Source organism: Pelodiscus sinensis, unplaced genomic scaffold (genome assembly GCF_049634645.1).
Source record: "Pelodiscus sinensis isolate JC-2024 unplaced genomic scaffold, ASM4963464v1 ctg90, whole genome shotgun sequence".
NCBI lineage: Eukaryota > Metazoa > Chordata > Testudines > Trionychidae > Pelodiscus > Pelodiscus sinensis.
In genome coordinates, this window is record NW_027465894.1 from 1 (window position 1) to 136,399 (window position 136,399).

Below are 136,399 nucleotides of genomic sequence, written 5' to 3' on the forward strand. Positions count from 1 at the left end.
GAGAGGGTGGCGCACAGGAAGCAATGCTGCAGCCCCCCCCGTGTCCTACTCCAGGTACAGTCACAGCACCTGGTATGAGAGGCAGGAGAACCCCAACCCCATCCAGTGACCGGGGAAGCCAGAGCAGGAGTGTAGAGCATGGGGGCAGCAGAGCCAGGAGACCGGGCTGCTGTAGTTGTGTGGGATGTGACCATGTTCCCACCAATCTTTTCCATTGACCTGTGGATTTTTCCATCTATGTGCAGAATACATTTTATTTTGTGCACCAAGGCACGTGTGGATGTGCACCACCACTAGAAACTCAAACCGACCTGCGGGTGCTCCGCCAATCAGTTAGGCAGCTGCAGAAGCTCCCGGTGTCCCCTGAAAACTGGATGAGATGTGGGTGCAAAACAGGAGGTGTTAACTGCTGCCAGCTTTAGGAAGGGAGTGGGGACTAGTGGCTAGAGCAGAGCCTGCTGAAAGCCAGACTCCTGGGTTCTGTCCCCAGCTCTGTCGCAATCTGTGACACCTCAGAGGGGTCACTTCCCCTCCCTGTATCCAATGGGAGCGGAAGTTTGACTGTAACGCACCCTGAGATCCTAATTCCCAACCCCTGTGGCAAGATCACTGCTGGGAACCCACCAGCCCCGCCCCCTGCCGCCAGGAAGAGCCAAGCTTTGTAATCCACAAATATTAATTTAATGGTTTAAAAACATTAAATTATCCCCCAACATTTCCTCCAAAGCACAATAAATAGATTCTGGTTTAATCTCTGTTTAAAAAAACAAACCCCGCTCTGTACACAGCACAGACCCCCAATTCATTCCGGGGAGAGGCTGCTGCAGGAAGAATCAAGCTCAAACGTTTGCAACGCAAAGACAATTCTGTTTCGAACAGGCGGGCGCTGGGGGGGGGGGGGGGGATGTGCTTGCCCAGCCCCGAGGGGCCTGGCCGAGAAGGGGAACCACCAGCCATGGAACCCCACGCTCCGGCTGGGGGACCGCAGAGTCTTTAGGGCCACCTGGACCAAGGCCTTGAGGGGGGGCAGAGGGGACAAACTATCTCGGAGCCATGGGGGGATCCCAGCAGCTGGCCAGCGCTAGGCACAGGTCTGCCCCATAGCCCTGCTCAAAGGCAGCTCCAGGGGGTGCCAAACACCTGCTGGGCTCTAGCCCTCTGCCCCTCCGCATCAGCTCCTTTAACCCTTTGCATGCCTCCCCCTCGGGTTCAGTGCAAACCAGATAATCACGCAGTAACGCTGTACATGGGGGGGGGGGGTCGGGGGAGACCGGAGAGCCCTGTGCACTGAGCTCTCTCCACGGGGACCCACACAATCCCCCGCCCCCGGTGCTTTGCACTGAAGTGGGGGGGGGGGGCTGGGAAGGTCACCGTGCCCTCCCACCACAGACAGGCATCCCCACATGGCAGGGAGCCCCCCATGCAGGGATCCAAATTCAATCACAGGCAGCTGTTTTCCCCAGCCCCCCTTCCACAGCGCAGAACCCAGGAGGGAGGGCGAGGCACCCACAGCAAAGAGCATGGGGGGGAGGAGACCCCCACCAGGGACCATCCCTGCGGGGAGAAAAGCACCCACAAAAATATAAATAGAAACAACAGTGAAAGTTAAAGACGAACTCTGAGGTAGGTGGGGGCGGGGAGCTGCCTTTACGGGGGCTGGGGAGGGGCAGGCAAGTCCCACTGGGACTGTTACCAGGGGAGGGTGAGGTATGTCCCAGGAACAGCCAGCCGCCCCCCCAGGGCAGGGGCTACGCCGGGGGCAGAGAGTGCTGCTCCAAGATGGCCCCAATGTGCGAGAGGCCCAGGTGACGGGCCAGCTCCAGGGGGGTGCGCCCCTCGACGTCCCGCTGCCGCAGGTCGGACTCGGGCGCCAGGTACCGCACCACCTCCGCGTGCCCCTCCCGGACGGCCACGTGGATGGGCAGCGCCCCTGCCCCGTCAGACACGTTGACGTCGGCCCCGTACTCCACCAGCACCCGCAGGGTGTCCAGAAAGCCGGTGCGAGCGGCATCGTGGGCAGGAGCCCGGCCCGCCTCGTCCTGGATGTTGGGGCTGGCGCCCTGTTTCAGCAGCTCTTGGGCCACAAAGGTGTTGCCAAACATCATCACCTGGCGGGAGGAGAAAGGGAGTCACACGCCGCCGGTGGGGGGATTTGAACCCAGGACCAACCCCACCCAGAAGGGGAGTCACCACGCCGCCGGTGGGGGGATTTGAAACCCAGGACCAACCCCACCCAGAAGGGGAGTCACATGCCACCGGTGGGGGGATTTGAACCCAGGGCCAACCCCACCCAGAAGGGGAGTCACATGCCACCGGTGGGGGGATTTGAACCCAGGACCAACCCACCCAGAAGGGGAGTCACACACCGCCGGTGGGGGGATTTGAACCCAGGGCCAACCCCACCCAGAAGGGGAGTCACACACCGCCGGTGGGGGGATTTGAACCCAGGACCAACCCCACCCAGAAGGGGAGTCACACGCCGCCGGTGGGGGGATTTGAACCCAGGGCCAACCCCACCCAGAAGGGGAGTCACACGCCGCCGGTGGGGGGATTTGAACCCAGGGCCAACCCCACCCAGAAGGGGAGTCACACGCCGCCGGTGGGGGGGATTTGAACCCAGGACCAACCCCACCCAGAAGGGGAGTCACACGCCGCCGGTGGGGGGATTTGAACCCAGGGCCAACCCCACCCAGAAGGGGAGTCACACGCCGCCGGTGGGGGGGATTTGAACCCAGGGCCAACCCCACCCAGAAGGGGAGTCACACGCCGCCGGTGGGGGGATTTGAACCCAGGACCAACCCCACCCAGAAGGGGAGTCACACGCCACCGGTGGGGGGATTTGAACCCCAGGGCAAACCCCACCCAGAAGGGGAGTCACACGCCGCCGGTGGGGGGGATTTGAACCCAGGACCAACCCCACCCAGATGGGGCGCTGAGGATCCCAACCCGGAGCCCTCAGCTTGCTCTAGCCGGAGGCTGGCAGGGACCCTCCACCCCACAGACACTGAGGCCGGCCAAGTGTCAGGCCGGGCAGCTGCCGCCCTGTTTGGTCTGCGCCCACCCAGCTGTTACAAACATCTGCCCTTGTCCGGGAGACGCGACGGGTCCGTGTAAACAGGGCGGGGCCGACGGGGCGCCCGGCACGGGAGGGACACAGGCTGGGACCCCGGGCTCCCCAGCACAAAGGAGGGGGGCTCCCCGTTACCCCCCAACTGCCCTTCCCCCCGCGGGCGGGAGGGGGAGGCAGGGCCCGGTGGGAGCTGCGGGTCCCCCCGCACCCCGGCGCGAGGTGGGCAGCGGCCGGCCCGGACCCCCCACCTGCAGCGCCGTCTTGCCGAAGCGGTTGTGCGAGTCGGATGAACCAGCTCCTGGTGCAGCAGGCGACGGACCTCGGCCAGGTCCCCCCGGGCGGCGGCTCCGCTCAGCCGGTCCCCGGCGCTGATCTCGTCCCCCAGCAACATCGCCGGGCCGGCCCTGGGGGCGCAGGGGGGTCAGCGCGCCCGGGACCCCCTCTTCGCACCGCCCCCCGCCCCTTCCCCGGGGCCCCCGCACCGCCCCCCGCCCCTTCCCCGGGGCTCCCGCACCGCCCCCCCGCCCTTCCCCGGGGCTCCCCCCGCACCTCGGCCCGCGCCCGGGACCCCCTCTTCGCACCGCGCCCGCCCCTTCCCCGGGGCTCCCCCCGCACCTCGGCCCGCCCCTTCCCCGGGGCTCCCCCCGCACCTCGGCCCGCCCCTTCCCCGGGGCTCCCCCCCGCACCGCCCCCCCCGCCCCTTCCCCGGGGCTCCCCCCGCACCTCGGCCCGCCCCTTCCCCGGGGCTCCCCCCGCACCTCGGCCCGCACCGCCAAGCACCTTCCCCGGGCTCCCCGCCGCCCCCACCCCCCTGCACCTTCCCCCCCCCCTGCACCTTCCCTGCGCTCCCCCGCCCGGCCCCTCACCCTGCAGCGGGGCGCCTGCGGCCAAGGAGCGCAGCCGCGGGCGGGGCGGGGGGGGGCTGGTGCCGGGGGGGGGCGGGTCCCGCGCTCGGCTCCGCCCACGTGACCGCCCCCGTGTTTGTTTTCTCTCCCAGCTCCGGGTTCGATACAATGTAGCCGAGCCAGAGCCTTGGCCACACCCCCTCTCCCCGGACTGACCAATCAGAGCCCGGCTCCGGGCAAGCTCTTGGAGCCTCCCGCTTCCTGATTGGCCGCACGAAGGCGCACGGCGGGCGGGACTCCCTGATTCAAACGCAGCTTCGGGCGGGAAGGAGGCGGTGGCTCCGCAGTGACCGGGACCCTCCCCCGCCCCTCCCCCCGGCCCGGGACCCCCGCCCCGCCCCCGCCCTCTACCCAGTGACATTCCCCCGCCCCTCCCGCCGGGGCCAGGCCTGCCCCCGCCCTCTGGCCCAGTGACCCCCAGCAGGACCCCCCCTCCTGCCCCTGACCCCCGGCCCAGTGACCCCCCCCAGCAGGACCCCCCCCCCCTCCTGCCCCCGCCCTCTGGCCCAGTGACCCCCCAGCAGGACCCCCCCCTCCTGCCCCCTGACCCCCGGCCCAGTGACCCCCAGCAGGAACCCCCCCCTCCTGCCCCCCGCCCTCTGGCCCAGTGACCCCCCAGCAGGACCCCCCCCTCCTGCCCCCGCCCTCTGGTCCAGTGACTCCCCCCAGCAGGACCCCCCCCCTCCTGCCCCCCGCCCTCTGGCCCAGTGACCCCCCCAGCAGGAACCCCCCCTCCTGCCCCCGCCCTCTGGCCCAGTGACCCCCCAGCAGGAACCCCCCCTCCTGCCCCCCCGCCCTCTGGCCCAGTGACCCCCCAGCAGGAACCCCCCTCCTGCCCCCCGCCCTCTGGCCCAGTGACCCCCCCAGCAGGAACCCCCCCTCCTGCCCCCCGCCCTCTGGCCCAGTGACCCCCCAGCAGGAACCCCCCTCCTGCCCCCGACCTCTGGTCCAGTGACTCCCCCCAGCAGGACCCCCCCCTCCTGCCCCCGACCTCTGGTCCAGTGACTCCCCCCAGCAGGACCCCCCCCCCTCCTGCCCCCGCCCTCTGGCCCAGTGACCCCCCAGCAGGAACCCCCCCTCCTGCCCCCTGAACTCTGGTCCAGTGACACCCCCCAGCAGGACCCCCCCCTCCTGCCCCCCGCCCTCTGGTCCAGTGACCCCCAGCAGGACCCCCCCCTCCTGCCCCCCGACCTCTGGTCCAGTGACCCCCCCCAGCAGGACCCCCCCCCTCCTGCCCCCTGACCTCTGGCCAGTGACCCCCCCCAGCAGGACCCCCCCCTCCTGCCCCCGACCTCTGGCCCAGTGACCCCCCCCCAGCAGGACCCCCCCCTCCTGCCCCCGACCTCTGGCCCAGTGACCCCCCAGCAGGACCCCCCCCTCCTGCCCCCTGACCTCTGGCCCAGTGACCCCCCCCAGCAGGAACCCCCCCTCCTGCCCCCGACCTCTGGCCCAGTGACCCCCCAGCAGGACCCCCCCCTCCTGCCCCCTGACCTCTGGCCCAGTGACCCCCCCAGCAGGAACCCCCCCCTCCTGCCCCCACCCTCTGGCCCAGTGACCCCCCCAGCAGGAACCCCCCCTCCTGCCCCCTGACCTCTGGTCCAGTGAACCCCCCCCTCCTGCTCCCTGACCTTCTGGCCCAGTGACCCCCCCAGCAGGAACCCCCCTCCTGCCCCCTGACCTCTGGCCCAGTGACCCCCCCAGCAGGAACCCCCCCCCCGGCTCCTGCCCCTCCCCCTATGGCCAGGCCCTGCCCCCTGACCCAGTGACCCCCCTCAGCAGAACCCCCTCTCTCCTGCCCACCCCCATGGCCACCCCCACCCAGCCTCTGCTCCAATGGCCCCTCCCCACCAGAGCCCTCCTTTCCACCACCCCCCCAACCTCTGTCCCAGAGACCCCTCCCTTCTGTCCCTCCCCCAATAGCCAGGCCATCTGGACCTCTGTCCCAGTGACATTCCCCCCCAGAAACCCTCCCTGCCTCTCCCCCCCAGCCAGGCACACCCCTGACCTCTGTCCCAGTAACCCCCCCTCCACAAGAGCCCTGACTGTCCCCCCCACCTCTGTCCCAATGACCCCCCAGCAGGACTCCCCCTCTTCCTGTCCCTTCTCCTATGGCCAAGCCCACCTGGCCCAGTGACCCCCCCTTTTCTGTCCCTCATCCCATGGCCCAGCCCCCTGCCCTTCCACCTGTGTCCCAGTGAACCCCAGGCACACGCCCCATGACCATCCCTTCCTGCATAACCCCCCTGTAGCTACAGGGGAGGGCGGACCCACTGACCAGGAGCAGAGGGACAGCATGGGGCAGGCTGCCTGCTCTGCCCCCAGGATGGTCGAACAGGGCAGGGGAAGTGGACCTACCCCAAGGGAGGGTGGGGGCCCAGCCCCCTGTGCTCTAGCCAGCTCGCTGCATGACTAGCTCAGGGCAATACGCAGACCTTGGGCCTAGGCCATGCGGGCACCAGCCAGCACCACTGCTGCCCCCACCCCCGCCCCCACAAGGGGCTGGCCCTGAGCACAGGGCCATTGCTAACCAGGGCTCCCTCTCCTCTGCACCCGCTGAGCCAGGAGATGGGGCAGCAGGCCCGGGAGGAGGCCCGGGGGGGCTTGGACCCGGCCCCCAGTTACTCTTCCCTGCGAGCAACGGCTGGGCCCAGGCAGGGGAACGGAGCTGGACAGAGCTCCCTGGCCCTGCCCCAGCTGGGCACAGCAGGGTGAGTCCGAGGGAGCCCCCTGGCAGGGTCCACGAGAGGCAGGACGGGCCGAGGCAGCAGACAGGGCCCTCTCTCGCCCACACCAGCTTGAGAGGAAGGGCCTGGCCCCAGCCCAGGTACCAGCAGAGCCCCTCCTTGCTCCCATCAGCCCTGCCCCCCCCCGTGGCAGCTGCCACTAAACCATCCTACGAGCCACACGAGGTTTGTTTTCTCTTTATAAGCGACCGACAAGGCCCCGCCGGGGGCAGCGGGCCAGAGGTCCCGGGGGCCGGAGGAAAACACACACACAATTCTGAGGGGCACAGGCCGCTCACGTCGGGCCAGGGCCTCCAGCCTCCTTCGGGGGGGCAGCGGGACCCCTCACGCCGCAGCTGGCGCCTACTGGGTCCGGAGCTGGTAATCTGGAAGGAGGGAAGGGAGACGTGCGTAGGAAACGGGATCGCCCGGGCCGAGTGGCTCACACCAGCACCTTGTGCAACCCGGACCCGTGACCCTTCCAGCTGAGCCGGAATCCGCCCCCTTCGGTGGCCCCATGGCCAGGGCCCCGCTGAGAGGGGAGAGCCCAGGGGAGCTACCCCAGCCAACCCCCCCCTCACCCCAGGCGGTCCCTGAGTGACTCACCCCCACTCTGGGTGATGTACCTCACCCAGGGCAGTGCCTGGTACCCACTCTTCTCGATAATCTTCATGTAGCGCACCTGGCAGGGGAGGAAGACAAGGCAGGTGGCGATGGGGGGGGGGGGGATCTTCCACCCCTAGCATGCCATTCCTCCAACCTCCCTGCAGCTCAGAGCTGTGACCCGCCCCCCCTCCAGCCTCAGCCACCCAGAGAGCTCAGGGGCACGTTGCAGACATCCTACCCTCCCGGCTATGAGGGGAAACTGAGGCATGGGCTTGCCCCAAGGAGCTGGGACAGAGCCCAGCCCTGGCCTCCCTGCGTCTCAAACCCACCCCCAGAGTTGCTGTGTTTCCCTTACCCCTCCCCCCCCAGACTCTGCATCAGGCTCTCAGACCAGCCCTGGCTACAGAGGGAGCTGCGGTTCCGGGGGGCTCCCCCGTCCGGGCCCAGTCGCCCACAGAGCAGCTGCTGCATCCCCAGCCGGAGCGAGCCAGAGCGGCTTAGGGCAGGGGACAGTTCAGGGCCACTGGATCCCATCCCCCAGCAGCTCAGCCCCACGGAGGGGCCAGGGCGGAGGGAGAGGGACACTGCAGCTTGGACTGGAGCGGGGGTGGGGGCGGGGGAATCTCCTCTCCCCACACCCAAGTGAGGAACTGGCTGCCCCCCCACGTCATTGGCATAGGAAAGGGGCTAGCCCTGCTCCCAAGGTTTCTCTAGCCCCTTCCCTCCTGGCCCCGCTCCCCCAGTCAGCCCCCCCCAGTCCCTGCCCCCCCCCACCTAGTTCTCACCTCCCCACCCCCACTCTCCTTACCTGAATTCCGAGACAGTGAAGTAGGGGATCTCAAGCGGACAGCTATGGGCGGCCGCCCCTCCACCTCCTCCTTCTCCACGCTGGCAGCCCAAAGTGAGCCCGCATCAGGAACTCCTTCCCCCCCTGCAGAGATGGGCATGGCCCACATGGGGAAACTGAGGCTGCTGATTACCACCAGGTGAACAGGCACCCACCCGGGGGACTGATTCAGCTGGGGCAGGCAGCAGGGAAAAGACTCACTCAAGGTTACTTAGCAAAACAAGGGCAGAGCCGGGGCGGGGGGGGGGGGGGGTGAGAACCCCAGGAGTCCTGGCACCCAGTTCTCCCTGCTCTAACCACTAGCCACCACTTCCCCTCCCACAGCCAGGAAAAGAACCCGGAGTCCTGGCACCCAGCTCCTGCGCTACCCACTAGATCCCACTCCCTTCCCTGAGCCAGGAAGAGAACCCAGAATCACAGAACCTGCCCCCCTCTGGAAGCCCTTGATGGCGCAGGTGGGAGGGACGCTCACCGGGAAACGACTTGATGCTCCAGACGACCACGTTCTTCTCCGGCATGTACTTGGCGCTGCCCACGCTGGTCTTGAACTTGGGGGAGTCGGCGTCGCTGGGGACGGGCACCGCGATCTCCACCCCGTTGGCCACCGACTGCTTCTTGAACTGGCCCTTTGCCTTCCAGAGCGGGGGGGACAACACGCGGCATCAGGGGCTGCCCCGTGAACTGAGCCACCCCTCCCCCACTTCACCAGGAAGGCAGCCGAGTTAATTGGTGGGGCTCGTTATCAGCCAGGGCCCTGGAGCAGGGGTGGGGGGAGGTCTTGTCTCCGCACCTGTCCCAGCCACGCACGGTCACCCTCCTAGACCCCAGGAGGGAGGAGGGCATGTGAGCCCGACATTCCAGACGGGGAAACCAAGGCACGAACCAACGTCAGCATTAGCGCTGGGGGACCTAGCATGGGGGCTGCCCACCCAGCCCGGAGGCTCACCTTGACCATGATCTCCACACGGCTGTGGGAGAACTTCTCGATGACAGACTCGATCCAGATGAGGGGCTTCACCTGCCCGCAGGGAGAGAGAACTGAGTCAGGCGCCCCCCTGCCCCAGCTGCTGCCTCGGAGGGAGCAGAGGGGTCGCTCCGGGTCCCGCAGCCAGTCCTAGGGAGAGCCAGGGGCAGAACCCAGAAGTCCTGGCTCCCAGCCCCCCTGCTGTAACCCCTCACCCCCTTCCCTCCAGTGCCGTGCCAGGCCCCGCCCACCTGCGTGTTGAGCCGGTAGGACATGAGTTCGAAGTCGCCGTCGGGCGGGATGAAGAGATGGTGCGGTCGTTGTCGAAGCGCGAGAGCCGCACGCACTGGTGGAATTTCACGTCCTCCAGCTCCACCGACTTGTTCTTGCCCCCTGGAACACCGAGCGGAGGGGGAGCTGGCGGGAGGGCGGAGAAAGGCCGGGGGAGGGGGGAGCTTGCAGATATTAAAGCTCTACTGCTCTATAAGCAGCTGAAAACCAAGACGCTGTTTATTGTAGACCTACAATAACTCGAGGGAGCTCTGCTATAGTGTGGGAGAGGTGCAGACAGGGGCCCTGCCCCACCCCATGGCGAGACCCGCCCCTCGTGGGTGCTCTGCCCCAGCCGGGAGGGGGCGCCCTGGTACTCACGCCCCGTCAGCTCGAAGAGCATGCGGTCGTTGAGCCCAGACGCAGCTCGGGCATGCCGGAGAGAAAGACCTTGAGCTTGATGGTGCCCACGATCTCGCTCAGCAGGACGCTGCCGTTGGTGTTCACCTGGGGGGGCAGCGGGGGGCAGGGTCAATGAGGGCCCCTTCCCCCATGCTGGCCAGGCACAGGCTCAGCAGGGGCGTGGGGGGGGGGGGATTGGCTCCAGCTGGGGCATCTGCAGCCCCCGGCTCTGCTCACCAGCAGGTTCACGGACTCGATGACGTCGATGAAGACCTCGTTCTTCTTGTACTTGATGCCCTCGGAGCGCCAGGAGACGGCGTTGGTGACGGTGGGGGGCACCTGGGACTTGCCCGTCTCCAGCTTGTTGCCTTGCTGGGTGATGTACCTGGGGGCGAGGCCCGGTCAGAAGCGCCCGCCTCCGCCCCAGGACACGGCCCCCGTTGCAGGGAGCCCTGGGGACCCGGCCGGAAACGCGTCGCCCTGCGTTCGCATCCCTCTCCGGAGCGGCCTCGTGCGCCTGGTTCTCACTGGCCGTTTCCCGGCCCCGCCCGGCCCCCGCGGAGCTACTCACTCTTGCAGGATTTTGCTGTCGGTCGTCTGGGGGAACCCGAAATCCATCAGCTCGTCCAGCAGCTCGTAGACGATGACGAAGTTGTCTCGGATGCTCTCCTCCTCCAGCTCCTTAAAGTACTCGGAGAAGACCTGGGAGCGGGGCAGGGGCGCTTCAGACACCCCTCGTGCGCCCCCCCCCAGGCCCCATAGGATCCTCCCCCCACGTCTGAGAACAGCGCTTGGCCCAGCTCGGTCGGCTGGGCAGGGCCAGGCTGGGAGCTCCATTCTGGGGCCATGTGGAGCTGCAGGATCATTGGGTCTCCCTGCAGCGGGGCCCCGGCTAGGCCCCGAGACAGGCGGGAACGTGACACGGAGGCTGCATCCCCCTCCTGCCCCAGCCCCCAGCAGAAAGCCCCCCCCGCGCCACTCACCTCCACCACCTTGTAGAGGAAGGAGTAGACCAGCGAGGCGTTGGCGTTCTTCATGGTGGTGGCCACCACTGCGGGCGGGTTAAGGAAGGGGGGTAACCACCAGGGAGCAGGCACACGTTCCGCCCACGTGCCCCCGCCCCATCCCTGGAGGGATTCCTGCCCAGGGGAGAGGGGCTGGGCGGAGCCTCTGGCACCAGGAGAGCTTGGGAAGGCAGAGGGGCCCTGATCCAGCTGGCGGGAAGGTGAGGGGGCGGGCTCCGATCCAGGGGGAAGGGGGCGGCCGGCCAGCAGGATACGGTACAGGTTGCTGTGCTTGATCCAGAGGAAGTGGACTTTGCCGTGAGTCAGCAGCGGCGTCAGGACCCCCTCCTCTTCCCTCTGCATCAGCAGCGGCATGAAGTAGTCGATCTCCGCCATGCTCACGTCGCCCTTGTAATTCCGGCTGATCAGCGGCTGCGGCACAGAGAGGCTGGGGGCGTGCGGAGACAGGCCCTGGGGGACCCCCTCCCTGCACCCCGCAGGACAGCGCCCACCCTGCCCCCCTAGGAAGCCCCCTCCCTGCACTCCACAGGGCAGCACCTGCCCTGCCACCCTGGGGAACCCCCTAACCCCTCCCTGCACCCCGCAGGACAGGGCCCGCCCTGGGGAACCTCCTAACCCTCCCTGCACCCCGCAGGACAGCGCCCGGCCCTGCCCCCCTAGAAAACCCCCTCCCTGCACTCCACAGGGCAGCACCTGCCCTGCCACCCTGGGGAACCCCCTAACCTCTCCCTGCACCCCGCAGGACAGGGCCCGCCCTGGGGAACCTCCTAACCCCTCCCTGCACCCCACAGGACAGCACCCGCCCTGCCCCCCTAGGAAACCCCCTCCCTGCACCCCGCAGGACAGCACCCGCCCTGCCCCCCTAGGAAATCCCCTCCCTGCACCCCGCAGGACAGCACCCGCCCTGCCCCCCTAGGAAATCCCCTCCCTGCACCCCGCAGGACAGCACCCGCCCTGCCCCCCTAGGAAACCCCCTCCCTGCACCCCACAGGACAGGGCCCGCCCTGGGGAACCTACTAACCCCCTCTGCACCCCGCAGGACAGCACCCGCCCTGGGGAACCTCCTAACCCCTCCCTGCACCCCACAGGACAGCACCCGCCCTGCCCCACACAGGGCCCCCTCTCCACTGCGAGGTTTCACCCTGTTCCAACGCAGGCCGAGAACTCTGGGCCTTTCATTCACAACCCACAGCCTGGCTCGGGGGGGGGGGGGGGGGGGGGGGGGGCTGCTCTGGCCTGACTGCCCTTCCGGAGCCCAGGCAAGCGGGCTCAGACGGGGCCTTCCAGAGGCAGCTGAAGCCCCCCCCCCCCCCCCGGTCTCTTCTGCCCTTCACAACAGGCTGCTCCCGGCCGCCCATTTGCTGGGGGGGGGGGGGGGGGGCGGGAGCCAGGACTCCGAGGATCTCCCCGCAGCTCTGGGAGGGGAGTGGGGTCTAGTGGGTAGAGCGGGCGGGGGCCGGGCGCCAGGACTCCTGGGTTCTCCCCCTGCTGGGGGGGGGGGGGCTGTTGCTGGTCGGAGCCGGCCGGGGCTCACCTTGCCCTTGAGGTCCAGCACAAAGACGGCGGAGGCGGACATGCTCCCGGCCTGCGCCCCGGGCCGGCTCCGGGCTGCCGCTTCCTCCTTCCTGGCTCCCCGCAGAGCCACCTGGGCCAGGTGAGCGGCTGCGCCCGCAGGTGAGCGGGGCCCTTAAAGGGGAAGTGACACGCGTCCGCCGACGGGAAGGGGGGGGGCAGGACAGACGGGGCCCGTCTGGGGCGGCATCTGCGGGGGGTCCTGGCCACTCTCCTGCCAGCGTGGGGGAGCCGAGCCCCGGTCTGGGGGAGCAGGGGGACGCGGTCCGGGGGGCTGTGGAAGGCGCCTCTGCCTGGGCCTGGCCTGCCAGGAATCCCCCAGCCAGCCCCACGCCGGGCGCCCTCGCCGGCCAGGACAATGGGGGGCTGTGCTGGGCAGGGCCGGAGTCCAGCCTCCTCTGCTCTGGGCTATGCGCTGCCTCGGGGCTCCGGGCATCAAAGGCTGCTTGTTGCGGAGCCCGAGGGCCGTGGGAGCCGGGCGCCGGGGAAGGCAGGTGGCTGCTGGGCCATGGAGCCGAGTCTCGCAGGACCGGCGTCAGGGCCACAGATAGCCCAAGGCCAGCGGGGGAAACAGGCCCGGGAGGGATGCGGCTGCCCGGGATCACCCAGCAGGGCCAGGACCAGAACCCAGCCCCCTCCCCCCGCTAGGCCACACTGTCTCTGGTGCGGTGCAGCATGTGCTCCCTGGGCCTTCCCCCACCGCAGCTCTTGGCCTGCCCCCCCCAACCACCCGGCCAGCGACCTCAGAAGAGAGACTGGCTCGCTGCCCCCGGACGGGGCGCTGCATGGCGGGGTGGGGGGTCACCGGGGATGCGGTGCCATTGCTAGGTACTGGGTGCTCCCTGCTGCACCAGGCACCCCCCCCCCCGACAACCTGCCCTGCCTGCCTAGGCACTGGGAGGCAGCCGGATGCGGGGGCAGGATTCCATGGCGACCCCCCCACTCCTGCGCGTGTCTGGCGGCCCCACCACGCCCCGGGGCAAACTCTGAGCTTTGTGCCTCCCCTCCCTGGGCCCCCACCCAATGGGGTAACCCCAGTATTGGCCCAGGTTCCCTTGTGGCTGAGCTGTCTTGGGGGCTAGTGGGTGCCCCCCAAGCTGCCAGCAGGGGCCTCGCTCACCCTTTCCAAGGCCCCTCCTGAGGGCTGGGAAAGGAACAGCAGGGGCGAGTTTCCCCAGAAAGGCAGTAGGGGGCGCTGGTGCCCCCTTTCAGGGAACTTGGTCCCATGGCTGAGCTTTGCTTGGCCTGCCCCTCCCCGGGGCCCTGGCTGCTTTGGGGGAGTCCAGTGCTGCGGGGGGTTGGGGTGCAAGGACCAGCCCGGGGCCTGGCAGCACAGAGCGGAAAAGAGGCAGGAGGAAGGATGGGCTGGGAGCCAAGGTGCTGGGGTTGGACCCAGGAGATCTAGGGTCAGCCCCTAGCTCTGCCCCAGACTCTCCTGTGGGACCTTGGGCCTGTCCCTGCATCTCCCCTCCCCCCACTGTCAAACAGGGAGAATGATCCTGCTGTTTGCGCATCTGTCTGGACTATTTAGTTTGGAAGTAGGGACTGATTGTCTGCGCCGCGCCCGGCTCGACGGGCCCTGATCTCGGCCGGAGTCTGGGGGCGCCCGGCTCGACGGGCCCTGATCTCGGCCGGAGTCTGGGGGCGCCCGGCCCGACGGGCCCTGATCTCGGCCGGGGTCTGGGGCGCCCGGCTCGACGGGTCCTGATCTCGGCCGGAGTCTGGGGGCGCCCGGCCCGACGGGCCCTGATCTCGGCCGGGGTCTGGGGCGCCCGGCTCGACGGGCCCTGATCTCGGCCGGGGTCTGGGGCGCCCGGCCTGACGGGTCCTGATCTCGGCCGGGGTCTGGGGGCGCCCGGGTCTGGGGGCGCCCGGCCCAACGGGCCCTGATCTCGGGGGGGTCTGGGGCGCCCGGCCCAACGGGCCCTGATCTCGGCCGGGGTCTGGGGCGCCCGGCCCGACGGGCCCTGATCTCGGCCGGGGTCTGGGGCGCCCGGCCCGACGGGTCCTGATCTCGGCCGGGGTCTGGGGCGCCCGGCTCGACGGGCCCTGATCTCGGCCGGGGTCTGGGGCGCCCGGCCCGACGGGACCTGATCTCGGCCGGGGTCTGGGGCGCCCGGCCCGACGGGCCCTGATCTCGGCCGGGGTCTGGGGGCGCCCGGCCCGACGGGCCCTGATCTCGGCCGGGGTCTGGGGCGCCCGGCCCGACGGGCCCTGATCTCGGCCGGGGTCTGGGGCGCCCGGCTCGACGGGCCCTGATCTCGGCCGGGGTCTGGGGGCGCCCGGCCCGACGGGCCCTGATCTCGGCCGGGGTCTGGGGGCGCCCGTCCCGACGGGCCCTGATCTCGGCCGGGGTCTGGGGGCGCCCGGCCCGACGGGACCTGATCTCGGCCGGGGTCTGGGGGCGCCCGGCCCGACGGGACCTGATCTCGGCCGGGGTCTGGGGGCGCCCGGCCCGACGGGACCTGATCTCGGCCGGGGTCTGGGGCGCCCGGCCCGACGGGACCTGATCTCGGCCGGGGTCTGGGGCGCCCGGCCCGACGGGACCTGATCTCGGCCGGGGTCTGGGGCGCCCGGCCCGACGGGCCCTGATCTCGGCCGGGGTCTGGGGCGCCCGGCCCGACGGGACCTGATCTCGGCCCGGGTCTGGGGGCGCCCGGCCCGACGGGCCCTGATCTCGGCCGGGGTCTGGGGCGCCCGGCCCGACGGGCCCTGATCTCGGCCGGGGTCTGGGGCGCCCGGCCCGACGGGCCCTGATCTCGGCCGGGGTCTGGGGCGCCCGGCCCGACGGGCCCTGATCTCGGGGGGGTCTGGGGCGCCCGGCCCAACGGGCCCTGATCTCGGGGGGGTCTGGGGCGCCCGGCCCGACGGGACCTGATCTCGGCCGGGGTCTGGGGCGCCCGGCTCGACGGGCCCTGATCTCGGCCGGGGTCTGGGGCGCCCGGCCCGACGGGCCCTGATCTCGGCCGGGGTCTGGGGCGCCCGGCTCGACGGGTCCTGATCTTGGCCGGGGTCTGCGCTGCTGTGACCCGTATCTGATACTGAGGGACACTCGGGAAGGAGCCAGCCAGGCAGTTGCTCTGTGCTGGGCAGCGTGAGCAGCCGCGATTGCCAAGCCCTGAGCCTTTTGCCAGGGCTGGGCCCTCCGCACCCAGCCCGTCTCTGTGAGGCGCTGAGTCTCTTTGGCAGGTACAAGCACATTCGCGGGGGGGAGGCGCACGGGCCCCGTGCCCAGGGTAGCCAGGCAGGCAGCAGGCAAGGCCAGTCCCAGGCTGTGCGGGGAAGAGCTGCCAGGACTCGCTGCCAAGTGCTCAGGAACATTCCTGGCTCCCGGGGGCAGCCCCAGGCAGCTGGGCTGCGGCAGGGGGCTGCGGCGGTGAGTTCTCCTGGTACAGCCCAGGTCAGCGGCTGAGCAGCGCTCAGGAAGTGTGGCAGCTCCTTCAGGCAGTGACGTCAATGGCAGCGGTGGGGCTGGGCCGCATGGAGCAGCCGGCTGGGAGCTACAGTAAGGGCCAGGGGTGCTGGGGGCGAGGGGGACTCTACCAGACTCAGGGCCTGGGACCAGCGTGCCTGCCCCCCCCCCCCAGGGCGAAATTAACTATGAGTTTTCATTTAAGATAAGCAAACTGTCCGGAGTGGCTTGGGAGGGGCTGCAGGGCTGACCCAGTCCCATAGGGACACCCGGCTACACGGACCCAGAATAGTCTGTACGGCCTGGCAGGGCCTGGGTACGGACCGGTAAGGCCGATCCACTCGGGAAGAGCTGTGGATACCGAGGCCGGGCCGCCTGGTCCCCTACTCAGCGTCTTAATTTACTTTCCGGGATCTATGGGCTCTTGTCCGGTGCCCCCAGGCCGGTAAGGGGCTGAGGAAGTGGGGGAGGGGACTGGAAAGGCAGAAAGGAGGGTGCTGGGCTGTAGGCCTGGCCTGGCCGGCGGGGGGGTATCAACCCAGGGGCTGATCTGGGGGGAGGGGGAATCTGGGACTTTGTGGGGCGAGGTTGTGATCTAAGGCGGGAGGGTCCCTCCTGGCCGTCGGCGTGTGCAGCGCATTCCTCGGGGGGTTTATGATTATTATTTTGATTGGCGAACATTCACTGAATACTCGACGGAAAGGCCGCGCTGCGCCCGCGGGGCTCTGCGTTTCCACGTGCGGCGCGTGGTGCACAAGGCACCGAGCCGCCCTTGGCACCGAAACGGGCGCATGGCGACTACATGAACCGCACCGCCACTTGTTTTGGAGACATTCGGGGGTGCCCGGCCTGTGCTGCTGGACTGAGGCTGCTCTAAGGAGCAGGGGAGGCGAGGCAGCCTCGGGTCTCATGGGTCCAGTCGAGGGGGCCGGACAGGACCGGCTGGGCCGCTATGGGGCTATATGGCCCTGCCCGGCGGACCCACGCAGGCGAGGGGGGTGTGTCCTCAAGCCCCGCCCTGCGGCGCTCCTCCCCGGCGGCAGTGCCGGGCGCGCTGCGCGTAGGAGCGCGGGGTCCCAGTCCAGCCGCCGCGGGCCGGGGCAGCCATGGGGGAGCTGGGCCGGAAGGAGGCGAACGGGGCTTACGGTGAGTGGCGGGGATCGGGCGCTTCGCCCGGGATCGGGGCCCTCGCGTCGCCGGGCATCTGCGGGAAAGCGCCCGCGGGCGCTGCGCTGGGGCTGCCCGGCACCGGGGGGGGGGGGCTGCAGCCCGGTACCGGGGGGGGGGGGCTGCAGCCCGGTACCGGGGGGGGGGCTGCAGCCCGGTACCGGGGGGGGGCTGCAGCCCGGTACCGGGGGGGGGCTGCAGCCCGGTACCGGGGGGGGGGGGCTGCGGGCCCAGGCTGGTTCCCATACAGCGGGGGTGGGGGCCGGTGGGGAGCCCGCTAGCCGGGAAGGGGGGGCGCTTCCTGCTTCTCGGGCAGGGGCTCCTCACTCGGGCGCGGCCCCCGCCCCCCCCCCGCCTTAGAGCCCCGAGGCAGCCCCCTGTAACCCCCCCTCGCTGGGGTTTGGGTCCCGGAGCTGCTGGGGGGGGGCCACGCCCAGGCCCTGCTCTCAGTCAGGCTGGGGGGGGGCCGGTATCTGCTCCACTGCCCCCCAGGAGCAAGGGGGGGGGGGCTGGAAAAGGCGCCGCCCAGACCCCGGCCGGGATTGGGCCCGTCGGGCGCTCAGCTGCTCCCCCCCCCCCCCCCCCCGGGCAGCGGCCTCAGGCTGGGGGTGTAGCTGGGCACTGGGATGTGACACAGCCCCTTGGCCCCCCCTCCCCAGCTGCCCACAGTCCCCCGCCAGGGCGCCTGCTCCCCCGGGTGTTTATCCAGCCAGTCCCAGGCGTGGCTGCAGCCTCTTTTGCCACCTCCCTTCTGGGCAGCCTCAGCAGGGCCCTCAGCCCCCCCCCCCCGCCCCCCGCCCCGCCCCACTGGGCCCTGGGTACCCCCTGGGGTGACAGGCCAGGGGGAGGGGGATGAGCCAGGGCAGCCCCCAGGCGTGTGCCGACCCCGCTGCCCTGCACAAGCCCGGCTGACAGCCACGGGGGCGGGAGGCTGCAGGGTCGCTCCTGTCCTCCCCAGCCCTGCGTCCACCCGGCGTGTTAAGGATGCTGCTTCGGCCGCCTGCACGTCGCTCGTGGGTGGAGAGCTGGGTCCTGCTACCCGCCCCGGCCTAGGGAGGATGTTTCCCGCCCTTGTGCGGAATTATTTGATGTGCACTGAGGTGTGTGTGAATGTGCACCACCGCCAGAGGAAAACGGGGCTGTGGGCGCTCTGCTAATCCACAGGGAGGCGGGCCGGGCTCAGGGCATGTGGGGCCAGGCGCCTCCTGGGGAACAGTCCCTGCCCAGAGAGCTCACTCTCCAAGCATCCGCCCCCCAGTGCCCAGACCCTGGGCACAAGCGGCTCCGCAGTGACCCCCGATGGTGGGACCAGAATGTGGGCTCCCCTGATTCGCTGGGTGAGTTTGAAGGGAGGAAATGCGGGATGGGGTGCGGGAAATGCGGCCTGCGGGATGGGGTGGGGCTCTTGCCTTCTTGGTGTGTGACAAGCTGCTGTCCTGGTTCGGACCCGGGAGCCGCAGCCTGGCCACAGGCCGGAGCTCACAGCCACGGGGCCCTAGAGCCACTGGGGCGATGCTGCTGGTTCAGCCGGGGCCTGGTTGGGGCTGGCGTCTGGGGCGTTTGTTCTGCTCTCCTGCGTCGGCGGCTCGGGGCTGCCGTGCACAGCACCGGGCTGGCTCTGTCCTCCCCGGAGCCAGCGCTGCCCAGAGACCTGGCCCCGGTGCTGGGCTCCGCTCTGCTGCAGGCTGCGTGGCCTGGCCGGGCTGGGCTAGCCCCCTGGCTGCACCCGGGCACCGTGGACAGGCCGGTACTAGGGGTCTGGCCTGAGCTGCTGTTCGTCTGTCTGCCGCCGCCAGGCCGCTGTTCTTAGCGTGGCAGCTTGAACGGAGCTGGCCCAGGTCTGGCTGCCCGTGCTGGGAGTCGCCTGGCCACGCTGCTGCAGAGACGTCCCCTTGCTGGGCGCCGGGTGGGCCCCAGGGCAGGCGGCGGGCGCTGGAGCAAAGGGGCTCGTGGCCTGAGAGGTGAGATCCAACGTGCCTGGCCCGGGGGAGCCGGATCCTGGCAGCGGGTGGCACCGCAAACCACTCCAGCCACTGCCCCTCCTCCCGGTAGATTCCTGCGCGCTCGGTGGGCGCTCCCACTGCACCCGTCACCGTGGTGTCTGGGCCCCTTCCAGTGGGGCACTGAGCAACGTGGCCAACATGACACGTGGGGTTTGCTCGCTCTCCATCTCTCCCTAGTGGGATCCTCGACCGAACCCTCCTGCCCCGGCCCGGCCCAGCCTGCGTAGGGCCCAGAGCCCGGCCCAGCCTGCGTAGGGCCCAGAAACACCCTGCTGCAGAGGAAGGGGCTGCCGGGCCCAGAGGGCAGGGCAGCCTGGGGCAGGGTGGGCAGGCACTCGCAGGGGGCCCGTCTCTCTCTAGGGGCTCTCCAATGCGGGGTGACGTCCTGTTTCCTGCGCCGGGGGAGGGGAAAGGGGGTGTCATGGCTGGATTCAGGGTCTGGAGTGAGCTCAGAGCTAGTGGAAGGTGCAGAATCGATACCCCGGGGGGGGGGGTGTTTGCCACAGGAACGGCCTGGGGGGGCCATTCTAAGGCAGGGGCTCTTGGGACGGGACGCAGCCCCCAGACACCTTCTGTACCCGGGCTGGTGACAAGCTGCTTGGCGGGATTTTGCTCCGCTTGCTGCCCGGAGGGGCAGGGTCGACTGCAGATGAGGGGTCAGAGATCCCACCGCTGCCTGCACCGGTTCCCAGCCCGCCCTGCTGGGAACGTTTCGGAGCGTGTCCCGTTGGGAGGAGGTATGGAAGGAGGCCGGAGACTGAGGCAGGGAGGTGGCTGCCTTCCGGGCATTCCGGGAGGGTGGGTCGCAGAGATACTTGCTCTCCAGGCTCACGCTGGGTTCTTCGCCCCGGGAGAGAGCTCTCAAAGTTCCCATAGATCAGGCTTTTCCCTCCCAGCCCTGCTGTGGCTAAAGGGGAAGGGCTTTGCAAGGGCTTTGGGGGACAGGGTCCGAATTCAGACTGGAGAAGTGGGCTGCGGTCAACAGGATGCAGTTCAATAAGGACAAATGCCAAGGAAGGACCAATCCCTTTCACACACACAATGGGAAGCGACTGGCTAGGAGGAGTCCTGCAGAAAGGGAGCCGGGGTCAGAGGGGGCCACACGCTAAATATGGATCAACAGTGGGACGCTGCTGCAAGAGGAGCAAACCGGCGTCTGGCTGCGTGAGCAGGCGTGTTGTGAGCCAGGCACGAGTCGTCCTCCCGCTCTGCTCGGCGCCCGCTAGGCCTCGCTTGAGTCTTGTGTCCAGCTCTGGGCACCGCATTGCAGGAAAGACGCAGACACTGGAGACGGTCCGGAGAAGAGCAACGAGACTGACGGCCGGTCTAGAGAACGTGGCTGTGGGGGCGGCTGGAAGAACGGGGCTTGTTGAGCTTGGAAAGAGACCGAGGGGGACGTGACAGCGGTTTTCGAGTATCTAAAAGGGTGTCACAAGGGGGGGGGGGGGGGGATTGCGTCTTGTCCTGGCCTCAGAGGCCAAGGAGAACAAGGGGCCTAAACTGCAGCCAGGGAGGTTCAGGTTGGACCTTAGGAAAAGCTTCCTGCCCGTCGGGGTCAAACGCTGGGATACGCTTCCTGGGGGGCTGTGGAGTCTCCATCGCTGGAGCTATTCCAGAGCAGGTTGGACAGACCCTGTCAGGGACGGTCTAGCGCAGCGGTTCCCAGACTTTTCGGCATCACGCCCCCTTTTCAATTCTTGAGACACCCCCCCCCAAATAGCAGCAAAACTTGGGGGGGAGGGTTGGATTGACCGGGGCGAGGGGGGCTGGGTCGCCTTACCCCCCCCCGGAATTTCTTCATGCCCCCCAGTTTGGGAACCCATGCAGCGGGTGCTGGGTCCTGCAATGGGGGTAGGGGACGGGAGGTCCTTGCCAGCCCCGGTGTTCTGGGATTCTGGGAAAGGACAGAGAGGGGCCGGGTGTGCCCAGCCGGGGCACCCAGGGAGAGCCGCAGACCGTGCCGCACGGGCACCCCCAGAGGGCTGGGTTCTGAGGCCCGGCCCGTGTCCAGATTTGGGCCGGGCCGCCCCAGAACCCGCCGCGTCAGAAGGGCGTTGCTGGCTCAGCCACTTCTCGCAGGCCGGGCTGGCTTGGCTGGCTGGGCGCCGGCAGGCGCGACTTCCTGTTACCCGCCACAAGGGCCACGTGCTTCCTTCCCAGAGGGTTCGTGCCCCCGCGGCACCGTTTCTGCTGCCAGGGCCGGATATTTTGTTGGCGGAGGCAGGTACCCGCCTGGCATCGTCTGGGTGCGCCCGGAGCAGCCCCCGCGGCTGGGGCAGTGTACAGAGGGGTGCTGGGACCCTCAAACCCAACCCCACCCCATGCACTGGACCCCCTGGTGCTGCGTGGCCCTGGGCCGGGGCCTCCAGGCCTCTGTGCCCGGCGTAGCACGGCCCGGGCTGCTGATTGCAGGAAGGGCCCAAGTATTAACGCGGAGCCGGCGGAGCTGGAACAGGGGAACCCGCCTTCCCTGTGTCTGGGGGGCTGTCCTGGCTGGGGCATCTGGGCCAAGCGGGTCACTGGCAGGGGCAGGGGAGGGGGGCCCTGAAACGGGGAGGGCAGCAGCAGGCCCCAGTCTGGCCACCTGGGGCGGGAGGAGCTCTGGGCCCTGCCGAGGGGGGAGCTGGGAGGCTGGAGCTGCTCTGCCGGCGGGTTGCAGGGGGGCGAAGGGGGCTGCAGGGTCCGGATGAAGGGGGCTGGCCGAGTTCAGCTGGGAGGCAGGGCCAGACTATTGGGGAGGCATTGACAGAGCTAGGGGGGCAGGGGCTGTGGGTCAGGAGTGAGGGGCACTGGCAGAGCTAGGGGGAGGGCTGGGCTGGCAGGGGCTGCAAGTCGGAATGGCGGGGGATGGGCAGAGCTGGGGGGGAGGGGCTGCGGGTCGGGATGGCGGGGGATGGGCAGAGCTGGGGGGGAAGGGCTGCGGGTCGGGATGGCGGGGGATGGGCAGAGCTGGGGGGGAGGGGCTGCGGGTCGGGATGGCGGGGGATGGGCAGAGCTGGGGGGGAGGGGCTGCGGGTCGGGATGGCGGGGGATGGGCAGAGCTGGGGGGGAGGGGCTGCGGGTCGGGATGGCGGGGGATGGGCAGAGCTGGGGGGGAGGGGCTGCGAGGAAGGAAGGCAGCAAACCAGTTGAAAAGCAGAAGTTGCCTTTTCTCAGCGTTCAGGCCGGGCAGCAGAGCCCAGGCAGTTTAACCCTTTAGACGCCTTCAGCTGGATGTGGCCTGAAACCCCCCCCCCCCCCCCCCGGGGCAGGCGCTGCGGGCGCAGGGAGGTGCCCGGCAGACTGGGGCCAGGTCCCGCTGGGTAGTTTTAGCCCCGCCGTGCAAGGGCGGCTGCCCAAGGGTCTCTGGCCACAGCCCCCGGCCCCGCACCTGCTCTCGCGCCCCTGGGGCTGAACGGGCCAGTGGGGCCGAGGGGCCGAGAGGTTCCGCTTTTGGGCTGCCGGCCGCTGCGGAAAGGGGCCTCGGGTGCTTCTGGCGCGCTGCGACCTGGCGCCGTCTCTCGCGGGCGCCTTTGATCCTGGCTGACTGGCAGCTAAAAGCTGGCGGCCTCCGTGGCTTTTAATTAGCGCCATTGGCTCCTGGCGATCGCTCTCCGCCCCCTGTGAACCGCTCCTGCCGGGCGGGGCAGCAGATCGCCCCAGACTCCCTGGTGTACCCCTGGCCAGCCTCTTACAGGGTCTCCCCAGAGCGGTGCGGGGTCTGGGACCAGCCCTCCCACTCCACCCTCATTCCAGCCTTTCCCCAGGGCACGGGGGCTGCGTGGGGCCCCAGGACTTCTGGGGTGGTGCCCTCAGGCAGCGCCGAGCGAAACGGGGAATCTGGGGCTTGTTGCTCTGTGTGGCTGGAGACAGCTAGCGCGAGAGGTGGCCTCCTCGCCGGGGTCTGACCCTCGCACCGCCCTGGACTGGGGGGCAGGGCTGGTGCTCATGCACTACAACTGGGACCTGTGGCACGGGGAGACTAAGTGACTTGACTCCAACCACTCAGGGAGTCAGTGGCAGAGAAGGAATTGACCCAAGGCCTAAGGCTGAACCTCTGAACCACCCTGCCCCCCCCGCTGCCTGGGTCTCCTGGTCCCCCGCCCCAGGGTCCCTTCCCTCTGCCCACGGCACTGCAGCTCAGGGACCGGCAAGGAGCATGCGCCTCAGGCTGTGAGGAATGGCTTCCCTCTGCCCTCCTGCTTTCCTCTCCCCCCTCCCACTCTGATGTTTTTCTCAAGCAGCAGCCAGAATGACTCATGGCCCTGCAGGCTGTTTTCCAGCCGCCCGGTCCCAGGGAGCAGGCCTGGCTGCCCCCTCCTCTCGGCAGCCCTGTTGGGGCGTTCCCTGGCTGGAATGGGCAGTGTTGGGCGGCAGCCCCTGGAGAGATGCCGGGGTCCGCCCCCTCCTGCCCCCGTCCCAGCTCTTGTTTCAGAGCCATGAATCCTGGCCTGCCCCGTGACGTCACCGCCAGCCAACGGGCGCGGAGCTGCTGCCTGGCGAAGGGCTCGGGCACGGCTGGCAGAGGCCGCCCGTCCATCGCTCCCGCCCGGTGCCGCGAGGGCCGGCCCAGCAGCGCAGGCCGGGCCGACTTACCCAGCGGGCACCGTGCCTGGGGCCATGAAAACGTTTGAATTTCTTTTAAAATCAGGAGAGAAAAATGAAGCTTTAGGGCCCACGGAAATCTAGGACATTTTGCCTAAAACAGAAAAGAAATAAAATGTTGAAGTATTTAAAGTTATAGCCAATACATTTTTATTTTTTTAATGGAGGCAGGGCCCAGGAAGGCAAAAGTGCCTCGGGCCCACGAACGTCACAATGCGGCCCTGACAGGATGCGGGACAGCAGGGAGGCGGGTTCGGCGCTGGCTTGGGTTGCATGTTACCCAGGGGCAGCCCGGGATCTGACTCCGTTTCTCCATGAAGGAACTTCTGTGTAGTGCTTAGAGCAGGGTGTGTGTGTGTGGGGGGGGGTTGGCTCAGAGCCAGGACTCCTGGGTTCTGTTCCCAGCTCTGGGAGGGGAGTGGGGTCTGGTGGTTAGAGTGGGGGGGGGGCAGGGAGCCAGGACTCCTGGGTTCCGTTCCCAGCTCTGGGAGGGGAGTGGGGGCTAGTGGTTAGAGTGGGGAGGGGGGGGAGCCAGGACTACTGGGTTCCGTTCCCAGCTCTGGGAGGGGAGTGGGGGCTAGTGGTTAGAGTGGGGGGGGGTGGGGAGCCAGGACTCCTGGGTTCCGTTCCCAGCTCTGGGAAGGGAGTGGGGGCTAGTGGTTAGAGTGGGGGGGGGGAGCCAGGACTCCTGGGTTCCGTTCCCAGCTCTGGGAGGGGTGTGGGGTCTGGTGGTTAGAGCCGGGAAGGGGCTGGGAGCCAGGACTCCTGGGTTCCGTTCCCAGCTCTGGGAAGGGAGTGGGGGCTAGTGGTTAGAGTGGGGGGGGGGAGCCAGGACTCCTGGGTTCCGTTCCCAGCTCTGGGAGGGGAGTGGGGGCTAGTGGTTAGAATGGGGGGGGCGGGGAGCCAGGACTCCTGGGTTCCATTCCCAGCTCTGGGAGGAGAGTGGGGGCTAGTGGTTAGAGTGGGGGGGGGGAGCAAGGACTCCTGGGTTCCGTTCCCAGCTCTGGGAGGGGTGTGGGGTCTGGTGGTTAGAGCCAGGAAGGGGCTGGGAGCCAGGGTTTCTGGTTTCTATTCCAGACTCTGAATCCGTGTGTTCAGGGGAGATTTAGTTACAACCTAAATAAAGCCAAGCGGGTGAACCGCGGCCGTGGGGGCCCAGGGGCCGCGGGTGGGGCCGAAGTGCAGCCCCAGTTCAGGACGAGCCCCCCGCATGAGTTGGATTTCAGCCCCAAACAGAAGCGGCACCAGCTGGTTTCTTGCTCTTGCGCCCAGCAGAGAGGCAAAGACCCGGTGCCGGTGCCGTGCCAGGAGGGAGAACTCTGCCCTGCCCTGCCGTGGCCCAGAGGCTCAGGCCAGGTGCTGGGGCTGCTGCTCAGTGCGTTAGTAACAAAACGAGCAGAACCAGCTCCCCATGGCAGCCCAGCACCTGGGTCCCGCGCCTGCAGCAGCCAGTGGGGTGGCTAAGAGAAGGTCTAGGGGCAAGGGCACTAGCCGGAGATGTAGGTTCGGGTTCAAATCTCCGCTGTGCCACAGACTCCCCATGTGTCCTCAGGCAAGTCACTTAGTCTAGGTGGGGGCTCCGGTCCTGTCCGCCCGCTGGCGGTAGCGGCCAGGCTCCTGGCGGCATGTGAGGGTAAATAGAGTCTGAGGGGGGCAGGGGAGCCCAGCAGCTAGACGGGTGTGAAGCTTTTCTTAGGCCCGGTTCTGAGGTCTGGTCTGTACCCGAGGGCTGAGCTCTGCCGGTGAGCGTCACTTCCTGCGTAGCTTTGTGCGGCCCAGGGCGGGCAAGGGGCTGGCGCCGTCGCTCCAGATAGACCCGGAGGCTGCGGCCGTGCAGCGTGGGTCACAGCAGTGCGCAGGCCAAGCCGTCGGCCAAAGGCAGCCAGCCAGGCATGCGCACCTCTTTCCCAGGCTGCCCCTCGGGGGAGGGAGAAGAGAAACGGACGGGTGTGCGGGCCGAGATAAGGGAATCCAGCCGGACTCGGGCGTGGTCAGAGCCCAGCATGGCCTGCCGGGTTTTAAAGCAGTAAAACTCCCCGTTTAGTCGCTCTGTGGTTTAAGCAGCTGCAGCTGGTCACCGCCTGCGTGCCAACGTGCTGCCTGGCCCCGCTCTTCGCGGGGTGTCGACCCTGCGTGTTTGGAGGAGCAGGGGTTCCTGGCTGGGCGTTCTCTGTGTGGCCGCAGGGGTGGTGTGAGGACTGCGGGGATAATTTGGCTACGACAAATCAGGAAAGATCTTGGAGTTATCGTGGACAGTTCTCTGAAAACTTCCACACAGTGAGCAGCGGCGGTCAAAAAGGCAAATAGGATGCTAGGAATTATTAGGAAAGGGATAGAAAATAAGACCCAGAACATCTTACTGCCCCTATATAAAACTATGGTACGCCCACATCTGGAATACTGTGTACAGATGTGGTCTCCTCACCTCAAAAAAGATATTTTGGCCTTGGAAAGGGTTCAGAAAAGGGCAGCTAAAATGATGAGGGGTTTGGAACGGGTCCCATATGAGGAGAGGCTAAAGAGACTGGGACTTTTCAGTTTAGAAAAGAGGAGACTGAGGGGGGATATGATAGAGGTCTATAAAATCATGAGTGGTGTGGAGAGGGCTGATAAAGAAAAGTTATTTATTAGTTCCCATAATAGAAGAACTAGAGGACACCAAATGAAATTAATGGGTAGCAGGTTTAAAACTAATAAAAGAAAGTTCTTCTTCACACAGCGTGTAGTCAACCTGTGGAACTCCTTGCCAGAGGAGGCTGTGATGGCTAGGACTATAATAGAGTTTAAAGAGAAGCTGGATAAATTCCTGGAGGTTAGGTCCATAAAAGGCTATTAGCCAGGGGGTAGGAATGGTGCCCCTGACCTCTGTCTGTCAGAGGCTGGAGAGGGATGGCAGGAGACAAATCACTTGATCATTGTCTTTGGTCCACCCTCTCTGGGGCACCTTGTGCTGGCCGCTGTCAGCAGACAGGCTACTGGGCTAGATGGGCCTTTGGTCTGACCCAGTACGGCCGCACTTATGTGCTTATGTCTGTGCCAGAGGGAGGCCTCGGGCCGGCTTTTCCCCTTTGGGCCCGGTCTGGTTCAGGGGCGCTGGAGACGCATTTGGTGCAGGGTGTGAACAGCCACACGCCAGGCCCTGATCCTCCCTCGCTCTGCCCCCCAGCCCTGTCCTGGAGGAGGCCGCTGTCCCTTTAACTGCGCGCGCTGGGAAGGGCTTTGGCTGTTATTGGCTGCCCATGGTCACACCCAGGGAGGGGAAGACAGCTGCGCGGGGGAGAGACAGGCCAGCCCCAGCCGCCTGCACAGGGTGCGTTTTGCTGGAAGCCTCTGACAGGTTAGACCAGCTCGGCCTGGGAGGAAGAGGCCCCGGCTGCCTGGGCGCCCAAGGGAAGCGGCTGGGGGCCCGCGTGCGCTGCTGCCATGGGGGGAGAGGACGAGAACTACTACGGCAAACACGGTAAGAGCGTCGGCGTCACGCAGCCACGTCCGGTGCCTGTCTCCTCGGGGGCCTCCGTGGGGCCAGCTTATGCCGCCTTCCCTGCCCCCCAGCGCCTGGCGTTTTCTGCCCCTCCTGCGGGCCGGGCACCTGCGCTGGGGGGAATCGGGTGCTGGCTGGCCTGGGGACTCCGCCTGGCACAGTCCGTGCTCGGAGCGGGGAGTCTGGAATTTGGGCATGGCCGGCTCTGGCTGGCTTGCTGCAACCCCCCGGGTGAGGGTCAGACTCCACCACAGGCAGCTGGGGGGCAGATTGTGGCAGTGAATCAAACAGGACAGGGCCGCGTCTCCCTTCGTGGGGAGCCCAGGCCTGCACAAGGGAGCTGCGCCCACGGGGCGGTGGGGCCGGGCGCTGGCGTCTCCTGCGTTAGCTGCTTCGTTACTCGCGTTCGTCTGGAGAGGCCCCGGCAGGGCCCCGGGGAGTCACCGGGCGCAGGGGGTTGGGGGTTGGGCTCCCCAGCCGAAGCTGGAGTCTCGCGCGGCGTGAGCCTCGCCTGTTCCGCAGAGGTTCGGCGTTCCCGTGTGTCTCGGGGTGCCGACGGGGCGTTCCCAGACACTGCGTGGGGGGTGGTTTGGGGGCACTGCCACGGACTTGTAGCTTGCCTGGCGTTTTTAGGGAGGTGAAGGTTCCAGCCAAGTTAGCCCCTTGCTGCCCTGCCGCGAGCCAGGCCGCAAGGGGAGCGCGGCCACGCTGGGGTGTTGGCAGAGCTGGGGGCGGCCGGAAGGGAAGGTGCAGCTGTCAGGACTGGCAGTGTCCCGGCCTGGACCAGCCGGTTTGGCCTGAAGCTGGCTGGCGGAGGGAAGCCGCTCCCCCTCCCGGCAGCAAACTGTGACCGGAAAGAGGAGGGTCCAGGGAGTCGAAATCCGGGGTGTCCCATGTCTCACGCCCCAGGGGTCCTGCCTCCTGGTCCCTGCAGCTTGCAAGTGGCCGTGGCCGACACGAGGCTGGGGTGCTTCGGACTAGCCGGTCCGCGATCCTGTCCTGCCAGCGTTCGGGCATGGCCCACGGCGTGAGGTCTGGGCCCATTCAGGAAGCTGGGGGAGGGGTGGATGCAGGTGGGGGGGTTCTTGTTTGTTGGTTGCTCCAGTTGCATTTTTTGCCTATTCTCTAAACGCAGCGTTACTCTGTGCCCCCCCCCCCCCGAGCTCCGTGCGCAGGATTCTGTCCTAGTCGTTTGGGGGAGGCCTGCTCGGCGTATGGCGCGGACCTTTCAGACTGCCCGTGCGCCATGCGTCTGCTGTGCCATTTTGCCTGCTTAGAGGGAGGCTGTGGCCGGCCCTGGGGGCCTGCTGGAGCTGTGACCTCGCCCTCCCCAGCTCCTGCAGGAATTCTCTGCCCTGGTGGGGGCGGGGGTGCAGCTGGCTGTTGGCGGAGGCAGTTCAGAGAAGCTGGCAAGAATCCTGCTGCATAGATAAGAAAGCCGGGGGCCTCGTGTGTTGTTTTAGCAAGGGGAGAACCTGGGGGCTGCTGGAGTGTGTGAGAGACACCGAGAAGGAACATTGCACAGTCGCATCCCTTCCACAAGCGTGTGCAGGTGTAAGTACAGGTGTAGCTGGCAGCTGGAATTTGGGGTGTGTGTGTGTGTGTGTGTGTGTGTACAGGTGTAGCTGGCAGCTGGAATTTGGGGGGTGTGTACATACGTACTGGCGCTGTCCCTAATTCCAGGATCAAAACTTGGGATCTCAGCAACTCCTGTGAGTGAAATCTGTGCCTGGGAGTGAAATCTGTGCCTGGCTCCTTCTCGGGGCAGAACCCGATGGGCCGGGCCATGTGGCCCGGCTGCCAAGTGGTTGGTTTAGGGCGGCTGCAGCTCTGGAGTGAAGGGATGTCTGGGTGAGCTGGAACTTTCCATCCTGCTCCGGGTACCCGGACTGAGGGCCCCGAGACCCCTTCTGAGATGCTGAAAACATTTCGGGTGATTCTCTCCCTTGGAAAATTTCCTGGAGCGGAAAGGAAACGTTCCCTGGAAGTGGCTGAAGCTCAGTCTGGAAACTTGTTCTCCAGTCAGGCTCCGAATTGCTGCCAGGCCTGGACGCTGCGAGCCGAGGCAGGAGGAAAATGGCGCGTTCGTTGGTCGATTAGTTTCCTCCCTGGCTCGGGGTCTGCAGGGCTTGTAAAGGTGAAACCCGCTTCCAGCCGCCTCCTGCAGCGCCCATGGTGCAAGATGAGGTGCCGTTGCTCCAGGCATCTCTCGGGCCACCCTGCGGCGTTGCTGCCACTGCGCTCAACTCGGGAGCCGGGTCCAGAAAGAAAAGACCTCGGGGAAGGGGGCTAGAGGGGGGCACGTTTTCGCAGGCGGAGTGCGCGAGGGGAGGGGACGCCCGGGTCTGTTGATGAGTCGCCGTCTGACTCCGAGGAATTCGATTCTGTTCCGCCGTCCTTTCTTCAGCTGTAACACTCCGGTTCCGACTGGCATCCCCGAGGGGCTGAGGGTTACGTGGTAAATGTTTTGTTTGCAAAGTGCTTGGAGATCCTGGAATGGAAGGCACCAGGGAAAATCTGGCCGCCCGGGCAGCTGGCTCAGCTTTTCCATTACGAATTGTTTTGGCGCCAGCCATTTGTCTCTTTATTTTTAAATTCCCCGCCCGCCCCGGTGGCTTCCAGCAGGTCTCCGGCTGAGGAGGTGAGACTCAGCCCTGGGAAGCGCGTGGCGCTGGCTGTAGTGAACTCTGGTATATTGAAATCTGCCGGCAGGCGAGGGGGGCCGGGTCCCTGCTGCTGGATTGTTTCACTCGTGTTCTCGGTTACCCCTTTTCCTGGGGGCAGCCAGCTCCAGCCCAGAAACCGGAGGTTGCCTGGGATTTCCTGTTTGTAACCGGCCTTGCTTGCGTCTCCTAGAAGCAAAGGGTGAAGGAAGCTGGTGCACCCCAGTGCAGCGCCGCAGGGAGAGACTGGCCCGCTGAGGGCTGGGCTTTGGATGCTGCTGGCCCCCAGGCTCCGGCCCCAGGTCTCCGGTGGAGCCGTCCCCACGCTGTCCCGCCCCTCCCCCGACTCCATCCCACACTTCTGTTTCTTACAGGTACTATTCTGTTGCAAAAAGGGGGCCGTGATAGGACGGTACCTGTAAGAAATGTAAGTTACTTTCGCCCCTTCAGTCCTGCGCAGAAGAGCCCCAAGCCCGTTACTAGCCCCACAACTTCCTGAGTCCACCTCCCCTGGGATGAACTTCAGCGGCCACCAGCAGGCCACTAGCTTCAGAATTGGACTTTCTCAGCACACGTCCCCCAGGAATGCCTCGCTCGCTCTGGAAAGTGAAAGCGAGGGGCCGGGGACTGCCCGCTGTGATCGCTCTGGGCTGCGTGGGGGCGATTGGTTCAATCTGTGTCTCCTGGCTGCAAACACGGGGCAAAGGGGAGTGTTGCCAAGTAGCTGGAGCCATGGAAAGGTGGGGTCCCTTTGGGCACATCCCTCCCTGCACAGCTACCCTGCCACCTGTACCTGACTCCGCCGTGTGCCAGGTTCCCGCTGCTCCCGGCTGGGAATAGCCGGAGCAGGCCCGAGCAGAAGCCAAAGGGCAGAGAAGTTTGCTCCCCAACTCTCCCCCGCACGGATGGCCAACTCGGTGTCTTCTCACCTTCTCTTTAGGGACGCCGCAGAAATACGATCCGTCGTTCAAAGGTCCCATCTATGACCGGTAAGAGCAGCCGCTCAGCAGGCACCCAGGGGGCGGGGGGGCCCCGTTCTCCTCCGACGCTCTGGGGGGGCGCTAATGTGGAGGGGAGCCGGGCTGCCGAGAGCAGGGGCCGCGTCTCAGCCGGCACAGGAATGCTCTCAGGTTCTCCATCCAAGTGCCCTGGTCTCCCTGCTTTTCTGGCACTGGTGCCTGATCCTGGCCTCCTCCTTCCTCCCTCAGGAGCTGCACCGACATCATCTGCTGTATCCTGCTCGTCCTCGCCATCCTGGGCTACATCGTGGTGGGCTGCATAGGTACGCAGCGTGGGGCCCCTCGCCTGGGGGGGACTGAGCCACCCTGGGCACCTCTAGGCTTGGATCCTGGCAGGGACAGGCCCCGAAAAGGCAGGGGAGGTGCAGCAGGTACTGGAGGTGGCAAAGGTTACCTGGGAAGCAGCACCCTAAATGGGAACTGCTCCCCAGTACCGGGTGCCTGGGAACCGGAGCAGCTTCCCGCCTGCTCTGGGCCAGCCCTGCGGGGGACCCGCTGTGGACAGGGGCGCTCTCACCCTCTCTCCGCTGTGGGCCAGGGCGCCGAGGGCCGGGTCGGGCGGGAGTGAGCAGTCAGGCTGCTGCGGTGAGGCGGCCGTGCGTGGAAGCTGGGGAGCGGCGCCGCCACCTTACAGGGATGCTGCCTTGGGGAGCAGCGGCCGCCCCCCTGCAGGTTCTCGCCTCTCGTGGCCTCTTCTCGCGCAGCTTCCTGGCTCCAGCCAGCTCCCTTTCCCTTCCGCCGGCGCTGGGGTGACCCCCCCTTGCTCCAGGGACCCGCCCCCAGCTCTGTGGTTCCTCAGCCACAGCCTGCGCCAATCGCCCCTCTTCTTCCAGCCTGTGACGGGCCTTGGTGGCCTCCCTGCTCCCCGGAATGGGCTTGGCTGGGCACAAGGGGCCCGTTCACAGGGCCCCGAGACCTGGGCCAATCCCTTTAGCTCCGTGGCAGCTGCCGACTCCGAGGCAGGTTGCCCTTCCGTGCCCTGGCTCCCTTTCCGGGTGCGCCTGTGCCCCGGTCGTGGGTGGGGGAGGGGTGTTTATCCGAGGTCCCTGGTTCGCTGGGCAGGGCAGCCGGGGAGGCGGGAGAGGGGACGGAAGACTGCTTGGTTAAGTGCTGCTGGCTTCCCCTCTCTTCCAGCATGGGCGCACGGCGATCCCCGGAAGATAATCCACCCCACGAACAGCCAAGGGGAGTTCTGTGGCCAGCCTGGAACTTCCAATGAGTAGGTGTCTGAGGCCTCCTTGGAAAGATGGCAAGGAAGGGCCGCCTGCCGTTGAGTGGGAACGCGGAGTTCGGTCCTGCTTTTGCTCCGCACCGTCCGGAGAAGCAGTAGAACCTCCACGTGGGCTCCCCTGGCTCCATCCAGCTCCTCTCCCTTCCGCTGGCTGCTAGAAAGGGGGAGACGGGCCCCCCACAAGCTCCAGCGACTGGGCAAAGTGCGACCGTGCCGACCAGAGCAGCAGAGATCCCTGGAACGGCAGGGAGAGGCCGGGCAGCACGGCCCTTCAGTGTCTCCGGGCCCCGGGAGGGGTCGCTGCGCGCTTCCAAGGGGGCCTCCAGCTCTACGGAGCCGGGAAGCGCATGGAGGCGACTCGCTCACCCCAAGAGATGACCCTCAGGTCACTTACCAGGGAGCCAGGCACCAGCGCGGGACTGGAGCTGCGCTCTCCCGCCGCAGGGTCCTGCGCCAGCTCGTGGGAGTGCGGGAAGGGAGGTGTGCGGCTGCCTTGGCTGGAGGAGGCCGAGCCCGTGGCAGCTTGTCTGCCGCTGGCCGGGCAAAGCAGCTCAGGCTCTCATGTCAGGCCTGGGGGGGCGGGCGGTGTTGCTGGGTTCCATGCCCCCCCGGACCAGGAGACGCCAGACACGGAAATGCCCCCTTGTTTGCAGGAAGAAGCCTTTCCTGTTCTACTTCAACATCGTGAAGTGCGCCAGCCCCCTGGTGCTGCTGGAGTTCCAGTGCCCGACCACGCAGGTACCGCCGCTCTCCGCAGCCCATCGTGCGGCTCCTCTAGCGACTGCCGTCCCAGGGGTCGGCGAGGACTCAGCCCACGCCTGGGGGCTAGGGAGGGAGGAGCTGCTTGGGGCGGGCTGCCCTCTCTCCGTCACACCGGGCAGCGCAGCGGCCACGGCGCCGCAGCAGGGAAAGGCGCAGCAATCCGTGGCTACTGCGGGTGAGCCGTGTTTTATGGCACCGCTCCAGCCTGAGGCTGAATGGGCAGGATGCTGGTGGGCAGGCTGCTGCCCTCTGGGAGTCTGCCCCATCCGTGCCTCTCCGACTGGGAATGAGATTTAGCTCTTCCCCTGCGTCCCCCGAGCGCCCCCAGTTCCTTCAGTCTCTCAGTTGCCGGGTGTCTGCCTCTTTCAGATCTGTGTGAGTAAATGCCCAGACCGGTACCTCACCTACCGAGCTGCCAAGAAAGGCTCCAAGGAAGAGCTGGAGTACTACACCCAGTTCTGCGTGCCGGGATTTAACAACCTGCACATGGTGAGCAAGGATCGGGCTGGACTGGAGACGTGACCTGTTCGAAACCAGCCCCAGAACGGTGCCGCTTCAGACTCTGCTGTCTCCGAGGTTAACCGGGCGCTTGCCGGTTCCTCCAGAACAGCAAATGGCGTCGAGCCGTCTCAGGCCGAGAATCTCCCTTAACTCGGTCTCTCTCTCTCTCTCTCTCTCTCTCTCTCTCGTAGAGCCCCGTTGACGTGGTGAAGAATAAAGAGTGTCCGGCCATGCTCACGCCCAGCAAACCTTGTAAGTCTGACGGGGGACGGAGGGAACGAGCTGGGTCCGGGTCCTAGGAACTGAATGTGGCTAGCTCGTGTCTAAAAGCTCAGACCGGCTTGGTTGCGTGTGGTGCAGCAGCGCGTCCCCGTTGGCTTTGCACAGGCGTGTTCCTGCACCGCTGGTCTCCGTGTGTCCGGGTCCCCCTACCTGGGATTTTCTCCCGTTCGTTCCCTTGCGGCTCACTTGGAAGGGATCTCCCCATGTCCGGATACTGTCTCCTTCCGCCAGGGTTGGGGCTGAGCAGTCCCGCCCCCCTTAAAACGGCTGGCTAGGAGCAGGAGCCGCCCAGCGACCGGGAGCGTGGCTTGGTGATGGGGGCGAGGGAACCAACCAGCCTCGAAGCCGGCTCGCCTGCCCCTCACTGTGTGGCGGTGGCAGCCCAGCCCCAGCCTCCGCTGCTGTGTCACCTGGGGTCAGTGCTGCTCCCTGCCTGCCCCTCGGAGGGGGCTGGATTTTCCTGCGCCGGCGGGTGCTGAGGAGGCCGCTGGCTCGCCCGCACTCACCTGGGCCTTTTGTGCTCCATTCCGCAGTGGCCCACAGGTGCCTCCCGGCGATCAGCACCCGGAAGGGGGTCGTCATGGTTGGGAACGTGACCTCCTTTAGTGACGAACAGGGATTAAAAAAGAACGTGACGGAGCTGGTGGAGGGGACCAAGTGAGTCTCTGAGGAGAGGTCTCTCCGGCACCTCTGGGCTCGGTTGTGGTAGAACGTGACTGGCGGGCGCCCTGGTACATAACGTCGCGACGTGCTGCTCAGCACTGCGAGTGGCCTGGGGCTGTCCCGGCAGCTGGTCGTGGCTAACCCCGAGGTCGAGGTGTCCCTTCTCGCTGCGGTAGGGGGCACCCGAGACGCGGCTACAGGCTGCAGCGGGCCCAGGCTCAGAAATGCAGGACTCCGCGTTTACCTCTCGTGGTGAGCTCCTCCGCTGTTGTCTGCAGCTCAGAGCGCTGATCGCCCCAGCGCCTCGTCGACTTGGGCCGCATGAGATGAGAGCGGTTTCCTTGTTTGGTGGTAGCAAAGTCCTGGCCCAGGAGCCCTGTGTGCCAGGCTCTGTGCGCAGCCAGGACAAACTGGGTCCCTGACCTTGCAGTCCAGGTATGAGACCAGACTCAGCTGGAGGCAGACAGGCAACGGGGGGAGTGCAGGGAAACCACCCTGGGCACAGCCCCTGGCCAGTCACTAAGACTTTCCGAGGCATCGTAGCGAAGTTCTAAAAAAGAACCTGAGGAGGACAACGAGGTTTTTCAGGGGCTGTTCAGTGATGATCCCGGTACCTGCCAGGCATTGGTCCACCCACAGAGTATATGGGGGGGTGAGAAATTGATGCGCCTCCCTTCCTCCTATAACGCCCGGCTGCTTTCGATTCCAGAAAAGTAAATGTGGTTCTGGAAGCAAGACAAGTGGCCGTGAAGATCTTTGAGGATTACACCGCTTCCTGGCACTGGATAATGCTGTAAGCAGAGAACCGAGCGGCTGAGCTGAGGCATACAGAGAGCATTATGACTGGCCTTCCAGGCAGAGCTGACGGGCACAGTGCCGGGAGCAGCTAGTGCCCAGTGGGTGCAGGACGTGGCACACGTTCTGTCTGAGAACAGCGCTGCATGTCGCGGGCGGGAGGCCCTGGCCCTGGCCCTGCCCCCACTTGCAGCCCGACGCGACTCTCGGCCGGAGGACAGAAGGTTTATTGATTCCCAGGGGCACAGCGCAGCTCAGTCTTGTTACAGCCGTCAGCACCATCCATCTTGGGGGTGGGGCCCAGAGCCCCAGCTCTGCCCCCTGCCCGGCCAGCGAGGCTCCCTCCTCCCCCACCAGCTGGAAATGAATTCCCAGCCCCCCAGGCCTCCCCATCTCCTCCCCTGCATTGTTCAGATTCTGGGGCAAAGTGTCACCTGCCTGACTCCTCCAGCTAGCTCAGGTGTCAGGCTGGCCTGGGCCATCCTCTACGGCCTCCCCTCCGGAGTTTTCCCCCAGATCCCATCCCCGTCTGGGTGTGTGCCCCCCCCCCACAGACACCCCCCCTCCCTGCAGAGCAGCACCACAAAGCAACCAGCGAATGCAACACCAGAGAAAACACGGGACCACAAGAGCGACCGCAGCCCCCACTTAAGTCTCTCTGCCTGGGAATGAACATGCATCCGCCCCTGCTCGGGGAAGCTGTCGGCTGTTTCTGCCCCGAGCAGTGAGGGGCGGGGGGGGGATTTTTCACTCTCCCCGGCCGATGGCAAAAAGGTGGCCGTGGGATTGTGTTTTGCCTGCTGACTCGAAGGTGGCAGTGGCCGAGCCCCTCCCCTCTGAGCGTCCTGCTGCGTTGGCCCAGGTCTCAGCCGGACGTGTGCACCAGGACTGCTGCCCCCCTTGTTGGTGCTGGGGCCGGAGCTCTCCTCTTCCCCTGCCTGGCAGGGGCACCAGGAGAGGGCGGGGGCGCGGGCGGACGGGGGTAAAGCTGCCGGGCCTGGAAGGGGGCAGCTCCGTGGTGCTCATGGACTCGCCCCTCTCCCCTTTGCGCAGAGGCCTGGTGCTCGCCATGGTGTTCAGCCTCATCTTCGTCGTGCTGCTCCGCTTCCTCGCAGGGGTCATGATCTGGGTGATGATCGTGCTGGTGATCTTGGTGCTCGGCTACGGTGAGTGGCGGGGGGCCCAGGCCTTCGCTCCCTCTCCCCTCGCGTCCCCCCAGCCCGGGCACCACTCCGCCCCCGGCACAGTCATCGCCTGCTGGCAGGCGGCCCCCGCTCAGCCCGGACGAGGCACCGGGGGGTGTCCAGGGGCCGGGCGCTGGCAGAGGGACTCCGACGAGACCAGACGTTAGTTTGAATGAAGGAGGAAGGAAGCTCCCGGAAGGAGGCCAAGTTGGGGCCACATCCAGTAGCGCAGGGGAGGACGTGCTGCTGGAGGAGGCCTGGCCGGGCTGCCCACCGGGAGCATTCCCTGGGTGGGGCCGGAGGTCCTCTCCAGGGACAGGGCGTCTCTAGGCCTGGGCTCCCCGACGACCACAGAGCAGCAGGGGGAGGGGGCCGTGCTCTGGGACCCGGTGACTTGAAAGGGCCTGGGGCTCCTGAGCAGCTGGAGCCCTGGGCCCTTTAAATCGCTGCTAGATCCCGGCGCAGCGGGCTCTGGGGACGGCGTGGGGGGAGGCGTGGGGGACTCTGGGAGGCGCGGGGGGGTTCTGGGAGGGCACTGAGGGAGGCGCGGGGGGCTCTGGGGCCAGTGCGGGGATGCTCCAGGAGGACACTGGGGGAGGCATGGGGAGGTGGCTCTGGGAGGGCACTGGGGGAGGTGGCTCCGGGAGGCACAGGGGACTCCTGGGGGGCTCTGGGAGGGCACGGGGGGCTCTGGGCGGCGTGGGGGGAGGTGTGGGGGGGCGGCTCCGGGAGGGCCCTGGGGGAGGCATGGGGAGGTGGCTCCGGGAGGGCACTGGGGGAGGCATGGGGAGGTGGCTCCGGGAGGCACAGGGGACTCCTGGGGGGCTCTGGGAGGGCACGGGGGGCTGTGGGGGGAGGCGTGGGGGGGCGGCTCCGGGAGGGCACTGGGGGAGGCTAGCTCCAGCTTCTCTTCCGCCCTGGCCCTGCCCCTTCTAGGGCACGGAGCTGGTTCCCACCCTCCTTGCCCAGGGTTAGTCTGTCCACGGAGAGCAGCTGTTTCTGTAGAGTTGCCTTAACTAAAGCGTCCCAAAGAGCTGATGGGCTGCCCTCCCCCTCTCCCTCCCCGCTTTGCGGATGGTTCCTGCTGGAGAGCAGATGCTCTGAGCGAGGTTAATCAGAGGCTGCTAACGGTCGGATCTCTGCTTCCCCCTGCAGGCATCGTGCACTGCTACTTGGAATATGCCCAACTGAGAGGACAATCCGGCTCCGAGGTCTCCCTGATGGAGCTGGGGCTCCAGCCGGACTTCCGCCTCTATCTCCACCTGAAGCAAACGTGGCTGGCCTTCAGTAAGTGTGTCTGCTCTCCGGGCCCCGGCGCAGCGCAAGCGCACGTGGGGCTGTGGGCAGACAGCGTCCCTGTGCTCTTGCTCGCGCGCTTGGCGGAGGCTCTGGAGGAAGAGGCTAGAAAGTGAGACCCCGTGTCCCTGCTGTGATCCGTGTGCAGGAACGGGAGGTGGGGGGCCCGAGTGGGCTCTGTGGATGCTTAGCGAGAGCTCGTCCGCCTCTGTTCATGGCTGCGTGTAACCGACAAACAGGCCAGGGCGGGGAAGGGGGAGTGAATTTCAGTGCTGGACTGACTGCCCCGGAGACAGGAACCCTCCGTCCCCGTAACCAGCCACCCGCGCAGGCAGTGGCAGGGCATGTGCCTTTTCGGCCCTCTGGCTTTCTGTTGAGGCTGCCGAGATGGCCGCTAGTTCGTGTCCCTTTTGTGGCCCCGATACCCGGGAACTGGTGGGAAGCGGGGACACCTCTAGCACAGGGAAGTGGATGGTTAACCAGTGATGCTTGCTGGTTAGGTTCATCAGCGGGCCCAGCCTGGCCGCAGCAGCCCCCCACCCACTCTGTTGAAGCGGCTAGCCAGTCCAGCACGATGGTTAACTGATTCAATGGGATTTTACGTCCCGACTTGAGAAACCCACGTCTAGGAATGGCAGTCGTCGTACAGCTGCCCGGTCAGATCCTGGAGGGAACATGCAGCTGGCCCCCTCCGAGGGGGAGGCTGCCTGTGCTCCAAGCCTCGGAAGCGTTTAAACCCAGTGACGGGGCTTCCTCCAGCCCCAAGTGGGTGGGTTTCCTTAGGACTCTGTGGGAGAAGAGCTGGTGTCTGGTGGGGCTGCTCCCTTGACAGGGGAGAAACGCCGGCCCCCAGAGCTCTGGTCCCAGTGCTGCCTTGGGTCCCCCCCTCTCTCAGTGATTATCCTGTGCATCGTGGAAGTGATCATCATCCTCCTGCTGATCTTCCTCCGCAAGCGCATCCTCATTGCCATCGCACTCCTCAAGGAAGCCAGCAGGTGAGTGCTGCCCTGGCTTGGAGGCGTGGTGAGGACCAGTGTGTCCCTCTGGTCCGTGCCGCAGACGGCTGTGCTGGGGGGGGGGGCCTGCGCACAGCCGCTGCCCCCGGTGGGTGGCTGCTCCTCCTCCGGCTTCCCTCGCAGTGGGAGTGTTTTGTGGCGTTCCTGACTCTCTCTTCCCTGGCAGGGCTGTCGGTCATATTATGATGTCGCTGCTGTTTCCTCTGTGCACCTTCTTCCTGGTGAGCCTTTGCATTGCTTACTGGGCCAGCACCGCTGTGTATCCTTCCGTCGTCTCGCCTCGGGGCGGTGGGGGTAGGACTCACACACCCCGCCCCCGGCTAGAAATTTCTGGAATTATGTATTCGGCCCACTCAGTCCCTCCGCCACATTTAAAAACAGAGCCATACGCTGGCGGGTCGCAGCAGGTCTGGGGGGATTGGATCCAGTCTCCACAAAGTTGAATCCCCTTAACTGTTGCTTTCCAGTTTCTTATCTACCTCTAGTGAGGCCATCTACAAGGTGTTTAACGAGTCCGAGTGCGCGTTCGCTGGGCAGACCTGCACACCACAGGTGAGGGGCACTCCGCCTAGGCACTGCCAAACACGTTGGACTTAATGAGATTAGTTTTCTTGAGCAGACGTATTGTGCAAAAGCCAATTTGGCGGCTCCTGTAGCCTCCATCCCTGGGAGCATCATCTGACTCCTCCTTGTTGTGACAGTCTCTCGGGCTAACATAACTATACCCTCTCCTCCCCATCCTGTGCTGATTGCTCTGATAATCCTCCTTTAACCATTCTACATCCTTAACTCTCTCCTGGAAATACATATGCCCATTTTCCAGAGCAGAAACTAGGGCACAAACTTGGCTGAGCTTACAAAGGCTGCACGTCCTGTGTCCTGAGTCCAAATTAGAACTTGGGAGTTTCTAACTCACTGTCTTGCGCTAAGTTTGTGCCTTTACCCTTCATCTTTGTGATGCAGAGAGACCAGAGATTTTCGCAGTGCTCCCAGGGTAGACAAGTTATTTTACCCGTCTGAAGTTCAACTGCTTCTGACGGGCATTGAACCAGGTGTATGAGAAGTGAGGAAGAATTTCCTGCACTCCAACTCCAGAAGTGGCTTTTGAATTGGCGAGAACTGCTGTCTGTCTGGGTTCTTGTATGGTGTCTCATCTCTGCAGCGTCTGACTATCTCTGATTCTCTCTAGACATTCAACACGTCCGAAATCACTAAGCAGTGCCCACAGGCCCGCTGCCTCTTTGCTTTCTACGGAGGGGAGACAGCCTACCACAAATTCCTCATCGCCTTCCAGTTCTATAACCTTTTCATGTTCTTCTGGCTGGCCAACTTTGTGATTGCACTGGGTCAGGTCACGCTCGCTGGAGCCTTTGCTTCCTACTACTGGGCCTTCAAGAAACCTGAGGACATGCCAGCTTTCCCTCTCTTCTCCTCCTTCGGCCGGGCGCTTAGGTGAGCACTGGTGCTTTTCCAAAGAAGGGTTTGGGCTACAGGAGAGAGAACTTCAAAGTAAAAAGGCCAAGGGGCTGCATCTAACCAAGGCCGTCTCCTCCTCTTCCCCGTGCAGGTATCACACTGGTTCGTTGGCCTTCGGCTCTCTGATTCTCGCTATCATCCAAATCATCAGGGTCATTCTGGAGTATCTGGATCACAGGCTGAAAGGTACCCAGCTGAGAAGTTGGGAAAGGGCCGGTGGGGGGCAGATGAGGTGAGCCAGGCTGAGGGGGCAGCTGCGCTTGTCTGTCTCCACAAAAACAACGAGGAGTCCTGGGGCACCTTCGAGATCGGCGGATTTATTTGGGCATCGGCTTTCATGGGTAAAACCCCACGTTGTCCGTGGAGGAGGAGGTGTGACCACCAAGGGTGGGAAACCGGCTTTTCTAGTGAGCCAGCCACACAGCTCAGACGTCAGAAATGGTAACAAAAACCAGTAGGAGAACCCTTCGATTTCCCTGGACGCTCAGTAACAGGCTAGAGGCCATCCCATTTATCTGCACGCTTGACGCGATGAAGGTGGGTTTGAACAGGGGCTGGGAAGGGCTGGCTGCTCAAGACACGAGGAGTCATTCTCCTGCTCTGCTCTGCACCGATTAGGCCTCCGTTGGAGTGTTGCGTCCAGTTCTGGCTTAAACTGCAGCAAGGGAGGTTGAGGTTGGACATCAGGAAAAACTTCCTGCCTGTCAGGGGGGTGAAACACTGGGATAAGTTGCCTGAGGGGGTTGTGGAGTCTCCATCCCTGGAGATATTGAAGAGCAGGTTGGACAGACGCCTGTCAGGGATGGTCTAGCCGGTGCTTGGTCCTGCCATGGGAGCAGGGGACTGGACTCGATGACTTTCGAGGTCCCTACCAGTCCTAGTCTGCTATGATTCCATGAAAAGCCACTTTCCCTTTCACACCTCCTCCTCCCCGGCTGGGAGCGGCCGTGTCCCCCCGGCTGAACAGGCCTCGTTTGCTCTGCTCCTCCCGGGGTCAGGTAACTCCCTTCTGCTCTTGTGCTGCCTCTGGCCTTCCCGCTCCTGCACTGACAAACCGGTCTTTGCCCACCAAGGCTTTTGCCCAAGTAAGTTGCCACGGGGCTCTGTGTTTTCAAGGTGAGCAAAGACCTTCCAGGTCGCATGACGCTGATTTGAGCTTCGTAAGCAGGTGGGATCCTGGCCCTGCTCCCAACATTCCCCTTTCCTTTCCCTTTGCTATCTCCGTATGGAATTTAAACATAGGTACTCCTCGGCACTTCCTTTTGAGCTCAGTTGTCTTCCCTCTAGAGCTTTCTGCCTTCGCGGGGCGAGGGCCCTTCCGTGCGCCTACCCGACCTGCCTGGCAGTGAGTCTGTAGAGCAGCTCTGCCTCTCGGTGCAGAGTTGCACCTGGCACCCTCGTACAGCTCAGTTCTGACTAACTGGCACCAGCGTTGCTGTGACTTGAAGCGCACGAGCAACGTGTGAGGTTTTCATTGGTCTCCAGAACATCCTCTTTGTCCAGTGGGCAGGGCTCTGGCCCCAGATGTGAGGGCTGGAGCTAATGGGAATCCTCAACCTAACACTGCCATGGGAGGCAGAGGAGGAGGCGAAGGACTGTTCCTTGCTTTCTCGGTGCATGCTTTTGACTGTGGCTGCCCAATAAAGAAAAATGGTTCATCTGGGCAAGAGAAGGCAGCTGCCAGCTACATCTGTCCCAGGGAGGAAGCTGCCACAATGAAGCAAGGAGCTAAGAGAAAGGGCTGGAGAACTGGTGGGGTGGGAACTGCACACAGGATGCGGAGGGGGGAGGGACGTGTTGCAGGGAGCAAGGTGTCTCGTGCTCAGATTTGTGGGGCTTGAAGAAATGCTGTTTCCAAGAACGACTTTTTCTCCTGCTCCTCACGCTTTCCCTGTGTCTCCCTTGGGCTTTTAGCTGCAGACAATAAGTTTGCCAAGTTCCTGCTGACCTGTCTCAAGTGCTGCTTCTGGTGCCTGGAAAAGTTTATCAAGTTCTTGAACAGGAACGCATACATCATGGTGAGGACGCCAGTGTCACTCAACAGCCTGTGAACGGGGGAGGCCACGGTAGATTTGGAGATTCTCTAAAGAGCCTGCTTCTGAACACTGCTTGCCACCCTAGCACTGGCTGGCGTCCCCTCGCTCCATGACCATCTCACTTACGGCTTAAGAGTCTTTGGCTCTCCTATGTGCATGGGTCTGGACTCTGGGGCTACGTCCAGACTGCAGTGCTATTTCAGGATATCCCGACATAGCTATTCCTTGCCTTTTGAGCACGCCAGATTTCGAAATAACGGGCGTGCTATTCTGGTGTCCCTGGGTTAAGGGACATTTTGGAATAGCGCTTCGTTTTGAAATTTGGCACTCTGTGTAGCCAATTTGGCCCCATTTCGAAATAGGCGATTTCGAAGGAAGGGTGCAGTGTAGGCGCACCCTGAGTGACCCAACATCCAGCAGTGTCCAGCAGCGCAGCTCACAAGGGGCGTAGGTCTCAAAGAGCAGCCGCGTGGCACATCTGCCCTGGCGGTGTAGTGAAAGGAGGGAGGCTTTTACCTTAATGCAGCTATTCCCATAATAGAAGAACTAGAGGACACCAAATGAAATTAATGGGTAGCAGGTTTAAAACTAATAAAAGAAAGTTCTTCTCCACGCAGCGTGTAGTCAACCTGTGGAACTCCTTGCCAGAGGAGGCTGTGAAGGCTAGGACTATAACAGAGTTTAAAGAGAAGCTAGATAATTTCGTGGAGGTTAGGTCCATAAAAGGCTATTAGCCAGGGGATAAAATGGTGTCCTTGGCCTCTGTCTGTCAGAGGCTAGAGAAGGATGGCAGGAGACAAATCGCTTGATCATTGTCTTCGGTCCACCCTCTCTGGGGTACCTGGTGCTGGCCACTGTCGGCAGACAGGATACTGGGGTAGATGGACCTTTGGTCTGACCCAGTACGGCCGTTCTTTTGTTCTTATGAAAGACCAGCCTGGAGGGTGGCAGTTAGTTGGCAGATCTTTAGCAGGGCAAAATCTTCTGGACAAGACGTAGCGAGTAACCCCATTTCTCCTCTGTGTCTGCCTTTGCGATCCATCCCAGATTGCCATTTACGGCACCAACTTCTGCACCTCTGCCAGGAACGCGTTCTCCCTGCTCATGAGGAACATCATCAGGTAAGAACCTGGAAACGGGTGGAATCCTCCCTCCTCCAGGACCGCCCGATGAGGAAGGAGCCCCCTCTTCCCCAAGGCGACTATTTAGCAGGCTTAGCCGGGGTAGCTGTACTGCCAAATCTGTGAAAGTGGTCTTGGACGTCTTGTCGCGGAGAGGTAGGTGAGTTGAGAATAGGGAATACGAAACAGTCGCTAGATAAGCGGTCAGGGAGATAGTCGAGTCCCTCTTGGAAATAGCCTCTCTGGGGATATGTAAAGGTGGGAATTTGCACCCGAAACCATGTCAGAGACCCTGTGAACCGCTGACTCTCACTGCAGATCTCCAAGGTCTCTCTGGGTATGTCTACACGGCAGAGGTTTTTTTGGGAAAACAGCCATTTTTTCTGACAAAACTTCATTTACGTCCACACTGCAATTGTGTTCTTTTGGGGGGGAAAAAAAATCGAAAGAACATATGGGTTTTCCCAACATCGGTAAACCTCTTTCTACGAGGAGGAAAGCCTTTTCCGAAAGAGCTCTTTCGGAACAAGGCGTGTGTGGAGAGGGAAGGGGGAGTTCTTTCGAGAGAAAAGGAAAAAGCACAGGTGCCCTGGTGGCCGCTCCGTCCATAGCAGTCACAGCTGACGCGAGAGATTCAGTGTGGACGCTATCTGTCGAAAACGCAGATGGCTTTTTTCGATGCGCTTGGGCAGTGTGGACACTCTTTTGGAAGACATTTTTTCGGAAGATCTCTTCTGGAAAAGCTCCTTCCAAAAGAAGCCTGCAGTCCAGACATAGCCTCTGTCCGCCAGGTATCGGGTAACGCAGGCTAGCTCTAGGTTTGCACAAGCCATCGTAGTGACGCTCGTCCTGAGCTATCCTCCTCCCGGAGTGGCTGGGGGCAGGTAGGAGCACTTAGCCTCTCCCCCACATTCCGAAGGGGGACAGAAAGACATTAACATCTCTCTGTTTTCAGGGTGGCTGTTCTAGATAAAGTCACAGATTTTCTGCTCTTCCTGGGTAAACTCCTCATTGTGGGAAGTGTTGGTAAGTTCGGGATCTCAGTGGTCCTCCAGGGCTCACTTCAGCTACAGCCCTTCCCCCGAACCCTGTTGTTGTAGTGACCTGATGAAAACTGCATGTCCTTGCATCTTCTCAGCTCCTTCCAAATCTCCCAGCAATTCTGGGAACCAGCTTCCTTTCATGAGCCCGATTCTCCGTCTCTGAGTTCCCCTTCCCGCCCCCTTGCTGCTTGTCACTGGTGCATCTCCCACACCCCTGCATTGTTGTTCTCTTCTCTCTAGGGATCCTCGCCTTTTTCTTCTTCACTCGCCGGATACAGCCGGTTCAGGACACGGCACCTCCTCTCAATTACTACTGGGTGCCTATTATGGTGGGTGTCTTACTTGCCTTACAGTGCATGTGGGGATGTCGGCTCTTCCCCCAATTGCTGCCCTCCAGGGGCCCCCCTTGGTAAAGGAAGGCGAGTTCGCTCCATTTCCCCTTCAAACCTCTGCCGAATCGGCCGATTAACCGCAGGCATTGCCAGGCAGATGCCCTGCGCCAAAGCCTGGCCAGCCTCCATTCACGCTGCCGCTGAGCTCCGTGGGCCTGTGGGAAGGGAAGGGCGACGGTGAGCCGAGTTTGGCAGGACTTGTCTCTCTTTCAAGGGACAGACCTTCTGCTCTCCACACTGGTATCCGGTTATCGATTCCCGGGGCTAGAGGGAGCTGCGTGATACCCCCTCACGCAGGGCAGAGGTGCTGCCCCAAAACAATTAGGCTCCGCAGTGAGGTGACAACCTGGTTTCTTTTGCAGACTGTGATCGTGGGCTCCTATCTCATCGCGCACGGGTTCTTCAGTGTCTACGCCATGTGTGTGGATACCCTCTTCCTCTGCTTCTGTAAGTAACGGGGCCACCGTGGGGTCGTGCTGTCTTGAGTGTTGTTCTTTTGTCGCTGCACCCCTGTCCCCCCAGAGGGCCGGTCTGAGGGACTGTTCTCCTGACCTTGGCGCACACGGCTTTCCTTTCACTTCCTGTCCCTTCACATGGTTTGCTTCTCCTCTACTGAACTACTCCACCAACAAGGCTTCTGCTTCCAAAAAGGCCCATCGCCCCAGCAAAGGGACCCTCATAAGAGCGGCCAGACTGGGTCAGACCAACGGTCCATCCAGCCCAATGTCCTGTCTGCCCACAGTGGCCAATACCGATGCCCCAGAGGGAGGGAACACAGCAGGTAATCCTCATGGGATCCCTCCCCCATCACCCACCTCCGGAGAAAATGGGGTCCCTCCATCCTCCCCCTTTCCCTGAGTTGGTATCATACTTTCCCCCTTAACCCTGGGGCTTCCCCACACTTCTCATTGCTATTATGGGCACTCACCTCCAGCCTTCCTCTGCCTTGTGCATCGCAACTCCATGACTCTCGAATGCTCCTCTTGCGCATGGGCTGCAATGGGAAGGGTAGGCCTGGGGCTTAGAGCACTTGGGCCCGTTTTAAAATGCCCGGGGATTTAGGAGCACAGGTCTTCAAATCTCCCCCTAAGGGCTGCTTACAGAAATGCACATGCACCAACTTTGCCTGGGTGATTGAAAACGGTGAACGCTAACTCCTCCTGTGGTTTCAATAATTGTGACGTTCTCTGTCTTCCCCCGTTCACCATCCCCACTACCGCTCTAACATGCAGCTCCTGTGACCCTGCATGGTAGCACTAGACTGTTGTATCCCACAAGAGTCGTCTCTGGAATCTGTTTTAATCACTGATGTTCTTGGTGTTTTGACCTCAGTGGTGGAATCTAATTGCAGCTAATGTCTGTTGTTTCCTTCTTTTTTTCTCTCCCTCTGTTGTTGTTCTCTCTTATTTTGGCTGCGCTGCTCTCCTTGCTCCTCTACTGCTTCTCATTCATCTACCTGGGCTTGCACAAAGGTGAAGACCTGGAGAGGAATGATGGATCGCCTGAGCGACCTTACTACATGTCCCCCGAGCTGAGTGAAATCCTGCTGAAGGGGAGCTTAGAATCGCCCAAAAGTGCTGATAGCCAAGGATAGGGCTCAGCTTTCTGAGCAGAGGGGGCTAGTGCATGTGAGTGTCTTGTAGAAGACGCGTGCTCACTCGGCCAGCCTGTAACCGTGGGCCATTCTTCCAAGCTGCTCCCTGGGGCCACTTGCCCTGGGAATTCCGGAGGGGAGAGGGGGTGCTGAGTGTGGAAGGACCGTGCAAATGGGCGAATGCTGTGTCACTCCTTCCCCGATTGACATTCTTGTACCAAAATGGGTGGAACTATAATTGGAACACTTGTGCATGTGACAGAATCATCTCTTAGAATGGAGCTGGAGTCCTACCTGCCTATTAATGCATGAGCGGTAACAGTCTACTGACCTACCCAACAAGGCCCTGCCGCCACAGAAGCCAAAGCTGGGTTTATATCTACACAGGATAGTGTCTGTCTCACTCGCTAAAACAATGACCTTGCATCCACCCCTAGAGCAAAAGTGCCATTGTAGCTGCTTTTGGAATGTCCCTTGAAAGTCGCCTGACCTTTGCCCCGTCCTTTTCTAGGGTCAATCTGCAAAGAGAAACAAACAACTCCGCACAGTTGGGGAGATGCTAGTTTGTAGATTGACCAAGAGGTTTACAGCTGTCCACATGCTAGTCTGTTCTGGGGGCAGCTCTGTTTTCCTCTTTATTGCTCAGCCCTCCTGCTAGCTGCAAGGAGAAACTCAGCACTTTCCTCACTGTGCTCTCTCTCTACAAAATGCAGCCAGCAGATTTGGAGTTTTCTTTACTAGGTGGCATATGCTTCACTTTCAAATATGTTGTGGGATCCATGTGCGTCCTGGGAACCTATTTGTCCCGTGGTGGAATTCTCTCTATTTAAAGCAGGAAACTTGTAGCTGCTGTTTTTTCACACTGACTCTTTAGAGGGGTTATATTTGGGGAATGTTCGAGCTGGCAGGATCTATCGAGTGAGAGAGAGAGATGAAGTTGAAAGGTCTAATCGATCTTTTCACTTGTACGTAGTTTCACTTACATAGAATTCTTCCCGTCTGTCTCCCTCTTCACGGGTGGCTACTCAATTAACCAGTAACTAAATGGAAGGTGGTGGATCTCCGTGGTAACCGGCTTACATAGTTCTGCTTGTTCCTGAGGTAGCCGGGCTGATGTTTCCATGGGAGAGGTAGATGGAGGGAGTACAGCAGCATTGCAGGGTTAAAGCCTCAAGGTGTTTCAGCTAAGACCCTGGCACCTTCTTAGCTTGCAGACCACTGCAGTGATGGCATTTGAGTGGCAGATAACTGGCTGCAGGTGTAGGAAACTGAGCTATATAGAACAGGGAGGCATTCCTTAGCTACTATGACTTCTCTTTGGCCACTTAGACCAGTCAGCAAGTCCAGGTGCCAGAAGGATCTGTGATCACCTACCCAGTGTGAATGCTTGGCAGAGAAAAGGGCCCATTTTAACTGGCAGATATTGTATCTGGGAGGCGTTGCAGCACAGTGGTGGAGAGAAATGCTCTAACCTCTCTAGGTTCAGTTGTACTGATGGCCACGTTTTAAAGTTCTTGGCATCTGAAATGTGCCCACAAACACCCGCTGGATCTTCACCGTATTTTCTGCTTAACATACCAAGAACCAGAAGGATATTGAGAGATTTGTCGTCTTATTTTGATTCATTTATTTAGGATGAGTCCTTTCCTTGGGGATTTGATTCTGTGAACACTGCCAAATCTTGCGTTACAAATTCTCATCCAAATAAGGTTCCTGTCTTTGGAGTCTGATCCTCCTAGGTCAAAGTTTCTATGCTCATGCCCTCATCGCGATGCCGTTAACCTCAAAATATTCCAGGATCGTTTCACTCAGCCATGAAAACTCATGGTCTCAGTGTTTTTTGGCTGCTGTTCTCCTATGACTTTTGGTGGAGCGGCTGCTCTGCTCTCAACAGCCAGGGACAGACCTCATTCTTCTGTATCTATTGTGTGCTAACGGGTGTTGTACGCTAGGTGGCCTGGGCCAAACACATAGCAAGTGGCTTGCTTTACAACCAAGTCATGAGCAGTTACTCCTTGTTCTTCAGTGCAGTGTGGGCACCGTCTTGCCACGCTGTCCCCAAGTAAGGATCATCTCTGTGTTTCCAAGTAAGGATACTACTAAGCAACCTGCTCTGTCCACCCAGGAACCCCCTGTCCAAACTGCTTTGTAACCTGACACCAGACCCTCTGCTCCCAACCCTCTTTCTTCCAAACAGATGCTGATAAACAGCCTCACTTCAGAGTCCAATACTCTGCCCTTAAAATGGGGGTGGTACAAGTGTAAGTCTGACTTTGACATGTGGAAGGGGCGTACATTAAAGGCTGCAGAAGACTGGCAGGCTATACACACGTGCACTGCCTGTGAAAAGCATCCTAGCTGGGTATTTAACAGATGTGTATTGCATCTGCTCTTTCAGTACTTCTGGCTCCTGTCCAGTTACTTCACCTTCTATGACCATCGCAGGCACAACAGCAACTTTCTCCAGAATCCAACTCCTGAAAAGATTGTGCATGTAGATGTAAGAGCACCTGCTCTTTAGATGGCCAACAGATGTGTATGTAAGAGGGTTGGCACGCCCCGTAACTGGATCTAGTGTGAGGTGTTTACAACCCTGCGATACTCAAGCGCTGTATTTTAACCCCCTCCCCTGGGGGGGAATTTTCTCATTGCAGTGGAAGACCTGGAGCGTAACGATGGGTCCACCGAAAAGCCTTATTTCATGTCGACGAATTTGAAAAAACTTCTGAAGAAGACCAACAAAGGTCAAGGGGATGCATAGCGCCCCTCTCTTTGCTCACGGCCATCTTCACTTCAATTTGTCCCTTCCGTTTTCATTTCAGGAGCAAATCTGCATGGATAAATAACAGCATTAAGTGCTATTAGTCCAATATGCAAACCTTGTTAGTACCTTGTGAGCTGTAATATCCTTTACTCAAATTAAGGTGGACAGCTTTGGTTGTCAGCCTCTGCATTGGTCAGGAGTTTGTCAAGAGCCGTGGAAATGGTTTCTGGAGAGCATTTTGCTGGATTTTCCTGCCTCTGATAGAGACAGGATTAGCATCAGTTTTCCTACTAAAGATTGTTAGACGCTGCTCAGTAAAAACCGAGACCACTGCACTAATGGACAGGTATCCACTGCTGCAGAACCCAGCAGTTCCGGGACCCTCTTGGTCTCAGGAGATGAATGGGTCAGTTTATAGCCGAGGCCCACTGATGTAAAGTTAACTGGCCCTGCCTTTGCCCATCTCTATCTGTTCAGAGACAGAATTCCGTCTACAGCACTATGAAGTCAGCACCTATCACAGATTCACACACCCCAAATTAATTTTAAAATTAATCAGCCATGCCAGTAGAGCTACATCCTTACTTCCTCCATTAACTTGCTAAAACATCACTAACATACTTGAGTGCACTCCAATACTACCATGCTGGATACCTTAAATACCTTAATAGATTTAAGAAATACACCTACTAATGCCTTGTTTTCATGGATGATGGTAGGGGCAGGAGAGAAACCCTAGTGTTAACTAAGCTGTAGAACTTGAAGAGCAAAGGAAATGTGAAATATTCAGCTGAGCACCTGGTAGGGAGCGTGGGTGTCTAGATAGAACATTATCCCTTAATGCTGATGACTGTTTGTTTCATTTCTTCAGGGAGATTGACAGTCCAGGAGTGTGGTGCTTCTGTACCTTTAACCTGTTTGGTTTATTGGAAAAATCCAGCATTATATGCAAAAACTCATTTGAATGCATGGGAAAGAAAGGTTGCTCATTGTTGCTTTATCCATGTACATATGTATAGAAAAAGAGCTGGCTAATGTAAAAGTATTGTTATCTGTACTGAAACAAACCAAAGGGTCTAACAAAGAAACTTGCCTCACAGTTTTGAAAGCCACTGCATCCTCTGAACTCTACCATCAGCTGGGATGCTCCAGTCCCGTGGCAGCTTCCACCTAGAGAAACAGCAGCAGTGTGTCTGAGACTAGGGGCTACTGCCCCTGAACATTAGAAAGCCCAATGTTGCAAATGAAGTTATCAGGCACGTTAAGAATCACTGTAGTTCTGTTTAGTCACCTCTCTGATTGTGTCCATTGCTGGCAATACTGGTAATGTACCACAAGTGCAATTGTACTTGCACCAGCAACAGAACAAGCTGCAGAGTAGACAGAACTCAGGTTCTTACCAGTGAGCAGAGTTGGCCGGGATGGTGGGAAGAAAGGACAGGCCTCAGGCTGCGCTAGAGTATCCATCGTTGCTACTGCTAGTCGTGAATTCCAGGTTTGATTTTCACTAGGCTTTTGTGAGGCTTTCTAGGGGCTAGAAAAGGTGATCCACCTCATGACTTCATTTTATTATTTTTAATATGCTTAAACAAATAGAAATGGGGGCTATTTGGATAGTTTACAACCTCCAAAGGGTGCAGGAGCACAGAGATGTAAGGCGAGGTTTTCTGGACTCTTTACTTTTTTAAAATAAAAAGGAATTCAAAATATTTTAATTTGGCCAGTTTATTGTAACTCTTGCTTTGTGCTAACTTTTTTATGCCTATTTTTAGAAGCCTTTTGCACCTGTAGTATTTTTGTAAGATATGAGAATTGTTTTATATCTGAAGTATTAAAGGGTTTTGATTTTGCACATTTTGTTGTGATGAGTTGCACCCCCCCTAGCTCCAGTATTGTTATTGGTCAACACTGCTTCTCTGGTTTCAACAGAGATCTTTGGTATTGCCATAGCAGACCTTAGCCATAAAGTCACATCAACCTGAAGTGCAGCATAGATCTCATTGCAACCATAAATTTGTGGCAGATTTTTTGTATATCTATAAACTTTTGTTAAGTTTTCACCTCTCTCCAACTGCTAAGGGGCTTTGCACATTCAAAGGGCCATTTTTGTTTTAAAATAAGTAAATAAAAGCGACCACGTTGTTGTTGAGTTTGCAGAGGCAGCTCCGGCTACTCTTTTAAACCAGTCTGCAATGGAAACAGCTCACCTGAATAATGGTGTTGCTATTTATTTAATACTTAGAACGTCACAAGTTCAAAGCACTTGTCAAATGCAAGAGCCCCCCCAAAGTCCTGTTTAGGTAGGTGTTATCCCCACTGTACCAGTGGGGAACCGGTGGCCGAGATGTATTGTGCCCTTACCCAAAGCTTCCATTTGGTATCAGAACTGTGCACTGAAACTTAGTCCTAGAACTGGTCCTTTGGACCACTGGTTCTCAAAAGCAGTGTCTACAGTAAGGGTATGTCTAGACTAAAGGCTTCTTTCAAAATATGCTTTTTCAGAAGAGTTTTCCGAAAAAACTTCTTCCAAAATAGAGCGTCCACACTGTCCAAGCGCATCGAAAAAGCGATCTGCTTTTTCAAAAGATAGCGTCCATTCAGTGTGAACACCATGTTGCATTTTAGCTGTGATTACTATGGATGGAGTGGCCACCAGGGCACCTGTGCTTTTTCCTCTTTCCTCTTCTTCTTTCGAAAGAACTCCCTGTCCCGTCCATGCACACTTTTCTGAAAGAGCTCTTTTGGAAAAGGCGTTATTCCTTGTAGAATGAGGTTTACCAGTGTCGGGAAAACCCCTGCAGTCTTTCGATTTTCTTTTGAAAGAACGCAATAGCAGTGTGGACGTAAGTGCAGGGTTTTTTTTTTTTTATAAACGGCTGTTTTTCCAACTAAACCCTGCAGTCGAGATGCACCTTAAACTGATTTGTTGCTGACAATAGCAGGCCGTCACCAATCACCTTGGTGTGGAAAAAGCTCTGCTGCTGTCGAAGGAACAAATTATTCCTCATTTCTGTGTTATAAGGAAGTCTGACCAAGCTGTACCAACTCGCAGGCCAAAAAAACCAAACCAGCCCCGAACACAGCATGAGAGAATCTCACACAATCGATTTTAGTGATGCCACTTATCTCAAAGTGCACAGATGCTACAGTTATAAGGGCAGCGTAAGAATCTCTATATAAAAAGAAAAAAACCTGAATGTGCCAAGCTGGAGTTGCCCCCTGCCAATGAGTCATTGGCTGAACGTCATCTTTGAAACAATGACAGCCTGTTACATAGATCACGAGGGTGCCGTGAAGTGAAATCCCCAAACCTGACACCATCTACCTGTCTCCTACAGCTGGGCCTTGCCAGACAGCTAGTGATCCCTTCAGTGGGATTATATATACCAAAAATGTCCACAGCAGCTGTATTAAAAGATTTCTCATTCCACCCTTGCATAGACTCCTGGTGCCTCCTTTAGAATTCCCTTTCCATCTAAAATATGTCTGGGTATGTCCAGTTTATGTATATTTACAGTGCCACTTTTTAAACTAATTATAAAGAGAGGGTAACCTAACTGCATTTCTAGGAAATAAGACAATTGCTCCTTAAAAACCACCTTTTCCTCTACTACATGGCACAAAATCCTAGACTTATAATGCACGCTCCTTGGCACGATTATTAGCTGAAAACTGACTAGCTGAGCAAATGCTGCTTACTGCAGATGGGTTGTGGGACAGTAAGCACCAGATATGGAATGTTTAGGACAGGATAAATGCTTACCAAAGTAAGGGAGCAGGAGTGGTTCTAGAAACTAAACTACAGATTTGAGTTAAAGATGTCCAGGCATCGAATGGAAAATGTTTTCAGAATGCTTTGTGCAAGGTTTCTCTGTGGCTTTTTCATCTCTTCCACGTTCTTGTGCTAGGGGTGTTTGCATGACGGCAGGCTCTGTGGGTGGTCTATGTCTGCTGCTTGTTTCTCCAGCTCAACTGCTAATTATCTAACAATCAGCTGGTTGCTGTAGAAATAAAGTTCTAAAATAGCAGGTGCCCAGGAAGACTAGCAGCAAAGGAGGTCTCAGGACCTTTCTGTTAGATTATTCTCATAAAATGGCTCATTTTAAGCCATTATGGAAAGTAGATTTGTGTTGTCAGACATAGAAGAGTTGACGAGAAAAAATAGTTCCAGCAGAAACCATTGCTCAGGATTGTGATTTACTCTGCAGACTCAGCTGTGGTCTATGTAACTATGGAATTTAAGAAACTGGATGAGGAGGAAATCCTAGTTAAATTTCCCAATGGAAATCAGATTGAACACCAGAAAGCATCTCCTTCTGCCTTCATAGTCGTGATTTGTAATGTATCCTTTTCCTCTTTTTAAAGATAACTACACTTACACTACGCTGTGTGGATCATGCTTCCTTAGTCATCCTCGTGTATTAGATAAGCATTGGCAGTGTCCTGCCTTCTACAGCAAAGGGACCTCTCTCTTTTTAAGGGGCCGTTGAGAATCTTAATGTTGCCAAATCACTCAGCCTGGAAAGAGGGTCTAGTTCATTTACACAGGCTCTGTGTAGTGAGATGCTCATGCCCCAAAATGAACTCCAGTGATTGACTGGTAGGTTGTGACTTGGTGAGTCTCACTATCTCCTGCCGGAAGCCAGTGTGATTAACTTTTTTCTCCCATCTACCTGAGCTGCTGCTTAAAGCCATAATTGCTCACCTTACCTTTAAGAACGGTCCCTGACTGCCTTTATGTGTCTACAAACCACTCATGTTCCTCCTCTTTCCCTGGATCCTTTACAGCTGATCCTGCAATGGTATGTTGCCTGTACACAGACGGCAGGATTGTCCCTCTATGTTGTTGTGAGGATTGTCCCTTATGTTGATTTCCCAACGATGCTCCTTCTATGCACGGAGGCTTTTTATACAAAATGAAATAAAACCCCACAACCTTAGGCTGGGGGTAGGTGTATATTTCCAATGTATGTGTGATGTTCTGTTCTTGATGTCAGCATTCCAATCACAAATAAAGTGCCTACTTGGACTGGAACTAGGCTTTTCTCCGAGTGGATCTTTCTGGTTTGTGTGACTCATCCTTTGCCAGAATAACTTCACTACTTTCCTATCACAGTAACTCTACCACATGCGGCACTGACTGGTGCCAAATGCCCAAGTTTTCTCTGGGAAAGGGAGAACACAACCAGACCAACGCTTGGCCCAAAGTAAATGTAATAGAGCGTCAGCCACTGTGGCCTTATCTAAACAGATAATTTTAAGGAGTTCCTCCACCACCGGACCAATGCTGATACTAGAAACACGTGGAGCACTTGTGTGGATGAGCTGCTTGCTTTCTTTGCCAATGAATTGTCTAGGCTGCTGAGGTAGACGACAGTGTCTAGCGGTCTATGTACGACACCTTTTATCTAGCTGGAATGGCTAAAAATAGCAGTAAAGATGCAGTAGCATCCATGATGTGGCAGCTTTGCTGTGATTTAGCATTGTGCACGTTAAAGGTAGTACAGGTTAGAGATGTAATAGTGGAGTCGATTAACCAATAAGCAAAAGCTTATAGGTGAATGCTATAGACTACACACATTCCCCCCCACACACACCACCAGTAAATTTTTTAGCAGGCTGGCCAGCAGCCCGGCTCAGTCCTGGCTTGGGCCAAGTCCAGTACCTACCCTCACTGCAGCTCTGCACTTCCGTGTATTAGGAGCCAGGAAGTCCAGTTCAATTCCGGCTCATGCCAGATCCGGTAGCTCAGCCCCCACCCTGGTCAGGGGCTGCTGCCACTCAGTGTTGCTGCCTCTATCAGAGGAGCAACAGGCAACTGGCCCATGAGGGGAGCCGGTTTTTAAACTGGCTCCCCTCGCAGACCAGCTCCCGCCTGGCACCCCCCACTGACACAGAGGCAGCACCGTGGAGTGGCAGGGGGTTCCTTGAGAGTGAGGCTGGGTGCACTGGCTGCCAGCCCCACCCCGGGGACTATAAATTGAGAAACCGATAAGAATTCATGAGGTTAATCGACTATTCAGTTAACCAATATTTAACATCCCAACCACAGGTATGCCTATCTAGGCTACAACTGCACTGTACACATACCCAGAGTCTGGATCAAATGGCTGCTAATACCATCTTATGGCTGTTTCCTGACATTTTAAGGACATTAGCACTCAGCCCCAGGGACTTGGTCACTCTGCTGTTTGCCAAAATCATCCTAAAGCGTTACAAATTAACCTGGCAAATTTCTAGACAATGCCATAATATTTCCCATAAATGGTGCAACACTTTCTTCTTTCCCACAGTTGCATTCTCCCTTTCACGTTGATACTTGGACTTAGCAAATGCAAAGAAACCAAACCAAAAATTCTACCACAGCACCACTGTGAAAGAAAAGCACTAAGTTCTTCACCCTATGCACTGTTCAGCTGCTCGGTGGGTCACCCATCCATCCAAAACCAAACTCACCATTTTCTGCCTTTTCTTTACATGGAAGACCTCTCAGCTACAGTGGGTAGCAGGATCCTCTTTTGTTGACTGCATTGAAACAATATAATTTATTAAACAAGTGCATGTAGCGCAACCAGGCTAGTAACACACAGGTCCTGTGTCTGTCTGCATTATAAAACTAACAAGTAATACAAAGATAAGCGATTAGCCATGGCTAATATCTTCATGTCATGGGCTCTCAAATGAATTCTTTGGAGTAATGTCGTCATGGTATAAAATATTCAGTGGAACAGTTCAACCAAAGATTGCTGTAGCAAAGGAGGCACCCTTGTAGTTGTTATTTGTCAACTTGCCAACAGTCTGGAACCTGCTCCAGGTGAAATGTACAGAATTTTAAAAGCCGCTAAGCACCCAAGCATAATATTGGCTCTTGCTTGCTTGGAAGCAGACTACAAATGGCTTGCTTGGTGAGTTCATAAGACTGGCAAAGCCTGGATTTGACCCTGCAAACCTCACATGACTTCAGTAGCCTGAGTCAGCAACACAGGACTGTGCACTTGACCACTTGGTCACTGGCTGTTTTTGTTCATGGGGGGACCCCACCTGCGGCCAGCACTGAAGGAGAACGTAACCACTTCTCTCCTCCTGTCCAAGTATGACTCTGCAGGATGGAGAAAGGTAACAAGACAAGGAAGAATGGAGAGCATTGAAGGAAATGGCAACTTTTCCTACTCTTCCAACTTGGAGATATAGTCATCTGGGCTCAGCAAAGGCAGACACCCCCCACTGGTGCACAATGCGCCTTCTAATCTTTTCCATCCATGTGCAGATTATTTCCATCCAGGTGTGGGATAATTTTTATGTGCAGAGGCTTATGCAAACGTGCACCACCAGTAAATGCAAAACCTACCTGTGGGCACTCTGCTAATCAGCTAGGCAGCATGTGAATCTCTCCTGAGAAGTGACAAGTGCCCAGCTAACAGGGAACGCTGCATGGGCCTCAGTCCTGTCATCTGTGCCTTCCTCATTCTGCTGAAGATCCTCACACATGCATGCAGTGACCGAAAATATCTGAGACCCTCCATACCCCATCTCATAACAGGTGTAAGACAAGCAGCCATCCAGTGATCCTTTTCATGCTCCCTTTACGAAAGGATGGACAACTGCTGTCAGCTTCCCCACCATCCTTTCTACTCACATTTCATCCTTCAGGGCTTCAGATTCTTCCCTCTGTGCCCCCCTGCCATCTATTCTGTATTTGTATTTTGTCTCCTTCCGCTGAAGCATCGACAATGGCTATAGCTGCCTGGTTCTTGTTCACATCATGCTTAGAGTATAAAGGTATGCCATATGCTAATTTGGGAAGATTTTTCCCCAGGTAAACTTGCCAGTGACCTTTGGGTTTTTATTTCTTCCACTGTGGCTTGGGGCATGGACTGCTTGCCAGGATCATATGGGAATCTCTCATTTAATCAGCTTCCTGCCGTAGGCATTGATGCATCACCCTCATTCTTTGTTTCTTCCCACAGCACATTACAGTTTAGCCTCCTGAGGGCTGTAATACATGGGTCTAATTTCAGTGGTTCAGAAGCTTCAGAGGGTAGCAGAGTTAGCCTGTACAAGATAAACTTCAAAAACAACAAATGGGCTGGTAGCACTTCAAAGACAAACAAAACATGTCGATGGGATCATGAGCTTTCGGGGCCACAGCCCACTTCTTCAGCTGACCGGAGTTTGTTTACCATGCAGGTGGTGGGTGACACACCGGCGATCAGACTGGACAATCAGGTGGTCCCTTCAGCCCTTAAAAGTACTGTGGTTGCTGTGCAATCCCCCATTTCATGCTCCCTTTCCCTCATGGTGAATATATGGCTGCCACTCACACCTTCCTGTTACTCACGGGGCTGCTTCCTGCCACCCCTCATCACCCCTTCTCCTCACAGGTATCAGGGAAACTACCTCTTAGGCCCCCTCCCCTTGAGGCGGCCATTCCCTGGTTACTTCATGTCCCCTTCTCCTCAGGGGCCCATGCCCTACTTCCACCCCCTTCCCACCGGGGCACTCATCGCACATTACTGCCCCCCACCCTCCTTATCTCCCAGAATAGCCACCCCCACTGCCTCCTTCCCTTCAGGGCAGGCCCCTCAACCCCCCCCCTTCCCCTCAGGGCAGCCTGTTCTCTGCCCCTTACCCCCCCTTGCCCTCTGGGCGCCCCCCCACTGCCCCTCACCCCCCTTGCCCTCTGCACCCCCCCACTGCCCCTCACCCTCTGTGTGCCCCCCCACTACCCCTCACCCCCCCTTGCCCTCTGCACCCCCCCACTGCCCCTCACCCTCTGTGCGCCCCCCCACTGCCCCTCACCCTCCCTTGCCCTCTGCACCCCCCCACTGCCCCTCACCCTCTGTGCGCCCCCCCACTGCCCCTCACCCCCCTTGCCCTCTGCACCCCCCCACTGCCCCACACCCCCCTTGCCCTCTGCACCCCCCCACTGCCCCACACCCCCCTTGCCCTCTGCACCCCCCCACTGCCCCTCACCCTCTGTGCGCCCCCCCCACTGCCCCTCACCCCCCCTTGCCCTCTGCACCCCCCCACTGCCCCTCACCCTCCCTTGCCCTCTGCACCCCCCCACTGCCCCTCACCCTCTGTGCACCCCCCCACTGCCCCTCACCCCCCCTTGCCCTCTGCACCCCCCCACTGCCCCTCACCCTCTGTGCACCCCCCCACTGCCCCTCACCCCCCCTTGCCCTCTGCACCCCCCCACTACCCCTCACCCTCGGGACACCCCCCCACCGCCCCTCGCCCCCCATGGCCTCTGGGCGCCCCCCCACTACCCCTCACCCCCCCTTGCCCTCTGGGCGCCCCCCCCCACTGCCCCTCACCCCCCATGGCCTCTGGGCGCCCCCCCACTACCCCTCACCCCCCCTTGCCCTCTGGGCGCCCCCCCACTGCCCCTCGCCCCCCTTCCCCATCAACGCCCCGGCGCGGGGGGGTGTCAGCGGCTCTAGCCCCGCCCCGCGCACCTGCCCCAGCTCCCGCGCGCCGCGCCGCCACCCCCTCGTTCCGAGCCCGAGGCGCCGCGCTTCGCAAGGGAGGCGGAGCCAAGCCGGGCGCGCAGGTGACGTCACCGCGCCGCCCGGCACCGATTGGCGGGGAGAGAACCCGGCGGCCTCCACACGTGACCCCTCCCTACCCCCCCCCACTTCGCCCTCCCCCCTTCTCCCGCCGGCTCCTCCCCCCTCGCTGCAGTCGGAGCCGAGGAGCGCTGCGCACCGCACCGCACCGTGTGGGGAGCCGGCGGCGCGGCGGAGGGCACGGCCCGGCCGGTGAGTGCGGGCTCGGGGCGCCGCCGGGCAGCGGGGCGGGCCGCTGGGGGCCGCCGGGCCGGGGGGGCCGAGGCGCGGGCCGGGGGGGCGGTGCTGGGCCGCGGGGCGGGGGGGCGGTGCTGGGCCGGCTCCGAGGCCTGGCGGCCCTCCCCGGCGCAGGCCTGAGGCGGGCGGGTGCCTGGTCCCCGCCGGGCCCGGCCCGGCCCCGCGCTCCGCTCGCCCCATTGTGCTGTGGAGACAAAATGGCGGCGGTGGCGGTTGGGCCGGGAGTAAAAGCGAGGGGGGGGGGGGAGAGCGGTACCGCGCGGGCGCGGAGGGGGGAGCTGCGCGCGCACCTCGCGCGCGGCCTCTCGCGCGCTGCCCGGCTCGCGCAGCGAGGGGGGGGGGCGGATGGCGCGTGCGGCGGCTCCGCGCGCTGCTCGGGGCCGCTTTGTTCTCGCGCCCGCCTTTGCAAATGGCGGCGGCTGCTCGCGTGGGGGGCCCGATCCCTGCTCGCGGGCCCGGCGCGTCGCGGGCGGGGGAGCCGCGCTCCGTGCACGCGGCGGGGGGGGCGGCCCCAGGCCGCGCGCCGCAGAGGCGGGCAAGCCTCCGCCTAGGCCTCATTGAGCCCCCTCCCCCATGGCGGCCATTCTGCCCCCCCCCCGCAGGCGCAGCCCGGCCGTTCCAAAGCGCCCCCCCACGTCGCCCCTTTGTTCCTCTCCCCGCCCGCTCGCGGCGCTGGGCTCAGGTTACCCGCCTGCCCGCGCTGGGAAATCTCGGCCTCCCATTCGCATCCTCTGCGCGGGCCGGGCCGCGGAGCCTCCCGCCGCGCTGAGCGAGCGGGGCTCGACACTCACTGGCCAGAAGCGGGGAGGAAACGGCCGCCCCGCCCCGCGCGTTTGGTCTTCTCAGCCCGAGGAGCTAATGACTCTACGCGGGGAAACAGAAACATTTTCCTTGTGGCTCCTAGGAGATCCGAGTAGAGCATCTTTGGAAACACAATTTCTTTTTCACACACATTGAGCCAGTTTGGGCATTACTTCGGAAGGCAAGAACCCAATGCCTGTGTAGTATTGGAATCGTTATTGAAACCGTGGTTGACATGGAAATGATAGGAACATTTTAGCATGATGTGATTTTTTGAAGTGTTACCTTGTTTTACTCCTTTTTCCCACATGTTAATGATTATTAATTTTGTGAAACTTCGTTAATCGTTCACACACCATTAATAGTGGGCTGTGCCCACTAAAACTCGTGATACCATCTACATGTTTTGTTAGTCTGGTAGCACTTTAAAGACTATTTGTTTATCCTGTATAGACTAAACTCAGCTACCCCTCTGAAGCATAAATAAAATGTTTTTACCAGTTCCATGGTTACCTTTCCTGAAAGGTCTGAATCCTGAGGTACTGCAGAAGACATTAGTAGCTCTTATTCTCACATTATATAGGAGTCTCTGTGATTGTAAGTGCATGTATATTATTAGTCTTAAAAAATAGGAAATCTGTGTTTAATCTGCAGGATTTTCTCAAGGTGACTTTTTATTGGCATCTTTCAGAATTGGTCATCACTGGGGAGGGAACAATAGTGTCAATAACAAATATTAACTTATGGCGCTCAGCACTTACAAAATTAATACTCAGAGTACAAATATATTAAAGTGATTTTTAGTAAATTAAGTAAACATTTGGCTAACAGTTGAGGAAATATTAGAGTAGCGGTCAGCCAGATAGGGCCCACCAAGCCTTTCAGTTCAGGTTGTAACTTGCCCTATTGGACCCACAGACAGGGAGCAGCCTCAGGGCTCAGCAGGGCTGGCTGCTCCATCTGTGTCTCTGCACCAGTTGGGTGAGGGAGGAGCTTTACACATACACACACACCTCACCCAAATTCCCTTTCAGACCCAGCACCTTTTACTGCATCCCAGTCTTCTACCACAAGCTCCTTTCTGCACCCAATCTCCATCCCTGCACCCTCTCCATAGAAAAGTGTGTCCTTATGATCACTTTCCAAAATTTTGGAGTGGCTCTTCTCCCCCCCCACCCCCATATAAAAAATTATTGCCCAGCCCTGTATTAGAGTAATGGTACACATACTTTCAGAAGCAATCCGAATTGAGATCTTTGGATGGGGCTTGGGAAGGTTAGCATTTGCATGTGTTCCTAACAAATGACAAGATATGTGACTTGCAGAATACCAGCATATCTCTGTATTATGGGATAAGAATGAATCCTGGAATTGTTGAAGACTTGTAGGATTCAGTCCTGCAAACATGTACACACATGCTTATCTTTCTTATTGCAGGTAGTCTCCTTGAAGTCAACTGAACTGCTCACAGTAGGAAAGTCTCAGAGGGGTAGCTTTATTAGTCTGTAATTGAATAAAACTTAAAAAAACAAGTGGTTCTGTAGCACCTTAGAAATTAGAGGGGAAAAATTGTATAATCACCTTTTCTGGGCACATCTGAAAAAGTGGCTTGTTCCCATGAAAGCTCATGAGATATATCTATCTATCTATCTAGTTTTCACAGTAGGAAAGTTAATTGTTTGTAAATATTTGCAGATCTGGCACCTCTAGCTGTTTGTTACAATATGCTATCACAAGAGGGCTGTATGGTGACAGTTCTCCACTTGCTGTCACAAAGGATTGATGAAACTGCATTGTCTCTGTCAGAGTGTATTACTTTGGGGTTTGGGGGACTGCCTTCTTCTGTATTGGTATAGCATCTAGCACAGTAGGGTCCTGCTTTAACAGTGTTCCTAGACACTATGATAATGCAGCTCATAAAATATTTACTAAAGCAATGATACTATAGTTGAATACTGAGTGTTTTACCACTTCATTGCTTGTATTGTTTAAGTGTAATAAAACTTAAACAACAAATAGTTCTGTTGCACCTCAGAGACTAAAAAAATCTAGATGGTATCATGACCTTTCTGGGCACAACCCACTTCTTCAGATGAAGGAAGTTAACTCCATTCATCTGAAGTGGGTTGTGCCCTCAAAAAGGTCATACCACCATCTATTTTTTGTTCATTTCTAAGGGGCTGCAGGACTATTTGTGTAAGTTTTTTTTTTCAGTTACAGACTAACACAGCCACCTCTCTGAAATTTTAAATGTAATATGTTTAAGATTAATTGCAAATCAGTGTTATTGAAACAGTGATATGGCATCCTGAGTATATTGTCAATGCTAAGTATTTTTGTAGTGTGTGTCAGGTGTTCTTGTTTTCACTGTCTCTTAAGATACATATCTGGATGGATTCCACTGTCGCTTCATGTTATACAAATTAGAACATAACTTAGTCCCCTTTTCGTGAAGACATGTTTATTTGCAAAACACCTGAAATTCAAGAGATGTATTTGATTCTCGTATGTAACATACAGATGGCACACAATTGTCATGTAACTCTGAGGTAGAAAGAAGATGCCAGACAAGGTTCATATGGATGCATTTAATATAAAAACTAACTACATTAAAGAGTTTGACAAAATCTGAATTGAAATTAAGCAGAGTCCAATAATGGTTTTAAAGTTAAGGAAGGGTCTGCAAGCTCTTGTTTCCAGCTATAATTTCTGTTGAAAACTTTTACACATTTATTCATTAGATTTGAGGCTTGATAACTTTGCATTGCTTGCTTAATTTAGCTCGGTAAGAATTTCATGTTGGAGGTGCCATTTGCTTAAACATTTTTAGCCAGCACCTAATAGGTAATCTAGTTCCTTGGAGTTAGTAGAAAACTAGGAGTTTGGAGGAGTAAAATGAGGTAAGGTTTTTCTGAGATAAATCAAGGAGACATATTAAAGATAAATGTTTCCAAACTGATTTTTGAATTGCTGTCATTACTCAAACTGTCGATTCTTGTAATACTTTATACATTGTCACTGCTGTTTAAAACTAGTTGAGTAAAGCCATTTTGGTGCTAAATTGTATTTTGGGCTTCATGCCAAAAATCACCTGCACATTTGTAACATTCTTGGAAAATTATCTCCTTTCACAGAGTAGACATGTATCCTTAGGAGATGAAGTTTACTGCCACCTATGTACTATTAAAGAACAATCCAAAGGGGTTGAAGTTTGAGATAATATAGAGTTTACAACTGTTATGGCATTTTTTTGTTCCGTTCTAAAGATGACCTCAGAATGGTGATGAATAATTCCATGGAGATTCTCGTATAACTGTAACATATATCAAAACTCTGGTATTCCTACACAAGAATTAGTTAATTAGAGGTGTTTAGTTTGCGTAAGTTTTCCCTCAAAATAAGAAATTTTTTTTAATTAGGATTGATTATAAAGCTACTTGATATATTTTGACCTAATGTTGACAATTTGTATCTTAATGGTTATAACGCTTTAGTTTGTTGACTTTCTGTGTCTGCTGACATGAATTTGACCCTGACTATAATTTCCTGCAACTGGTGAAAAGTTAGATTTATGCACTGTATTCAATTTTTATCAAATAGATATCAGTATTATCTGTCAGAAGTATAAAAAATCAAATTCCGCCAAACTTACTCATAATGCAAATAATGAAACAAGGAGAACTAGCTAAGGAAACCAGTTTGCCTTATAGGCACATCTTGAATGTGCAGAAGGGGCAATGGTTGTCAAACCTTTATTAAATGGGTATATTTGATATAGCACTCTGGCATATTTTCATTCTTCCCCTCAGAGGGAGAACTTTATGAGCAGTCCATACATGTTAAATGGTATCTGCATGGCAACTACTATATCAGTGTCTACTTGGTCATCTTTAAACTGTTTGTGTGGTCCTAATGTAAACCGAATGCTTTGGTACCCAATTGCTTTGGTAACTAATTTGAGTTATTGTTACAGCTATGCATTTTCCAAAGAGGTGATTTTTCAGTCCATTTATTATGCATTGGCAATTATTTTTCTGTTTTCAGATTATAGGAAGCTGTGGTATTGGTGTAGTTCTTGGGAGGAGGAAGCTAGATAAGGTCTTTTTGAAAGCTTCATCAAAGTTTCGGAAGCAAAAATGGTAAGATGCTGAAATTTTCACTGTTCAGAAATAAATATATATTCTTAGTCTATTATTAAATTGCATCAAACTTTGTCTTTTCAGCGACCGATGCGTATTTTTGTGAATGATGACCGCCATGTGATGGCAAAACATTCTGCTGTTTACCCAACTCAGGAAGAGTTGGAGGCAGTTCAAAACATGGTCTCCCATACAGAACGTGCTCTCAAAGCTGTATCTGACTGGATTGATGAGCAGGAAAAAGTCAGTGGGGAGCAGCCAGAACCGGAGACCATGGATACTACTGCTGAAGAAGAAAACAAAGAAGGAGGGTAAGTAATGTTACTAGTCAGCTGTTTTACAGGGACTGTCTGCTGCTTCAGTAGTACTTTGTTTTCCTCTAGACTAATAGTAATGAGCTCTTAAGTTCTTGAAAAGGCATTATTTATCACTCTCCCCCTAATTTTAATATTCCATGGCCAGAGGACATAAACATGGAATTCAAATAATTTTCCCTGTACATGTGTGTTTGTTTGGGATCTAAACCTTTGCTGCTTTGTCCTGTGAGCTTTGTTAACTTAAACATTTAAAGTGTCCCTTTAAGTGCACATCAGCTACCGTAGCTGCATTTACATATCTTTTACAGGGATCAAAAGACTACAGAGCATTTGACTAGGACCCTTCGTGGCGTGATGCGTGTTGGGCTTGTAGCAAAAGGCCTGCTACTCAAGGGAGACTTGGATCTTGAGCTGGTTCTCCTGTGCAAAGAGAAACCCACAACTGGTCTCTTGGACAAAGTAGCTGAGAATCTTGGAGTACAGCTTGCTGTGAGTATAGTCCTATTATTGTGTATGCTTGTCACAGTGAACGCGTGCAGGCACACACAAATGGATTAAAGGGACTAGAACTTGAGTGGGATTTTGATTAGGCTTCTTACTAAGACCAAATGGGGAAATGTGGTAGTCTTTAAAGAACCCCCTTGTAAAGTAGATGGATGTCATTTGCCACAAACAGTAATTCTATAATTTCACTTTATAAACTAATTAAACTGAAAGGCAACTCATATCGTCTAGTTCATGCCTTAGGAGAAAGGGCAGTGCTGTACGCTTGGAAGAAATGCATGAATCCAAGAAGAAATTTCTAAATGGTAAAATTATTATATTGTAGGCTATTACTGAAGATAAATATGAAATAATCCAGTCTATTAGCGAAGCTGCAATTATCATTAAGAACACACAGGAGCCTCCGTTGACACTGACAATTCACTTGACATCCCCTGTTGTGAGAGAAGAAATGGAAAAACTGTTAGCTGGAGGTATGGAAGACTGAAAACGGCTAACAGTCAGTCTGGAAACTTACGTTGTCTGTTGCTAATCACTGTTCAAATGTGCTATTCAATTTCAGATTAGGTAGCTCAAGTTGTTTGAGACAAAAATATTTCATTCAGACAAATTCAATTTTCAGATTGTAATACTACAAGAAACCATGGATGTGGATAATCAGAAACAGACTCCTAAAATTGAGTAGCACCTTTCAAGTGGTATAACTTGGGCCTTTAGTTTACTAATATGTAACGTTGTTTAATTCTTTTTTATATCTAGCCATGTTCATGGCCCACACAAATGACATCAAATGTAAGCTCGTACTTCAAAAAAAAAATCGAAGGCTTCTTGTAAATGACTTTTGCATGTATATGAAATTGGATATGTTATATAAAATGGTTTGAGTTGCAGCAAAAATGATAGGTGCACTGTTGGGTCCCTTTGGCTGTTTTATCAGCTAAAGTTCAGAATTCCAGGACGGGGTGCAGAGTTTTGGATAAAGTTAGACACCATCCATGATCTTACTCAAACTTACTCTTTGGAATAATATTTCAAAAATATCTTCACTTGAAGAATCTCTCACTGATCAGTTCTGTGTCACAGACAGCACACACTTTGACTGATGAACTTATATGCATAGCAAACGTTTGAACTAGCCTTATCTAAAACCCTGGTCTTCAGACACTTCAAAAGTATTAATATATATCTTCAGTTTTGCTGCAGCACAGACTGGAGAATATTCTTGTGCTCTATTGATTGTCTATGGTTCTGATATCTGACTTCGTCTACCAAGCCTTCTAGTTTGTCAATTTTAGGGACGCTGGACCTTTGACCAACAGGACGCACTCTGTCACGGGCCGGGGCCAGGGCAGTCAAGCCTTGTGGGCGGAGGGGGTTCCCTTGGCTTTAGAAAAGCCTTTACCTCTGCTCTGGATGTAGAGTGAGGGTTAACATCAAACTTCCCTTCTGTTAGATACTGTAGGGTTCTACTTTCTGTAGCTTCATTAAAGCACTGTAGGCTTTCTGTTCCTCCTACCTACAATTCCTCTTTCCCCTCATAACATAGGATTTAGCCTATTCCATTACATTACTCTTCTCCTTCTCTGTAGAGTTAAGTTCCAGTTAAGGGTAATAAAGTAAAGTGTACTGTAGGCTATCCTTTCAGGTAAAGGGTATAGCGCTCGATCTTTTGGGAGCCTCCGCTGCCCTTTAGGAAGCTGCCTCATCCCCTCTCCACCTGACAGAACCCCCTTGGTCAAACTGTGCCTTGTCTTCTTATTCCATCCACGAATAGAAACGCTATCAGTCAACGACACCCCGGACGTTCTGGACAGGCAGAAATGCCTTGCTGCCTTGGCGTCACTCCGACACGCCAAGTGGTTCCAGGTTTGCATTTTGTTCTTATATTTGTCTTTAAGTAGCCAGTTAAAGTTTACAAATTATCTAACTTTATATTAAAGTACTTTAACATTGGATGATAGTTGTGCTGAACTTAGCTTCTGTCAACCATACAGTTGCTAAAGAAGCACTTAAGCGAACGTAACGTTCAAAGAGGAAACTTTTTAAATGAGTAGATGCATAGCTGCTGCTTTGTGTTAAGAGTAATGTCACTTTTGTACACTGTAATACTAGTAAATTATAAAATGTAATGTAAATATATATTGTTTACCCTTGACAAAGTAGCACTGCAAAAATAATATTTGTCTGCAAATTAATTGGTTTTGGTATTTTTATTGAATGTGCCTTTGCTTGATTACTTATTCTAGGCCAGGGCTAATGGTCTGAAATCGTGCGTCATAGTCATCAGGGTCCTGAGAGATCTGTGTACTCGGGTTCCTACTTGGGGACCACTAAGAGGATGGGTAATGCTTGCTTTTTTCTGAATTGTTTGGTTTTTTTCTTTGTCACTGGAGAGAGCTGTTCTTCAGTCTGAAATTCCATTTTTATGAATTGCAACTTCCTTTCATTTGAATAAATTATTTGACGTATTCTGTTTTTGAATACATTATGTGTGATATAATCACATACTTTGGATATGTGGGGAGAATTTAAAGTAACTTTTAAACTTATGGCAGTACAATCCTCTGCTTCTTGTATCTAATTTGGAGACTCTTTTGCTGTTGCTTGGCGTCTGTTGGACACTTTCCCTAAAGCAGTCCTGTGTTTGCATCTCACTTCTTAAAATCTCAAATATCTTACAGCCTCTGGAGCTGCTGTGTGAAAAATCCATTGGAACAGCTAATAGACCAATGGGAGCTGGTGAGGCCCTGAGAAGAGTACTTGAATGTCTTGCATCTGGAATTGTTATGCCAGGTTAGATGGTTCTCTGTATATACATTTCAAAGCAAGAAATCACATGGGATGCGATTCAAGTTTGGTGCATTGTAGTATTATGTGGTACTTGAAAGGCCCCCACCCCCATGTCGTTGTCAGAGTTGCTTTGATCCTGCCTCAGCGCAGGGAGAAGGACAAGATGACCTTTCAGTCCCTTCCAGCCCTGCAGTTCTATAATTCTGTGTTTGCAGTTTATAATGTGTAGTGTGTATGGGTTTTACAGTTCATAGTTTTATTTAGGGCACATGGACCCATGATGTTAAGCCCTGCAGTGTGAAGTACCAAGTGCTGCAAGTGTTAAATGGATTGTCTTTCTAAGTGGTTTTGACCAACTTCACTTATAATTGTACTTGTAAAATAATCCAAATAAATTTCAAAATGTTGGAAATTGATCTATTTTACACAGATGAGTGTTGAATGATGCCAAGGGAATACTTAGTTTAGATTTTTTAGAAACACTAGGATAATTCTCTGCATATCTTCCTTGTTTCCTGCCTTCAGATGGTTCTGGTATTTATGATCCTTGTGAAAAAGAAGCCACTGATGCTATTGGGCATCTAGACAGACAACAAAGGGAAGATATCACACAGAGTGCTCAGGTATAGTTTTGACTACAGATGTTGCAAAAACTTAATGAGTTCAATTTATGTTGAACTTCCATATTGGTTAACAGTAGTCTAGTAACCTCACCGAGGTTGGTTTTAATATTTTTAATACTTAGTCATGTTAAAAAATGGGTCTCACACTAATAAAAGGAATTTATAGTTTCATCTACCAGAAGCAAAAGTATCAGGTTTTAAGTAGTGATTTACCACTGTGGCCCAGGTTTTGGATTGAACTTAGAATTCTAAGGAGCATCCTATTTAAACGGAAGTGTGTTCTTTTGATGTGTTTTTGTTGGTTTTTATTTTGTGCAGGGGTGGGTAGAAGATTCCTCTTTGAACCTCTGCAGTGAGCAAATGTTGCTTTAGCACCTTGTGCATCCCATTAACACGTGTTTCATCTTTCTAGCATGCCCTGAGACTTGCTGCTTTTGGCCAGCTTCACAAGGTCTTGGGGATGGATCCCCTGCCTTCCAAGATGCCCAAGAAACCAAAGAATGAAAATCCAGTTGACTACACTGGTAAATATTGGAATAAATGTCTACATTCTTTGTGCCCAGTACTTTTATTGCACCGTCACTGTGTAACTGATATATTTCTTACGACTTTTACAGTCCAGATTCCCCCCAGTACCACATACGCCATCACCCCGATGAAGCGTCCTATGGAGGAGGATGGAGAGGAGAAGTCTCCCAGCAAAAAGAAAAAGAAGATTCAGAAAAAAGGTATTGAGTTAATCAGAGGTAGGTAACAAGTAACAGGGTGCAGCCTAAAAGCTGTTTTCAGACTAAAGGCAAAACTTCAGAAGAAACTATTTCACGTGGAATGGCTTACTACAAATCTAAGGCTTTCTCTAGAGTAAATGATACTTTCAAGTCCCTATTTCTATTCAAGACATCCACAGTGGCAGATTGTAACCTCTTATTGTCTGAACGCAGTTGTCAAGTTTGTTTTAAAATAAATGTGCATGTCTGACACAGAACAAACTGTGTTTCTATTTAGAAGAGAAAACGGAACCTCCCCAGGCTATGAATGCACTGATGAAATTAAACCAGCTAAAACCTGGTCTCCAGTACAAACTTGTGTCTCAGACTGGTCCAGTTCATGCTCCTATCTTTACTATGTCTGTGGAAGTCGATGGCAGCACGTTTGAGGCATCGGGGCCTTCCAAAAAGACAGCCAAATTGCATGTGGCAGTAAAGGTAAGAGCCTTGTATGCATGTAACACTTTTCTTTTTCTGAAAATATATTAGTACCTGAAGACTTACTCCCTTAAACTTGATCTTCTAGAAGATCATGTTTAAAATATCTGAGGTCTGTAGGCCCTTATACATGGATACAGTTTTGTGTAGAAGTTAAAACACTGAAGGAGTAGCAGCCCGTGACAGAGTAAGTAAATCACTAGCCAGAAGACTCTTCTTACTGCCAGAGTTCAAAGGGACTGCAAAGCTTGGGGGGATGTTTCTAGCCCACACGTTCCAGCTCCATCAGTGGAGATGGGTGAAGCTTGGTCTAATACTCTGGAATGAATGTGTGAAGTTGTAATGTCAGGGACAGGGGATCCATTTCTGCACAGCTTTCTCAAATAGCCATATCACAATATGGGTATGAGAGTCATGGGGGACATAGCATCAGTATGTGACAGTGGCCTTTTTCTCTTCCCACACCCCCAGGTGCTGCAGGATATGGGTTTACCTACAGGAGTGGAAGGCAAAGAGTCTGGAAAAGGAGATGAATCGGCAGAGGAAACAGAACAGAAACCAGTGGTAGTTGCCCCTCCTCCTGTAGTGGAAACTGTCTCTACACCCAGTGCTGCTTCTCCTCCCTCAGAGCAAACTTCAGAAGTAAGCACAAACTTTTTACGTCTTTTGAAATCTGATCTTTCCTCCAACCTTCAGGAGTGGACTGTTGTGATAAGCCTGCTCAAATTATTTCCTATGAGTCGGAAACACTCAAGCACCATTCTAAAAGGAGTGCCATGCACTTGAGTGTCAGTGGAGTTTTTGGAAGAGCATCTGTTAAATAGCATGTCCTGAAACTCCTTACAATCCTGTAAAATATCTAAGGATTTTTTTTTCTTTCCTGTTTAAAGGGAAGCAAAGAGTACACTTGACTACACATTGCTGACAAATGCAAAATATAACTGATGAAATAATCCATTTCCTTTAAGGCTAACATTTTCCTTTACTTATAAAATCCATAAACTGGTAATTCCTGAATCCAGCAGCTTTTTGGAACTTTAACTACGTTTCTAATGTATTTTAGAATGTGAAACAACAGGGACCAATCCTGACAAAGCATGGCAAGAATCCAGTGATGGAACTCAATGAGAAGAGGCGTGGTCTGAAATACGAACTGATTTCAGAGACAGGAGGCAGCCATGACAAGCGCTTTGTTATGGAGGTGAGCTGACTTTGGTCATCTGCATACAAGATTGCATTTATAGACATTCGGTGCAGTTTGGGCTTCTAGGCCTAGTACAGTTCCATGGTTCTGTCTGACACTGTGTGGAAGTAACAAGCTATGCCATGCTTTACCAGCACGGCTGTGACAAAAGTGACTTCTCTTCTGTGAATAGTGCTGATCCATACATGATTATTTAATCTGTTTCCAAGGTTGAGGTTGATGGGCAGAAATTTCAAGGAGCAGGCTCAAACAAGAAAGTGGCAAAAGCCTATGCTGCATTAGCTGCTCTGGAGAAGCTATTTCCTGATGCCCCCATTGCTATTGAGCCCAATAAGAAGAAAAGAGCCCCTGTACCTGCAAGGGGAGGACCCAAGTTTGCAGTAAAGGTAGGTCGACTTGCTGGTGATTTAGTGTTTGTGTGAATGAGCTAAGAATCGTTGTCTAGTGTGTTTACCTTCCACTGTACTAACTACTCCACCGCTGAGAGAGGCGGGGAAAGGGTGGGTATATCCCAGTTGACCTTTGGAGAAATGGAGATGGATTTTTATCACTAGTGGTAGAACTAGGACCAGACACTCAGATGCGAGGGTTGGTTCTACTTGCACTGAACTTTAGAAACACACATCTGTTTCATCTTGGACTTTAAAAATAGTTAGTAACAAGTCATCTCTCTTTTCCACAGCAACATAATCCAGGTTTTGGAATGGGAGGTCCCATGCACAATGAAGTGCCACCTCCCCCAAATATGCGTGGGCGTGGCAGAGGTGGCAACATCAGGGGCCGTGGTAGAGGCAGAGGTGGATTTGGTGGCGGCAACCATGGTGGCTACATGAATGCTGGTGAGTTACCATGAATAGTTCACTCTACCAGCTTGAAGCCTGCTGTCTCATGCTAACATGGACAGGGCTCGTCGAACCGCGGCCAGCCCCGCTCGCCAGCCGTGCTGTCCGGCTCTTCCGGGTTACAGTCTACTCACCACGGGCGAGTAGATTGTAGAATTTGTCGAACCCTGTTCATGGAGGTAAAGAGAAGGAGCCATGCAGAGTGTTACGCTTTTAAGAAGCACATGGGATCTCTTTCGGGGGGAGGCAATGCGATGTGTTCCTTGAAAATACAACATGAAAAGCAGCAAATGCAGCCCTTCCAGTATGGCTACGGGCTTTCCATTATGGCTACAGAAAAAGTCTTTTGTACTTTTACAAAGATTGCTAGTGTAGCCCTTTCTGTTAAGGATGTTCGGAAGCATGCCATTCAGTAATTGTGTAGGCGACAAATGTCGGTTACACAATTAACCCAATAAACGGTTCTGAATGTAAAGAAGCTTGGGAGCTGATGGGCAGGCACTCTGGCTCAGTCCTGGCTCGTGCCATGTCCCAGAAGCTATTCTTGCTGTAGCTTCACATTTAAATAATTTGTGAGATCTCTAGTTTTTAATTGTTTGTCTAGGTGTAAATCAGTTAAGGTGGAGGAGTATGATGTTAGGGTTGGTTGGTAAAATTTGAGTAAAATTATTAGATAAGGAACAGCTAAGCTGAACTTTATACGGTTTCCCTCTATAAACTGGGGCCCAAAGGGAAGTTCTTTGGGAACTAATTCCAGCGCACAGCTCCAAGACCAGAGCAGCCCTGGGTCAATGACATTGTGCAGAAACTGGAGTCCCCCCCAGATGGATCTGATCTTAACTTTGACAGACCTATCTGGGGTTGATAGGCTTTCATGGTTTAAGCATGTAGGTGGCATCTGTATACTGTTATATAGAATGCAGAGTTCCTGTGTTGCATGTTGCACTGTAGTTTATTGGAAATGAAATTTGTTTAAAAGCTTTTCATTCCTTTAGTGATAGAAAATGAATTTTTTAGAGTACTTGCTTTACTTCATTCTAGGAGCTGGATATGGAAGCTATGGTTATGGAGGAAATTCTGCAACAGCAGGCTATAGTAAGTGTTAAAGTTTTAATCTTTGAAACACAGCACCATACTGGGGTTACTAAAACTCTGGGTTACACCATACAGTGATATACCTGTACCTGAACCATCATAGCATGCTCATTTTTTAAAAAAAATGAGAAATAATGAAAGGTAGCTGAATCTGATGTTTAAAACTTAAACTCAAATCCAGGTGACTTCAGGTTTCCTCTTCAAATGTGAATATTTTAAATTTCTCTGCTTTAAACCATGTGAAGCAATCCACCACTCTTGTGAATGATTTTCCAGAAAATACACAGCTATTTGTCTTGAGAAGAAGCCTTCATTGGGGGGTGACAGGAGCAGAGAAATCTAAAACATGACTTTCAAATGTGGCGCATTTTGCCATCTTCAAAAGAATTCTAATTTTTTTCTCTGCTCTGTCTCCCCCTTTTGTAGGTGACTTTTTCACAGACTGCTACGGCTATCATGATTTTGGGTCTTCCTAGATCATCTAAAAGTATTGCACAAAAACAGCTTTTTACTCCAATTTTCTCGAACTCCAAAACCCAAAGTGTCCGTGCTGTGTCCCTGTGCTTCACTGGGTTTCTCAACAGTGGCTTTTCACCGCAGCTTGTCTGAAACTATTAGCCTGCAGAACTTAAGACAGTGGCAGTTTTTATTGTGATTTGCCTTTGAACTTGGTCGTAATTGATGTACACAACAGGGGGAACTAATTATCCACGAACATTTTTGTGCAGTTTGCACAAATTTTAAAGTCAGCTCTGTTCAGCATAAAGGCAAAAAGCCCACCTTTGCTTTTTATGGAAAGCATTACTTTATTTTTAAGAAACCAGTACTGAAGTGTTTTAATCTACCTTTATCTTAATTTACAACAGGTTTTTTACAAAATTTAAGCCTTTTAATAAACACCAGAACTTGGATAGATGGCTCTGACAGTAGGGAAGAGACTTTCAACACTTCTGAATCTAGTGCAGCCCAGCTTTTTAAGCATGCAAAATGATAACTTGTATGTGGAATCATATGTGCTAAATTAATCTTTACATCCTTTGTAATACACTGGTGGATAAATGCTGGGGGGGGGGGGGGCTTATTGTGGCTGATAGCTAGGTATACTCTCAAAGGTATTGTATTGTGCTTCCAATACTGGTACACAAAATAGCCAGGCATTAAGGAGTTGGTGTAAAAAATGTTATTTTTGATTACTTTTAAAATGCATGGGTTCATTAGTTACATTAAAAATGGGCTTTTTTAAAATAAGCATAAAGGGCCTAAAACACTTCAAAAACTAAAATGTCCAGGGTTTGTAAATCCAGCGGGCCATCTGATACTCTATAGCTTGTGCCTCTTGTAAAATGCACAATGCCCTATAAGCAGAAGTATTTAATAGCCCGGACAATTAAATGTTTCTCAGAGAATAAATTTCCCCTTGAGACTCTCAAATCTTTAATAATAAACGTGTTCGGTCCTTTATTCTTGCTGTGATGCCTATGTTTCAAAATTGTATCTTTGTCACTTCTTTTTGACTGCAGAGCTTGCAGCATTGCATTGATTTAATATGTGAGGCTCAATACCGTTTGAGTTAACTCAGTCATTTAAACTGGTGAAAACAGGAATCTGTCAAACATCAGGTTGTAGAAACCTTCTTGGGCAAAATTTTAAATTTCAGTGTGAACACTTTTTAAAAAAATAATGCATGTCCTATTTTTTTTAGAAAGTTATTGTTTGAGATAATGTCTTTTTATACAAGGGAATAGTTATTGTTCTGAATGAGGTGAAAACTGCCATTTTTTAAAATGAATACATGTTACAGTAACTTGTGTGTTGGATATTTTTTTTTCAGTAGATTTAACTGAAGGGGGGTTCAGATGCAGTGTTAATGCTTGCTTAGTTCAATATGAAGGGGTCATCTAGGAATGACTCCCAGCAGCTGTCTTAACTCGCTTGGGAAAGGAGTCTGCTTCCACCCTTGGTTTTCAGCTCAGGTGATGCAAGTTTTCTCCCTGACATCCTGTTCGGGAGAAACTCTCTTCTGCTTTTTTTTTCCCTGTAACTCTGGTTCTCTGTACCAAAACTGGAGTTCAGTGCCACACTACAGGCCTATTTTTATTGTGGTGTAGGTAAGGCCATAATCATGTTATAATTTTTGTTAGGTTGAAAGAAACATGAAAGAACTGTGTTTCTCCCCTTTTGAAACATGGCCTTTTGCCCACAGAAGAAACACATGTTATAACAGGTTTATTTGAAAAGTTTTAGTCCTTGACTTTTTAACCTTAAATTCTCCTCTATTTGAGAGATACTGAGTACTTCTTACATCCCTTCGTTTCTAATGTAGTTTAAATCGGTAGTACTCCAGCCACCTGTGTCTGCAGCAGCACTTACTCTCCTAGAGCTGTGGGTACTCTACTGTGGACACTGATGCAGGTTTTTTCCTAGATCCTAGTGGCGGCTGATTCTTGGTAAATAAGAATTGTGATCTTTATTAAAAAGTCAAAATGCAACATACCTGCTCTCATCTTTTAAGTTACTAAAATAGGCCAGTTATCTGGGGCCTGAACAGAACAATCCTGTTAAACTTGAACAAGTTTAAATTTGACAGCAAAGCGGTTACTCAGCAGTGCAAGCCCTAGTCTGTAAATGCCACAGGCAGATTAGAAAATAAGTTTCTAGTTGCCAGAAGACTTGGTACAGTGTTATTCCAGCTATTCCTTTTGAGGCCCTCAGCCGAAACACAGGGTTCTGGTAAACTTGTGAGTTTGTGCTGTTGGCAGAATTTGATAGTGAGCAATTTAGTACAATTGAAATAAGCGTTATAAAAGGCATCTTTAATTTCAGTCAAATTATTGCTACATAAACAGCACTTCATGTGGAGAGTGCTCTTTATTTTAGAGTGATTTGCATGGGTGTTAACTCTAAGTCCTTGTCTCTGGGTTAAGATTCTTCCGTATTGTCATTCCTTTTCTGTGGAGAATGGACTTTGATTATCACTGGGGGCTAGCTTGTCTCAAATGTAATTTGAGCACTAGAACAACTTAACTCTGTAAAACATGAAGTAATAATTGTTAGATATTGTAAAATGCGTTAGAAAAACCACTAGTCACCTTGAACTTAGCTCTAAATTTGGTGTAGATGCTTACAGAAATTAAATGTGTGTAGAACTTTGACTTGGAGAGTTGTTAAATGAACAGTGAGAGTAACTGGGAGTTCCTATGTCAATGTGTGTAGTAATTCCTTATTGACTTAAATGAACAAAATGTTACACCTGTTGGCCTTGTCTGGAATTACTTAAATCTATCTTTCATGTATTGGTCACAGTCGTCCTAGATTCTCAAGTGCTGCGTACATAATGACAAAGCATCATGGTGTGATGCAGCGCGCACAGCCGTTGACATTTGCGAAGCGGCGAAGTGACTGTTTCCACAAGCCTGCACGAAACACAGTTTGATTTACTCTTCCTTTGTTCAGGCCAGTTCTATAGCAATGGTGGACACTCTGGCAACACGGGAAGTGGTGGAGGTGGAGGCGGCGGCGGTGGCGGCGGCGGCTCCTCTGGCTACGGATCGTACTATCAAGGTGGTGACAACTACAGCTCACCAGTTCCACCCAAACATGCTGGAAAGAAGCAGCAGCATGGAGGACAGCAAAAGCCTTCCTATGGGTCAGGCTATCAGTCCCACCAAGGCCAGCAACAGCAGTCGTACAACCAAAATCAGTACAGTAATTATGGCCCTCCACAAGGCAAACAAAAAGGGTACAATCACGGACAAGGCAACTACTCTTACTCCAATTCCTACAACTCCTCTGGCGGAGGATCAGACTACAACTACGACAGCAAATTCAGTGAGTTTCTCTTTGGGAGTATGGGATTCCCCACACGGTGTGTTCTTGTCACTGCAGCGGGCGGAGGGAGAGAGCCCATGGAGTCTCTGGCACTCCCAAGCAACCAGGTTGACTGAACTTGGGACTGAAAGGATCACAGTAGATACTGTGCGTGTTTGGGGCAGTGATGTTAATGGTTAAACTGCGGGGGGGAGGGGGGGCTGCCCCATCCCGGCTGGAGCAGCCCCGATCATAGCAGGGGGGCATTGCAGCCCAGTTGGGCAGGCATGGCCCACCCAGCCACCCCGTTTAATTTAACCTGTTAAACGGTATCTCAGATCCCTAGTTGGGGGGGGGGGGCAGACAGATTTCCACAGGGAATCTGAAGCGTTTTGGGGATGAGCAGGTGGCACTGCCTTAAACATTTGTGTTGTGATGGAACATCAGTGCCACACTGGCATGAGTGTCCATTATGGGGATGCTTTGCTCTGCTGCATCTTCCTAATGAGCAGTGTCATGGAATCAGGGGCTTGAACAGGACTGGAAGGAATCTTCAGGGCCTGCAGCGTTTCTTCATGGTGCAGAGCCCAAATGACCCAGCCAGGTGTAGCTGTTGTGAAAAGCTGCACTTCTGTCTGAAAGCCAGGCCCTAGTCCCTCATGTAGACAGTGCTGGGTCAGTGGAAGAATTGCCTCTTGAGGAGGTGGAGAAACTACAGCAAAGGGCGAATCACTCCTCGAGTGAAGTGATGCAGTAGTGCGCTTGTACCTCAGTAACCTTTTAAGCCTTAGCTGTTAGCTGCCGAGTGTAGCAGATACCATATTGGCCTCCTGACCTGTTAGACCAGGAGCACAGAACCTGTGGTGTGCGGGCCAGATCCAGACCCTTGCTTGTTGGCCTGTTCATGGGCCTCATGTTCAGCTCCCCCGCTGGAGAGAGGTAGGGTGCAGAGGCTCAGGGCTTCCCTGGCAGTGGGGTGAGCTGGTACTCTCAGCTCTAGCCCTGTAGGTGGGAAGCCCTGAGCCTCGGTGCCACCCCCAATGGGGCTGGAGCTTTGGGCACGGGCTGGGGAAGCCTCGAGCGTCTGCGCCCCCCCATGCAGGTGAGTTGACTGTGCGTGGTTCCAGAGGGTCAATGCCCCTTATATAAAAAAGGTTCCCCGCCCTGCATTATGCTGACACTTCCATTCTGACACTGCGAGTCTGTTACAGGCAGTTCTCCACGGCCTGGCACGTTGGGTGGGTCTGTGTGGATTATGTCCGCCGCATTAACCCTAATGCGATCAGTTGGGCAGCTAGTCTTGAGTAGCTTTAGAAGAACAAACATTTGTGGTGGAAAGAGCAGAACTGTCAGATGAAGCTGCTTCAGGGCACTTATCCCGAAGCCAGCTGGCCTGTTCACATCCAACAGTCATGTTGGTTTTGGCTTGGCAATGCTAACTGAGGCTACCCATGTGACTCAGCCAAGAAACTGCTCAAGCCCCCCCTCTCGACAAAAGGTTATCGCTTTACGTGCATGAGCTGTTCTTGCAGCTCTAGGCCAGATGCCCCCCCACGCTCCCAGCGCCCTCGCAGCCACGTACAATTGTACCGGCTGTGGAGATTACCCTGCTATTACACGCTGGTCTCGCTTTGGTACGGTTTTGACTGCTTAAGCCTCCGCTGCTCTGGCAACTAGGCATGTGGAGCTTTTACCGGCCAAAGGCTTTTCTGTAATTGAGCACTTGCCCAGAAGCCTTACCTTGCTGGGTCAGACACCTTGGCAGTTTCTCTTAGGAGCTCTGCGTTCCACATCAATAGTCTGGATATTGTTAAGGGCTCCTAGTCTAAGAGCAGAGTTGCAGATTTCATTGTCGGCCTTGTTCACTGGGTGTTCTCAATTGCAGGTTACGGTGGCGGCGGCGGCGGCGGCGGTGGTGGCGGCGGCCGTGGTGGAGGTGGAGGAAATAACTATGGGTCAGGAGGTTCCTCATACAATACTGGTTCCCACAGCGGCTATGGGGGAGGATCTGGGGGAGGAGGGTCGTCTTACCAAGGTAAGCAAGGTCAGTACACAACCCTCTCTGTCTTTCCTTTGTTGAATGGTTTTGAGTGCGGTGCAAAGACGCAGTCACCACTTCCGAGTGGTGTGTGCACGCCACTGGAGGGCAGCCCAGATGGGACAGTCGCTCCTGTCCCACAGCCTGGTTTACGTGACCTCTTCTCTCTCCGTTTCAGGTGGATATTCTTCTCAGACAAACTACAGCTCTCCCGGTTCAGGCCAGAATTACAGCGGACCCCCAAGTTCCTACCAAGCGCTTCCCAAGGTGGCTATGGCAGAAACGATCACAGCATGAATTACCAGTACAGATAAGCCGGCCCTTTCTCCTGGGGTGTGAAGTTTTGTTACCTTCCGCACTGCGCACCCTTTGAATATTGAGTTTTATTGCATCACAGTAAACATGTAAACCCCCTGTTTCCATGTTGCAGTGCTCTTTGTGATCTCCGTCACTAATGGTTGAGTACCTGTAATTCCATACGTAGCTGTATTTTGGACATCTATGTATTTAATGGTTTGTTAGTTGCCATTACCAACTTTGTCTAAATAGAATTTTTGAGTTAATAAAATTTCTGTATCCTTTTTCTATTTAAAATTGTCATTCAAGTGTTAACCCAGTATGGCTTTAAATAGATAAGGGATATGTCATCTGTTAATGCTTTTGTGAAGTGAGTTAAACAAGCTTTCTGTATTTTAATGCTTTAGTGTTTCAGTTTTATAAGTGAAGATTTTATTTTAAAAACCAGTGGGAAAGAGTGGGTTTTGTATGTCTGGATCATTCAGGCAGTACATCTGGATTAAGCTGAATGTAGACAAATAAACACAAACTCTTGATGTCTTTGTCTCCAAACATGTAGTTTTGCCTTGCATACAAATGTCAGCTAGAATGTTTGTCTGCAGCAAAATAACTGTTTTGTCCTCCCCTAATAGCTGCACTGGCACAAATAGTGCAAAATGGTCAAAGCCAGTTTGCAGAAATACAGCCAGCAGCCTCAGAGATATGTGGCCGATACTCATGTTAAGTAGCTGTTTCTAGCCAAATAGAAAGCAGAACTCAGTTTGTTCACAGTTATAAAAATTGGCCACAACTGTCACTTTAAATCTTTCAGTGCTATTGGTTCTCTCCAGAGCTGCCATTCTTGCTTTAGGGTTTTCTGCTGGACAGCTGAAATGGGGCCAGACTTGTCAGCCACCAGATAAGGTGTCTTGCCATTCCCTTGGGAACCTGCAATGCAGAGCATAGTGCCTCCTTCCTTGGGAGTTGCTGTGCTCCTCCAGCAGAGCCCTGCCAGGGCAAAGAAAATAGCTAGACTGACACTGTCTTGCCAAAGGACGCAGTTGAGAGGAGCGGTTCCTGGTGGCTCCTGTGCCTGCCCTTGGAAGCAGGGAGAGAAGAGCTTTGATTCCTCTCCTCTCACCCCCCCCCCCCCCCCCGGCTCTCTTAGATGTCAGTGCTGCCCTGGGTAGAGGAAAGAGTCCGGCAGCAGCAGTTGTGGAATAGGTTTGGTGAGGTTCTGGTGTCCACAGGGCTGGCCTGCCAAGTGGTAGATCACTCTAGTGCCATCCTAACCCTTAGCTGCAGACGTGACCACGTTTCCTGCTGTGGTCACGATCCCTGCCACACAAGGTGCCCCAGCCCTTGAGGCTCTGGCAGCTGGAGAGATCTGCAGCTCGTCTCCACCTGGCCATCGCAAATAAACTCTTGCCAGAGTTAAAACCTGCCCTGGGCCTATGACTTCCCCGGGTGGAAGCAGAGAGCCCTTGCTCAAGCAGGCATGTCTGAAATGCCTATGGACAGGCACTGGGCTGGGGGATGTCAGGCCCTGGCTCGTTGCCTGCAACAGGCCTGTCTCTTGCGGGGGAGGGGAAACACACGGGTCTGTGTGCTGCCCCCATCCTGAGCGCACTAACCACTCCCATTGGCTGGGAACCTGCCGCTGGCTGCTTCTGGGCACAACGTGGTCAGTGGGGCCAGGAAAGGCAGGAAGCTGCCACCACTGCCTGAGAGCCCCTCACGGTAAGTGCCTCCTGCCCCAGCATTGACCCCTTCACAGCCAGGGGGCCCCTAACACCTCAGCTCCATCCTCAGCCTCACCCCGGAGCCCACACTCCAGTCTCATTCTGTCTGGCTCTGGGCATCAGCACTTCCACTGGCTCATGAGAGCAAGTTTGCAAGCCCCTGGCCTAGTGAGCACTAGATGGCGCTGCCTAAACTGGCCAGGCCCTCGTCTCCTGCTTCCTGGGAATGGGAGGAGCCTGCCTTGGCCTAGCGCGGCTGGATTAGACCAGAGGCTTGGCCAGTGTTGGGCTAAAATCGCCTTGAACCAATTCCCCCCATGCTGCTCACCCCTGCAGTAACCTCCCCTCTGGCTCCCAGAAGCAGCGTGACAGAGACACAAGCACGTCCCCAGAGGAGACCTTTCCCTGATCTGCCCATCCGTCAGTCTGGTATAAGTGGCAGACACACACATGCAGAGTGTTAATCTGCTGGACAGTAGTGGGATGCCGCCAGTGAGCCGGGAGGTCAGGCAGTTTGAAGAGGGCTGCACCTTGCTGTCTTTAATCATCTCGTACAAGTGGCACAGAGGCAGGCAGCAATCCCTCCCAGCTCTGCCAGACTGCCCCTCCTGGTCCGGTGCCAGGCAAGCCCCTTTGTGCCCTGATGTGTCTAGAGAGGGTGGGGTGCTGGCTGTTGGGGGGGAAAGGCAGTGAGGACCCCCGGCTGCTCTGCTGTGGTGGGGAGTGGGCTATGATCCGACATTGCTTGGTGCCAATGGCTCGGTAGGTAACCACAGGTAAATGCACTCCCCCTGGTTTGGGGAATATCTGCTGTTAACGAGCATCTGATGCTTTTCATCTCCGTTCCCCTCCAGCCTCCCTGTACCGCTGTGCCCCTGCGCCTTGCAGGCCGGGTGCTCCTGGCTTCACCACCCCCACGAGGGCATGGCTAATAACCAATGTTCCCTCTAATTTTCTCCATCTCTGTGTAGAATAAATGTTGGTCTGTGCAGGTGTGCACCACCAATGTAAACATGCTTGTGGGTGCTCTGCTAATCAGCTTGGCAGCATTTGAATTCTGGGTAGCTGCCCAAGTGCTCCACTTGCCAGCAATGCCCTGTGCTTGTCTGGGAGGCAGGTGTGTGCTATGGTGGAAGCAAATCCCCATCGACTTGGATGCTTGCTTCAAGCCACGAGCCCCTCCGTGGACTGAGAGCTGGGCTGTGGGGGAAGGTGCACCAGGGAGGTGTACGGCTAACGCAGGCCCCCAGAGCTCAGTGGGTGACGGACTGGGAAGGGGGGCATGGAGGAGCTTTTTCCAGGGTTCCGATGCTGGGGGAGCTGTTACTTAGCCCTGGGGGGGGTAGTGGCTGCTCGGGCGGGAGATGGGTGGGATTGCAGGAACAGAGAAAGCTGCCTCTGGCTGCAGGCAGCTGGGCGCAGCTTGGAAACGGGCCGGTTCTGCTCTTCTGGCGCTGGCTGCTGGGGGAAGAGGGTTCTGGGCTGGGCTGACCCGGAGTGGCTGTTCCCAGAACTGGGGAATTCTGGCAAGCAATTCCAGCGGGAGGGGGGAATGGCCTGAGCACGTCCCAGACATTTCCAAGGGGGGTTGCTGGCAGAGCCTCCCCCAGCCCTGCGGTGTGCGAATGTCCTTGCTGAAGCAGGCAGCTTGCTCAGAGCCTGGTGCCACAGCGGGGGGGGGGGGGGGGGGGGGGGGGCTGGCTGCAGGAAGCTGTTGGCTGACGTGCCTGGAGCTGGCTTTTTGCCTGCAATTTGCACCACAGGCCCCTGACTCGGGGAGATACCCTGGTGTTCCTGCTCTACTGACTTACACCCGGCCGGGTTCCGTTGATCTAACCCCACCGGCCCTTAGCGGCGGATCCCTGGCTGTCCCTTGGCAGAAACGCAAAGCACTGTTACCAATCCGGGGCCAAACAGCTGTGCAGCCTGCTTCTGGAAACGGCTGCTTTTCCCACGGGGCTCCGAGGCTTCCTGCCGTGGAGCAGCCTCCTGCTGTGAGGTTTGGCATAGCTGTAAATCCACTCATGCCCCAAACAGCCACTCAGGCTAATGGAGGAATCCCCGGGCCAGCCCCCCGAGGGCCAGCCTCACTCGGACACTCACTACTAGACACACGTGCTCCCCGTGGCGCTTGCTTCCCCGGGCCCGACCATTGAACAGACTCGGGTCTCGGCTGGCCCAGGGCAGCAGCCGCTAGCTGACCTTCGGCCTTGGCCGTTCGCTCCCTCGGACGACCTCACGGCTGTGTGAGAGTAGCTCCGAGCCCAGCAGGCGTGGACACGGCACGGTGCAGCCCGGGCCGGAGGAGGATGTGAAGGCAGCATGTCTGCCATGCTTCGCTGGGGCTGCAGGAAAGAGCTGCCGCAGGGCAGTAGCTTTGCATGCCAGCAGCATGGGCAAGAGCCCAGCCCCAGACCTGCACCCGTTGGCGTGGGCCCAGGTTGGGAGAGGGTGCTGTTAACCTCAGTGGCCTTAGCGGGGGGCGGGTCTCCATTCTGTGGGGACCTGGAGTGGGGGAATGGAAGCTGCTTTCTCAGCCACGGGAGGGGGTAGCTGCTGGCATCCCGGGGTGCCTCTTGGAATGGAGGCTCTCCCTGTCAATCAGGCTCTGGACTGAGGCGGGACTAAAAGGCAGGAGAGCTGAGAGCGAACCGTGAGTTCGTTTTGCAGCCCACCCTCCCGCCCAACGTGCACCTGCCTCCATGCCCCCTGCCACTGGCCCACACGTGTCTGGGGCCCCGGCAAGGCTCTACTCTGCTCCAGGGCCCCAGCTGGGTCGATGAGTTTGTCTCCAGCCCAGCTCCCCGTTTGGAGCAGCGGGGAGCCAGGGGGCCCTGGGACCCAGCCTGCACCACTTGCTCTGTCCCTGCGCGCTCGAGGGCGGCAGGCCGAGCCTTCCCCGCTGCCAGCCCAGCATTGTCCTGGCCACGCCGCTGGTCTCCATGGGGAAGGGTGATGGGGTGGGGAGGGTGCTATGGCAACCAGCGGGCACCGGGGAGACGGGAAGAGGAGTTGCCTAGCAACAGAGGCAGTGCCAGGATGTTCTGAGCTAACTAGCCTCGGTGTCTGGGTGGAGGAAAGCGACAGGCCGGGCTGTCCTGGGCCGAGGAGGAATTGCCGAGCGCCTGCACGTAGCGCTGACCAGCTGGGAGCAAGGGGTGGGTGCCACAGTGGGGGGGGGGGCTGGGCAGGGAGGGTTCTGGGGGCAGAAAGCACCCACTTTTCTCCTCCCCCGGAGAGGGAGGGGCTGCCAGGGCTGGAGATGATGCCTGCAGGTCAGTGAGTCTCAGCCACTTGGGCTGGATTCATTCCAGGCAGTCTGGGGGGGTGTTCCCTGTAGGAGGCCAGATCCCCTCCCTTACCCCAGGGATGCGCCGAGGGTACCAGGGCTCGGCCAGTCGGTAGCTCCGGGAGAGGCGAGCGGTGCATCACAGGGCTGGGGGGCAGGGGCCGTGACGGAGGCGATGCCCCTGGCTAGCAGCCGACTCTGCCCCCCATGTCCTCCCGGGGGGGGCTGCTGCAGGGTTCTCCGGCGGCCTCGGCACTGCCTCAGACTCCAGCCCAATGACCCAGCTGCAGGTGCCGCTTTGAACATCAGTTGCAACAAGCTCCCGGTCCCTGGCTCGTCCAGGCCCATTCGCCAGTGGGAGCTGGCAGAGCCCTGGCTCAGCTCACCTGCGAGGAGCCCTTCGCAGGTCTCTAGCTGGGCCCTCCCCAGCACAGCCGCACGGGGCTGCCATCGGCTCGCAGGGTGCCGGGTTCTCAGCAGTGTGCCTGAGCCCCTCTGGGTGCGCCGCCCGTGGTCCCCGGCTGGCTCCAGCCCCCCACCCAGCCCTGGCCACATTCTCCTGCCTGCGGGCTCCATGTGGGCCCAGCAGCTCGGGGAGGGGTCACTCGGCCAGCCAAGGGTCGGTGTGTTTCCGCCTGGACCACCCAACCGGTGGGGTATGCGTAATGTCCAGGCCAGCTGGCCGCACGCCAGATCGTCTGTTTCAGGGACTTGCAGCGTCTGGCTTAGTAGCAAAGACCCCCAGAGGGATTCCTTCTGTGGCCCCCGCGGCAGCGGGCCCCTGACGCCTCCACGCCGGGGGACTGAGCCAGCTGCTCCTCCCTGGGGAAAGCTGCTAGCCACCCGCCCAGCGCCCCACCCACCCCAGCCCCCTTTGGGGTCCCCGTAGCCCGGGATGGGGCTGAATTCCCCCCCCACACACACGCAGGGTGTTTGGCCCCCCCCACCAAAGGCTTCGGAAGCCTCAGCAGCAGCGTTGGGGGGGGGGGGGGGTGAACCGTGGCTGAAGCAGGAACCGGCCAGGAGCAGGGGCAATTGGCGAGGCAGAGGAATAATGTGCCTGGAGAGCCGGCCCCTTTATTATTAGCAGTGCGGAGAGCAGGCTTTCCATCCCAGCCCTGGCCGAAACCCAGGCGAGGGGACTCTCCCTGGGCATGGGCAACGTGCCCGCTGGGCAGCCGGGGCGGGGCATCAGGCCCTGCACGCAGCACTCGGCGGCCAGCCTGGGGGGTTATTGGCTGTGGGCCAGACCTGAGGTTAAAGTGTGTGTGTGCTGGGGGAGGTGTACAAACCAGTGTGTGTACTCGGCGCGTGAAGCCATCGGCCTGCCTGCCTGTGCAGACACTGGTGTGTATGTATACGTGGGGCGGGAGCTGTAGACATTGGTGTTGGTGGGGTGTATAGTCTAGCGTGTGTGTGTGTATGCACTTTGGGAGTGTACACACTGGTGGGTGGGTGTGGACCTGTGGGTGTATACACTAATGTGTGTGCTTTGAGGGGTGTATATATTTGCATGCATGTGTGGGTGTAGTGTATACATTGGGGATGTATGCAGGTGGATGTGTGTACACTGGAGAGTAAGCAATGGTGTGTGTACTTTGGGGAGTGCACACAGGATGTGTGTGTGTGTGTACACACTGGATGTATAACTGGTGTGTGTGTACAGGGGTGTGTGTGTGTACTTTAGGGGGTGTTAACAGTGGTGGATGTACTGGCGTGTGTGTACTTTGGGAGGGATGTGTGTGTGTGCATGTACACTGGGTATATAACTGGTGTGTGTGTATGTGTGTGTGCCTGTACTTTGGGGGGGGGTGCACACGGGGGGGTATACACTGGTGTGTGTGCGCTTTGGGGGGGGTGTTCGCAGTGGTGGATGGGTGTATGCGGGGGTGTTTACACTGGTGTGTGTGTATACTTTGGGGGTGCACACCGGGGTGTATGTGTGTACACTGAGTGTATACACCGGCGTGTGTGCGCTTTGGGGGGGGTGTTCACAGTGGTGGATGGGTGTATGCGGGGTGTATACACCGGCGTGTGTGTGCTTTGGGGGGGTGTTCACAGTGGTGGATGGGTGTATGCGGGGTGTATACACTGGCGTGTGTGTGCTTTGGGGGGGTGTTCACAGTGGTGGATGGGTGTATGCGGGGTGTATACACTGACGTGTGTGCACTTTGGGGTGTGTGTGTACACTGCGTGTATAACTGGTGTCTGTACTTTGGGCGGTGCTCATGGGGGGGTGTACACTGGGTGTATACACTGGCGTGTGTGTACTTCGGGGGTGCACACAAGGATGGGTATATGTGTCCATTGGGTATAGACGCTGGGGCACACACCCCGGGGTGTCAGTCTGGGTGAGGCTCTATGCCCAGCCCAGCGTCCCTGCCCGAGCCCCATCCTGCTAGCTGGGGCAGGTCTTGTTCCCCGCCTGGAAGTCCGGCCAGACCCTCAGCAGGTCCGCGGGGCCGTAGTGATGCACCAGCACCAGGCGGGAGAAGCGGCACGTCTCGTACTCCAGCCAGCCGACGTTGAAGAGGCCCCAGGGGCTATTGGTCACGTTGACGCCCAGCTCGTACAAGCAGATCCCCACGAAGGCGTCCTCCATGTTGATGACCCGCAGGGTCTGGGCCACGCCGTACACCTTCCTGGCCAGGTCTCCGGAGAGCACGTAGCCCGGGCCGCCGCAGTAGGGCGGGTAGGTGTTGTTGGGGTACACCTCCCGGGGCACGTACCACTTGTAGGCTCTGCTGCGCAGCGGGCCTGTGCCCCGGTAGATGTAGCCCGTCATGTAGTCCTGCCTGGGCGGCTGCAGCAGCTGCCGGACCAGGTAGCCCAAGTTGAGGAAGACGTCGCTGTCGGCCTTCACCACGTAGCTGGCGTTGGGGCAGTGCCGGGTCACCCACTCCAGGCCCATCAGCGTCTTGAGCGTCAGGTTGTTGTAGGTGTCCAGGAAGTCCTGCTGCACGATGTCATGGTGCAGGGCGCTCTCCTCCTCCAGCAGCCGCTGCAGCGGGGCGCCGTAGCGCGGGTGGACCCCGGTCAGGAAGAGCCGCACCAGGGTGACGCCGGGCACAGAGCTCTCATTGCCCCAGGTCTGGCGGATGGCGTTGCGCACCTCGATCTCCTTGGGCTCCGTCACCACCAGCAGCACCAGGAAGGGCGCCCGCTCCCGGCACTTGTCCGGCTCGTTCAGCAGGAAGCGGTAGGGGTAGGGGTAGATCACCTGCAGCGGGTGCCTGGTGGACGCGGAGCGGGCGGCTGGGCACCGCCTCGGCTTGCCACTGGAAGGCAGGGCTGCCCTGGGGCTGCTCGGTGGGGGCAGGCTCCCCCGCGAGCCCCAGCTGCAGGGGCAGGGGGCCCGGCTGTTGGACCACGACAGCCAGCAGGAAGAGGCAGGTGGAGAAGGAGACCAAGAGCAGCAGGCGCGGGGAGCTCGCCCTCATGCCGGCACAGCGGTCTGGGGACGGGCGTCTGCAGCGGGGCAGAATCGGGGCCTCCGGTCCAGCCCAGACCTAGAGAGAGGGAGGCCCAGTTGCGTTAGCGGGAGAGTGGCCAGGCGCCCTGGGGCAAGAGGCCACCTGGGCCTGTGACATTCTCCTGGCGGCGCAAGGCAGGGCCGGAGCATCTCTGGGACCGGAGACCTCCAGGTGCTGCAGGGGCCGGGGGCACGGACCGCAGTGCCCATGCGTGGCACTAGGGGGCGCTGTGCTGCAGCGAGCGGCGGGCGGGGGGAGAGCAGGGGGCGCTCTCCCCTTGCAATCAGAGCTGACCCCAAAGCCCACATATGGCACTAGGGGGCGCTGTGCTGCAGGGAGCGGGGGCTCATAGGGGGGCTGCGCTGGGGGGGGCTCAGTGGAGGGGGCTCAGTGGAGGGGCGCTGTGCTGCAGGGAGCAGGGGGTTTATAGGGGGGCTGCGCTGTGGGGGGCTCGGTGGAGGGGTGCTCGGTGGAGGGGCGCTGTATTGCAGGGAGGGGGGGCTCAGGGGGGCTGCGCTGTGGGGGGCTCGGTGGAGGGGCGCTGTGTTGCAGGGAGGGGGGGCTCAGGGGGGCTGCGCTGTGGGGGGCTCAGTGGAGGGGCGCTGTGCTGCAGGGAGCAGAGGGTTTATAGGGGGGCTGTGCTGTGGGGGGCTCGGTGGAGGGGGGCTCGGTGGAGGGGCACTGTGCTGCAGGGAGGGGGGCTTATAGGGGGCTGTGCTGTGGGGGGCTCAGTGGAGGGGCGCTGTGTTTCAGGGAGGGGGGGCTCATAGGGGGGCTGCGCTGTGGGGGGCTCGGTGGAGGGGGGCTCGGTGGAGGGGCGCTGTGCTGCAGGGGAGGGGGGGCTCATAAGGGGCGCTCTCTCTCCTCTGACCCCAGCCCCTGTAATTCTCAGTGGGTGAGGCTCTAACCCCTAGGTGCCCTGGCCTCTCTCCCGGGCCGATGCTGCTCACCCTGCTGCCAGGGATGCACCTGCCTCGTTCCATTTTCCTTCCCTACAGCCCCCCAACAGTGGAAATGCCCCTGGACTCCCCACACCCGTCAGTGCAGCGTTGCTACACGGCTGCTGCTCCACCCCAGAGGCAGCTGCATGTCAGTGGCGGGGTGGGCAGCGCAGTGAGCAATACCAGCATGCACTGCAGACACGCCAGGGGCTGGCAACGCTCGTGGGGGGGGGGGGGGGGCTGCTCTCTGGGCTGCGGGAGGCAGGGGAGCCCGAGCTGGGAGAGTGTGAGACCAGCCAGCTTCCTCCTACGGCAGCTCCACGAGTCAGTCCTGGACCCTGTGCCCTCCAGCCGCCCCGGCATCCTGGAACGCGAGCGCGCCGGGGGGGGATGAAAGGGCCCCGCGCCTGCCGCGTGGCCCGGGCAGAAAGGCACAGAGCCGGCGGCACATGGGCAGCATTGTGCCTGTGCCCAGAGCAAACAGGGGTGGGGAGGGAGCCTGGCCCGAGATTAGCACCAGGGCACCGGGCCAGGTGTAAATGGCTTGGCAGGTGCGGGGTGGGGGGGCAGGTTTGCCCCTGAAGCTCATGGTCTGATTTATTTAACCCTCTGCCTCTCCAGAGCTGGTTGGGAACAACAAATGGGGAGGCTGGGGGGGAGGGGAGAGTACAGGGAGGACCCAGGATGCCTGGATTCCAGTCCCAACTCTGTGAGGGGCTGGGCGGGGGTGGGGAGTGGGATCCAGGGCTCCTGGGTTCTAGCCCTATTGTGGGGAGGGGAGCAGGGCCTAGTGGTTACAGCAGAGCTGGGAGCCAGGATTCCTGGTTCTCTCCCTGCCCTGCTGTTACCAGAGAGCGGGGTCCAGGCCCTGTGCCTGGCGGGGCTGCCTCCTGACACCGGGCTCCCGGCGGACTCGTTCACCTGAGGGCAGCCCTGGCTGCGGGATGCAGAACTTCCTCCCCCACGGGGGATGCCTGGGGCAGCTGACCCCGCACAGGCCTAGCGTCTGGGCAGGGGCCAGCCGTGCCTGAGCTTGGACATCGCTTAGTGCTTGGGAGCCCTGGGATAAGTCCCTGCCCTGGGGGGTTCTGTGCCTCAGTTTCCACCCCTGTGCATTGCCCTGCCCCCCACGGGGGATTTTGGGGAGCAGCGCACTGCCGGTTTGACTCCGCTGCCCTGGCCCAGCTGGGAGGGGGAGAATCACTCCCCGATTCCCCCCTCCCCGTACTCCCTGGGCAGCTGTACTGCCGACAGGGGGAACTGAACTCGGGCCTCTGGTGCCTCGTGCATGAGCCCCACAACTTGAGTGCAAGGCCGGCGAGCTGACCTTCCCCTGCCCCAGCGGGGTGGGAGGAGGGGGCTCGGCTCAGTCAGGTAATGGGTGACTTGGATTGGAGGCCCGGGGGATGGGGACGGGGGAAGAAAGGACACCCCCCCCCTCCATTTGGGGTGTTTGCACCAGCATGCTTTACCATAAATCACCTAATAACATACAGTACAATGGGGGGGGGGGGGGGCTTTGCTACCATAATACATCTAATAAATGCGACTACTAAAATGGCCCTTAGGAATTTACAAGACAAGCAGTTCACAGAACCGAGCACTGGGGAAAGGGGCCAGGGGCCCACACGGCTGGCACTGGGTTCGTCCAACGGAGGGACAGCAATGGCCAGCCGGGTCTGTTTGCCCCCCAGGATCTCCTTGGTAAGCAGCAATCAGCAGGGAGCGGAAATGCCCACAGGGCACCAGGGCCAGGCGGCTGAGTGCGACCCAGGGACCGGGGTGGGTGAGCACCTCCCTCTGCCTCACTGATCAGCGGAAAACCAAGCCAAGTGGCCCTGCTCAGCCTCCTTTGGCTCCAGCCAGAAAGTGCCTGGGAACAGGGCCAAACATCCGGCTCTGGGTCCCCAAGCCAGAGCCGGTGCTCACAAGGTGGGGGGTGGAGAGGGGAGTCATGTGAAGAGAAGGAAGAGGTGTTTTGCTCGACCTGCCCTTCATTCAGTGCCGGAACGAGCTAATTTTGCGCCTGAGGCAGGAATATACAATTGCTCCCTCTCATGTTTATACGTTCATAGTTAGTTATTTAGTAGAAAAAGGGAAAATACATACATAACAGCAATTCATTTGTTTACTGAAACTTCTGTTGTAAGAAGCCACAGTCACAGAAATATTCGCAGGGCGCTGTACTCAAAAAATGAGGTTTCCAGGATCTTTCGAAAAAGGGGTTTATTTTCAAAAGATCCCCCTCTAAACTGCTGTTTTTCTATCAAAAAGCCCCATTTTGAAAAAAAAACGCAGCTGCCATTATGCAAATGAAGCGCAGAAAATGTAAGTTCCAGCTTCATTTGCAATGTGGAAGTGTCTAATTTACATCCCTTTTTTGAGCAAAGAGATGTGGTCTAGACACAGCCGTAACCGCTGACAAAATTTCCCAGGCAGTCAAATGTTTCAAACTTAAATCTGCTGCTGCTTTTTGAAGACGTGCAGGATCCGCGAACGAATCCTGCTCCAACTCTTAAACCTAAATACAATGGTCCTTTGCCTCCGGGCCCCAGCCCCGCACACCCACTTGTGGAAGTATTGCGTCAGGCGGGAGGCCAGGTCTGCGCAGGACTCCTTAGAGTCCTCCTGGACCTTTTTCCTGTATGTCTCGGGTCAGCCCGAACTTGTGCAGCAGGGCCTGTTGGACCCATTCGTAGTCCCCCAGCTGCCGCTTCTCCAGCTGGCCGAGCACCCCTGCAGCCTCCTGATCCCTCAAGGGGTGAGCGGCTGGAGCCGGTCAGCTGGGGGGACCTGGTGCAGCTCGCAGGCTCACTCGAAAGAGTTAAGGAACCCGTCCATGTCCCCCACATCCTTACACTGGGGCAGCACGAGCTTCTCCAAGTGACCATCAGTCCCGAGACCCCTGGGCCCCTCCCCACTCACCGCAGCCAGGGCCTCTTAGCTTCTCTGCTTCCCTACGGTCCTCGCACTCCTTCTCTTCCTCCTGCGCCTCCAATTCCTTTAGCCTCGGCTCGATCTAGCACGGCCTGGCGGGCACCGTGTCTGTCTGGCAGACTCCAGCCCTCCCTCCTGCCTGAGAGCCCGAAACACTCCCGGGGGTCTGGCTGCTCCCCGCTGGGATGATCATTCACTTCCAGACGGGCAATCAGATGGGCCTTGGTCAGTCTCCCCAGGCAGGCCCCTTGCTCTGCACAGCCCCACAGCGCCTGTCTTTAGGAGTCAGGGGGAGGCCATCTCCCCACTGTTCTCCGGGGGGCAGACTCGCTGGCCGATGCTGCAGCGCCCCACAACTCCCAGGAAGAACCCCTCAGTGTGCCAGGCTCCCATCCTGGAGGACACTGCTTCTCCGCGGCCACACATGGGCGAAGCTGCCTGCCCCTCCGCTTCCTGGAACCGCGTCTCTCTGCCTCCCGCACGCCGGGCTCTCGGAAGCCCCCTTCCTCCTCCTGCGTCCCGGCACTCGCTGCTGGCTGCTCCCTCCACGGGGCGCAGGGCATCCCCCGCTGTGCCCCCGACTCTGCACCCCCGCCCACAGCCAGACGTGACGCTCTGCCGGCCAGTCGAGTAGAAGGGTTATTGGTCCCCAGTGACACTGCGCAGCTTAGGAGCAACGTTAATACCGGAGCCAGGGCGGAGCCTTAGTCCTCTGGGGGGGAGGGGCTTCACCCTCTTTCTTGGTCTAAAACATTCTCCCTCCCCCTAGCCCAGCCGAAACTAACTCACCCCCACCCACAGCTCCTGCTCACTTGCCCCAGGCAGCCCCGCCTCGTCTATTGGCCTCCTTCCAGGTCCGAGGTTATGTGCTGTCCCCTGGGCCTCAGGAGGTGCCAGATGGCGCACACTTCCGCAGCGAGTCACACAGCCTCCCCCTCAGCATGCAGCTAGTGCAGCCGGGCCTGGGGACACTGAGGCACGCCTCCCCGCACACACAGCGTCACTACAGCGCAGCACAGGACAGTCGGATCACATAGCACCCCAAAAGACAAACGGTGACTGCACCACCAGAGAGATCATAGGGTTACAAAAGGAGACGGCCCCCCTCACTATGGCACAGGGCCACACAAGTGAGACAAAAAACCAGCCCCTCCTAAGCCTCACTAATGTGGCTCCAACTATGCTGGTGGGGGCAGGGAACAGGGTGCTGAGGCAGAGTGCTGGTGGGTGCTGGGGCAGGGGACAGGGTGCTGGTGGGTGCTGGGGCAGGGGACAGGGTGCTGGTGGAGGGTGTCTGGACAGGGGAAGGGGACAGAGACAGCTGGAGCCAGTACCTGAGGATCCTGCAGCTATGCCCCAGGTCTGGGGGTCTCAGGAAGTACGTGCGCTGCTTCTGCCTCCCCCAAACATCCGTGCACTGCCTGAAGGGCGGGTCTGTGGTGCACCAGTGACCTCCTTGCACCGGCTGACTTCCTGTGAGTGCACAGGGGCAGAGGAGTAGGAGTCCCAGGACCGTGCGAGCTCCAAGCACTCAGGCAGCATGTGCCCTGCTTCTCGCTCCCTGCGGCAGCCACGCGCTGCCTGAGCCGTTGGAGCTCGCACGGTCCTGCGTGGAAAAGCAGCAGGAGAAGGAAGTTGCTGGTGCTCCACAGACGGCCATTTCAGGAAACACCCGACTGTCTGGGAAGATAAGACCAGCCTGCACACTTCCTGAAAGCCCAGGCTGCTCCCCTCAGCTCTGCGCCCCAGGCAAGTGCCTCACTCGCCTCCCCCTGCCTTTGCCAGCAACCACCCCAGGAGCTGAGGGGCGGAGGAGGCCTCAGGAGGCGTCGAGTCCAACTTCCTGCTCCAAGCAGGACCAGCCTCAGGGCTCTGCCGGCCAGGACTTAAAACCCTCCAGGGCTGAGGAGTGACAGAAATGTAGCTAGAAAAAAACAGTTCCTTGCCATTTCAACCAGAAAGGGCCTTGCCTCAACGACTTGATTCCCCGCATCCTGCAGCAAAGACATTTTAACACCAGACTTGAAAGAGAATCCGCTGAACTGTCCTTCATGCTTAAATCTGACACGTTACACCTAGGTCTTAACAAGGACACTAATGACCTTACCCATTACAAAGACAGCGTCCCCAATTATCACCTCTAATATCTTTAGCTCGCAGACATTCACCTCCCCCCATCTCCCTTCTGTTCTGCAATGTGATTTGTCCTGTCCATGTGTGTTCATTTGTTTGATTGTATCCTTTGGTATCTATGGTCCTGCCAATTTTCTTCCCCTATTTGATCTGAGGAAGTGGGTCTGGCCCACGAAAGCTCATCACTTATTAAACCATCTTGTTAGTGTTTAAAGTGCTACATGGTCCTGTTTTTTGTTTCCTCTGGGGATGGAGATTCCACCCCCTCCCTAGGGAACCCAGCCCAGGGCTCCCCCACCAGCCTAGGGAAAGAGCGTGTCCTGATCTCCAACCTAGACGCCCCCACACTGCACGCTGAGCCCACTGCGCCTTGTTCTGCCATCTGCCCCCACTGAGAACAGCCTCTCCCAGCCTCTGTGGGACCCCCCTGCAGGGAGGTGCAGGCTGCTCTCAGATCCCCCCTCACTCGTCCCTTCTGCAGACTGAACAAACCCAAATCCCTCAGTGTCTCCTCCTAGGTCCTGTGCTCCAGCCCCCTCAGCATTTTGGTCGCCCTCCGCTGGCCCCTCTCCAATGCGTCCACGTCCTTCCTGCAGTGGGGGCCAGAACTGGACACAATACTCCAGATGTGGCCTCCCCAGAGCTGAATAAAGGGGAATAATCACTTCTCTGGATCTGCTGGCAACGCTCCTCCTAATGCCCCCCGATATCCCATTCGCCTTCTTGGCTACAAGGGCCCCTGTTGACTCATCTCCAGCTTCTCACCCACTGTGACCCCAGGGCCTTTTCTGCAGAACGGCTGCTTAGCCCGTCGGTCCCCAGCCTGTATCAATTCTTGGGATTCCTCCGTCCCAAGGGCAGGACTCTGCATTTGTCCTTCTTGACCCTCACCAGGTTTCTTGCTTCCTCCCCATCACTCTGGCCCCATTTTGTGACCCCCCCGGGGCTCCGACCCCCTCCCGCTTGGCACAGTGAGGGGGAAGCTGGGTGTTGTGAGCCCGGCTCATGGAGTGGGATGGCCCACGGGCTGGGAAGGGCTTGTGCGCGAGGCGCTGCTGAGCTCCAGGCTGGCGTTTTCTTTCCTCCTGTCCTCGGACACACCCGCAGCAGCCTCCTCAGCTCTGGGGCGAACCTGGCAGCGCCCCGGTCAGCTGAAATTCTCTGCCTTTGAAACGGGGCCTCCGACATCTCCCGGAGCCACCTAACCGGCCCAAGTGGCCACCTGGCCGCCCGCCTGGACCACACACTTCACAGCCTCCTGGCAAACTCTGCCGCCTGCTTGGGGCGATGGGGCGGGGGAGGTCAGGGCCCAGCCGGGCACGGCTGCCACGTCCCGTGGGCTGCCACTCATCCGAGGGCTGGATGCGCGCCGCCGTTGGCAGCTGCCGGGCGGGATGTCGCCCCGTCCCTGGTGCATTCTGAGCAGTTGTGGCTGTCGCAGCCTGAACAAAAGGAACAGCCTGACTTGCACTGAGCAGGCCGGGGGCGCCCGCTGGAAACCAGGCCTGCTGCCCGGGAACCAGAGCTGCCAAATAATTAACGTGGGGTCCTCAGGCTGTCCAAGCCCTGCGGCCGCAGCCTGGGCGGGGGCGTGCGGTGTTACCCCTGCCAGGGGGGTGCCTGGAGCCGTTCCCCTTCCACCCCCTACGCAGGGCGCAGCCACCTGTGCGCACGAGCCAAATCCGGCTCCTAGTCCCAAAACACAGCAGCTTCTTAAACTCAAACAAGACCTTCCAAGGGCAACCAAGGAGGGGCCTGGGCCTGCAAACACCAACGAACCGCGCCGGACGACGCAGCAGCAGAGCCCCGCGGAAGAAGGCTGAGTACGATGGGCCGTGATGCCGGTATTAATCACACTGCCGCCTGCCACTAGCCAACGCCAACGGGCTGGCTCCCCGGCTCTGTGGATCTGGACGCCGTTCGGCTCTCGGCTGCGGAAAGGGGCCGTGCTGGAGCCGCACTTGGGACTTGGGATGAGTTTATAGCCCTGCTGGAGCCGCACTTGGGACCTGGGATGAGTTTCTGGGCCTCAAGGAAGTTTACTCAGGCTGAGACAAGACCTGCCCTGGCTCATGCTTCCTGGTTGAGCAAGGGTGAGATGGGAGCACTCACAGTTGCTGGCTTCCCCTTCCCGCCCCCACCTGCCTGTCCGGCTGGCCCAGCAGGCTGAGCGGTGTCCAGCGCTGGCAGGGGCAGGGTGGCTGGGATCTGTGAGCGGGGGCGAGCGGTGTCCAGGGCAGGCGGGGACGCGGTGGCACCGGCGCACAGGCACTGGCCGGAGGTGCCGAGAGGCCTCAGCCAGGCACAGGGGCCGAGACGGGCTGCGGGGCGCAGACGCTGCCCTACGAGAGCAGACTCCGGAGTTTGGCTCATTCGCTCCGGCACAAGCACAGGCAGGCCCCGGCCAGCTCCCCGACAGGCGTCCAGCCATCAGAGGGGCGGCAAATGGGAGCCGCCTGCCAGGGCGCAGCGGGGCCGAGAGCTGACCTGGCCGCCAGGCGGCAGGTGGTCGGTGTCAGGCGGGGCTGGCGATGGCCCAGCTGGCAGCAACCGGCCCCCCGGCCGGAGACGGGCCCGAGCGAGGCAGAGCTCTGAGCCGCACCGAGCCCCTTTCCCCGGCGTCCGGGCTCAGGGTCTCGGCAGCGCTGGGCTCGGGGTGGAATTTTCCCAGGGCCAGAGAGGCAGGGGCTGGGGACCGGCTGGTGCTGGCTCCGGGGCTGCTTTACACAAGGACCTGCCCAGCAGGAAGAGCCTGCCCATGGAGCTGGTCCGGCAGACAAGGCAGAGCAGATCCGTGTGTGGGGGGGGGGGGTGACTAACAGAACGCGCTGACGGGAACAGGTGCAATCCCGAGACCCGAGTCAAACCCACAGGCCTCCGAGGCGCCGGCTCAGACATGCTGGGCTGCGAAGGGGCTGGCTTGGCGCTGGGGGAGCCAGGAAAGCTGCCAGCCAGCAGCCACACGCAGGCCTGCACCTGCCAGCTCGTGGCCCGGCTGCCAGGTCTGTGTTTACCCAGCGGCCAGGGGAAAAAAATCAGCCCGGAAGACAAAAGCCACCTTGGCTGGTTTTCCTGGCCCCGCCGGGGGGCCGCTGGCTGGGTGTTACCTGGGCACCGCACTCACCAGCCGCCAGCCCTGTCCCCGGGAGCGGGGGGCTGGAACCCCCCAGCTGGGGGGCAGGGCCCCAGGGGGCGGCTGGAATGGAAGCCTGACTCCATTTCCTGCATTTCAAATGCGTTAACCTCCCCCCCCACTCGCCTTCTGTAGCTTCAGCCACAGGCTCTGTGGGGGCAGGTCTGCCAGGGCACCAGGCAGGCCGGGGGTGCTGGCTCCAGCCCCTGCTTTGATTTTAGATGGTTCCGGGGGGGTGCGAAAGCCTCCGGCTCCTTGGGCCCGTTTATTCCCCCCCGAGTACAGTAATCCCCAGGCCCGGGGGGGAGGGGTCAGGGCGTGGGGATCGGACTCGGCTGTGCGTGTGGCTACGTCGCAAGTGGTTTCTACTGTCCTGTAGGAACCTCATGGACGTGCCTCAGTTTCCCTGGTCACTGCACCAATAGGGAGGTGGGGATGTGAAGGTGGGTGTGATGGCCTCCCCCACGCACACACCAGCCGAGGCCCTTGGGAAGCTGAGGCGGGCGGGGGGTGGGGAGGATCAGGTGACATCTTTGGCCAGAAAACTGGACAGGGCCAAAGGCGGGGCTGTCTGTGGAGCTGGGGCGGGCTTCGGGGTGTGAGAGAGAGTCTGGCGGGCTTGAGGGCAGGGCCCGGGCTTGGGGGGCAGGGAGGGGGGCAGGGGCCTGGGAGCCAAGAGCTCCCCTGTGCCCCCTGCCGGCTGGGAGCCCCTTGGCTGGGGGGGGGCGGGGGGAGGCCCGGGCAGAGTCCAGGCACAAACCCCGGGCCAAGGACAGCCCAGGTCCGGGGAGCTCGGCTTCTCGCCCCCCGTCAGAGGCTGCCAGGTGGCCCCGAGCTAACGGTGCTGCCAGCGCGGCGCCAGGCGTGGGAAGAGGCGCGGCCGCCGGGCGGATCGCAGGGCGCTGGCTGGCGCGTCACACCCAGCAGCTCAGCTGTGATGCAACTTGGAGCAATAAAAAGCCTTTGCTAACACCGGGCCCGGCTGCCCCGGATTTCCCAAGGATGCTGCTTTGAACCCGGCGCTGCTTCCTGCTGGGAAGTGCTGGGAGGGTGGGGCTGAGCGCTCCGGGGTGAGGCGGGTTCAGGGCCGTTGCCGCCGTTGGCGCTGGGGGTAACAGGCAGGGGGGCAGCGACGGCGCCTAACGCCAGCAACACGCCGGCGCCGGGAGGGGAGGGGGTGAAGGCAGGAGCGGGGGGGCCAGGCCCCCCAGGTTTGCAACCAGCTTCCCGGCACCCGGGGTCGGCCCCGCTGGACACCTGCCCACCCTGGCCCTGCAGGCTCCTCTGCCACCCGACCGGCAGCGAGGGGCCAGAGCCGCCAGCTGATCCGGACCCAACGGACTGGGCGTCATTGCCACGAACGGCCTCTGGCCAGTCCCTCCAGGAGAGCTGCCACCCGTCAGAGGAGGGGGTCCCGTGGCAGCGCAGGGGACTGGGGGCCAGGACTCCGGGGTCTGCCCATGGCTCTGGGAGGAGAGTGGGGCCTAGCGGTTACAGCACAGCCAGGGTTTCCTCACCGAGCTCATTCGAACGCCTCCCCCGCACCGTGCCTTAGTTTCCCCTTCTGTAAAGGGGGTGGGGTGGGAACGAGCCTTCCTCTGCCAAGCGCTTTGAGCGCCACGGAGGGAACATGCTGGCGGCTCTCACCGCCTGCTGCCGGCTCAGGGCTGTGGATTGTCTGACGGCAGGTGCCCACCCGGGCCCAGCCCCGTGGGTCGGGGCAGCCCTTAAGGGTGGTCAATTCCCCCTGCGCAGGAGGGGCCCGCCAGGTCTGGGACTCACCCCCAAACTGACAGGCACTCGGTGACAGGGGTCTGCATCCAGGGCCGGCTCAGGGTTCTAACCACTGCACCTCCCTGCCCCCACGCCTGCTCCGGGCAGCATGACTGAAAGGAGGGTGGGGAGTGTGATAATGGGACCAAAGATGAGAGGTGCAAAGACCAGGTGGGGGGGGGGAGGCAGAGCGTGTGTGCATGTATGCGTGAATGCACATGTGCTTCTGTGCGTGTGTGTGCACACGAGTGTGCGCGCGCGTGCGAGGGACTCTGCTGCTCCCAGGGGAAAGGCTCTGGCCAGGGACTTGCCCCTTTGGGGATGGGACAGGGACCCCCCGAAAGCTGGGGAATGGCTCCCCTGAAGGCCCTGATAGGCCAGGCCGGGGGGGTCAGTTCCCATCAAAGCAAGGTGCGAGATGGAGTCGGGGACCGATCCTGGGCACCCCGCCAGCCAGGCGTGTGCAGCGTCCCCAGGGGGACCAGCGTCCGCGCTGCTGGGGCTTTGGCCTCCGCACCCAGCGATTCCCCCGCCCCGACAGTGTCTCCGGGCTAAAAAGCGGAAGCTAAAAATCTGAAGGCGGCTGAAGCCTCGGCAAGAGGATTTTCTGGTTTTCCAGGCTGTGAAAGCTGATAGGCCGTCATGTCCGAAATGTGCCACCCAGGAATGTGGGGCTGGAAGGGCTGGGCTGGGACCCTGTCACAGGTGCCCGACGGGCCCTGATCTCGGGGGGGCCTGGGGGCGCCTGACGGGCCCTGATCTCGGGGGGGTCCTGGCCCGATGGGCCCTGATCTCGGGGGGGTCTGGGGGCGCCCGACGGGCCCTGATCTCGGGGGGGTCTGGGGGCGCCTGACGGGCCCTGATCTCGGGGGGGTCTGGGGGCGCCCGACGGGCCCTGATCTCGGGGGGGTCTGGGGGCGCCTGACGGGCCCTGATCTCGGGGGGGTCCTGGCCCAATGGGCCCTGATCTCGGGGGGGCCTGGGGGCGCCTGACGGGCCCTGATCTCGGGGGGGTCCTGGCCCGATGGGCCCTGATCTCGGGGGGGTCTGGGGGCGCCCGACGGGCCCTGATCTCGGGGGGGTCTGGGGGCGCCTGACGGGCCCTGATCTCGGCTGTTGATACACAATAAAATCCCTTTTCAAAGTCCGGTTTGAAGCGGGCCGGGACCGGGAGCCCTTTGGAGGAGTCTGAAGCCGTCCAAGAAACAGCCCCGGTGAGATTCGAATGCAGCCCTGAGCGAGCCCAGCCGGCCCCTGCAGTTACCCTAAGCCCGCTGGGGAGTCCTGCCCGGGTCTCATCAGCCCCCGCACCCGCTCCCCGGGCTCTGCAAGACCCTCCTCTTCCCCCCCCCGCAACAAATCTGCCTCCGACCCCTCCCCGCATCACAACGGCAGATCAGGGCGACTCACCCCAGGCGGATTGGCCCCGGCTGGTTGGGCAGAGTCCCCTGCGTGGGCCTGACCCAGCCTGTGCTCGCGGGGGCAGCGTCAGCGCGGGAGGGACGGGGGCACCCACAGACCCCATCAGGGGGGCACAGACAGACCCCATCGGGGGGCACAGACAGACCCCAGCAGGGGCACCCACAGACCCATCGGGGGGGCACAGCCAGACCCCAGCGGGGGCACCCACAGACCCATCGGGGGGGCACAGCCAGACCCCAGCGGGGGCACCCACAGACCCATCGGGGGGGCACAGACAGACCCCAGCGGGGGCACCCACAGACCCATCGGGGGGGCACAGCCAGACCCCAGCGGGGGCACCCACAGACCCATCGGGGGGGCACAGCCAGACCCCAGCGGGGGCACCCACAGACCCATCGGGGGGGCACAGACAGACCCCAGCAGGGGCACCCACAGACCCATCGGGGGGGCACAGCCAGACCCCAGCAGGGGCACCCACAGACCCATCGGGGGGGCACAGCCAGACCCCAGCGGGGGCACCCACAGACCCATCGGGGGGCCGCGCTGCGCAGCGAGTCCCATTGGCTGCGATTTGACTTTCTTACCCCCACACCAGTGAGCGGGGCCTCGGCCTCCCTTCCCCAGCATCTCCATCTCCCGCTCACCTGTGACCAGCCGCCCGGCGCCTTCCCCTCCGGAGCCGAGTGCTGGGCGTGCGGGGAGCAGCTGCGCTGAGAGTCTGAGGAGTTTCCTGCTCACACCTTCAGCGCAAACTTCCTGCTCCCGTCACACACCCAGGTGTGGGGCAGGTGGAAGCAGAGGGGTGGCACCGCACCTGCCTCGGGCTCGGAGCCAGAGGGTGGGGGAGGGCCGCTCGTCCTCCTTGACGTCAAGGCCCTGCTGCCGCCTGGGCCCAGGTACCTGGATCGGGGACCTTCCTGGGGTGGGATTGGGCCATGTCTGTCCCAGGGACCCCCCCACCTGCTGGGGCCTGATCCTGCCCCTGGGCTCCACCAGCAGCCCTGTCTGCCCAGGCCCAAGCGGGCCCCAGGGTGAGGGGCTGCTCCCCCCTCGCCAGCAGGGAGGTGGACGCCAGCACAGGGCTCAGGGAACTGGGCGAGGGACTTCCCTGAAGATCTGCATTGGGCCTCCAGTGGAGGGCGGGGGGGGGGGAAGCTTCACCCCAGAGGCAGCTGCATTTCCTCCCTGGGTCAGCGGCCCCTTGGCTCCTTTCAGGCTGGGATCTAATGCCCCAAGCCCCTCGGCCCCCTCTGGAAACACGGCCAGAGCCCAGGCGTCCTGGATCCCACCTACCCCCCTGCTTTAACCACCAGGCACTGCTGCCTCCTCGTCCTTCCCCTCCCCCATTTCGATCCTTCTCTGCTTGCTGGGCTGCTCCAGCCAGGGAAGGTGAGGTGCGGAGGGTGACTCCTAGGGCAAGACCCCCCATGCCCGACACAGAGGGGTAGCCGGCCCCACGCAGCCTGGAGGGAATTTGGGCCAGGCTTTGCACCCTGGGCTCTCAGCCAGTGCAGCCAAGGCGCCCAGGGAGCCAACCGCAGCCCAGCTCCCCCTCCATCCCCTGGGCAGGGCAGGCAGGTAACAGCCCCAGAGCAACCTGCATAGGGATCACCCCCTCCAGGGCTGGGTACACTGGGAACCCCACCCCCAGCACCGTGATGCAGCCACCTCTGGGGCCGGGCGCGGGGGCTGGGTACACCGGGAACCCTCCACCAGCACCGTGATGCAGCCACCTCTGGGGCCAGTTACACCAGGAAACCCACTCCCCCCAGCACCACGATGCAGCCACCTCTGGGGCCGGGCGCGGGGGCTGGGTACACCGGGGTGCAGCCTCCTCTGCTGCGGGTGGGGCAGAGCTCTGTGCCTGTGAGCTGCAGCCAGGGGTGACATTTCTTACAGGTTCTGTTGTCACAACCCCCCCTTCCCGGGACTCAGGGCAGGTGCTCGGGCGGAGGGGGGGGGGTTGAGCTAGGCCAGCACCGATAACTGGGTGTTTGTGGAGGGCACTCAGGTCGGGGGGGGGGGAGGCTCAGGGTAGGGGGCTAGGTTGTGGGAGGGTGCAGGGTCAGGGCAGGGGAGAGGAGGGTTTGGAGTCTGGGGGGAGTCCAGGGCAGGGGTCTGGGGAGGGGGTGTTCTGGGCATAGAGCGGGGGAGGGGGCTCAGAGCAGGGGTCTGGGGAGGGGGTGTTTTGGGCCTGGGGCGGGGGAGGGGGCTCAGGGCAGGGGTCTGGGGAGGGGGTGTTCTGGGCATAGGGCGGGGGAGGGGGCTCAGGGCAGGGGTCTGGGGAGGGGGTGTTCTGGGCATGGGGCGGGGGCGGGGGCTCAGGGCAGGGGTCTGGGGAGGGGGTGTTCTGGGCATGGGGCGGGGGAGGGGGCTCAGGGCAGGGGTCTGGGTAGGGGGTGTTCTGGGCATAGGGCGGGGGAGGGGGCTCAGGGCAGGGGTCTAGGGAGGGGGTGTTCTGGGCCTGGGGCGGGGGAGGGGGCTCAGGGCAGGGGTCTGGGGAGGGGGTGTTCTGGGCATGGAGTGGGGGAGGGGGCTCAGGGCAGGGGTCTGGGGAGGGGGTGTTCTGGGCATGGGGTGGGGGAGGGGGCTCAGGGCTGGGGGTGCCACCACCGTGCTGCCCAAGCACTAGGTCCCCGACCCTGCACCCCCATCCGGCCAGTGGAGGGGAAGGTTTCTTGGGCCTCAGGGACGGGACCAGGCAGCCGTATTCCCGGGGGGGAGGGGGGGGCTCCCCCTCCCCTCCCCTCCCCTCCCCTCCCCTCCCCCTACCCCTACCAGCCGAAACTGACTCGCCCGCCTCCTCCCAGCCCCAGGTGCTGTGAGCTGGCCCCTGGGCTTCAGGAAGCGAGAGGCTGCAGGAGCCGCCCCAGTGAGCCACGTCCGCCCCCCCCCCCCTCTTGCAAATAGTGCTGCAGCACCTGGGGAAACTGAGGCACACCCCCACCCCGCGTCACTGCAGAGCCGCATGGGACGCTCGGATCCCACAGAGCCCCGCGGTGCCTGCGGCCCCCGAGGGAACACGCAGCCGGCCCCCCACGGCGCCCCACCCTGCGCGAGGGCCGAGCTGCCCAAGGCCCGGGGGGGGGCCAGACCCGCCCCCAGCCCGCCAGGCTCCTCCCGGGCGGCCGCAGCCAGAGCGGGAGCGGCCCCGGCGTGAACGAGCCCGGCTGAGCGGGGCCCTGGCCCGGGGGGCAGGGGCCGAACCCGGGGATCTGGCGCCGCTTGGCGTGAAGCCCGGAGCAGCCTCCTGCCGGCGGAGCGACCGGGGGGGAGGGACCCGGCGAGCCCCGGCCCTGACCCCCTCCTGCAGCCCAGCGCCCCCTGCGCCCCCCCAGTTCCCCGCAGCCCAGCGCCCCCTGCGCCCCCCCAGTTCCCTGCAGCCCAGCGCCCCCTGCGCCCCCCCGGTTCCCCGCAGCCCAGCACCCCCCCAGTTCCCCGCAGCCCAGCGCCCCCTGCGCCCCCCCAGTTCCCTGCAGCCCAGCGCCCCCTGCGCCCCCCCGGTTCCCCGCAGCCCAGCGCCCCCCCCGTTCCCGCAGCCCAGCGCCCACTAGATCAGTGGGCTCTTGCTCAGGAGTTGCCTCTCCTGGGTTCCAGCCATTCTTGCCCTGGGCTGGGGGAGGCTGAGTGGGGCCCCAGGTGCCAGGCGCCCCGGAAGGGCGGGCGCGGAGGCAGCTCCCCAGGCAGTGGCATAAAGAGGCGCTTGCCCAGACGAGGCCCCAGGGGTACCGGGAGGGGGGGGGTGTTACCAGGGCAGGGTCCAGCCTGTGACGTAGTGGGGGTCCCTGGCTGGTTTCTATGCTGCTGGCTCTGGGGTAACCCCACTGGCTGCCGTGGGTACCAGGACCCAGCACAACAGGATGAGTCACTATGCAAACCAGTGGCCAGACACCCCCATGGAGAGGGACAAAGGAAGGGGGATGCTGCCCTGGCTGGGGGGCAGGGCTGGAGGAGGGTGGGTTAGTTGCTGTCTGAGAGCATGGAGGAGAGCCTAGGGAAAGGGGCTGGAGTTTAGGGGCCCAGTCTCCCCCATCTCAAGGGGGCCTGAGGCATCCTAGCCCAGCTCTGTGACCAGATTCCATCTGTGCTGTGCTGTATCCTGGAGAGGCAATAAACTTCCTCTATTCCACCGGCTGGTGCAGTCTGTTTGTGCCATTTCGGGGTGCAGGAGAGGGGGGACCCCCAACGCGCCGTCACGCAGCCCTCCAGCTGCTGTGGGGGGAGGGGCCTGGCAGAGAACATGCCCCAGCCCCACTCACTCCAGAGCGGCGAAGGGGGGGCCCCTCTCGTCCTGGCCCTGCCCCCACCTGCCCCCTGGCCAGAGGCTGGAGCCTGCAGGCACAAGCCGGCCCGTGGGGAGACGCTTGGAGCTAGGCCCCCATGGTCAAGCAACACACGGCTTTACCGGCCCGGCTGTAACGTGGCCATCGCACCCCACCCTGGGGGCACTGCCCGAGAGCCGTGGCAGGTGCTTGGACGGAGGGGGGGGGGGATTGAGCTAGGCCTGCACCGGTAACTGGGTGTTTGTGGAGGGCACTCAGGTCGGGGGGGGGGAGGTTCAGGGCAGGAGGCTGGGTTGTGGGAGGGTGCAGGGTCAGGGCAGAGGAGAGGGGGGTTTGGGGTAGGGGTCTGGGGGGAGTCCAGGGCAGGGGTCTGGGGAGGGGGTGTTCTGGGCATAGGGCGGGGGAGGGGGCTCAGGGCAGGAGTCTGGGGAGGGGGTGTTCTGGGCATGGGGCGGGGGAGGGGGCTCAGGGCAGGAGTCTGGGGAGGGGGTGTTCTGGGCATGGGGCGGGGGCTCAGGGCAGGGGTCTGGGGAGGGGGTGTTCTGGGCCTGGGGCGGGGGAGGGGGCTCAGGGCAGGGGTCTGGGTAGGGGGTGTTCTGGGCATGGGGCGGGGGCTCAGGGCAGGGGTCTGGGGAGGGGGTGTTCTGGGCATAGGGCGGGGGAGGGGGCTCAGGGCAGGGGTCTGGGTAGGGGGTGTTCTGGGCATGGGGCGGGGGCTCAGGGCAGGGGTCTGGGGAGGGGGTGTTCTGGGCCTGGGGCGGGGGAGGGGGCTCAGGGCAGGGGTCTGGGGAGGGGGTGTTCTGGGCATGGGGTGGGGGAGGGGGCTCAGGGCAGGGGTCTGGGGAGGGGGTGTTCTGGGCATGGGGTGGGGGAGGGGGCTCAGGGCTGGGGGTGCCACCACCGTGCTGCCCAAGCACTAGGTCCCCGACCCTGCACCCCCATCCGGCCAGTGGAGGGGAAGGTTTCTTGGGCCTCAGGGACGGGACCAGGCAGCCGTATTCCCGGGGGGGGGGGCTCCCACTCCCCTCCCCTCCCCCTACCAGCCGAAACTGACTCGCCCGCCTCCTCCCAGCCCCAGGTGCTGTGAGCTGGCCCCTGGGCTTCAGGAAGCGAGAGGCTGCAGGAGCCGCCCCAGTGAGCCACGTCCGCCCCCCCCCTTGCAAATAGTGCTGCAGCACCTGGGGAAACTGAGGCACACCCCCACCCCGCGTCACTGCAGAGCCGCATGGGACGCTCGGATCCCACAGAGCCCCGCGGTGCCTGCGGCCCCCGAGCGAACACGCAGCCGGCCCCCCACGGCGCCCCACCCTGCGCGAGGGCCGAGCTGCCCAAGGCCCGGGGGGGGGCCAGACCCGCCCCCAGCCCGCCAGGCTCCTCCCGGGCGGCCGCAGCCAGAGCGGGAGCGGCCCCGGCGTGAACGAGCCCGGCTGAGCGGGGCCCTGGCCCGGGGGGCAGGGGCCGAACCCGGGGACCTGGCGCCGCTTGGCGTGAAGCCCGGAGCAGCCTCCTGCCGGCGGAGCGACCGGGGGGGAGGGACCCGGCGAGCCCCGGCCCTGACCCCCTCCTGCAGCCCAGCGCCCCCTGCGCCCCCCCAGTTCCCTGCAGCCCAGCGCCCCCTGCGCCCCCCCAGTTCCCCGCAGCCCAGCGCCCCCTGCGCCCCCCCAGTTCCCCACAGCCCAGCGCCCCCTGCGCTCCCCCAGTTCCCCGCAGCCCAGCGCCCCCTGCTGCCCCCCCGTTCCCGCAGTCCAGCGCCCCCTGCTGCCCCCCCGTTCCCGCAGCCCAGCGCCCCCTGCTGCCCCCCCGTTCCCGCAGCCCAGCGCCCCCTGCTGCCCCCCCAGTTCCCCGCAGCCCAGCACCCACTAGATCAGTGGGCTCTTGCTCAGGAGTTGCCTCTCCTGGGTTCCAGCCATTCTTGCCCTGGGCTGGGGGAGGCTGAGTGGGGCCCCAGGTGCCAGGCGCCCCGGAAGGGCGGGCGCGGAGGCAGCTCCCCAGGCAGTGGCATAAAGAGGCGCTTGCCCAGACGAGGCCCCAGGGGTACCGGGAGGGGGGTGTTACCAGGGGCAGGGTCCAGCCCTCCAGCTGCTGTGGGGGGAGGGGCCTGGCAGAGAACATGCCCCAGCCCCACTCACTCCAGAGCGGCAAAGGGGGGGCCCCTCTCGTCCTGGCCCTGCCCCCAACTGCCCCCTGGCCAGAGGCTGGAGCCTGCAGGCACAAGCCGGCCCGTGGGGAGACGCTTGGAGCTAGGCCCCCATGGTCAAGCAACACACGGCTTTACCGGCCCGGCTGTAACGTGGGTATCGCACCCCCACCCTGGGGGCACTGCCCGAGTGCCGTGGCTCCCGGGGGTGGCGTGGCCCGGCTGTAACGTGGCCATCGCACCCCCACCCTGGGGGCACTGCCCAAGCGCCGTGGCTCCCGGGGGTGGCGTGGCCCGGCTGTAACGTGGCCATTGCACCCCCACCCTGGGGGCACTGCCCAAGCGCCGTGGCTCCCGGGGGTGGCGTGGCCCGGCTGTAACGTGGGCATCGCACCCCCACCCTGGGGGCACTGCCCGAGTGCCGTGGCTCCCGGGGGTGGCGTGGCCCGGCTGTAACGTGGGCATCGCACCCCCACCCTGGGGGCACTGCCCGAGCGCTGTGGCTCCTGGGGGTGGCGTGGCCTGGCCTGGCTGTAACGTTGGCATTGCACCCCTACCCTGGCGGGCACTGCCCGAGCGCCGTGGCTCCCGGGGTGGCGTGGCCCGGCTGTGTGGTCGCCGGGGTGGCTGCGGAGGTCACTGCCAAATGTCTCTTGTGATCATGGTGATTTGGGGGGCCCGGGAAATATGGCGAGACGCGTGAACAAGGGGAGGGCTGCTGCCCCACACTAAGGGCGTGTAGGGTAAACTGAGGCAGCCCTAAATGCGCTAGTAGGCCTCTGAACAGCATGACTCCATTCTAGGATTAAGGCCTGGGAACACTACAGTCAGGATAAGAAGAGCAGGCAGTGAAACAACCCTGGGCACCATAGCAACCACATTGTAGGACACTCGGCCAGGACTCCAGTTGGTAACATTCCTCAATTTGCTTCACTGTCTTGCTTCACTCCTAGATAATGAGCCTGAGGACCAAGCGCGGCACCAACTCAAGGCCAGACCCGCCTGCTGTGGAAACATCATCCCCTCTGCAGACTAAGATGTTATTACTGTTGTGCTGACATGTTTTGGCATTTGAACAGGAGGCACCTGGATATTATGGCTGAGCTGTTCCATGCGATGGGCGGAGATACCATGTAGCCTTTAGTAGTTCTATTGGCTTCTGTGCTCATTGCGTCTTGCTGCTCCACCTAGCAACTCAGTTTTCCTCCGTCCACCTGCTGACTATAACCTACCGTGTCGTTAATTACCCAGCGTTCCCCAGGGTAACCCCCGCGTGTCACTCCTCAGCTGGTGTATAATAAATCCTCCGCTTGTTTCCCTGCATCCAACCGAGCGCGTGGCCAGGGAGCCTCTGGAGTTTTATTGTATCTGTACATCTAGGAGCCCGTGTTCACAGTGAGACCAGAGCCGGCCACAGCTCCGCTTTGAAGAAGGCCCGTGGCCCGAGTCGGCTGGGCGGGGCGCAGGGGGGAGCTCTACATTCCACCAGTAGCTGGGGGGGGGCTCCCCAGTGCATCTCCCCACATGCCCAGCCTGGATCCTGGCAGGGGAGGGATGCCTGTGCAGCCCCCTCCAGCCCGTTCCCACCCACACCCAGCGTGGGGAGACGCAGACAGCCACGCCCAGCTGGGCGAGAAATGCCCCAGCCAGCCCCAGTGCCAGGAAGCTTTGGGCAGCGGGCACAGGCCAGTCCGGCTCTCCTGGGGGGGCTCTAGCTGCGGGGGGGGGGAGCAGGGGCACTGCACACCGGCCAATCAGGCGGCAGTGATTGGCTGGAGACACAGGAATGCACCGGCCCCACAGAGGCCCCGGTGCCAGTCCAGGAGGGGGCAGGGTGGTGCCCGCGGGTGCCCAGGCCGCGGGGCTGGCAGTGCGTTGCGGAGCGGGGGTGCAGGGGTCACAGTGCTGGCTCGGCTCCCGCGCGGGGTCACAGGCGGGTGCTGTCCTTCGGGTCCTCGGCGCGGCTCACGCTGGCCTTGCGGCCGGGGCTGCCGGGGGAGACCAGGGTGAGGGGGTCAGGCCGGATGAGATACCTGGGGGAGAGGAGGCAGCTGTTGCGGGGCCCAGAGGCAGGCAGCCCCCCAAAGGGGAGGGGGCAGAGGGTGGGGGGTGGGGTCCCCCCCGGGCGCCGGGCTCTACTCACACCACGTCGTTGAGCTCCAGCCGTGTGGCGGGCGAGGGGTTCAGCAGGATGTAGGACAGCGTGTTGTCGTGATCCATCACCTCCACTGTAACGGGGGAGGGGCGTGAGACACCCGCCTCCCCCCGAACCGCCCCACCCCCACTCGGACCCGGGACCCAGCTAGTCCGAGACACCTGCCCCCCAAGTGCAGGCCCTCAGCCCAGCCTGGCTGCCCCCCCCCGCACAGCCCCCCGGCCCAGCCTGCTCTGGACCCTCCCCCTAGTTCAACCCCTGGGCCCAGTCCACCTGTCCCCCCCCAGCTCAGCCCCCCGGCCCAGCCTGCTCCGGACCCTCCCCCTAGTTCAACCCCTGGACCCAGTCCACCTGTCCCCCCCAGCTCAGCCCCCCGGCCCAGCCTGCTCTGGACCCTCCCCCTAGTTCAACCCCTGGGCCCAGTCCACCTGTCCCCCCCCAGCTCAGCCCCCCGGCCCAGCCTGCTCCGGACCCTCCCCCTAGTTCAACCCCTGGGCCCAGTCCACCTGTCCCCCCCAGCTCAGCCCCCTGGCCCAGCCTGCTCCGGACCCTCCCCCAGTTCAACCCCTGGGCCCAGTCCACCTGTCCCCCCCAGCTCAGCCCCCCGGCCCAGCCTGCTCCGGACCCTCCCCCAGTTCAACCCCTGGGCCCAGTCCACCCGTCCCCCCCCAGCTCAGCCCCCCCGGCCTCTTGCCCACCGTCCCCCCCCGCGCACCCAAAGCCCCCCCCGGCCCGGCTGCCCCCCCGTACTGTATCCGGCGGCGGAGAGGCCCAGGTGCTTCATGCGGGTTTTGACCAGGGCGCTGAGCTCCTGGTGCTCCGAGCGCCGGGACAGCGTCAGGCGCTGCTGGCTGATGCGCTCGGCCGCCGTCTTGCTGGGCAGGCGCCCGCCCTTGCGGCTCAGCCGCCGCGCCCACTGCATGCTCTTGCGGCGCAGCAGCGGGTGCTCGGCCTGGTCGCCGGGCACGGAGTCGCGGTGCCCGAGATGGCAGGCGAGGGTGTCGTGTGGCTCCAGCGGGTCCTCGCAGTCCTCCCCGCTGGCGGAGACCTGCCGCTGGGGCGGCCCAGGCAGACTTAGTACGGGGGGGCCCTGCGGTGCTGGGGATAGGGGCAGGGGAGCCCCCACACCCGCCCCTGCCCCCACCCATCCCCCACACCTGTCCTGGGGATAACCGTAGACTGGAGGGGCCCTGCCCCTGAGGTGGGGGGGCAGGATGGATCGGGACCAATTCTGGTCCCTCCAGGTAGAAGGCTCCAGCAGATGGGGGGCCCTGCTCCCTGGGGGTGGGGGGTGAACTTGCTCCCGGGTGGGCCGCTCCTTGGGGGTGGGGGATGAACAAGCTCCTTGGGGGGGGCTGTTCTCAGGGGGGCTTAACATGCTCCTGGGGGGGTGGCTCTCTGGGGGTGGGGGTGAACATGCTCTCGGGGGGGGCTACTCCCTGGGGGGGGATGAACATGCTCTCTTGGGAGGGGCCACTCCCTGGGGGGGATGAACATGCTCTCTTGGGAGGGGCCGCTCCCTGGGGGGGATGAACATGCTCTCTTGGGAGGGGCCGTTCCCTGGGGGGGGGATGAACATGCTCTCTTGGGAGGGGCTGCTCCCTGGGGGTGGGGGGGCGAACACGTTCCCTGGGGGGGCCGCTCCCCGGGGGGCACCTCAGCGGAGGGGGCGGGCTGGCTCTCGGTGCGGTAGATGCCGATGGGGATGTCGCCCGTGCTGGAACAGAGTTTCTGGTAGAGGCGCCCGTAGGAACGGATCCACAGGTCGTCCTCCGTCACCTTGAGCTGCGCGGGAGACAGATGGGGTCACCCTGTGGGGGAGGGGCACCCCAACCCCTCGAGCTCCTGTCCCCTCCCCCAGAGCAGCACCAGCACCCCCCAGGCACCTGCAGGGGGATGAGGAGCAAGAGACCCACACAGAAGATTGGGGGGAGGCAGTGGCCTGTGCGTGGGGACAGACAGAGGGCTGTGTGCGGACGGACGGAAAGAGGGACAAAGAGAGGGCTGTGTGTGGGGATGGACAGACAGACGGACAAAGAGAGGGCTGTGTGTGGGGACGGACGGACAGACGGACAGAGGGAGGGCTGTGTGCGGACGGACGGAAAGAGGGACAAAGAGAGGGCTGTGTGTGGGGACGGGCAGAGGGAGGGCTGTGTGCGGACGGACGGACAGAGGGAGGGTGGTCTGAGGGGACCGTCATACCAAGGGTGTTTGTGGGGATGAATTGGGGGCATTTCAGATGGAGGAGGGGCTTTTCCCATGACAGCAGCTACTGAGGCACTTGAAAACCCTCGTTTCTGGCCGACGGCAGCACTGAGCCGAGAGGAACCCTCGCGCCCACCTTATTGTACGAGGAATAAGTTATCTGGAGAGACGGGTTTTCTCTCGAAATCACCGCTCGTAACGGCGCCTGCTATTTCGAAGTAGCGCCATAACGCAGATATGCAAATGAGGCGCGGGATATTTAACTCCCGGCTTCGTTTGCAATTTCGAATGTCTTCATTTGCTTCGACATCACCCTGCCTGAGAGAAGCATCACTATGTTCAAAAGATCCCATCCATATTGAGCCCCGTGTAAACCCAAACTGCACCGCGAGCCACAAGCAAATAGGCTGCGGGCCACATGTTGAGTAGCCCTGGTTTAGAGACTGGAGAGGAGTAGTAGAGATTTTGCCCACCTTAATGATTTCCCATGATCTTGTCATCTTTTGTTAGTACTAACCATTTTGTTTTTATTAGGAATTATTGCAGTAGTAGTCACATTTTAAAATAATATTTGTGTTCACCTATTCGAATTTGGAGGTTCCACCGAGATTCCTAACGCGCCACTTGCCCGTATGGACGGACCGGCACTCCACTTCCAAACCTCTCAGAGCGCTCAATAGAAGGTAAGGGGATACCTGTTACGAAATCTCCTGGTTGAGGGCTTGGGATTTGGAGCGACGGCCGGCATTGGGGTAAGGGGAGCTACGGAATTCAATTTTGTGGAGCGGCTAACATTTTTGTCTGTCTGTGTCTGTCTTTGTCTATTAGGCCTGTCTTATGTGTCACAGTTCCAAAAGGGCACACCGGTGTCTCTAGTGAGGCAGCCATGCGCTGGACCCTCTGTGTTCAGACGCTAAAAGCTGGTGTGGTGCCATTACTCTCTCTCGGCACACGGAACTGTGGGGAAGCTTTGCTGTCTCTCTCTGTTATTTGTGGGCGTAGTACTGACCTCTGAGGCTAACCCCAGGCCATAGTACCCCATTCCGCCAGGCTGTCTCCAGGCGCCAGGACGTGGTGTTCTGCCGGGCCGGGCGCCGGAAACCCCTGCGAGCCAGGTGGACCTTGAGTCCAGTGCCTCGCAACCAAAATGGGGGGACCAGTGCGAGCAGGTAAATTCTTGATTCGGTAACTCGCAGAGCGAGCAGGCGGATTCTGATTCGGTGACTCGCAGAGCGAGCAGGCGGATTCTGATTCGGTGACTCGCAGAGCGAGCAGGCGGATTCTGATTCGGTGACTCGCAGAGCAAGCAGGCGGATTCTGATTCGGTGACTCGCAGAGCAAGCAGGCGGATTCTGATTCGGTGACTTGCAGAAGGTGTAAGCAGGCGGACTTTTAGTTCGGTGCCTTACAGAATTAAGCGCGCGCAGAAAATGGGGGTAGGTCAGTCTACAGGAATTCCAGTGCCTTTATGATAAGAGCCTTCTGATATAGGATCCTAATGAAGTCTGATATTAAGTGCCGGGTGTCTTAGGGCAGCGCCACTTAATAGAAACACCCATGGGAACTGGACAATAAATAAAGATGCATCTAAATGTGGAAACTGTAGGAAAAATGTGAAAAAGGAGAAAAAAAATTGTGTGTGGAAAATGAGTATGAATGTAATGAGTGAAGAATGAATGCCGCTGCATAGGTCTGAGACTTGAGTTGATCCCAGCTGCACCAGGGCTCTCCCATGAGGGAGCTCTGAACGCAAGGAGGGGGGGGGGTCAGCTGAACCTCGAGACTCAGCGGATATGTGAGGGAGTGACGACTCCCCTTATTTCATGAGCTGCTAAGGTCTGACACTCTAGACCCGGCAGACCCTTTCTTTGGAGTGTGTAAAGTTAGTTTAGGTGGGGGTTAGTCTAAACATCCCCCCCACACTGCCAAAAGGCACCCCTGTATACTGCTTGTACATGCATAATAGTCCAAGGACCTGTAAGCATTTAACAAATTTGAAAAGAAGAAAAATTAAAGCCCTGAGGGATAAAAGTGAAGCTCAGAAAAGCAAAAATCCTCCCTGCAGTAAGACAGGTAACTTAAAAGTTGCTGCAGCACCTCTGTGCAAAAATAATGCATAAGAAGTGGAAAAAAAAAAGAAAAGAAAATTCTCAGTTGGCACACCCATATCAACCAAGCTTGGGGGGAAAAACTGGCACAACATCACCCCTCTATCCCTCTTTATAACGCATACACAGATAGAGAGGAAACATGAAAAATAACTGAAAGGAATTAGCTCTTCCCTTTGGAAACACGGCTCCTGTAACAAACTTGCCTGATCCAAAGCAAAACACAAAGTTTAAAATAAGTTTAACAGTTTAAGGAAAGTGTTCCTCCAAATCCTAAGAGGGAGGGGAAAAAAACCCCCTGCTTTAAGAAATGACTCCTGGTTTCTTGCAGCCTCTTTTAATCATCTTAGCAATGAAACAGTCAAGTTAAACATTTGGCTACAGACACTTTGTTAAATCTATTAAAGAGAAAATAAGGAATTCTACTGAAACTTAATTGGTTAACCGCATAAAAGAATAGAATCTATACATTGTAAATTTGTAAAACCTGCACCCTAAGGGTTAAATGTGTCTTCCAAGGAACCTAATTATTGTTTAAAAAAATCCAAGCCCAGAAACTTCCCAGTGTTTCTGTTCAAGGCTGAGCTGATAGCACTTTTGGCTTGCTTTCAGATCCAAGGTTGTGTGTGTCTGGAAACTGCCTGTCTGTTCTGGAAGGGGGGGAGCACTGTCCCCCATAAGTAAGTCTGTAACATTGCATGTGATTCTTTTCAGGAAAGGAAAACCTTTTTGCTTGCTGGAATAGTAACTAGCAAGCACCTTGTTCTAAGAGTTTCTGTGGCAGTAAAAAAAAGCCTGGTCTGCAGTACAAGAGGGAAACTGAAGCATGCCACTGATAAGGAAGGCTAGCAACTCAGAGGTAATTCAAGAGAGTGGAAGGTCACGAGTACCGATGAAGCTCTCTTGTTCTCAGAAAGTTACAGCTCACTCGCCCATGGAGTTCCCCTAGCAGATCTTAGGCAGTATTTTAAGTTATAATGGGCCACCCCGACGGGGGTAGAAATGTTTTCTTTGTCTTCTAGATCATCAAGAAGTGCTAATATCAGCTGAAAATTAACTGAAGAAAAAAAAACCCCCATGGTTCTGTGTCATGACATAATAAGTTTGTGTTCTGTGTTCTGTCCAGATTTGTCTTGTGTGTGTCTTGATTGTGATATATGTATTTCTAACATGGTTGTGTGTACAATATTGTTGTTTTAATGAAAGAATAATTTAAGTCCCTTGAATAATCTTAACATTGTGCTTTATATAAATGGTTCTTGCCTTTATAATTCTAGTAGAGTTTTAGCAGCAGGCTATGCAGTTTGGACTGTCTGGAATGTAGTGAAATCTGCTCCTCTACCTGCTGTTTTTCCCTTCTCTCCTACCATCGCCAGCTCCTACGCCGTCTCTTTCAGAACTGGCCCTCCTGCGAGACCAAGCCCCAGAATCGGAAAAGCAGGAGTGGAGACTGGCAGGGTGCACCTTGCACCCAGACCACTTGTGGTGCAGCTCTGATGGCCACATTGTTGCCCCAGTGGTCTTGCTACCTCACCTTGCCTCCGTGCTCCCTGGATTGTCGCACATTGGCAAAGGGGGGATGGTAGCAACCTTAAAACAAAATTGGTTTGCTCCCAAATTCTCCCAAGCAGCCAAAGATTACTGTCTGGCTTGCCCTGTCTGCCAAGCCCACAACGTGGGTAAACCTGTAAAGACAGTTCTGGCAACCAGACCTCCGCCTTTGGGACCATTTCTGAATTTACAAATGGACTTTATTCAATTGCTTAAATGTCAATCTTTTGAATAATGTGCTGGTTAACGTTTGCTTGTTTTTGAGATGAGTAGAAGCTTATCCCTGCAGGAAAGCTGATGCCATCACAGTGGCAAAGAAACTTCTAAATCATTACATCCCATCATGGGAAATACACCTTGTGATCTCCAGTGATAAAGGTACCCACTTTACTGGGCAAATTGTTCAAAAAAACCTGGAAAAGTACTACTCTCCCAGACAAGCACTGCACTGTGCACGACACCTGGAGAGCGCAGAAGCAGTTGAAAGATGAAACAGGATTTTAAAGAACAAACTTGCTAAAATATGTGAGAACTCTGGCTTAACATAGATAGTAGCACTCCCGATTGCCCTAATGAGCATGAGAGCCACTCCTAATCAGAAAACTGGACTCAGGCCACATGAAATTGCATGTGGCCAACCTATGAGACTGTAAAGCAGCCCAGACATTGACCTGGCTGATGCCACACTTGTTAAAGGAAGCATAGTCAAGTATTGTCAAGAACTTATGAGGTGTGTACAGTCTTATCATTCACAGGTTAAAGACGCCTTCCAAGAGGCCCCGACTGAGCCGTGCCATAAACTACAACCAGGAGACTGGGTTTGCGTGAAAGTTCACCAGCGGAAGACTGCCCTGGAACCCAGGTGAAAGGGTCCCTACCAAGTCCTTCTGACCACCCGTACTGCTGTAAAGTGCAAGTGATTGCCCACCTGGATCCACGCATCCCACTGCAAACCCGTTCCAGCCCCTACAGAGCTTGGCCCCAACAAGGAGCACCGCAGACCTGGTACCAGAGACCCAGGTCCAGAAGTAGATGAGGATCAGCGCAGGCTTGGTACCGGCAATCCAGGCCCAGAAGCAGATGATCCTAAGAGACCGAGGCCAAGGTACCAGCCGCGGCCCAGAAGAACCTGCCAGCGATAGGTGAAGCAAACTACGAAGTCCTGAAGAACAGCCAGCATGAGGCTGGACAAACAATTCGTGTTGAGCTTATGCTTAATCTTGTTTTTAAAACTAGCAGTTATAACCTATATGGTTCAAATGTGTTTATGCTTTTAATGAACCAAGTTTCCCAAGAATTTAACTCCACAGGTTGCTGGATATGTGCTCACAGTCCTGTACATTCAGAAGGAGGTATCCCAATGATTCCAGTCCCACTAAACAACACTCAAATGAATGGCACACTGTTTAGTGAACTAAGCCAAATGATACTTGGCAGGATAAAGGGTTCACTAACCCAGGGTATATCCGCCTAGCCCTGACCCCAATTGGAAAGTACTGCTAGACATGTAATGGTTCAGGAGCCAGGGTGAGAAAAAGCCAAAACCGAATGGCCCTAGATTATGTCCTAGCTAGTAAGGGCGGGGTTTGTACCTTAGTAAGAAGAGAATGCTGTGGGTATATTTCTGACACCAGCAAAGAAGTAGAGGAAGATGCCTCAGAGATTGAAAATAACTGTGGAACGCCTAAGGCAGGGGGAAGACTGGACCCTCTGGGATTGGTTGGGAGGCTGGTTTGGACATGTGGGAACTTGGATTTTGCAAGGTATAGTTTTAGTATTGGCTATATTCTTTTGTGCCTATTTTTGTTTCTTGCTAATCAATTGCTTTATTTCTTGTATTCTGGAAAACACAAGACAGACCCTTACCAAAGGGAATGTGGAACTTGTGATGTTAAAATAGGATGAGCAGAGAAAGGAACAAGAAATGTACATAAATACTTAATGGAAAATAGAGGTATAAAATGGTTTCAAGGTTAGCCTTTAAAAGGCTAAAAGGGGGGAGTTGTAGAAGCTATTTTATGTTTAGCTAGAAGCCATCTTGTATATCAAAAACCATTTCAGCTTTTCTCTCAAGCACGTAGACCAGAGTGAACTTTCTGTCACCCCGTGAGAAGAGGCCTACAGGATGGGCTATTGGTATGTGTTAATTGGGCTGGTTGGGACAGGAGATGTACTCCCTCGTACCTGTCCGCCATCTTGTTGATAAGGCTTTGTTTTTCCAAATTTAATTGAGGATTTCTGTAATTGGATGCCCTGACGTCAGACTGTTTGGCTAAGGGTATAAAGATACTAGGATTGATTGTATTAGCAGCCTTACTGGGCCCGGCTCTGCTGTGACCACGTTTGGCTCATGCTGTGCTTTATTAATTAATAAAGCTGTTTGTTAGCTGCCTAAACACAGAGGAGCGTGTTTTTGCTTCGACAACGCAGATATGCAAATGAGGCGCGGGATATTTAACTCCCGGCTTCGTTTGCAATTTCGAATGTCTTCATTTGCATCTCGAGAGAGGGTGCAAGTGCAGCCATACCCAGAGTGTTTTACATCAAACGGAAAGGGAGGGGAGTGAGAGCCGGGACCGTAATGCCCATGAACGACCACAAGGGGGCGGCAAGTGCCACAACCCCAGGCACCACAGCCCCTGCCACCCCGGGCTGCCCCCTGAAGCAACCTCCCACCGTGCTGTGTGGCCCCTGCTGCGCAGAGCCAGCCCTGGCTGGCCCCAGACCCGGGCAATGCCAGCTAAGTCTTCTAGTTCTTACCTAAACAGAAAGGAAAGTATCAACCCTTGGATGGAGAGAAGGACGGCTGTGTGCAGGGACAGACAGACAGACAGCGAGCTGTGTGCAGGGACAGACAGACAGACAGCGAGCTGTGTGCGGGGATGGACAGACGGACAGCGAGCTGTGTGCGGGGATGGACAGACGGACAGCGAGCTGTGTGCGGGGATGGACAGACAGACAGCAAGCTGTGTGCGGGGATGGACAGACGGACAGCGAGCTGTGTGCGGGGATGGACAGACGGACAGCGAGCTGTGTGCGGGGATGGACAGACAGACAGCGAGCTGTGTGCGGGGATGCCCAGCCAGCTGTGTAGAGCAGGGGGGCACAGGAGGAGTGAGGAGAGGCAGGCAGAGGGAGGCAGTCACACCTGCCCAGATGCCGGGATGAGGGGCAGGTGCCCGGTCAGGTACTCACCACACACAGGAAGCCGGAGCCTGGCGTGGAGTCGAGCCCCAGGAGCAGGCGGGTGATGGAGATCATATAGCCCTTCACGAAGGACTGCAAGGCAGGGGGAGGGTCAACGAGGGCTGTCCCAGCTCCCCCCATTCCCCAGGGAAAGGAGGGGGCGGATTTCCAAGGGCAGCTCCGGGTGGCCAGCCTGGCCCCTAACCCACTTCACGGCCTCTGGGCTGCCCCTGCCAGGGCTGCAGGCTGGCGCGTCCCAGTGGGCATGGGGACAGACCAGCAAATCCCAGGTCTGGGGGGGCCAGGAGCGGGGGTACGTGGGACGGCCGGCTGTCCGGAAGAAGGTTTTTTCTGGAGTGGGGGGCTGCCAGGAGGAGCAGGCAGCTGGGGTGGGGGTTTTGGGCACAGGCCATAGGGTATCCCCAGGGCAGCTGCCCGGCAGGGAGGGAAGGACCCTGGGGGCGGGTGGGTCCCTGGTACCTGGTAGAGCAGCGTGTCCAGCATGCTGACGCTGAACACCTTCCCTGCGGCGAAGGGCAGGCGGAACATGAACACCAGGTTGGAGCCCTTCTCCCGCTCCTTCTGCAGGGACAGAGCGTGTCAGCGGGGGGCAGACGGGGCGGGGCAGGGTGGGGGCAAGGCACAGCAGAGTGGGGCGGGGGTGGGGTGCAGCGGGGGAGAGCAGAATACAGGCAGGGTGCAATGGGGGTGGGGTGCAGAGGGGCACAGTGGGGTGGGGCGGGATGTGGGTAGGGCACAGTGGGGGCAGGGCGTAGTGGGGGCGGGGCACAGTGGGGGCGGGGCACAGCAGGATGTGGGCAGGGTGCAATGGGGGCAGAGGGCAGTGGGGGCGGGGCACAGCGGGATGCGGTCAGGCACAGTGGGGGCAGGGCACAGTGGGGGTGGGGCGCAGCAGGGGGCAGCAGGGGCGGGGCGCAGCGGGGGGCAGTGGGCAGGGCGCAGCGGGGGAGGGGTGCAGTGGGGGCAGGGCGCAGCGGGGGGCAGCGGGGGCGGGGGGCAGGGCGCAGCGGGGGTGTGGGGCAGGGCGCAGCGGGGGAGGGGTGAAGTGGGGGGCAGGGCGCAGCAGGGGAGGGGCGCAGTGGGGGGCAGTGGGGGTAGGGGGCAGGGCGCAGCAGGGAACAGTGGGGGCGGGGGGCAGGGCACAGCGGGGGAGGGGCGCAGCGGGGGGCAGTGGGCAGGGCGCAGCGGGGGAGGGGTGCAGCGGGGGCAGGGGGCAGCGGGGGGCAGTGGGGGCGGGGGGCAGGGCGCAGCGGGGGTGGGGGGCAGGGCGCAGTGGGGGAGGGGTGAAGTGGGGGGCAGGGCGCAGCGGGGGAGGGGCGCAGTGGGGGGCAGTGGGGGTAGGGGGCAGGGCGCAGCAGGGAACAGTGGGGGCGGGGGGCAGGGCACAGCGGGGGAGGGGCGCAGCGGGGGGCAGTAGGGGCGGGGGCAGGGCGCAGCGGGGGAGGGGCGCAGCGGGGGCGGGGGCAGGGCGCAGCGGGGGCGGGGGGCAGCGGGGGCGGGGGGCAGGGCAGGGCGCAGCGGGGGAGGGGCGCAGTGGGGGCGGGGGCAGGGCACAGCGGGGGAGGGGCACAGCGGGGGGCAGGGGGCAGGGAGCAGCGGGGGTGGGGCGCAGCGGGGGAGGGGTGCAGCGGGGGCGGGGGGCAGGGCACAGCCAGCCCGGCTCTTACCTTCTCCAGCTTGGACAGCGCCAGGGCGCCGCGATCCTTGGCCTTGAAGCGCATGAAGCGCATGTTGGCCGGGTGCGTCAGCTCCGTGATGATGTTGAGGCCGGGGAACAGCCTGCCTGGGCGCACAGACAGGTCAGCCCAGCTCCGCCCACTGGGCCCCACTGCCCCCGGGAGCCCCGCCCCCGCCCCCGTACCGGAAGAGCGTCTGCACGTTGACGATGGTTTTGGCGTCGGCCATGTAGTCCTCCTGGGCGATGGAGCTCTCCTTGTCCACCACCACCACGCTGGCGGCGAAGGACACCCCGCAGCGCAGCAAGTCGTCCAGGCTGGGGGCCAGCGGGTCACAGTTACGCCAGGCCCACGCCCCTGCCCCCACCTGGCCCCCGGTCCCAAGGCTGGGAGCCTCCAAGGCCACCCCCGGCCCAGCCCCGGGTGCCCTGCAGCCCCTTGCTGGCTGGCACCGGGCGGGCGGGTTCCCTGGGGGCTGGGCGGGGGTCTCTGCCCACAGCCCCAGCCCCGGGTGCCCCTGCAGCCCCTTGCTGGCTGGCACCGGGCGGGCGGGTTCCCTGGGGGCCGGGCGGGCGGGTTCCCTGGGGGCCGGCGGGTTCCCTGGGGGCCGGGCGGGCGGGTTCCCTGGGGGCCGGCGGGTTCCCTGGGGGCCGGGCCGGCGGGTTCCCTGGGGGCTGGGCGGGCGGGGGTCTCTGCCCACAGCCCCGGGGCCATGGCCGTTACCCCTGCGCTGCGCCGACTCACCTATCGATGGAGCCCACCATGTAATAGACCAGGGGGAACCAGCGCACGGCCTCCAGGAAATGGGTCTCGGGCCTGCAAGGAAAGCGGGAGAGTGGAGAGACAGCCCCACGCGGCACGGCCTGGGGAGGGGGTCAGAGCCCCCCCACTGCCCCCGCCCCCCCGGTCCCCCAACTTCTGTCCCCTCTGCCCTGCCCCACTGCCCCCACCCCGCACCCCACAGCCTCTGCCCTGCCCCACTGCCCCCACCCCACAGCCTCTACCCTGCCCCACTGCCCCCACCCCGCATGCCCACACCACACAGCCTCTACCCTGCCCCACTGCCCCCACCCCGCATGCCCACACCACACAGCCTCTACCCTGCCCCACTGCCCCCACCCCGCATGCCCACACCACACAGCCTCTACCCTGCCCCACTGCCCCCACCCATGTGAGCCCAGCACCCCTGCTGATCCCTGACAGCCCTGCCCCGCCCAGCCAGGGCCCCGTGGTCGCTCACGCGGTCTCCAGGAGCAGCACGAGGGGGCTGAGCTCCTGGCGGGGCCGGTAATACGCCCGCAGCGGCGCGACGAAGTTGTACAGCCCGTTGCCGGCTCTCTCGGCCGAGAGGATGAGCAGCTTGTTCTGGAAGCGGTAGGCGCGGGCGTCCTCGTAGGGGCAGTGGGGGCAGCTCTGGGGGGCAAGCGGGTTCCCAGGGGCATGAGCCCCTTTGTGTGCCGGTGCCGGGCCCCCTGAGTCCCCGGGCAGGGCCAGCACTGCGGGGGTTAAACCCACTGTTCCCCCAGCTGGGGCCCACTGTGGGGAGTCACCCCCTGCCTCTTCCTTCCCGGGCCTAGAGGTCTGGGGACGGGGGGCAGCATCCATTGCCCACTTGTGTCCCGGACAGGCCGCGGGTAGCGCCTGCCCCCATTGCCAGGCCTGCGCCCAGCCCCCCACCTGCAGCCTCCCGGGGGGCCGGCCAGTGTCCCTGCGTGGGCCCGGCCCTGGCGGTACCTTGTCCAGGCGGAGGCAGCAGAAGGGGATCTTCTCCCGGACCAGGTGGCAGAGGGTGGGGGAGCTGCCGATGTAGGGCGAGGTGGGGGGGTAACCCTTCACCCAGCTGGAAGAGCAAGAGAGAGGGGGGAGGAGCTGGAGGCAGGGGGAGGGGGAGGCTGGCACCCAATGCGAGGCCTCGCTCCTCATAGGGCCGTGGAGCCAGGACAACCCCCCATCCCAGGCTGGGCACGTTGGAGGTGGCGGGGGCAGCGGTGTTCAGTGGGGATGGTCACAGGCAGGGTGCACTGGTGCACCCCCATGCCCAGGCTGTCGCTGGTAGCCCCCGAGGGCCCCCATGCTGCGGGGGTCACAGCCCCGGATCCAGGCAAAGCCGCCCTCCCCTCCACTCAACACTTCCTGTCGGGGGCCCCCCAGCTCAGTCCGGTCACACAGGGCCCCAGCAGGCGGGGGGGGGCCTTACGCGCCGGAGGTGGCCGCGTCGTCGTCGGAGAGCCCGGCCTCGTCCTCCGAGGGGTCGCTCAGGAGCTCGAAGGTGGGGCTGCGGCAGGCGGCCGCGACCTCCAGCACGGGGGCGATGCTGCGGGGCCTCTCGGAGTCGGCCGGCAGGCCCAGCGTGGTCCCGTCCGCGCTGTCCGGGCTGCTGCCGGACTCCGGCAGGTCCATGGCCACCGTCCCTGCACGGCCGGGGGCAGGGTCAGGACCCCCTCAAGGGGCAGGACCGAGCCCAGCTGCCCCCCCCGCCCGCATGGGGCAGCTGGGGCAATTTGGCGCCACGTCCCCAGGAGGAGCAGGCTGAGCCCCAGCAAACTCGTTCCATGCGCCGCCACCATCCCAGCCACCTGAGGGGCCAGCTGGGCACATGCTGGGTGGGGATTGGCCGGAGGGCGAAGGGCTGGCTGGGGATTGGCCAGGGAAATGGTGGGCTCTTGCTGGGTGGGGATTGGCTGGAGGACAAAGGGCTCACTGGGGATTGGCCAGGGAAGCGGTGGGCTCTTGCTGGGTGGGGATTGGCTGGAGGACAAAGGGCTCACTGGGGATTGGCCAGGGAAGCGGTGGGCTCTTGCTGGGTGGGGATTGGCTGGAGGACGAAGGGCTAGCTGGGGATTGGCCAGGGAAACGGTGGGCTCTTGCTGGGTGGGGATTGGCTGGAGGACGAAGGGCTAGCTGGGGATTGGCCAGGGAAACGGTGGGCTCTTGCTGGGTGGGGATTGGCTGGAGGACAAAGGGCTAGCTGGGGATTGGCCAGGGAAGCGGTGGGCTCTTGCTGGGTGGGGATTGGCTGGAGGACGAAGGGCTAGCTGGGGATTGGCCAGGGAAACGGTGGGCTCTTGCTGGGTGGGGATTGGCTGGAGGACAAAGGGCTAGCTGGGGATTGGCCAGGGAAGCGGTGGGCTCTTGCTGGGTGGGGATTGGCTGGAGGACGAAGGGCTAGCTGGGGATTGGCCAGGGAAGCGGTGGGCTCTTGCTGGGTGGGGATTGGCTGGAGGACAAAGGGCTAGCTGGGGATTGGCCAGGGAAGCGGTGGGCTCTTGCTGGGTGGGGATTGGCTGGAGGACAAAGGCCTAGCTGGGGATTGGCCAGGGAAGCGGTGGGCTCTTGCTGGGTGGGGATTGGCTGGAGGGCGAAGGGCTGGCTGGGGATTGGTGGGCCCCATGCTGCGCGATGATTGGCTGAGAAGGTATGAAGGGCTGGCTAGGGATTGGCCAGGGAAGTGGTGGGCTCTTGCTGGGTGGGGATTGGCTGGGGAGGTGTGACAGAGCAGCTGGGGTTCAATAAGGGAGGGGCGGGTCCAGTGCTGGATGGTGATTGGCTAGGGTAATGTGACAAGCCAGCTGGTGATTGGTAGGCCCCATGCTCAAAGATGATTGGCTGAGGAGGCATGATGGGCCAGTTGGGCATTGGTGGAGGATTCTGGGATTGGCTGAGCAGTGATTGGCTTAGACCTGAGGAGCCAGTGGGGCATTAGTGGACAAGTGTGGGGTTTGGTACTGAGTGCTGATTGGCTGAGGGAAGGGCTGGAGGTGGTTGGCTGGAGAGGTCTGAAGGGCTGGTTGGGGAACAGAGCCCTGAGCTGATTGGCTGGGGTGGGGCGATGGGTAGGGAGGCAGGGGCCAATGTAGGAGCTCACAGGTGTTCCCTCTAATTTTTGCCAACCATGTGCGGAATACATTTTGTGCTGTGCACCGAGGCATGTGCCGATGTGCACCACCACCAGAAACACAGGCTGCCGGCTGTGAGAGGCACGTGAATCTCTCCTGGGCGGCCGCCCACGTGCTCCAGGGGCCGCGGGGGCTCACCCATGCTGGCGATGATGCTGTGCACGGGCAGGCGGGTCAGGCCGTGGTAGGCCGTGGTGGGCAGCCGGCGCTGGCGCCGCTGCTCCTGCTGGCGCAGGACGAAGGCCGAGTTCTCCTCCTTGGAGATGTTGATGTAGAAGCAGGTGTCGGAGGAGGCCAGGATGTGGCAGGGCCCCGGGTTCAGCAGGATGTTCTTGTCCTCCTGGCACACGCCGATCAGACACAGCCCGTACCTGCCGGGCAGCCGAGGAGCAGGGCTCAGCAGGCTCGGCCCCGGGGGCCAGTGGAAGGAGGCATGTGCACAAGCCTGCTCGGAGCACGAGGGAGTGCAAGGGTGTGAGTGTGTCTGTGCACGTGCAAGGGCAGGCAAGTGGGGGGCTGCAAACATGAGTGTGTGCGCCAATGTGCGAAAGCATGTCCACAAGCATGTGAGCACGTGTGAGCATGTGTATGCACGTGCAAGGGTATGCAGCAGTGTGTGAGCACGCCGTGCACGTGGAAGGAACACGCGCTGCACGAGGCGCCACCCCCCAGCCCGGCTCACTTCTTGTGGGCGTGGAAGGAGGCGTAGGTGAAACTCTTGCCCTCGTACTGGCCCAGGAACTTGCTGTCGCCCAGCCGGACGTGATGGATCTCGCTGGCCGAGCAGCGGCTGTACATCTGCTGCCACTGCTCCGGCGAGGCGGGGCCGGCCCTGGGGGGAGAGTCCACCCATGGGCATCACAGCGGGGGGGCCTGCTCTGTGGACCCGCCCCTGCAAGAGCACACCCGGCCCGCGACCTCCCCCCGCCGCCCGCCCCCGCGAGAGCACACCCGGCCCTCGACCTCCCCCCGCCTCCAGCCCCCGCGAGAGCACACCCGGCCCGCGACCTCCCCCCGCCGCCCGCCCCCGCGAGAGCACACCCGGCCCTCGACCTCCCCCCGCCTCCGGCCCCCGCGAGAGCACACCCGGCCCTCGACCTCCCCCCGCCGCCCGCCCCCGCGAGAGCACACCCGGCCCTCGACCTCCCCCCGCCGCCCGCCCCCGCGAGAGCACACCCGGCCCTCGACCTCCCCCCGCCTCCGGCCCCCGCGAGAGCACACCCGGCCCGCGACCTCCCCCCGCCTCCGGCCCCCGCGAGAGCACACCCGGCCCTCGACCTCCCCCCGCTGCCCGCCCCCGCGAGAGCACACCCGGCCCTCGACCTCCCCCCGCCGCCCGCCCGCCCCCGCGAGAGCACACCCGGCCCTCGACCTCCCCCCGCCGCCCGCCCGCCCCCGCGAGAGCACACCCGGCCCGCGACCTCCCCCCGCCGCCCGCCCGCCCCCGCGAGAGCACACCCGGCCCTCGACCTCCCCCCGCCGCCCGCCCGCCCCCGCGAGAGCACACCCGGCCCTCGACCTCCCCCCGCCGCCCGCCCGCCCCCGCGAGAGCACACCCGGCCCTCGACCTCCCCCCGCCTCCGGCCCCCGCGAGAGCACACCCGGCCCGCGACCTCCCCCCGCCTCCAGCCCCCGCGAGAGCACACCCGGCCCTCGACCTCCCCCCGCTGCCCGCCCCCGCGAGAGCACACCCGGCCCTCGACCTCCCCCCGCCGCCCGCCCGCCCCCGCGAGAGCACACCCGGCTCGCGACCTCCCCCCGCCGCCCGCCCCCGCGAGAGCACACCCGGCCCTCGACCTCCCCCCGCCTCCAGCCCCCGCGAGAGCACACCCGGCCCTCGACCTCCCCCCGCTGCCCGCCCCCGCGAGAGCACACCCGGCCCGCGACCTCCCCCCGCCGCCCATCCCCGCGAGAGCACACCCGGCCCGCGACCTCCCCCCGCCGCCCGCCCGCCCCCGCGAGAGCACACCCGGCTCGCGACCTCCCCCCGCCGCCCGCCCCCGCGAGAGCACACCCGGCCCTCGACCTCCCCCCGCCTCCGGCCCCCGCGAGAGCGCACCCGGCCCGCGACCTCCCCCCGCCGCCCGCCCCCGCGAGAGCACACCCGGCCCGCGACCTCCCCCCGCCGCCCGCCCCCGCGAGAGCACACCCGGCCCGCGACCTCCCCCCGCCGCCCGCCCGCCCCCGCGAGAGCACACCCGGCCCGCGACCTCCCCCCGCCGCCCATCCCCGCGAGAGCACACCCGGCCCGCGACCTCCCCCCGCCGCCCGCCCCCGCGAGAGCACACCCGGCCCGCGACCTCCCCCCGCCGCCCATCCCCGCGAGAGCACACCCGGCCCGCGACCTCCCCCCGCCGCCCGCCCCCGCGAGAGCACACCCGGCCCGCGACCTCCCCCCGCCGCCCACCCCCGCGAGAGCACACCCGGCCCGCGACCTCCCCCCGCCGCCCGCCCGCCCCCGCGAGAGCACACCCGGCCCGCGACCTCCCCCCGCCGCCCATCCCCGCGAGAGCACACCCGGCCCGCGACCTCCCCCCACCGCCCGCCCCCGCGAGAGCACACCCGGCCCTCGACCTCCCCCCGCCGCCCGCCCCTGCGAGAGCACACCCGGACAGCGACCTCCCCCCGCCGCCCGCCCCTGCGAGAGCACACCCGGACAGCGACCTCCCCCCGCCGCCCGCCCGCCCCCGCGAGAGCACACCCGGACAGCGACCTCCCCCCGCCGCCCGCCCGCCCCCGCGAGAGCACACCCGGACAGCGACCTCCCCCCGCCGCCCGCCCGCCCCCGCGAGAGCACACCCGGCCAGCGACCTCCCCCCGCCGCCCGCCCGCCCCCGCGAGAGCACACCCGGCCAGCGACCTCCCCCCGCCGCCCGCCCCCAGGAGAGCACACCCGGCTCGCGACCTCCCCCCGCCGCCCGCCCCCAGGAGAGCACACCCGGCTCGCGACCTCCCCCCGCCGCCCGCCCCCGCGAGAGCACACCCGGCCCTCGACCTCCCCCCACCGCCCGCCCCCGCGAGAGCACACCAGGCCCGTGCCGCCCACCCGCTCCCGCCCCGTCGTACCTGCACAGGGGCTGCCAGGGGCCCGGCCGCTGCCGGAAGGGCTCCACCGGGGCGGCTCTGTCCAAAAGCAGCAAGGGCCACGTGAGAACCGACCCCGGCCCTACCCCCCCAGCAACCAGCCCGGCCCCCTGTGCCCGCAGGCAGGGGCAGCTGGGCGCATCTCCCCACCCTGGTTCTACCTCCTGCCCCCCCCCCAAAATCCCCCATGGCATTTCCTCCCCATCCCCCCCATAACCCTCCCGGCAACCAGCCCGGCCCCCCGCGCCCGTGGGCAGGGCCCAGCCACTCACTGCCCGCGCGAGGTGTGGACCAGCAGCGTGACGAGGGTGGAGGTGGCCGGGCACACGCAGTTCAGCGCCAGCATGGCGAACTTGAACTCCTCTTCGCAGACCACGTGCTCTGGGGAGAGGAGACACACCTGGGCCAGGAGCGGGGCCAGGAGGCCCCAGGGGGGCTGGCCAGCTCCCCCCGAGTCTAGCCCTGATGGTGGGAGCAGGGCCATGGCGGTGGGAGGGCAGTGCTGGGGCTAGAGCAGGAGCACAGGGGCGGGGTCAGGAGGGGGTGCAATGGAAGCAGATGCAGGGCAGGGGGAAGGGGGGCTCAGCAGTGGCGGGGGGCAAAGAGGGGGCCTAGCAGGGGTGGGGGGAGGCAGAGAGGAGTCCCGGCAGGGGTGGGACAAAGAGGGGGCCTGGCTGGGGGGGCAGAGGAGTCCCGGCAGGGGTGGGACAAAGAGGGGGCCTGGCTGGGGGGGCAGAGGAGGCCCGGCAGGGGTGGGACAAAGAGGGGGCCTGGCTGGGGGGGCAGAGGAGGCCCGGCGGGCGGGAGGGACGTGGCTGGCAGGCACCTCACCTGCGAACTTGACGTGGAACTTGTTCTCGGGTTTCAGGATCTGCACGTAGAGGGGGCAGTTGGGGGCAAAGTCCTTGACCGCCCAGGCCCGCAGGATGGTCTGATGATCCTGGGGTGGGAGACAGGCCAGAGTGTCACAGCCAGGCCAGGCCCATGCCCCCCTCCCCCCCGCCCCTCGGGGCAGTGTGCCACGCAGAGACCCCGACAGCCCCGCTGGGTCTCAGCAACCCACGGCCTCTCGGCCCTGCAGGGGGGAAGAATCGCACAACCCGGCTCCTGCAGCGCACGGCCCAGGAGCCAGCCTGTCCCAGCACAACAGCCCCCGAGCTCAGTCGGGGCTGCGCAGCACCTGGCAGGATGGTGCCACGTTTCAGGCGAGGCTCTGGATGCTGCCATGTAGCAAATCCCCCCGGTACCGTCTGTAACCCATAGAACATCCGGGCAGGCAGACGGGGTCAGACCAAAGGCCCAGCCGGCCCAGTGTCCTTGTGCCCACAGCCGCCAATGCCAGGCGCCCCAGAGGGAGTAAACAGCACAGGGGATCATCCAGTGGTCCCTCCCATGTCGCCCATTCCCAGCCCCTGACACACGAGACCAGGGACATCAGCCCTGCCCAGCCTGGCAAACAGCCACTGATGGACCAAACCTCCATGAATTTATCTCGTTCTTTTCTGAACCCTGTTAAAGTCCTGGTCTTCACATCATCCTGTGGCAAGGAGTTCCACAGGTTGGCTGTGTGGTGTATGGAGAAATCCTGCCTTGTGTTTGTGTTAATCCTGCTACCTACTCATTTCATGTTATGACTCCAGTTTTTGTATCATGGGAAGAAATAAATAACTCTTATTTATTCACTTGCTCTGCACCAGCCACGATGCTACAGACCTCTACCAACCCCCCTCCCGCCCCGTTGTGATGACACATTGGGGTCCCCCGCCTCCTGCACCCCCGAAAGGGCATGAACAGACTCCACCAGCCAGTAGAACAGAGAGAGTTTATTGCCTCTCCAGAATACAGCACAGCACAGATGTCACCAGGTTACAGAGCTGGGCTAGGATGCCTCAGCCCCCCTTGATATGGGGGGGGGGTCCAGCTTCTAAACCCCCCAGCCTGTTGCTGAGGCTGCTTCCTCCATGCTCCCAGACAGAAACTAACTCACTCTCCTCCAGCCCTGCCCCCCAGCCAGGGCAGCATCCACCTTCCTTTGTTCCTCTCCATGGGGGTTAGCTGGTCAGACCGGTTGAGAGACCCTCTTTGCATAACGACCCATCCCTGTCCTTCTGGGCTGTGGTACCGGCGGCAGCCAGTGGGGGTTACCACAGACCCATAGAAACCAGCAAGTTCCCCCCCCACTACGTCACAGTTCTCCCCCCTCCAAGAGCAAACTGAGCAGGGTCACTCTGCTCGTGACCTAGGGAAGTTCGGGTCCTCTGCGTGGGAACCCGCTCTGGGGACATGGGTGCTCCCCTTGACTCGGGCCGGCCGTGGCGAGGCCCCACATGAGCTGGCTTCCCTCTGTCCACTCGCTGCACCACTCCAGGGGGACTGGCCCAGGCCTGTCCTCGGGGGTCACACCCACCCTTCCACTGGCCTTGATCTCTGGCTGGGGTCTCTCGGGCCGGGGCCATGAGCCCAGCGAGCCTTCTCTGGACAGCCAGGGCGGCTTCCACACCCGACGCTCCATCCAGGGGGGTCTTCCCCTCCCATAACTCTCTCAGCAAACCCAGTGGGTCCTCTATCTGGGGTAGAGACCCCCAAGCCGCTTTCCTCCTGTCTTGGGCCTTCCCGCCCCTCTGGCAGGAGTCGCAGGACCGGCAGTACCGCTGCACGGCTGCAAACATCCCCGGCCAGTAGAAGTGTTGGAGCAACCTCAGCCGGGTGCTCCGGACCCCCTGGTGGCCCCCAACGGGGACGTCGTGGGCCAAATACAGCAGCTTGAGGCGATACTTTCAGGGGACGACCAGCTGCCGCTGGACCCCCCATGCCCTCACCTTCCTGGGGGGAAGCCATTCCCGGAACAGGAGTCCACGCTCCCGCAGGAATCTCTCCTGGCCACCTCTCCCCCGGGGCTGAGCTGCACGGAGGCCAGCCTGGTCCCTCAGCCTCTGCAAGGAGGGGTCTGCCTGCACCTCAGCCTGGAATTCAGCTGCTGAGGCAGGGATCGGGACCTGTCCCCCACCTTTGCCTAGGTCCGGCGTCCCAGCCTGGCTGGACCCCGTGTCCACTGGGATGGGACCCTGAGGACGCTGCCAGGAGTCCTTCCCTGGACCCATGTTGTCAGCCCCCCGCTGGCTCTGGCTCCGGGTAGTGACTAGAGCCCGCTGGGATCCATGGGGCCACTCCTCTAGGTCATTCCCCATCAGCACCTCGGTGGGCAAGTGCGGGTGCACCCCCACTTCCTTGAGGCCTTCCTTCGCCCCCCATTTCAGATGCACCCTGGCTACAGGCACCTTAAACGGGGACCCGTCTATGCCCTTCAGGGTCAGCTGGGTGTGGGGTAATATCCGCTCTGGGGCCACTATGTCAGATCGGGCCAGAGTCACCTCCGCCCCCGTGTCCCAGAAGCCCGTCACCTTCCTACCATCCACCTCCAGGGGTATGAGGCACTCGCTCCGCAGGGGCCGTCCTGCCCCCACCCGGTACACGGAGAAATCTGCCTCCTGAGAATCAGACCTCCCAGGGGAGGTGCACTGAGCATCCTTCCCCTCTCTCTGAGCTGAGGTTTGCCTGCCAGCCCCTGCCTCTGGGGCAGCCTGCCCTTCCTCCCGCCCCAGCCAGTTAACCCTGGAAAGTCCCCGGTCCTGGGACCTGGTGCACTGAGCCCTCTTGTGGCCTTTTTGCCCACAGCGATGGCAAGTTAGGCTTTGGGCTGTCTCTGTCCAGGCCCTGGCTGGTTCTCTGGGGCGCAGACGACCTGTTCCTTGGTCTCGCCCTGTAGTTGACTCCCTCCGTCGCTCAACCGAGATCCGTTCTCTGCGCGGTTCCCTTTCTCTCTGGGACTCCCGTTCACACCCGGACCGGCTCTCCGTAAACTCGTCCGCCAGCCTCCCAGCCTCTTGGGGGTTCTCTGGTCTCCGGTCCTTGAGCCACAGCCTCAGTTTGGGTGGGCACGCTTCGTAGAACTGCTCCATCAGGACCAGCTTGAGCAGCTCCTCTGTGGCCTGGGCTCCGACTCCAGACACCCACTTGCGGCCGTATTGCGACAGGCGGGAGGCCAGATCCACATAGGTCTCCCGTGGCCCTTTCTGTAACCCCTGGAACTTCTTCCTGTACATCTCGGGGGTCAGCACGAACTTGTGCAGCAGGGCCTCCTTGACTCGGTTGTAATCCCCTGGCTGTAGGTCCTCAAGGTTACTGAGCACTCCGGCCGCCTCCTGGCTCAGTGCGGGGATGAGCTCCTGCAGCCAGTCAGCTGGGGGGACCTGTTGCAGTCCACAGGCCCTCTCAAAGGCACTGAGGAACCCGTCTATGTCGCCCACGTCCTTCAATTGGGCCACCACGAGCCTCTCCAAGCGTCTGGCAGTCCTGGGACCCTGGGGCCCATCCGCACTTGGCGCAGCCGGTGCCCCACCGGTTCTCCGCTCTGCCATGGCCAGCTCATGCTGTCGCTGCCTCTCTAGGTCCTGGCGGTCCCTCTCTCGATCTTGGTGCTCCTTCTCTCAGTCCTGGCGCTCCTTCTCTTGGTCCTCTACTTCCAATTCCTTGATCCGCAGCTGGATCTCCAGCCGCCGCAGCTCCGCTGGGCTGGCCCCTGCCCTAGATGGGCTATGGCTTGCAGGCCTCCCGGGAGACGCTGTCTCATCTCTCCGGTGGGTTCCAGCGCTCCTCCCCCTCTCTGAGCCTGACACACTCTCAGGAGGGGTCTGGCTGCTCCCCCTGGGGACAAGATCCTGGCCCCATGGCTGGTCATTCTCTTCCAGCTGGGTAATCAGCTGGGCCTTGGTTGCTTTCTGCACAGGCAAGCCCCTCTCTCTGCACAGCTTCACCAGCTCTGCCTCAAGAGTCGGGCGTAGGCCATCTGCCCGCTGGTCCCCTCGGTGCAGACTCACCAGTCTAGTGCTGCAGCGCCCCACGATTCCCAGGAACCGCTTCGCTCTGTCTCCAGCACGCCTGGCTCCAGGGCTCTTGCTTCTATGGCGCCTTGTCGCTCGCCGCTGGAAGCTCCATCCACGGGGTGCAGTGCATCCCACCCCTGACACCAGTGTGATGGCGCGTTGGGGGTCCCCCGTCTCCTGCACCCCAAAAGGGCACAAACAGACTCCACCAGCTGGTAGAACAGAGAGAGTTTATTGCCTCTCCAGAACACAGCACAGCACAGATGTCACCAGATTACAGGGCAGGCCTAGGATGCCTCAGCCCCCCTTGATATGGGGGGGGGTACAGCTTCTAAACCCCCCAGCCTGTTGCTGAGGCTGCTTCCTCCATGCTCCCAGACAGAAACTAAACTAACTCTCCTCCAGCCCTGCCCCCCAGCCAGGGCAGCATCCACCTTCCTGTGTTCCTCCCCATGGGGGTTAGCTGGTCGGACAGGTTGAGAGATCCCTTTGCATAACGACCCATCCCTGTCCTTCTGGGCTGTGGTACCGGCGGCAGCCAGTGGGGTTACCACAGACCCATAGAAACCAGCAAGTTCCCCCTCACTACGTCACACCCGTCTCCTCTTCTCCAAGCTGACACGTCCCAGGCTGATTCCTCTCTCCTCACACAGGAGCTGCTCCAGACTTGAATTCATTTCTCTTGGCCTCTCTGCCCCTTTTCCGGTGCCACTGGATCTCTTCTGCCATGAGGCACCACATCTGGATTTGTACAGCGCCCACGAGTGATTCTCTGTCTTACTCTCCAGCCCTGTCCTAGTGATTCCCACGGTCCTGTCGCTTTGTGTCTCTCTCGCGTGCAATCAGCCCATTCGTCCCGGCCATCCCATACCCATCGCGGGGACTCTGGGATCCAATAGGCACCACTGGGCGTTGATCAACATTAAACCGCACCTGCCGCCTGGCTGCCCAGTCCCCTCGCTCTACGAGCGCCTCTCAAGGCCCCGGCCAGGCTGCCTGGGGCTGAGCTCTCCTGAGCACTTTGGGAGCATCTGCCCAGTTTGCCACCTCGCTCTGCGCCCCTTCTCCAGCTCCGTGAGGAATGTGTTGTCTGGGATCGGCCCAGCACAGCCCCTGGGAACCCCACGAGTCCCCCTCTCCACTCTGAGCACTGACCGTTGAGTCCTGCCCTTTAACTAGTTACCAGGAGAGGCCCTTCCCTCTTACCCCAGGACAACTCACTTTGCTTAAGAGCCTTGTCCAAGGGGTTTGGAAATCCAAGCACGCTGTCTCCGCTGGATCCCCCCATCCACATGCTTGTTGAACCCCTCGAAGAACTCTAGCAGATTAGCGAGGCAGGATTTCCCTGTCGACGTTTCCCCAATGGATGACGTTCATCTCTGTGTCGGACCGCTCTGTTCTTTACTAGACTTTCAACCAACTTTCCTGGTCCTGACGTTAGACTTTCTGGTCTGTAATTGCCACGGTCACCTCTAGAGCCCTTTTTACAAATGGGCTTCACATTAGCGATCGTCCAGGCATTGGGTACGGAAGCGGATTTAAAGGCTCGGTAACAAACCACAGCTAGCAGTTCTGCAATGTCCCATTTGAGTTCTTTCCGAACTCTTGGCTGATGCTGTCTGGCCCCGGTGACTTGTCACTGTTTAGTTATCAATTTGTTCCAAAACCTCCTCTAATGACACCTCAACCTGAGACAAGTCCTCAGATTTGTCACCTACAAAGAACGGCTCCGGTGTGGGAATCTCCCTCCCGTCCTCAGCCATGGAGACCGATGCAAAGGATTCATTCCGCAATGACCTTATCGCCTTCGAGTGCTCCTTCGGCATCTCCATCGGCCAGAGACGCCCCTGGCTGCTTAGCCGGCTTCCTGCTTCTGAGGCACCTAATGGAATTTGCTATTACGATTTGTGTCTTTCGCTCATTGTTCTTCAAATTCCTCTTCAGCCTTCCTAATTATATTTGTATTCTTCACTTGACAGAGTTTATGCTCCTTTCTATTTTCCTCACAAGGGAAACGTCCACTTTTTAAACGGCGCCTTTTATCTGTCACTGCTTCTCTGAGCTGCTTGTCGAGCCAGGTGGCATGTTTTGGTTCTCTCGCTGCGTTTCTTCATTTGGGGAATACATTTAAGCTGGGCCTGTGTGATGGCGTCTTTGAACAGTGTCCGTGCAGCTTGCAGGGATTTTACTTTTGTCACTGGGCCTTTCAATTTCTGTTTAACAAACCGCCCCATTTGTGTGTAGTTCCCCTTTTGGAAATGACTCGCCACCTGTTGGGCTGCTGGTGTTTCCCCACCACGGGGATGTTAAATATAATGATATTGTGGTCACTATTACGGAGCCATGTAGTTCAGACGTACCCCCAATCCCAGCCTGCGCAGAGAACAAGGGGAGAGACAAAGGAAGGGAGGTGGAGATGCCACCTGGCTGGGGGCAGGGCCTGGGAGCTGGGCAGCCGGAGTGTGGGGAAGCAAGGAGGAAGGAGACTAAAGACCATTAGGGGGCTCAGGGGCCTGTGAACCCCTCCCCCCAAGGGCACTGGGGCTGTTGGCCTATCCTGTGCCTGCATCAAACCTACACTGGGCTGTATCTAGGAGAAGCAATAAACCCATTTTTACTCGACTGGCTGGCGGAGTCACGTTTTGCTGCGGACGGGGATGCAGGGCAGGGCCGGATTAAGGGGAGGGCTAGCCGGGCAGCTGCCCAGGGCACCAAGCTATGGCGGGCGCCTGATGGCGGCTGTAAGGTGCACAGTGTGCTGGAGGGTGGGGCTGTGCATGGGCCATGCACCCGGGGGCGGAGCCGCGCCCACTGCTCGGGGCGCAGAAATGGCTCGAGCCGGCCCTGGTGCAGGGGCTCCCTGACGCGCCGCCACACCCGCCCTCTGGTTCCATTGCGGTTACATGGAGCCCAGCCTTCCCGCACAGGCTCCACCCTTCCCCAGTCGCCCCGTTCCCAGTCGACCGAGTCCTCCCTGCCCCTCCGTCTGCTCGGCACGGAGACCCGCTGTGCCTGGGCTCCTGGCTTCCAGGCTCTTTCCTAGCAGCCTGCAGGCGCGAGTGCTTGGGGCGGGGGGAGGAGGGGAGTTTTCGAGGTGGGGCACCTACCGCAGCACCCCGGTCGCCCTCGAAGCGGTTGCTGAGGATGAAGCAGGCCTCCGCGTCGTCCATCCTTCCGCCAGGGGCAGGGGGAGAGACAGGGGCCGTTAGAGGAAACCAGGCGCCCGCAGGGCAGAGCGGACCAGCTGGGGGAGCAAAGCAGCTGGCGATAGGATGGGACGGGGCCCTTTGCCCCTCCCCCGCAAGGCCTGCCCCCCTCACTCCTCCCACATCGACATGGTGGGCCAGACGGGGTCAGGCCAACGGTCCGTCCAGCCCCGTGTCCTGTCTGCCCACAGCGGCCAGTGCCCGGTGCCCCAGAGGGAGGGAGCAGAACAGGGAATCCTCACGGGATCCCTCCCCTTCGCCCATTCCCAGACACACCGAGGCTGGGGACCCCATTCCTACCCCTCCTGGCTAACAGCCATTGGTGGGCCTAACCGCCACGAATCTAGCTAGCTCTTCTTTGAACCCTGGTAAAGTCCTGGCCTTCACCTCATCCTCTGGCGAGGAGTTCCACAGGTTGGCTGTGCCCGAGTGAGGAAAAACTTCCTTTGGTTTGTTTTAAACCTGCTGCCCGTTCGTTTCATTTGGCGGCCCCTAGTTCTTATATTGTGGGAACAAGTCGATAACTTCTCCTCATTCACTTTCTCCTCACCGTCATGATATTATAGACCCCTAGCCTAGCCCCCCTCAGTCTCCTCTTTTCTACGCTGAAAAGTCCCCGTCTCATCTCTCTCCACATGGGACCCGTTCCAAACGCCTCGTCGTTTCCTGGCCCTTTTCCGAACCGTTTCCAGTGCCAAGAGATCTTCCTGGAGCCGAGGCGCCGGCGTCGCACGCAGGGTTCAAGCCGTGGGCGCCCTGTGGATTTCTAGAGCGGCCATAAGAGAGTCGCTGTCTTATCCCTTAGCGACTCCCAACACCGAGAGCTTCCTGACTGCTGCGCGCCCGCGACCTGCCAACTGTCCGAGGGAGCATCCAAGACACCGGGTCCCTCCGCCCGCTGGAGCCCCGGGGCGGGCGGCCTGCCTGGCTGCCACTCACTTGGCCCGCATGAGGTCCTGGTCCTTGAGGGCCGAGCCCTGCAGGAAGATGACGCGCTGGGACCAGAGCGGGATCTGCAGCACCCGCCGCACCGCCAGGTCCATCTCCGTGGGGCACAGGATCACCACGTAGTAGTCCTGCCGGGGGATGCGGGGCAGGCTCGGGGCACGGCCGGACCTCCGGGGTGCCCCCCCACCAGCCAGCCAGCCAGCACAGCCAGCCCCCTAGCCCAGCCCCCCGCCCCCGCCAGCCTCTGCCCCAGCACAGCCACCCCCTAGCCCAGTCCCCCGCCCCCGCCAGCCTCTGCCTCAGCACAGCCACCCCCTAACCCAGCCCCCCGCCCCCGCCAGCCTCTGCCTCAGCACAGCCACCCCCTAACCCAGCCCCCCGCCCCCGCCAGCCTCTGCCTCAGCACAGCCAGCCCCCTAGCCCAGTCCCCCGCCCCCGCCAGCCTCTGCCCCAGCACAGCCAGCCCCCTAACCCAGCCCCCCGCCCCCACCAGCCTCTGCCCCAGCACAGCCACCCCCTAACCCAGCCCCCCGCCCCTGCCAGCCTCTGCCTCAGCACAGCCAGCCCCCTAGCCCAGCCCCACGCCCCCGCCAGCCTCTGCCCCAGCACAGCCACCCCCTAACCCAGCCCCCCGCCCCCGCCAGCCTCTGCCCCAGCACAGCCAGCCCCCTAGCCCAGCCCCACGCCCCCGCCAGCCTCTGCCCCAGCACAGCCACCCCCTAACCCAGCCCCCCGCCCCTGCCAGCCTCTGCCTCAGCACAGCCAGCCCCTAACCCAGCCCCACGCCCCCGCCAGCCTCTGCCTCAGCACAGCCACCCCCTAACCCAGCCCCCCGCCCCTGCCAGCCTCTGCCTCAGCACAGCCAGCCCCCTAGCCCAGCCCCCCGCCCCCACCAGCCTCTGCCTCAGCACAGCCAGCCCCCTAGCCCAGCCCCACGCCCCCGCCAGCCTCTGCCTCAGCACAGCCAGCCCCTAACCCAGCCCCACGCCCCCGCCAGCCTCTGCCTCAGCACAGCCAGCCCCCTAGCCCAGCCCCACGCCCCCGCCAGCCTCTGCCTCAGCACAGCCAGCCCCTAACCCAGCCCCACGCCCCCGCCAGCCTCTGCCTCAGCACAGCCAGGCCCCTAGCCCAGCCCCACGCCCCCGCCAGCCTCTGCCCCAGCACAGCCAGCCCCCTAACCCAGCCCCCCGACCCTGCCAGCCTCTGCCCCAGCACAGCCAGCCCCCTAGCCCAGCCCCCCGCCCCCACCAGCCTCTGCCCCAGCACAGCCACCCCCTAGCCCAGCCCCACGCCCCCGCCAGCCTCTGCCCCAGCACAGCCAGCCCCCTAGCCCAGCCCCACGCCCCCGCCAGCCTCTGCCTCAGCACAGCCAGCCCCTAACCCAGCCCCACGCCCCCGCCAGCCTCTGCCTCAGCACAGCCAGCCCCCTAGCCCAGCCCCACGCCCCCACCAGCCTCTGCCCCAGCACAGCCACCCCCTAGCCCAGCCCCACGCCCCCGCCAGCCTCTGCCCCAGCACAGCCAGCCCCCTAGCCCAGCCCCACGCCCCCGCCAGCCTCTGCCCCAGCACAGCCAGCCCCCTAGCCCAGCCCCACGCCCCCGCCAGCCTCTGCCCCAGCACAGCCAGCCCCCTAACCCAGCCCCTCGCCCGCCAGCCTCTGCCCCAGCACAGCCAGCCCCCTAGCCCAGCCCCACGCCCCCGCCAGCCTCTGCCTCAGCACAGCCAGCCCCCTAGCCCAGCCCCCCGCCCCCACCAGCCTCTGCCTCAGCACAGCCAGCCCCTAGCCCAGCCCCCCGCCCCCGCCAGCCTCTGCCCCAGCACAGCCACCCCCTAACCCAGCCCCACGCCCCCGCCAGCCTCTGCCTCAGCACAGCCACCCCCTAACCCAGCCCCACGCCCCC

The 136,399-nt window shown here is 59.9% G+C and overlaps 6 protein-coding genes and 1 long non-coding RNA gene across 30 annotated transcripts in view; 2 read left to right on the forward strand and 5 right to left on the reverse strand.

The window, feature by feature from the left end:
- Positions 1-643: 643 nt before the first annotated feature.
- CDKN2D (cyclin dependent kinase inhibitor 2D) lies at positions 644-3,556 on the reverse strand. The gene is given in 3 exon segments (XM_075916123.1): positions 644-2,108; positions 3,319-3,353; positions 3,356-3,556. Coding segments are annotated over 3 exon segments (501 nt in total). The 5' UTR covers positions 3,462-3,556; the 3' UTR covers positions 644-1,748.
- A 3,324-nt stretch (positions 3,557-6,880) lies between these two features.
- On the reverse strand, positions 6,881-12,503 carry AP1M2 (adaptor related protein complex 1 subunit mu 2). Its single transcript, XM_075916155.1, is given in 16 exon segments — positions 6,881-7,084; positions 7,305-7,388; positions 8,120-8,146; positions 8,149-8,193; positions 8,196-8,236; positions 8,626-8,783; positions 9,098-9,169; positions 9,367-9,422; positions 9,425-9,508; positions 9,767-9,805; positions 9,808-9,892; positions 10,025-10,172; positions 10,359-10,489; positions 10,771-10,838; positions 11,067-11,223; positions 12,347-12,503. Coding segments are annotated over 16 exon segments (1,260 nt in total). The 5' UTR covers positions 12,389-12,503; the 3' UTR covers positions 6,881-7,061.
- A 4,300-nt stretch (positions 12,504-16,803) lies between these two features.
- SLC44A2 (solute carrier family 44 member 2 (CTL2 blood group)) lies at positions 16,804-51,734 on the forward strand. 4 transcript variants are annotated; one of them, XM_075916118.1, is made up of 23 exons: positions 16,804-16,942; positions 30,635-30,683; positions 30,903-30,976; positions 31,848-31,932; positions 32,598-32,682; positions 33,076-33,195; positions 33,399-33,459; positions 34,023-34,146; positions 34,862-34,945; positions 36,001-36,113; positions 37,287-37,418; positions 38,323-38,422; positions 38,610-38,702; positions 38,911-38,995; positions 39,633-39,895; positions 40,011-40,105; positions 41,834-41,937; positions 43,003-43,076; positions 44,032-44,102; positions 44,360-44,448; positions 44,874-44,958; positions 45,984-46,139; positions 48,760-51,734. In XM_075916118.1, the coding sequence occupies exons 1-22, from the start codon at positions 16,903-16,905 to the stop codon at positions 46,103-46,105; spliced, it is 2,148 nt and encodes a 715-aa protein (XP_075772233.1). In that variant the 5' UTR covers positions 16,804-16,902; the 3' UTR covers positions 46,106-46,139; positions 48,760-51,734. The 4 variants fall into 4 exon arrangements, with proteins under 4 accessions (XP_075772233.1, XP_075772235.1, XP_075772234.1 ...); XM_075916119.1 differs by lacking the exon at positions 16,804-16,942 and adding an exon at positions 26,775-27,010; XM_075916120.1 differs by lacking the exon at positions 45,984-46,139 and having other exon boundaries at positions 16,805-16,942.
- Positions 51,735-52,018: 284 nt separating this feature from the next.
- On the reverse strand, positions 52,019-57,487 carry LOC142824321 (uncharacterized). Its single transcript, XR_012899239.1, has 2 exons — positions 57,050-57,487; positions 52,019-55,394 (listed from the first exon to the last, which is right to left on the reverse strand). It is a non-coding gene; the product is annotated as an uncharacterized LOC142824321 (long non-coding RNA).
- A 992-nt stretch (positions 57,488-58,479) lies between these two features.
- ILF3 (interleukin enhancer binding factor 3) lies at positions 58,480-78,875 on the forward strand. 3 transcript variants are annotated; one of them, XM_075916115.1, is made up of 20 exons: positions 58,480-58,630; positions 63,521-63,615; positions 63,700-63,926; positions 64,241-64,421; positions 64,762-64,909; positions 66,211-66,302; positions 66,683-66,778; positions 67,118-67,229; positions 67,752-67,849; positions 68,262-68,373; positions 68,467-68,577; positions 68,855-69,054; positions 69,526-69,696; positions 70,118-70,255; positions 70,468-70,644; positions 70,941-71,097; positions 72,142-72,195; positions 75,649-76,023; positions 77,888-78,046; positions 78,219-78,875. In XM_075916115.1, the coding sequence occupies exons 2-20, from the start codon at positions 63,613-63,615 to the stop codon at positions 78,335-78,337; spliced, it is 2,730 nt and encodes a 909-aa protein (XP_075772230.1). In that variant the 5' UTR covers positions 58,480-58,630; positions 63,521-63,612; the 3' UTR covers positions 78,338-78,875. The 3 variants fall into 3 exon arrangements, with proteins under 3 accessions (XP_075772230.1, XP_075772231.1, XP_075772232.1); XM_075916116.1 differs by having other exon boundaries at positions 77,888-78,037; XM_075916117.1 differs by lacking the exons at positions 75,649-76,023; positions 77,888-78,046; positions 78,219-78,875 and adding an exon at positions 72,622-75,448.
- Positions 78,876-84,404: 5,529 nt separating this feature from the next.
- On the reverse strand, positions 84,405-91,742 carry LOC106731581 (beta-1,3-galactosyltransferase 2-like). Its single transcript, XM_075916122.1, is given in 3 exon segments — positions 84,405-86,594; positions 86,596-86,856; positions 90,687-91,742. Coding segments are annotated over 2 exon segments (1,041 nt in total). The 5' UTR covers positions 86,788-86,856; positions 90,687-91,742; the 3' UTR covers positions 84,405-85,745.
- Positions 91,743-106,920: 15,178 nt separating this feature from the next.
- The window catches only part of LOC142824327 (potassium channel subfamily T member 2-like), a 49,728-nt gene continuing 20,249 nt past the window's right edge, over positions 106,921-136,399 (reverse strand). For 8 of the 19 annotated variants that reach the window (XM_075916176.1, XM_075916179.1, XM_075916178.1 and 5 more), the window contains 20 exons: positions 134,490-134,626; positions 133,452-133,588; positions 130,339-130,556; positions 126,293-126,401; positions 125,734-125,842; positions 125,444-125,500; positions 123,060-123,209; positions 122,516-122,748; positions 120,679-120,892; positions 120,216-120,321; positions 119,722-119,894; positions 119,226-119,297; positions 118,667-118,798; positions 118,473-118,584; positions 117,265-117,366; positions 116,794-116,877; positions 109,391-109,519; positions 108,485-108,788; positions 107,723-107,807; positions 106,921-107,612 (listed from right to left, as the gene is read on the reverse strand). In XM_075916176.1, the coding sequence (XP_075772291.1) occupies positions 107,507-107,612; positions 107,723-107,807; positions 108,485-108,788; positions 109,391-109,519; positions 116,794-116,877; positions 117,265-117,366; positions 118,473-118,584; positions 118,667-118,798; positions 119,226-119,297; positions 119,722-119,894; positions 120,216-120,321; positions 120,679-120,892; positions 122,516-122,748; positions 123,060-123,209; positions 125,444-125,500; positions 125,734-125,842; positions 126,293-126,401; positions 130,339-130,556; positions 133,452-133,588; positions 134,490-134,626 (2,769 nt within the window). In that variant the 3' untranslated portion in view covers positions 106,921-107,506. Of the gene's footprint in view, positions 107,613-107,722; positions 107,808-108,484; positions 108,789-109,390; positions 109,520-116,793; positions 116,878-117,264; positions 117,367-118,472; positions 118,589-118,666; positions 118,799-119,225; positions 119,298-119,721; positions 119,895-120,215; positions 120,322-120,678; positions 120,893-122,515; positions 122,749-123,059; positions 123,210-125,443; positions 125,501-125,733; positions 125,843-126,292; positions 126,402-130,338; positions 130,557-133,451; positions 133,589-134,489; positions 134,627-136,399 lie in introns of those variants that run through there. The other 11 variants (XM_075916181.1, XM_075916180.1, XM_075916182.1 and 8 more) reach the window with 7 other exon arrangements.

Coding starts and splice junctions, on each gene's coding strand:
- SLC44A2 (XM_075916118.1), top strand. CDS start 16,903: ATGGGGGAGCTGGGCCGGAAGGAGGCGAACGGGGCTTACG. Junction 16,943..30,634: donor GGAGGCGAACGGGGCTTACG/GTGAGTGGCGGG, acceptor CCTTCTCTTTAG/GGACGCCGCAGAAATACGAT. Junction 43,077..44,031: donor CTCATGAGGAACATCATCAG/GTAAGAACCTGG, acceptor CTCTGTTTTCAG/GGTGGCTGTTCTAGATAAAG.
- ILF3 (XM_075916115.1), top strand. Junction 70,256..70,467: donor ACAAGCGCTTTGTTATGGAG/GTGAGCTGACTT, acceptor TCTGTTTCCAAG/GTTGAGGTTGATGGGCAGAA. Junction 78,047..78,218: donor GTCTTACCAAGGTAAGCAAG/GTCAGTACACAA, acceptor TCTCCGTTTCAG/GTGGATATTCTTCTCAGACA.